This window comes from Brachyhypopomus gauderio, chromosome 7 (assembly GCF_052324685.1).
Source record: "Brachyhypopomus gauderio isolate BG-103 chromosome 7, BGAUD_0.2, whole genome shotgun sequence".
Classification (NCBI taxonomy): domain Eukaryota; kingdom Metazoa; phylum Chordata; class Actinopteri; order Gymnotiformes; family Hypopomidae; genus Brachyhypopomus; species Brachyhypopomus gauderio.
Window position 1 is genome coordinate 25,555,509 of NC_135217.1, and position 130,417 is coordinate 25,685,925.

A 130,417-nucleotide genomic window follows, 5' to 3' on the forward strand; every position below is an offset into this window, starting at 1 on the left:
GTTGTATTTATTAAAAATAAAGTACAACAATTATTGACCATCCACGGCTGATTGGAGGTTCGTTCAGGTATCTGTTCAGTCCAGCTCTTAAATAATAACTGTATTAACTATTTTACCTGAACGGCACGATAGAATTCGAAGATTTTAATTTTTGCAGATAACAAAACACAACCATGACCACGTAGCCAACTACTTTCCAACACTCTCAAAGAAGAGCGTCGTAAAACGGAAAGGGCGGGATATATTGTATGACGTATAATTCCGCGCATGCGCAGTCAAAATTGGGTTTCCGGTTTGGATTGGCTAACGCCACTAGCTCCATAGCAACATGTCGGTTCGTTAGCTGCTGTGCTGGGTCTCCTTCATAAACCCGGTTCAGTTGGCGTCGTTCAGATTCTGCGTCGCCTATTTTTTGTGAAGAATCAGTGGCAGGGACGGACTTACCAATCAATCAATCAATCAATCAAAGTTTATTTGTATAGCGCTTTTCACAACACATGTTGTCACTATGGGTCCAGAACCCTAATGAGCAAGCCAAAGGCGACAGTGGCGAGGAAAAACTCCCTATGATGGTGGGGAATAGGAAGAAACCTTGGGAGGACCAAGACTCAAAAGGGAACCCATCCTCCATTGGGCGGCCCGTTAACACACAAATTACACAAAATTACACTTACCTTCATTGCCTTCACTGCTCTACTGAGAACACTGATCCACTCGAAATTTGCTGACCTCACTTTCATCTGGTTTAGTTTTCACACTGTCAGAAAATGGTGATGTGATCAGAACACAACACTGAGGTTACAAGTCTGGTATCCTGAGATTCTCCCAACAAATTCAGCTGAGATGCATGGCCTTCATTACAAACATACTGACGTTTAATAAGGAAACTTATTTTAACCATGGAAATGTAATTAAAGGACTTTAAAAGCAGTCCAAGGCGGCTGAGAGTTCTCCTTCGCACAGTGCACCGGAAAGACAATGCTGTGATCAGTGTGTGAGTCTGCAATCGTCTGCCGAAGAGAAGTTTAAAATGGCACAATATTGCACTATAGCTTGAGAACAGTCTTTTTAAAATAAGTCCTTCCTTTTTCAACACACCCACCTGAATTTCACGCATCACCTAGAAATGTCTCAGCCTTGCTTGGCTTTAGCTGCAGAGTGAAAAGCGTAACTAATATGACCAAGGATTTGAGTATATTTTTGTGCTTTAATATACACTGGTCTCACAGGCTTATTTATAATACTTTTAGATGAATGAAATAAAATTAACAGAAAGATGATAGAATAGAATACATAACTTCAAAGAAACTACAGTTCACAAACTGGCACCATAACTATTCTTCCAAACAAATGAAGTGAGATTTCAATTGGATCACTAGGCTATATAAAGGAAATAATAGTTTGAGAAAACCCATTTAAAATCTCCACTATCCATCATGAGCCTGTCAGAAGAGAAATATGACTGGTGACCTGTACGTGGGGAGGAGCAGCACTGTAGGACGGTTAACATCGCCATGGGGGGTGGCACAGTGTAGTATAAGCAGTATTGTTACATTCGGCGGATCAACCCATATTTCAGCAGCAGCAGGCCCGATTCACCCGGTTCTGCTCGCCATGCCCGCAAGTGTCCTAACAGACATTTCTGTCAGATCTTTTAACCATATCTGCCAAGTGGCTTTTCTTCCGCGCACAGAATTCAAGTTTCCATTTACATTCCATCTCACAAGAGGCCTGTCTGGATACCAGCTCATCCTGAGTCCGGGCAAGATCATCAATCAGAGTCAGGTGGACCAAACACCATCCACAACACAACCCAGCCATACTGTGCTTTAACATTATATTATTCAGCATCATTGTAACTGTGTACACTTGTGAATTAAAATTGACCTGCTCAGTATTAATTAATTGTGGTTTAAAGTTGTGTCTTCAATTAATGAATAATTAACTTTGCATTTCTAATAAGGGCAGGTCATTGTGTTGTTACTACAGCAGTTCTGAAATCGTCTAATGAACAAGATAAACACAGAAGCGTCTTCCTGTTAAAATAAAGCATATTTCAATATTGAGATTGAGATACCTTGAGTTATCTCTAATAACTTCACAATAATTTTGTACATTATGCCACTGTTTACTGAGCCAGCTGAGGTGCGGATGATTAAAGGCGCTGGGTTATAATGAACTGCTACTAAAGCAAGGTGATGCTGACGGTGCAAATACTTCATCCTACAGGCACATAGAAATGAATCACAATAAAGCAGCGACTACCTGGCCTCTTAAAAAAATGTATTTAACAAAACAATTTTCCATTGTTTGCTGTGTCTTACGGTGCCCCTCAGTATCTGCTAATGAGGGAGAGACAAAAAACTACTAAACAAAGTGGTAGTGGTGGGGGTGGAGGTGGTGGTGGAGGTGGTGGGGGTGGAGCAGGTGCATGTGATACATCGCAGGAACGCTGTTTTTCTGACAGCATCATTTTCTACATCTTTGTGAACTAGACTGCTGCGTCAGCTCTGATCTTCCTGCTCCACCCACTCCATCTGGTGGCGCTGTGCCGCTTTCTTCTCACGCACGTGTGGGACACTCCCTTCTGTGCATGTGGCCTGCGCTGTGATTATGATTATCTGCTGCTAAGGACCAAGCGTGTGTGGGCTCCATGCTGAACATCCATCACCCACGGACCAGGCCGGGCCGGGGTGATCAGTCTGCTCGGGCCCACGCTCCATTGTGCTGCTGTCCGGTACTAATCGCCTGCTTAGTGTGTTGTGTAATGTCTGCGTTTATGGCATCGACTGTGCAGCTCAGAGGTATATTAAGTGACAAGAACGTCTGCTAGACGTCTAGACTCTGCCCGCTTCTGTGGGTATTTCAACTGCTCAAAGCACACATTTAGTGTGTAGAAGATGCTGGCTAAAAGTGTGAAGAAACATCAGAGACCTGTGTGGAAAAGCCAAAGTGCCAGAACATGAGATTCCAACTTTCAGGGCTTCAGCTGTGCCTTAAAAGTCTTGATACATAGAGAGGCTGTGATACGTAGAGATCATGGGTCTATGCTTTTCTGCAGTCCTGTTACTTTCAAATAGCCTGATCCGTGCCATGGGACACCTCCCAGTACCCCAATGAGTGATTTAAAGGATGGAGAGCAACTTATTCTTTTTAAATGTGGTCAATGCCTGTATGTCAAAACTGATAGGTTTTATTATTCAGACTTAGATGTCCATGTCACAACTGAGCTGACTGTACAACCTGGATAGAGACTCTGGTTTTGGTGATGGTGAGTCTCCCGGTGCAGGTTGTCTAGAGAAGAAGTCTCAAAGCTTCCAGGCCCTTCGCTCAGAGTGGCTCTATATGCCAGTTCAGATCCGGCTTCAATCAAGAGCCCCAAGATGGACAAGTGATCTGCTTGGGTTCCTTCAGGGTTCTGCCGCTGTGGCGACGGATGTAGGAGGAACCTCATCCCTGCCCGTCTCTGCTGAACACGAAGAGGTCCGGAGATGCCTCAGTCCGATCACACGGCAATGACTTTCACCATAAAAACACAACGTATAGCTTCCGATAGTACATCAAAAACAAGGGAAAGAAATGTTGACGTTTAACACTGAAGGGATGTAAAGGCCTGGTTTTAATCATAGGGGTTCACTGCCCCCTTGTGGCTACAAGAAGTCATACACCATTTTGGATCTTGTTTCAAATCAGAAAAACAAAAATTTTCCATAATCTGTGCACACATTCAACTGCAAATACAACCCCTGGCAAAAAGTATGGAATCACCAGTCTGGGATGAGCACTAATGAGCACTAATAAGGTCATTCCAAAGTGCAACTTGTTGGCTTTCAGAAACACTAAAAGAAACAAAAAACATTGTGGAAACAAAGTAAATGTTACTTTTATTGAGCAAGCACAGGAAAAAAAATATGGAATCACTCAATTTTGAGCAAAAACATGGAATCATGAAAAACAGATAAACAAAAGAACATTCAAAATACATCACTGGTATTTAGTTGCACCACCTTTGGCTTTTATAACGGCTTGCAGTCTCTGAGGCATGGACTTGAGTGACATGCAGTATTCTTCATCAATTTGTTGCCAACTCTCTTTGAAAGCAGTTGCCAGATCAGCTTTGCAGGTCGGAGCCTTCTTGTGGACCATTTTTTTTCAATTTTCACCACAGGTTTTCAATTGGGTTGAGATCTGGACTATTTGCAGGCCATGACATCGACTGAATGTGTCTTTCTCCAAGGAATGCATTCACTGTTTTTGCCCTATGGCACAAAGCACTGTCATCTTGAAAATTATTTCATCATCTCCAAACATCTGTTCAAATGAAGGGATGAGAAAACTGTCCAATATATCAATGTAAATGTAAACTTCCAAAATGCAAAATGTCAATGTAAACTTGTGCATTGATAGAAGAACTAACCACAGTCATCTCCCCAGGTTGTTTTCTTCAGTCCTCTTTATAAACCTCACTGGAACGGCACCAAACAAGTTCCAGCATCATCACCTTGTCCAATGCAGATTCTTGACTCAACACTGAAGATAACTTCCATCCAGTCATCCACAGTCCATGATTGCCTCTCCTTAGCACATTGCAGTCTTGTTCTTTTCTGTTTAGGTGTCAATGATAGTTTTCTTTCAGCTTTCCTGTACTGAAATCCCATTTCCTTTAGGTGATTTCTTATGGTTCAGTCACATACATTGGCTCCAGCTTCCTCCCATTTATGCTTCATCTGTTTAGTCTTTTTCTAGATAAATGGCCTTAAGTTCTTTGTCTTGATGCTTGGAGGTCTTTCTTGGTCTACCAGTACGCTTGGCTTTAACAACTATTTCATGCTGTTTGTATTTGGTCCAGATCTTGGATACAGCTGACTGTGAACAGCCCACATCTTTCTTTTAGTGTTTCTGAAAGCCAACAAGTTGCATTTTGGAATGACCTTATTAGTGCATCATGTTTTTGATCCGAGTTTGTTCCACAGAATAAAATGTCTGAATGAGTACTCATCCCAGACTGGCGATTCCATACTTTTTGCCAGAACTTGTATTTACTGGGACGACGCATTTCTCACAAACCATTTTGGCCATTGTCATTCCCCCCCATTTATTAGAAATCTGATGACAAGCTTATGTCATGAATACAAGAAGAATATGAACAGTACATTAGCTTTGGTAATTTACAATTATCAGGATTAAGACTTGGGAGAAAACAATGATGAAATGATGGCATAGAGGAGACGTTGTAAGAGAGAAATAATGACACCCTGTACAGCTCATATTTCTGAATCTCATTGGTTTAATAAAAAAGTATTGATCCCATTACGTTAACCTGAAAGATCAACAACTGCAGGGTTGACTCCTTACAGTCTTCTTCAAAACACTTTAATACGAAAAAACAACTTGTTAGATCACACATTGGACATACATCATTACCATACACACAGACAACACGTCCCACCCCAGCCACAAAATAAAGTTCATTCATGTGGGGATTATGTGGCCCATATGCATATAAAAACAAAAAAAATAATCACTGCCGTCACCCGACATGTTTAAGCCACTCCCACTGCATTTACATGCACCACCATTAGCCAAGAGGCCACACCCACTTCAATGATTATACCTGCCATTTACAAAACATAAAAGGTAAGGCCATTAGAAGACAAAGGTGCAGAGGAACTGTACTTCAAATTGTCATCACAGAAGCGGAGGTTGTGTATAAGAGCGAGGTCAAACCTCCTTACACGACCCTCTTCCTTTGGGCCTTTGGACCGGCATCCCCGGGCTTCCCTCCACAAGGCTGCGCTCGACAGCGCACCATCAACAAGTCTATATACAGTTTACTTGGCCGTGTCGCTGAACACACGACTCCCCTCCTTGGGATTACAGGTAAGAAAGAAAAGCTGAAATGCATATAGGACTAGATTACTGCATGTGGTGTGTGTTACATGAGTAAGAGTAATGCTGGTTATATAAGAGAAAACCACAATAAGGCATGGGTGAACTCAAAGCACCCAGACGAGGTCTTGCAGTACAACATCATGCCAGAAGAGGGCAGCGAAGCATTTCATTTCTCATACCATGACACAAACCAAATTATCTTACTTCCTATCAAGGGATAGAACCCATAAAAGAAAAACCTATATTCACAATAACACCCCGTAAAAAAAAAAAAAAAAAAAAAAAAAAAAAAAAAAAAAAAGAGTCCCCAGTTTAAAACAGGGGCGGGGGTAAAATGAGCTCCTGTGTGGGCTAGTGATGCCCCTTCTGTGTTCAGATCGGAGGTGGACGTAACTGAGAAGTGCACTAGCTTGCTCTCGAGTCAGGCTCCAGATGGCACTGAATGCTGGTTTCTTCTGGCTGGCTGTCTGGAGAGGTGGCACTGGGGGTGTAGGGCGGCGGGTCTTCACTGATGGTGCTGGGGTCAGCACCTTCCAGGATGGCCACGCTCTGAGAGGCATCGGTGTCGTCGCTCCGAGCGTACTCGCTGTACGGAGGAGGCTTTAGGTCATTCGCTGCATGGGAAGAAACGAGAGAGAGGTGGCGTTATACTCCATCATACGCATTAACGCGACGGTGACACAAACGGTTAAAGTAACATCTCATAAGATGCACGATGTTCCTAGCGGTTGAGACGGTTATAAAGAGACGAGGACGTTTGTGCTGGTTTTGTTTTTTGTCTTTGTCCTCCAGTTGTGCGGGAATAGGCTGTGGTTGCGTTGAATGCAGTCCCTAGGCTCGGATTTCAGCAGCACACTTGAACGAGGACTGGGTCACGTCCAGCACGGCTGCGTAACCCGCCGTCAACCCTTACCTGCTCCCCTTTTTCTGGAGCTCCTCCGCTCGCGGGGTGACGTCGACTAGCGGAGGTGCGTCAGCGAGCTCTCCGCAGAGCCTGTGATGACTCATCGTAAAAACACGAGGAGGAGGAGGAGGAGTGCACGTGCGAGCAGGAAGCCCGTTCGCCCCGGCCACACCCACACCCTTCCGCCCCGGCCACACCCACACCCTTCCGCCCCGGCCACACCCACGCGTGCTCTCCTCGGCCACACCCACACCCAGGACTGCCCCCTCACCCCTCATGCTTCTTCTTCACACAGAACGGCTGTGGTAGTATTTATCTAAGGCTTCAGATGAAATATTTCAATAGAAACAACAACAGCATGTCTAGAACAACATTAATTATCCCAATGGCTTAAACTAAATTGTTTGTGAGTAGATTAATCCAGCCATTTCTGGTATTTGTGGACTCGCTGGAATAAATTGATTACTACTGGTAGTTCTGGTACTGTGCTAAGGTCAGATTCAGTGACCAATCATGGTTAACTCCCAAACAACTATCAAACTACTGTGGCAATTTAGCAATGCTTCAAAAAACAAAACAGCCTCTGGATTTCAGTCATGTCATCATAACATCACACTTCCTGTCTCCGTATCTTCATGGCTGTGGTCTCATTTCTTTTTACTTGAAAAGAAAGTATGCTGTTAAGAGTTAAGACTGGCGTGTCCGTCCGCGTGTGTGCAGTCTATAAAGACAGTGCTTTCATATTTTAAAAAGGTACAGAACCCCTCCTCCCATGGTTGTGAAATGGGGCCTAGATTCACCTCCTGGAGTATGAGTCATACAGCCTGAATGAATGCATCACAGTTAGAAAATGCCTTAAAGGGCTGAAATATAAATGGTTTCAGTCTTTACGTTCATCTTGCCCTTGACATCTGAACACCCAAGGCAACATGGATCCCTGTCTCTCACACAGAATAAATGCTCACCTGATAGCCTTAATTCTCATTACCCATTTATAACTTCATTATACTTCATGATACTCACAATGAGACCAAACAAACCAAAACAACCCTCCGTTCTAAATTCACTTTTCCCCTTTAAGACGGGCTGAAAGCAGGTTACATTTCTATGTCACACGGTAATTTCCCTGTGCCCACTTTTGAGAGCGCAGTGGTTTCATGTGGGGGGAGGTTGTTCCTCTTAGCACACAATACAGTGTTCCTGTGAACCGAAGTGGGCTAGCCATGCTACAGGCTGCAGAACACACCCTTCTGCTTCTGTTTGGTTTTGACGTTGGTCTGTGCAAACAGGGGGTTACGCAAACAGGGGTTTGAAACACCTGAAAATGTGCAACAACTCATGCTAAAGATCACACGGGCATTTTAACAAAAGCTGTTTTCATAACAGAGCTCTAATTATTTGTGTGTGTGTGTGTGTGTGTGTGTGTGTGTTCGTCCCTTCCAGACGGAAGTGTACAACAAAGCTCAGATCCTCTGGGACTGATAAGTAGTGGTGGACCATCAAAACATGAAGACAGGAGAGAACATGCAGAGATCTGCGGTGCTAATAGACACGGCCGTCCCAAGTGAAGAAGACGGCCCGAGACAGTGAGGAACACGAGGAGATGGACGAACACCAGGGACTGTAAGAGGCAACAGTGAGAAGGTTAACTCCACGGCTGTCCCAGTGGCTACAGGGGCACATGGCAATGTGACCCTTAAGCTGGAGGAGTGATCTGAGCATTTCTCAGGAATGAAAACATTCATCTCAATCTAGCACAATACCAGGAACAGCAAAAGTACTGCACCCACACTCTGAAACTCTCCCGCACCCGGCAGAAGGAGAGAGATATGACCTACAGCCTGGGTGAGACAGCAATGAATTATACATGTAGATCATTAAAAGCAAACTCATTTCTGCCCTTGCTGCGGTCAACAGTGCGCCCGGCCCTGTGGGAGTGCTGCTTACTGCCGCGTACGTGAGTCGCTGAAGCGTTTATCCTGGTGCTCAGAGAGGAAGGAGAGACGGAGGGATCACACCCGCTGAAAAGTCTCATCACAACGCCACGCCCGACACATTCCACACACTCACGCTTTCTGAAACAAAAGCCCTTCCGCACGAGGTCGGTACAGAGGAATACGCATTCAACTGACCCTGACTAAAGGATTTCTTTTTTTTTTTTAACCAGGCTAATGCAATTGTAATCTTGCCAAACACAGGTGATTGCATCTGAGCAAGTAAGGTAAAGCAAATCTTCACTACAGTGGCCTCGACTGGAGAGGAATTAGTTCCTAATCTAGTTTATAATCAAATATGTTGACTCTGGGCCTCAACACAAAACAACACCCAACATTTGTAATATGTTAATTCATTGACACTGTCCAGATCAGGATCAATTAAACATACAGCTGTTTCAGTTCAGAGTAAAATTCAGAAATACAATACTCAATGAGATCAGGTATGGTGATTTAATGAGACCGAAGCTTTTTTTTTTCTCCAAAGTTTAGATCTTCAGAATGTTAACAAATAAGCAAAGCATCAAATGACCGTTAAAGTGTTAACAAGAGCTTCACTGTTATTATGCTAATGTCACTCTGAAGGTGTGTGGTTGTTGTTTTAAAGAAAATGACTCATGAGTTGCAAAACGAGGACAATCATGACGCAGGGAGCTGTTGAGTCATTTTCATGGGCACCAGGGGTCCCCTCACCGAGTGCTCAGGGAGGGAATGGTGAGATATCCATCAGTAGCCATGACAGGAATCACACTGAAGGACCACCGATCAGAACCAAGCCTGACAGAGAAGTTCACATACAATCCACTGTGTATTCAAAACGCAAGAAATGTGGTCAGGGTTCCACACCTTCAGAACACAACACATGTCTGCCAGCACTCCAGCCCTGGATGCCATGGACAATCTGGAGTACCCAGAACCTTCTATAGCCTCTGTAGCACCTCCTCTCATCTCTCCTCCACGTACCTGCCTCCTGCTGCAATTCAGTAGCTGCTGCTCTAGAATAACCTTTGCCACACTACAATTTGAAACCCGATAATTAAGAATCGTTCTATATTTGGCTGGCCAGAGACCTCCGTCCTACTCCCAAGCTCTTCCAAGATGTCACAGAATCCTTCCAGCGATGTGTTTGCAGTGCAGATGAACACATATCCACCATGTTCTCCCACACAGAGACAGAGGAGACTGGTGTTCATCTTCACCCAGTCCAGGGACCAATGCCACCCGTCCCATTGGCTGATCATTAATGTACGGGCAAGAGTTGTTTATGAACCATACACCTGTCTGAGTGATTGAGTCAGTGATTCTTCACAAATTCACGAGCTTTTAAGAATATAAATGGATCATGTGTAGTGTGGTTTTTGTGAATGACAAGGTACTTGTGTTACAAACCGTCAGAAACCGAGCTCATAATTCAAACACCTCCCACCGTCATCACTTCCTTATACGACCCACTCACTCAATGTACAGAAATACCGAGAAACTCTCACCCGCACACGGCTTCACACTCTATATGCAACACAATGTTTCCTTCATCCTTTCATGTCGGAAACCCCCCCCCCCCCCCCCCCCCCCCCCCCCCACCATTCTGGTCTCTGTGTTTCCCCATTGCTATCATACCATACAAGCAAAACCCCCATCGCCACAGAGAAGGAGGTTGATTCACCAGAGAAGTTCTAGTGCACGTTTTAGTTAAAAAAGCCAGCAGCAGCCTACATCGGTTCTTCAACTTTAATAAATTTTAATAAAAGTGTTAACGACCTGCACACAGATAAACACATTTCAAAACCACCATGCTACGTTATGTTGAAATCCCTGTGTAAATCAATCTTCGGAATAAAAAAGAAGCACCTTTAATTAACTTTCGTCTTCCCAAATGTTTCCAACGTACCGTTCCGTGAGAAAGGCTGAGGTAATTCTGTGAGCATAACCAATGGGTGCTCTTACCTCCAGACACAGCTTCATAGGGCGGAGGCATGTCTAGGTGTGAGAGGGAGGAGGCGGGGTGGAGGGAGGCGGAGGGTTCCCCCACCGAGCCGTCGTCCTGCACGCTGTACCAGCTGGGCCAGATCGACGTCTGCGCAACAGAAAAACGCACGCATCACACATAAGACACACTCCCATAGAGCAGCAGGAAACTGCTTTTAATTTTTTTTGTCTTCTGGAAAACCCTAAGCATATATTCTCACACAGCTAAAACAATGAATGATCATCACAGAAGTGATTCACTGTCCATTCACTTATTCGCTCTGTATTACAATAATTTATTTTACAATTACTTCCCTACTCAGTACAACCTAATCAAATATTATAAAATTCCCTGGTCATTATAACAGTATTAAATTACATTGTTAATTTTGTCCTGTGCTAGCAACATTTGATCATCTTCCATGTTCCTGGCAGCCCATACTCAACATTTCAGTTGTTTCAACAAGTTTCCTCAACACACGAGCATGTTTGGTGTCAAACAAAGGTCAGATACATTATCAAAGGAAAGAATGATGAACTTCAACTGCAACACCAGGTTTATGTCTAAACACACCAACACAGTCTGGGAGCTCTACAATGTCTCCAAGGACTTTTCATGTAATAAAAAGAGGTTGTCCGTTGCATACTGCCGCAAATTCTGGAATTGAGATTAACTGCTGAATTGACCTGAGGTCATTTCCTGTGACGAGAGAGCTGCAAAGCACTTTAAAAATACAAAACCAAAAAATGTTCTGCCCTGTACAACATGGTGAACAGACGACAGCTCAGGACCAACGAGTGCAGCAATGCACAACAAAGCAAAAGTTCTTCAAAGAGCATGATGGCAGACGTGAGATCAACTGCCTTCCAGATACGGGTGCATCAATTCTACATCAATACTTCCAATCCATGGAGAAAAAACCCCTTAAAGCTAGAACACTAATTGAACATCACTTGTCATTGAATTTAATAATTTCATAACTACTTTTATAAACAAGAAGCAGAACGAGAAAGAGCTATGGTATATTATTTCACACCTTCTGAAAGATAACCAACCATAACTGGGTCTACACAATTAGGATGTCTTAAAATGTGTCAGTAAGATGCCGTGGCAGAAATACAGTGCGTCACTGCACTAAGTATTGTAATTCATAGTTATGCACCATTATTCTTCATTCTTATATTCTGAATAAAGGCTAAGGCGTCACTGTAAACATCTAAAGAGCACTGGTATATGGTAACAGCTGGTTATGGCCTCCCAGACAACAATTCCTCAAGGCTCTTCACATTTCAGGCCTTATCTCCAAACATCACTGCACTGAACAGCACACTGATTCTACCAGGACATGTAATAAATAACGGAGCACGTGGTGGGAAATTCATGATGTGAAATGCAAAACTTGCCCCACAAACAAGTGCAAACAAAAGAGCTCCTGTAATAAATATATCTGGTGAGAATGAACATATGTGAAACTTCCTCTGATCTGGTACAGCCTCAGTGTGGTTTCATTCTTTTGCTTGGGTACAAACTCTCACAACAAAAATGCAGTTTCCTAAACCCAAGGTCAGTGTGCATGTTAAAACACGAACCTGTAAACTAAACCAAACTTTGGCTTGATAAGAGGTCTTGTTTATTTAAGTTTATTTGACTGAATTGATTTCAACTGCATGCAAAACGCTGACTCGACCCTTAACTAGCCTCTCTACAATACAAACGTTATCAGGTCTTATGCACTTTTCTACTGCACACTATCCACATACGCAATATCTACTGAACACTATCCACATACGCAATATCTACTGCACACTATAGATACACAATATCTACTGCACACTATCCACATATGCAATATCTACTGCACACTATACACATACGCAATATCTACTGCACACTATACACATACGCAATATCTACTGCACACTATACACATACACAATATCTACTGCACACTATACACATACGCAATGTCTACTGCACACTATCCACATACGCAATATCTACTGAACACTATAGATACACAATATCTACTGCACACTATCCACATACGCAATATCTACTGAACACTATCCTCATATGTAATACCTACTGAACACAGTTGGTTGAATTTGAACTAATGGCGCAGATGATAAGTGGCTCAGTTTTAGGCAAGGTCTGCAGAACACTTACATTTTGTCTTTCACACATCTGGTGTAGGTAGGCCCGTCCTCCTACTATAACAATCTGGGCATTGCGAGGGTTACTGAGGTACGCTGCCAGCTGCCTCTGTCTCGAGCGATACCAGCAGATGTAGAAGAAGATCTTTATCATAATAAAAATGATAACAACTCTGAAAAGAAAAACACATAATATTCACCAAATATCCCTGAGCAATGCACAACAACTTACACTGTACACAAGTTACAGCATTTAGTAGCGCTTAACCAATTTGATCAGCAGTAGATAATGGGGTATTAACCAGGTTAGTTGCAGGAGTGCTTCAATTAACACCAGCTATTACTGGATGGGAAACACACGCATATCTAATTTCCACAAATAGAGGCTGTTTCAGAGCAACTGACTGTCGTTAAAATCCCTGGGGACACGAATTAATAGAAATTATTAACTTTTAATGATTTGTAATAAGCCATGATGTGCATGCATCTGCCGACTTACATGTACCAGTACAACTCCATATTCTTAGTGGGAATCAATCTTCATAATCAGTCAACAGTGAGCCTGGCTAAAATCAAAACGGTACAACAAAGGAAAACACATTAACAATCAATGATGTTACACAATTACTTAACCATAAGCTAGTCTTTAAGACACCAATATATATATATATATATATATATATATATAATTGTTTCGCTAGCTATACTAGGTTAGTAATTTAAAAGCATACAGCTAGTTTAACCATCCTTCACTTTACGTCCTACTTCAACTAGTGTAAATAACTTTACACTTAATTTAAAACCAAGTAGCCAAGATAGCTAGCAACACTTAACTGGGTAGTAATCGCGCTGTACATTTAGTTAGTTAACATTACTTGGCAAAAAGTAATTTTTTTTTGGATATTTGTATATATTGTCTATCTAATTGCTGGCTGCTATGCTTCCACGCTATCTGTGCTACAGTTAGTTACATACCCATCGCTAAACTTTCACGTCGTGTAAATGTAAAGTAAAGTAAAGTAAAGTAAAGTAAACTGGTATCCTGATAGATAGCGGACGTTAAATCTCTCATTATCGACTAGCTAGTTCGGTTTGTTTGGTTCTCCAACAGGCCAACGACTCAGACGCCGTTGATAATCAGCTCTTGTAACGGTGTAGTGCAGCGAACACACTTAAGTCCGTTTAATGTAGCATTACTCGTCTATTTTAGGAGTTAACCTACTTAAGTGGCTCTAGCTACCACATTTATTGTCGAAAGCGACTCACCTTGCGCCAAGTTGCCCGCTAAGCTAAGCTACACCCGAGCGCGCCGCTACTCCGTTAGCATGCCGTGTGTTCGTTCTGCCCACTGGGTCTGAGCTAGCGGGCTAACGGGCTCGGACCGAGGACCGCGGGTCGGGCTAACGGGCCCCTGAACGCGCGGGCCGGGTGTGTTTAAGATAGACACGACGGTCTGTTTCGCTCGGTCACGGACTCTGAGTAAAATGGCTTGTGTTTCTCATGAGCCAACACACACTAAGAACGCAGCTTTCTTCTCGGTACAGCGAGACCGCTAACGGCAGCTTCCGTGAAAACACAGCGGTGAGGAGACGCCAGTCCGGGGGAGGGCGGGAGGAGACACCACCCGCAAAATGTCCTGCCAGCGAGGACAGGATGACCTTATAAACACACTTTTACTTTTTTTCACCCGTTCATTCCTAACGACACACAACTAGACGGTCTTTTACAACGCAAAGTAACCGTAACGTATTTGCCGGTGATGGTGTACCGCCTGAATAATGAGTAATATCATCACTTCTTTATTCGCCCAGGAAAACGCGAGGTTCACACACTCCCTCTTCTTTATGTTTCAGGTATAATACATCTCATAATGAAAGAAGGGAATGTTTTAGAATAATCAAGCTTATTTTTTATTTGACATTACTTTTCAAAACGGGTTCGCATTGTCTTTATAGCAGACATTGCAATAGTAAATGGGTCTGTCAGCTGGCCCGACATTTAAGCCAAATCGTATACATGTAGATACTTGGAGAACCATCCAAATTTAGCGTCTGAGTTTAACATACCATAAAGTATTCCCCCACATAATTTACGTAGCAAAACAACAGAAAGGCGTTGAGTTTTAGAATTAAATACTAATTTTAAAGAGTAACTGAAAACGTGTTTTACTTCACAGTACTTCAAGATACAATCGATAAACAAGACTGTTTTGATTGGGATACAATCAATAAACACGCATATGAATGTGTAAACCTTATGATGGCCAAAAGCGTTTGTGTCTTTTTCAAGACTCGTTTCGCTTCTGAGGTCAAACATGCGCATTTAATGATGTATTGATCAAAAAAATTCCAGCTGACTCAAACAAACAAATAAAACCCCTGAAATGTATATTGTGGACTGTGACGATAACGGGGCACATGGTGCTGGTAACCCGGGGCACGTGCCTCTCTAGTAGACCGCAGTTCTATTGTCTCACCTTCTGTGATGAGCAACCAGGCCGCCAAACAGGCGCACGGAGACACTGAATTCCTGGAATTGCTTTCGCAGCCATCCAGGTAGCTCATTGCAGTTTTATGTCTGAAAATGACTATAATTTGCAAACCAGCGGACCTAACCGGATTGACCCAACTATCATGTACCATGATGCAATCGACGTCATTATAAGGCGTGCTTTCTTTTGTGTCTGTTTTAATGTTTATCATTATTCTTGCTTGAATGTGAGATGCACTGCAGTGTCGCTTAAGGAGGCGTTTTAGAACCGTTATGTTTTAGAACCTTTTTAGTTTGTAAAACCTTTATGTTCTTTAGGTTTTTGAAAAATACAAATACAATTAATTATGGAACTGTCGCATTATGGATGTAAACTTGGCTTCAGTAAAATCTGTTTTTTTCCGGAAGTAAATTTTTTTACTGCCTTGAACTGAAAACATGCACTAGAAAGTTTGAGTGCCTTCCTGTTCTGACCTTACTCAGGAGCTACCAATGAGCCTTTTGTATTGCCGTACAATTGATATAAACATATGCAATACCGCCCCCCGCTGGTCTAGTGTATTAATAACACTTCAATAGCTCAGAATTCTGGAATTGAAATCAAGGAACTCTAATAAAGAAAATTCTTAAGCATGTAAACCACTGTCAGCAGCTATTTCAGTGGTTTTGGTAAGCCAGCAATGTGACTGGTACGTGCAAGTCAGTGTTTTTGGTAAAGGCTGCATGTTTGCTAGATTTGTTTCTCAGAAATGATTCTGTTATTAGTGTGACTAAACACATCCTATACCACCTTGAGATTAGTGCCTCCCTACACCATGGGACAGACACAGCCTGTTTAAACCACAGACAGCACAGCCTGTTTAAACCACAGACAGCACAGCCTGCTTAAACCACAGACAGCACAGCCTGCTTAAACCACAGACAGCACAGCCTGCGTAAACCACAGATGGCACAGCCTTGGTCCCTTAATTTGCAGACAGTTAACTGAAATTAACTTGCAGAGTGATGTATGTTTTTCTATTAACTTATTAACTGTGTTTGATCAAACTTGAGTCTTAGTTAAATGGTTAATTCCTCTTTTTTCATCTTTTGTATGTCCATTCTGAACATGTCCTTAACCGCCTGCCTAATCCTGGGTGTGTTCCCCTGAACATATTCTTAATTGTGTGCCCATGTGTGGTTATGTAGCACACATGTTGTGACATGCAGTTCACATGGGTGCATTTCATACTACCAAAACTTTTAGCTGTATAGCATCTCTGACTCTCATATTCAGTGCATTTACAATTATATTTTCATTTTCAGAAAAATCTCTATCCTGATATCTTTACTCAAGAAACATGAAATACTCAGGTTTAAACAGAGTACCAGATGTCAGCGCTATGAGAACTGTACTGTATTGTACTGTACTGTGACTTGCAGGGATGGGCCTCCATCCATCGGATTTGTGTTTCCAGAATATCTGGGGAATTGAGATTTGGGTCATTCTCCTAAAACCACTCCTGAATCATTTAATAATTTTATGCTAGCCCATGGGTTTAACTGTGTGCTCTTAAAGGAAACATGGTTAACTGAATGTAGTCCAGAACCACACTGAGTCAGTAACACCGATCTTCTGAAATGCTTCTCATGCCTGCCAGAAAGGTCGGGGTACAGCTGCTCCATTTAATGTCTCTCTTCAATGCAAGCAGTTCTCATTTGGTTACTTTATATCCTGTGAGTGTATCTGTGCAGTTCTAGACAGGAGTGCGAGTAATTAGGATGAGTCTACAGAGCTCCAAGGCACAGCGCACATGCTGTAAGAATTTATCCAGTCTTTTATTTCCATCAACTCTGACAGTTTTGTTATTGCTGGACAGCTGAGTTTCGCTGAGGTTCTCTGGGTAACTTTGGACTCTTCTGGTCTGTCTCATTATGGGTGTGGGAGCACACGCCGCCATAAGGTCTCAACATATCTGCCTGTTACACATATAGCTTTGTCAGATCACTAATGGATGCTCAAAGCTCAAACCCTTTCAGGACCACAGAAACCACTACAGAGAAATGCTAAAGCAATTCACTCCAAAAGAGACAATGTATGAAGGCTGAATGTAGGTATCATAAAACAAAACTTCAGATTCACAAAGGAATCTTCAAAGATAGGCTGAATGATTCAATTACAGTAATATGCAAGCAAAGTAATCCTTTCTCCGTCATAAAAACATTTGTTAGCTAAATGATGAGTTTGAGTCGTTTTGATACAGTATCACACAAACCATTAGTTCATCTACATCCATCAATGTGGGTTCTCCATCACAACACAGTTATCCTGGCTAAAACGTCAGTTACTGCTATTAGTAATAAAACCTTAATCCACATAGTGAGTTACCACAAAGCATCTACCTGCTGTCCAGTGTATCTGATGATACGCTGATGATAGTTATGAGCCAGTCAGATCCCTCTGATTATGAGGAACGAGTCAGTGGGGCACGGTCAGGCAGCTTCATTTTCTCTTTAAATAAACTGTTCAGTTTTAAGTTGATAAATTGTCTTTGAGAAAAAAAAAAATCTTTGACAAAAACCATCCCAAAGTCAAAATCCTGGAATATAATAACCTTTATTCCTTTACATCTATGTTAAGCATTTCCAATTGTGACGGTTGATGAACAGTGTTATAGAAATAAATTGACCTTCTGAAGTATCTACAGTGTGACAGGGCACACTATCCTGCTGAAAGGGCAACCGTTGCCGTGACGAGGTGGTTCATGTTAAGGTAACACCCACAACTCCAGGACCTCAGCAGCTCATTGGCCGGAGCTTCACCCTGCCTGTGCCGGCCGACGTCTTCCCACAGCACATCCTGGTCTTTCCCCCATGTAAAAGCCACATATATGGAGCCACCTGCCCACCATTTAAAGAAACGTAATCCATCAGACCAGGCTGTCTAGTTCTGGGGCTAACCTGCCCATTGTAAGTGTTTCTGTGTGCAGGGGTCAGAGAGGGTACTCTGGCCCAGTCTGTCAGAGCTGTGATGCACTATGTGTCCTGACACCTTCATGTAATAGCCATCATTAACTTTTTCAGCAATTTGTGCTACAGTAGATCTTCAGTAGGATCAGATCAGCCAACATATCCTTCAAACCCCACATGAATCAATGAACCTTGGGCAAATTAAATTACTCCATAGGTTTAATACATTTACTTCCATAATGAAAATATTAACATCCCCCAAGCCATATCCAATGGCAATCAAAACAATGAAAACACACACACACTAATTTTTAAGCTGGCACATCTCTGATTTATAGGTTCTCCAAGAAACAATCTCATCTGTTGTCCTCGACAACGATTGTCCTCCTAGGATATGTATCTACATCCACAAAAATGTAGCGGAATTCATATTTTCCAGTCTCAGGGTTCTGAAAAAAGAAAAACAAACTGAACTAATTAAGAATTTTTTTAAAGTGTTTTATAAACTATTAAATATGGTCACAAAACCAAATGGCTCTTTTTTGAGATCTCACCTGTTTTGTTTCTGAATGTACAGTTCCATGCAGTCCTGGTTCAGAACCCTCTATATAAAACTTCAGTCTCATATGTTTCTGACCATTCTTCAAATATTCAACATGACTAGAGAAAGAACATCTGTGAAGCTTCATGTGAAAAAGCCTTTTACATCTTAAAGGTATAGGTATGGCTGCTTTGTGTTTTAATTAGTTAATTATTACATAATTAATATTTTACTATTATTTTTTTTACTATTACAATAGTAGACACATACTTAATTATACATAGTAAATAATTATTATTTACTATGTATAATTAAGTATGTCTGTTAAAAGTATTGGCAGGAGAAGCAGGGCATATTATTTTTACTGCCCACATAACCAGGAGAATTTACAGTAACAGCTTATGTCATGAATACTGTACCCACTTCACTAGCTGTTTGACAACGCTGTACATGGTGGTACACGTTCAGTGATGTCATTTCACAGCGCTGTATGTGGTGGTATGTGCAGTGGCGGAGCCAAAGGGGGGGGGCAGGGGTGGCAACAGAGCCCTTGCCACCCCCAACAGAGCCCTTGCCACCCCCAACAGAGCCCTTGCCACCCCTAGTGCCACCCCACAGGGAATGGTAATTTAAAGGGAAAATATGTGTTTCCTTTCCTTCATCATTTGTATATGGACCCCTCTGATAAATCCTTGCTCACCCTTTGGCCACCCCTTGAAAAAAAGTCTAGCTCCGCCACTGGGTATGTGTTCAGTGATGTCACTACGCAGCACTGTATGTGGTGGTACGTGTTCAGCGATGTCACTACGCAGCACTGTATGTGGTGGTATGTGTTCAGCGATGTCACTACGCAGCACTGTATGTGGTGGTATGTGTTCAGTGATGTCACTACGCAGCACTGTATGTGGTGGTACGTGTTCAGCGATGTCACTACGCAGCACTGTATGTGGTGGTACGTGTTCAGTGATGTCACTACGCAGCACTGTATGTGGTGGTACGTGTTCAGTGATGTCACTACGCAGCACTGTATGTGGTGGTACGTGTTCAGTGATGTCACTACGCAGCACTGTATGTGGTGGTACGTGTTCAGTGATGTCACTACGCAGCACTGTATGTGGTGGTACGTGTTCAGTGATGTCACTACGCAGCACTGTATGTGGTGGTACGTGTTCAGTGATGTCACTACGCAGCACTGTATGTGGTGGTACGTGTTCAGTGATGTCACTACGCAGCACTGTATGTGGTGGTATGTGTTCAGTGATGTCACTACGCAGCACTATATGTGGTGGTATGTGTTCAGTGATGTCACTACGCAGCACTGTATGTGGTGGTATGTGTTCAGTGATGTCACTACGCAGCACTGTATGTGGTGGTATGTGTTCAGTGATGTCACTACGCAGCACTGTATGTGGTGGTATGTGTTCAGTGATGTCACTACGCAGCACTGTATGTGGTGGTACGTGTTCAGTGATGTCACTACGCAGCACTGTATGTGGTGGTACGTGTTCAGTGATGTCACACCTCACTTGCTGTCTCCGGCCACGGCGAGAGGTTTCTCCATAGCCCTTAATGGGTTCACCGAAAGCTCCAATGACCTGAAAGGCATAAAGTGACAACATAGCATTCCTATATGATAAAAGAAGATCACAATGACCACAATGTTTCATTTCACAATGGATTTTATAGAATGATCCACCTCTGGGTGTGATTTGCATTTATCAAAGGCCTTCCCGTAAAGTTTGCTAGGACTTGATGATGAAAACAGTTCTTGAAAGATGACATAGAGAAGTCCCCCTGTGACAAAAATCACTCCATGTTAGTTTTATTCATTTATTTTAGGTGGTTCTATTGTTATTTATTTACTAATAATTGAATATGGCTTTGTTAGAAAATCTAATCATCCCTGTGTTATGCAATGGCTATGGTTACTGTTAAAGTATATTGGTTTAAGACAATATTAACTTCACCTGTTACTCCCAGACCAACGAGGACCACTACCAAGTAAGTGAAGTCTGTGCCCGCCTGTTTAACTGCAGGAGTGAGAAACGCAAAACGTCATTAGTGCTACAATTCGTGTTAAAACACCGTTATTTGCACTGCACAAACCTTTCTGCGCCGCGGAGCCGCCTGAAGTGGGTTTGCTCTTCGAGACCGACACCTGGCTGGCGTCCTCTCCTCCTCCTTTAACGTTATTCCTGAGGCGAACTCCAGCACTAAGTCCTCGAGTTTGTAACGCAGACTTAGTTAACCCGAATAAAGCAGGACTGTATCGCCGAAATGCTGACATTTGTGGAGGCGGTGTCACATTTACGCGACTTAATATGTGCTGCATACCACATGATGTTCTGCTAAATCTGAATATAAGAGCACAAACCATCGTGTCTGACACCAAATGCTGGTTTGTCAGCTATGACTGTTTAGATGTTCAGATGGACGTCAGGTTGCTGTGCTGGTTATTTCAGTCTGACCAAACCACCAAAATCACATTAGCTAAACATTTGGCTAGTTACTCTGGCTATTTTGCAAGGCTTACTGTGCAAACAGCCCTCAAGTCCTTTTATTTAAGTAAACTTTCTTTCATGGTATAAAGTGTGCACTGTCATAAACAAAATAAACAGCAAAACTGAGAATATCAGCTAACTAGCAACGTCTGCTTAGCGAAAGACACCGACGTGAAGCCAGCGACATAGTACAACTAGATCTTGCCACATACAAAATCCTTGTCCCGTATTACCTATTGTAACTGAGCATTGTAACCACATAAACGCAGTATCTTCTTTACAAATATTGCTAGCTACATTTTAGCTGAACATAATTTATGGCCTGGTTCAAAAATACAATAATGTATTACTCGCTGCCTTTAGTTCCGTTTCCGGGAACCTGCAGGTTCCTGTTGAGGTGGCTTCACGGCCTTGTACAAGGCGCTTGTGTGAGGGTCACTGTTCACCAGAGGTGTAGCTAACATGTTGGGCAGGGATTAGAAAATCATTTGTACTTCTTTGTGTACTCATTTGTGTTCTTTTTAGAAAATGAAAAGAAAAAAAACAGATAAAGTTTATATTGCTTGGCGTAAAGAACCCCCAAAGAACCGCAAGGCAGGTTTCATATTCTTTGTAAAATCATACAGGACCCTGATATAATAAGCAGGATGAAATATTGTTCCAACATAATTATTAATGTCACTTTATTGAAAACGACCTGTCAAGGTCCAGGACATATCTAATGTTTAACCAAGTCAAGACCTTTTGGCAAATGAGTACATAGATGTTTGTTTCATGTTAAAGAAAACCGAGGAAAAAAGGTGTGCTTCTTCTCTTCTTCTTAAAAAACAAACAAAAACAAGAAGATGAAAATCGTCTTGGGTAGACAAAAATTTTTTGTTAAGGTATGCATAGACAACACATTCTGACCTCATTTTTTTTTTGTAAATTGTGGTTCAAATTTTCAAAACAGCAGGGACTCCACATTATTTCATTGTGTTCATAAAAACGTGTATAATGGTGATAAAATTCTTCCCAGGCTGGTGTGAGAATATTAGAAAACATCACAGAAAAACATTTACGACTCAGGCTTTAACAAACATCTGCTTATCAGCCGATGAACATCACACCACGTGACACCACGTGACACCGCGTGACACCACGTGACACCGTGTGACACCACGTGACACCATAGTCTTCACGGCTTCACCTCAGGCTCACATTTGCATCAACACTAATACGGTTTAGTTTCTTAGTACAGTTTATATTCAAAGGTTCTTTTGCATTACAGTAGTTTTTTAACGGTCACACAAGAAAATTAAACATGTCTGATAAAATCCCCAAACACACATGAAAAAGCAAATAAACAAAAACAATCTGGAGAATGTCATGACAACCCCACCAACGCCCCTTACTCACAATAACCCGCCCCAAGCCAAAAATATACCCAACCACCATGTCTGGATTTCACTTCGTTGTCTAGTGTTGTAGACTGTAGACATACTGACTAGGCACTGACTTGTTGACATAATGTTCAGTGGCTTAACAATTTTAGTCAGTATACAAGTTAGTGCCATTCTCCAAACAGGCACAAGGAATCACAGACAACCCCCCTGATTTGATCACAATCCAGTTGACTGTCACCAAATGCAAGTTCTCTCAGTAGGGGGGCTTTACGAGTTACTCCCTTAAGCTGTCACACTGGGAGAGAAGCAGGCCAATGAAGCATGTGCCTGTAGAAAAATGAAAACACTATTAGATCAGTTCCACAATCTCCCATTTCACCTTTGAAGTGATGTTCTTCATATTAATGATTTTGCACAGGAAAAAAATACCAAAGATGGTCCAACAAAGGTAAACAGCTTCCATTAACATAATTCCATTTAAATACATTATGCTAATAGTTGGCTGCTATCTTCTATTGGTTGGCAGCAATTTCTGCATAATTTACCTGCTCCATTAAACATTTCAATTAAGTTTCTTTGTGCTTGAAACCTAACATGATTCTGAGATAAATGTTTGGTTTCATTAGCAATGGTAATGATCATTTTAAGACCATTTCAAAACATTTTAGGATACTTAGTTGATACAGTGGCATAGCCAAGAATTAACCTTATGGGGTGTGTGGAAAAATACTAATTGAAGTTGCCATGTAAATTACTTTGACACGTGTAATAAAGTATTAGTTTTAGAAGCTGTTATAACATTCAAAGTTTGTAATTTCATTATTTAAGGCACAATCTATTGTCAATCAATCTTGTCATATTAAAAACATTAATAAGTGTAAGAAATGAAATACATTTATAGCGGTTTCATTGCTTTGAACTTTGAATCAGATTTGAACTGAAGAAATAGCTTTTTTTCAAACAGAATAAATGCATGGCACTGATTGGGTAATTGGGTAGTTTCTGACTATAGCACCTGTTAGCCAATAAAGTGTGATTAAATACACTGTTGGATGGCTATTTGGCATCTGTGGCTTTGACCTTTAATGAACATCATGTAGTGTGCAAAACATATTCACTTTACATGTACAGTATCACACACACTGTGTTTGCTTTATACTTTACATGTACAGTATTACACACACTGTTTGCTTTATAGTTTACATGTGCAGTATCAAACACTGTGTTTCTGTTTTATACTTTACATGTACAGTATCACACACACACTGTGTTTGCTTTCTACTTTACATAAAAAGTATCACACACCGTGTGTGTTATACTTTACAGAAACAGTGTTAGCTGTGTTTCTGAATAATCCTTTATTAAATTTGTGGAACTGTCATAATTCAGATTTCAGGTGACATTAACCCCCCAGGTACTTCAGTGGTTTCATCTACTGATACATAATCTATTCTATAGGCTCTTTCTCCACCGTTTATGTCTGATATTGGAATATTCCTTAACGATTAATATAATGGGTAATAGTTATAATTATAGAGTAAAATATAGAGTAAAAGACTAAACATGCTGTAGTATTTGCTTAGAACAGTCTACCGCCAATACATAATGGACCTGGGACATAAAATTGGGGACTATACCCACATCATACATGCGTGTGGCCTTGATCACTTGGTATTATCACAATACAGTACAAAAATGACCTGCAGCAGAGGACATTTTGGTAAGACATTCTGTCTTCAAAATTATTAACTAAAAGTATGAATGTTTGTATAGAGGTGTACTAATGCATTTATAACCCTCATATAAGTGCTTCCGTTATTATTCTTTATGATTACCATCATCTGCTAGTAGCAGAGGAAATATATGACATTTGTCTTCAGAGATAATAAAGAAGTTCATCACAATATAATTTTAGCACAAATTGGCTGATATTTAATATTTAATTCATAACATGCTAATAACAATAACATTTTCTTAAATGTCATCAAAATCTCAAACTACTGTGATAAGTGAAAATGTTAAAGAACTATGCTTTTGATTTCATGACTTAGGCCAGATGATGTAAGAAACATGAAAAGGATACTTTTCAAGGTTTATTATTTTCACTTCAGACACAAATTGTGTTAAATGTTGTTTCAAACAATTCAGTTACAAAAGCTTTTTATTTGTTTACAAAGGTTATGTGCCACTAAAAGGTGGCAAAAGTTACTGTATTTGCTATCAAAGTTACTGTATTTGCTATCAAAGCCCCTGCACCTTTACTGCAGAACTGTCCAATTACAATGAAACAACCTTAAATTAGAGTAGCTACATATATTCTAACATTAATTAGGATTTTAGCATGCATTTAGTATAGACCTTAGCTTGGTAAGGGATGTTAATGTAATTTGCATTGATTTTGATTAGTTCTTCAGTATGTTAGTCCAGGGGGGAGTGTTGTGCAGGAGCAGGTGCTAAATGTCATGTCAAGTGGACAAAAAACATGCAAGTTGAAAAAGCATAAAATGTTTTTCCGAGGTTGCCGTAACATACGTAGACTACAGATCTGGTGTTCAGTACCATCGAACCAGTGTAAAGAAAAGCTTGTTCTAAAATAACAAATTCATGCACTAGGATATTAACAGGAAAGACTCATCCACACTTATTAATAGAAGTGAAATAGTTCTGTGTCTGTTAACATTTACATAATGTCATTTCCAAGCATCAGTTGAAAGGATTAGAAAAATCTAACGTTAAAAGCTTAACGGTTTCATGTGTCTAAATTCAAGTTTCAGATATTTCAAACGATGTTTCCTAGAAGTCTTTTTGTCATTGCCACTGTATCCTGGGTCCTGACTGTGCAGTATTTACACTGGTAGTGTGTTTTGGGAGGCCCTATGTCTGTCGGTATCGTCGTGCTGGTGTGTGTGGGCCGCTCCACATTTCACTGAATCCCGTTCATACTGATCCGTTTTCAAGAGGTCTATACGACAGAGACAATGCAACACAACGTAGAACATGAGAAGGAGACACAGAGGAGACATTTCACAGAGCAGGCACTAAATAATACGGTAAATTAAATGCAGAATAATACGCTACATAATCGCTAAATAAAACACTACGTAAAACACCAACATCAGTGCATTACCCTCAACACTAACGCCAACACTAACTGGAAACGTATTCGTTCGTCACAACTGAAAATGAAGGTGAGACGGGGTCAAAGGGCATGAGGACAGGGTTTCCTAACACCTGCACCACGTCACCACAGTGTCACGGCGAATCAGAATCACTGGTACTTACGTGGCCCAGTGTGTGTGTTAAAAAATCTGAAATATATCATATTTTTTAAACATTTACCACAACTAGATGAAAATGTGCTCTATAAGATGTGAAAATCCAAACTGAACACAGTCTATTTAAGTCAAATAGGCTCCATATATTTCAACATGTAGAACAGGTGACTCAAAAGTGTCTGTCTGGGACACCGTATGGATGTCACCTCGGACAGACAGTGACAGTACAGTTGTAGCTGAATTAATTGATTTTATACAATTTTGACATGAAAATATATATTTTTTAGATGTAGCTTTGTTAATCAAAATGGTAAAGACAGATTTTTTTTTATCCGTAAATGTGGACGTAATTGTTGAATGAAATATGGATTAGTGAGGGTGGTAAATGTTTCTGTGGGAACAAAAGGAAGAGGCCTTAAGAAACCCTGCATTGTGAAATGCCGTACACATAAAGTCTGTTTAGGACAGATGTGTTTCACCACATATAGACACACATAATACCCTTAACTGCACTGTCAAGGAATATCATATACCATGAAGGAGCCCTGGTTGGTGTGTCTGTAAGAGATGGGCAGTGTCAATCAACCACATCCATTCCTGGGCACCATCGTTATGAGGTGTGTTCCAGCCACGGCTTGGCTCAAGGACAATGGCGTGGTGTGTTAGGTGAACATATGTCTGTATGTCACTACCACGGGGAAACGGCTGAGCCCACAAGCACAAACAGCACGCTTCATAACAAGCTTCATAACACTTCATAATGCTTCATTACAAGCTTCATAACGCGTGGTGTCTGCTTGGAGGAGTGGTTGAAACTGTATCTGCCTCAGGAGATCCATCACTGAAACAGAAACCAACGTAGGGATCCCATGCGCATGACCAGACGAGGATGTACAAGGGCAAATGTAAAGAAACCAAAATGCAGAAGATAAAAGGGTAGAAGAGACGTCACGGAACTTCACCAACAAGCAAGACGGTGTAACAACCTTTACGTGAATGGAAAAAAAACACATACCTCACGATGGTTACACAAAATAGAACAGACATGACTGAAATGGGAGTTAAGAGGGCTTACCTTCTGATTGTCTCTTACACCCTAGTTGTGTTGTACTCAGATTCATGTTTGCTTAGAGACCCAATGAGGCAGTACCTGAAATATCATTGCTCTTACATTTAATATCTCAATGTCCCCTTGCACAGAGAGAATTATTATCCATAATAAGTCTGTTTGGGGGGGCTAACACTCTTGCATGCACACACTGGAAGAGATAAATTCTCAGTGACACAAAGTAAAAGCACATCAAATGTGTAACCAAAGGCGTGATTTTTGTTTTAGAGAAATCCAGTATGATAACTAAACACTTCAAATTCTCCAGCAGTCAGGTTGCAAAAAATACAGTAAAGTTAGTTCAGATTCAGAACAGATTCATGCCATAGCTGTTTTTTTTTAGAGTAGGTCCTTTTTCTCACTAACAGCATAAGTAGCAAATATTGCAATATTATCTTTATCTATACAGCTATACATTTTTCTTAAAGTGCATTCTTGTGGCCTACATTTATCGCAAACACTTCAAGGTGGTTTCGGTGTATGTTAGGTAAAAAAATCTGTTAAGAACTGTAGCTATGCCAAAACTGTCAGCCCTTTTGAGAAAGTAAACACAGGTTTATCACAATCAACCTCTGAACAAAAGAGGTCTCTGTCAGATAGGATCCAAAGCTGTCTCCATGCATCTGGGAGAATTCAGATGACCTTCATTAAATGGCCACGTTATCCCGTACAGGCGGCGGGATCTAGACATGTAAAGGGATCGGAGCACGGTACACATGCAGCCTTCACGACTTGCTGTGTCCCTTCAGCCCTTAAAAACGACTGCTGAGGTGGGAAAGATCAACACAAGAACAAAAGGAAATACAATGTAAGAAGGAAAAAACAGAAAAACCAAAAAAAAACAAAAAACAAAAAAAGCAGTAGAAAAGGGGCTCTAAAAAAGGATCAAAATGAAAGTCGGGGCAAAAGTTAGCTCCACCCCCTCCCCCACCCCATATCCCCCAATGAAAAAGTGACGTTTGGTCTTCATCAAAAATCAATGGCTACTGACCGCTGTACTGCTGTGTCGTGTCTGGTCAGCCTGTGGCTTGTGGTGGGCACCTCCTCCATCTCGTCCTCCAGGTCGCAGGGATCCGGCGCCCCCTGCTGGTAGGTGTGCTTCATGGCTAGGATGCCGCGTCGGGCGACGGGCGGTAGGAGGGGCCTGGCGGGCTGCTGTGGCAGGTCCGTCATGATGGCGGCGGCTGGGGGAGGGGGCGGGGGGGGCGGCGCAGGGGCGTGGGGACTCGGGTTGCCGCGGCTACCCCTGGCGTTGGGCAGCTGGGAGGCGGGGCAGTGGTGCTCGTGCAGGCAGCGAGACGAGGAGCACCGGAGGCGGTGGTAGGTGTCGAAGTCCTCGGCCAGCTCGGCCAGCTCGGCGGAGGCAGCCGTGGCGCTACGTAGCGTGCACAGCTCGTAGTGCGCCGGGCCCTCCTGGAAGACCTCCTGGAAGACCGTGGGGTCAAAGTCATCACGGCGCACTAAGTATTTCTTACGGGGCTGCTTGATCTGCACGACCACGGAGAGCACCAGCAGCACCATGACCACACAGCACGTCACGCCGATGATGCTGCCGTTGGTGTTGTTCAGGTTGTCCAGGAGGCTGGCTTTCCTCTTCTCTGTACGGGAACAGGAATCGAGACGTTATCGCGATCGGGTCATGACACAGGGACATGGAGACGGACAGTGTGGGGAGTGAGTGGGGAAAGAGGCCAAGTTAGCATGTCACCCTGCCAGAAACACCCCATGTGGGTGGGCCCCGTGCGGGCTCAGTGGCTGGACACCACCTCTGAGGATGGAAAAGGGTTCTTACACTCAAGGTTGGACACGGGGCCAAAGCTCTGGCCTTTCACAGCTGGTCAGGAGTGACGCACACTGTCCCTCATGAAGCAGCGCGTCCGGCTGAGGGTCAGACATTCAGCTGACATCTAACTGGAACCAACAGCGCCTCCGTGAGGCAGACGCCTACAAAGGCCCAGCAGCCTGTTAGAAACTGTGGGTTTTTCATATCTGACCTGAATACAGGTATTCTGTGAAATAAATGAGTGTCTGGAGGTGTTATCATTACTTTCACCAGGACACCAGCATGCTGCCTGATCTGTCAGGGTCTCCGTGGTGCTTTTAACGCACAAGTGTTTTCTAGGGAATAAGTTCAGGACATTTATAATGACTGGCTGTTTGGCTTTTTAAATGATTTTTACTATTCTAATATACCCATGAAGAATGCATTTAAATAGCAATATATCACCTTTATTTTTAACAAAGGAAAACACCAGAGAATGCTCTCCAGAACTATCAATCACAGCAAAAAAAAAAAAAAAAGTTTCAACATTTGGCAGAAAACAACCCCCAAACAGCCGCGTCATGTCGGCACTCGGCTCACACTTGAAGGAGGGCAGGTTTGCGCCTGTACGCTCCTGAGACACCCCGGCCGCCCGGGCTGTCAGAGGCGCCTCTGCTCCGCCACTCACCTTTACAGTGGTTCTCATCCCAGGGGTAGACACAGTTCTGCACGCCATTGCACACCAGGGAGTTGTTGATGCACATGTTACTGTGACAGAAGAAGGTGTCTGCCTCACAGGGGGCTACAAGAGGAACGGGAAAAAAAACACTTTAATCCCACCATGCTGATCTGCTGTGGGTGAACACGTCTCTGAACACACCTCATGACGACTGCGTTAGCCGTCCGAGTTGTGGACGTGAATTTTAATCCGGTTCTTCTGATGTATATGAAAGTACTGAATTTTGAACCTGAGATCAAAAATAATTTTAAATCCTAAATCTGGAAACCGTGTAATTTCTTCTTGTACGCCTCGCTGCTGTAATTAGAGTCGCTGTTAATCGTCGCTGTGACTTTCATACAAGTGCGTCTGTACCTCCCATACATGTGTGAGCCACGCCCACTCATTATGCACGTCTCTCCTTGATATATTGTAATGAACTTTATTTATTAGACACATTTAATTCCAAATTGTTTAGATGGGGTTTAGAAAAAGGGGGCTTTACTGAAAACCTGAAAACATCAAGGCTGTAGTAAATTATGCCGTTGAGGTTTTGATGTTAATATTCCCCAGATGTTGAGGTTTTGATGTTAATATTCCCCAGATGTTGACGTGTTATTCCCCAGTTGATTCCTGATGAATATCACCAGTATGAATGAGGATGATTCATCACTCTCTGTCCTTAATAGTACCTAGTGTCATGGTGGTGCAGTACCTCTCTCGACCACCAGATGGCCACCACTTCACTTGCTCTGCTCAAAATGCAAAACTAGGAGTTTATTAATAGCTCATTTACTCCAGTCCCCAGAGAAATTAATTTGCAATGATCTTATAATATAAGTGGCCTTTGGTTCATGCTTGAATACAGCCTCCTGGAGCACCAGTAGAGTCCCCAGACTAAATGTGTCCATGTCCATCACCAACACGGAGAACCATTACTGTGGTACACAGGAATACAGATATTTGACAACAGACTACAATGTCCAGATCTGATCTGTTTTGCTCTGAGGCCCTGTGAGATTCATTTGCATATCGTATAAGCTTGAGGTGATCAACCGCACTGGTATATGAGAGGAGTCTAAAATTAAATGAAATTAAGTGGCTGGATAATGTGGTCATTGCTGTTTAATATTCATGAAAAGAGGATTAATTATGTGGGAAATATCAGGCTGTGGAATGAGGGAGAGAGGTCAGTGCTGGAGCTCGTCATGGTGAGGAGTAATGAGGACTGGAGACAGCAGAGCAGACCACACGCTTCAGCAACACGAGATGTTCCTCCTCCCCGCTGAGAAAAACCCGTCCACATCAACACACACAGGCGCGACATACACACGCTTCTGTTCAGAACAAACAGGAAAGGTTTGGTTGTGTGTGTGTGTGTGTGTGTGTGTGTGTGTGTGTGTGTGTGTGTGTGTGTGTGTGTGAATAAAGACCCCCTAGAAGTTGCACTGAGTTGCTGAGACAACCTGGTGTGAGTGAGGGGAATAGAGCAGATGCTGGAGATGGGAGGCGGAGCTCCAGCGCTTTATGAATATTATGCGCATTTCTGAAAAGGCGTTAGATAAAAAGACGAATGGTGTGGCGTTTGCATCCGTTACCCTCCGCCCCCACGTTAAATATGCACGCTGGTCGTTGCTTTATGCATAGAGAGCAATCACTCTGTCTACTTTTAGCAGAGCACTATTAATTTTACTATTTACATCTGTATTTTACTATATAAAGTTGTATTTTCTGGTGGGATTAAATTCTGTGATGTTTGGCCCGATATGTCATAATTTATTATTCTATTTTAGTGTTTAAAATATTTTCCTCTGTATAAAAACCTTTGTAATATTATTTGTATTCATTTTATGTTTTATAATTTTTTTATTTCAATGGTTTTTTTTTTCATTCAGATTTAAATGCGCGTTTAAATAACACAATTGAGAGAAACTTATGCAGGGATGTTACCCAGGCAACGGCACATCCTGTGTTCATTCAGTGGATGGGATTTCCACTTCACACTGTTCATAATTACTATCACAGGCACACACTGACGCACTAGTGCACTAGATCACTCCTTCTTCCCCCAAGCAGTGGGTGTGGTCTTAGCATGATGCCTCTGACTCACTAGTGGGCGTGGCTTTAGCAAGGCATTTATGTGTCATCCTTCTCTGCTGGGGAGTTTGGGGCGGGCGTGTGCCACTGTTGCTGTCATGGGGATCATGATTATGTCATGATGTGATGCTATAGGAACAAGCAGGACTAAACATTACCTCCACCTCACTCCACCCCTACCTCACTCTACCCCACCTCACTCTACCTCCGTCTCACTCTACCCCTATTTCACTCTACATCCACCTCACTCTAGCCCTACCTCATTGTAGCCCTGTCTCACTCCACCTCTACCTCACTCTATCCTTACCTCACTCTACCCTTACCTCACTCTACCTGTCTCTCAGAGCCTTCATCTCTGTAGGACGTGGGTGGTCCTGGCCCAGTGAGCCGGTGGTGGGCTCTCCCAGACCCCCAGAAGCAGCTCTGCTCTGAAATGAACAATCCTGGAATTCCCTGCATGAACACCCTAGTGGCTCCCAGAGCAGTGGCTAATGAGAGCATTAACCAGAGAGAGGACACAGAGCTGGCCACTGCTGCCAGAGACAGACAGACGGCTGGCTCACACACCACTGTTTAGCACAACGTGTACCTGCCACAGGTGATGTGTGTGTTGGTGTTGCTCTCCCAGACTTCAGGACAGTGTAACATATACAGTAGTAAAGGACGGAGAGCAGCACCACGAACCACATGAACCTTCAGCAGTCACATTTAACTCACACCCTGCAGAACGTTAGAGGCATCTCAGTGTGTGTGTGTGTGTGTGTGTGTGTGTGTGTGTGTGTGTGTGTGTTTGTGTGTGTGTGTGTGTGTGTAAGTGTGTGTTTATGTGTGTGTGTGTGTGTGTGTGTGTATGTGTGTGTATGTAAGTGTGTGTGTGTGTGTGTGTGTGTGTATGTATGTATGTATGTATGTATGTGTGTGTGTGTGTGTGTGTGTATGTGTGTGTGTGTGTGTGTGTGTGTGTGTGTGTGTGTGTATGTGTGTGTGTGTGTGTGTGTGTGTGTGTGTGTGTGTGTGTGTGTGTGTTTGTGTGTGTGTGTGTGTGTGTGTGTGGGTGTGTGCGTGTATGTATGTATGTATGTATGTATGTATGTGTGTGTGTGTGTGTGTGTGTGTGTGTGTGTGTGTGTGTGTTTGTGTGTGTGTGTGTGTGTGTGTGTGTGTGTGTGTGTGTGTGTGTGTGTGTGTGTGTGTGGGTGTGTGTGTGTCTTACGCTGTCTGAATGTGGTGAAGAGGATACGGAAGCGGCTACGGCGGCTGCCCTCGTCGGCCCACATGCGCACCACGCCCAGCGCAGACCCCAGCATCACGTCGTTGGCCACCGTGCTGCAGAACTTGCTCTTCAGGTCTTCCACAGAGCTGCTGCCGTCATACACGGCCACAAAGTTCCTCTTACACTCATTCGAGTTCTGCATCTCATAGTCTAGAAATCGCAAGTAGATCTAAGAGAGAGAGAAAGAGAGAGAGAGAGAGAGGGAGAGAGAGAGAAAGAGAGAGAGAGAGAGAGAGAGAGAGAGAGAGAGAGAGAGAGAGAGAGAGAGAGAGAGAGAGAGTACAACAAGAGCAACGGGGAGCAAAAGAGAGAGTAAGAAGAGGGATCAGAGAGAGAGACAGAGAGAGACAGAGAGAGAGAGACAGTGAGACAGACAGAGAGAGAGAGAGACAGAGACAGAGAGAGACAGAGAGAGAGAGACAGTGAGACAGACAGAGAGAGAGAGAGACAGAGAGAGAGACAGAGAGAAAGACAGAGAGAGAGAGACAGTGAGACAGACAGAGAGAGAGAGAGACAGAGAGAGACAGAGACACAGAGAGAGACAGAGAGAGAGAGAGAGAGACAGACAGAGAGAGAGGGACAGAGAGAGAGAGAGAGACACACACAGAGAGAGACAGGGAGAGACAGAGAGAGAGACACATTATTATTAATGTGTTATTATACACATTATTATACACATTATTATTATTATTATTATTATTATTATTATTTTCTAATATTGCTTTGGCAACAGTTGTTATTTACAATTCATGCCAATAAAGCCATTTGAATTTGAATTAGAATTTGAGACAGAGAGAGAGAGAGACAGAGAGAGAGAGAGACACAGAGAGAGACCTTTCCAACACATACTGCAGCAGAGTATGACTCCACACAGATGGTCAAGGTTATTAATAAAACCTTTTTAAAAGTTTTCTGCATTTACACTGTACAAAGTGTCATCTCATTCATGACACCTGTTACAGCTAACGACACCAGTTAAAGCTACACAACAACAGTTACAGGTCTACACGACACCAGTCACAGTTACGCAACACCAGTTACAGTTACACCACACCAGTTACAGTCACACCACACCAGTTACAGTCACATAACACCAGTTACAGTTACACCACACCAGTTACAGTTACACCACACCAGTTACAGTCACACGACACCAGTTACAGTCACATAACACCAGTTACAGTTACACCACACCAGTTACAGTCACATAACACCAGTTACAGTTACACCACACCAGTTACAGTTACACCACACCACTTATGGTTGCACCACACCAATTACATGTACATGGCACCAGTTACAGTTAAACAACATCAGTTACTTGTAAATAGTTTACAGCTGTATATATTATCAACATATCTGTCACCGTAGCGACCCTTTCATTTCAGCAGAGAAGGAGATCTCAATAATGAGACGGTGTCAGTAAAGCCAGCACAGCCACTCACACAGCCAGACGGCGTCAGACTGTCACCCAGCACAGACATCCAGTCCAAACAAGACACATTCACCTCAGAGTGTCTGTGTGTTTCTCATGACCGTGCGGCTGAAATCATGACTCCTCTCTGCATCTCCACTCACACTGCCACCGCCCATGAGGGGTTATTATCGCCACATTTAACGTGCCAATCAAAATGCAGTGCATGCATGGGTCTCTCACTTGCCTCCTGGGAAATGAAGTTTTTGACACCAACAGGCATGCTGTGCTTTGGTCCTGACCGCGCTGTCAACAGGAGCACAGCACCTCAGACACACGTGTCACATGACACAGCTACAACAGTCCAGAAGGACTTGTTATGGACATACACACACCGCCAGTGCGTCCGGAACTGCGCCCCCACATACTGTCCATCATTTCTAATGGTGTGGAGAGCTCCGCCTCTCAGAGAGCCCTGCCCTTCCCTGTCCTGACACCATCACTGTATCATCACACTCATTAACATAAGTGGGCGGAGCACGCATATTAAAATAGATCAGATGATGATGTAAGAAGATAAGCAGTGAGTAAAGGTCAGACCCCCGGTGGGAATATTCATAGAATAGAATATTAATTTCTTCAATGCTCTAAACACAGAGGGTTTAAATCTCCAGCAGGAAAGTCACCAACGAAAAAAAAGAACAAAAATGTTTCTATTTGCAGGTAAAGAAGCCAATGATATGCGTCTGAAATTTAGTAAATAGTAGATTGCTTGAAGTTATGAATCTGAGAGTTCCCTGAACTCAAAGATGTACACCAAAAATGCATTTAAAGTAAACACATTTCATTAAACATTGTAAGTTCTGCTGTAGCTGGAAATGATAAAGAAAAACACTGGTAAGAGATATTATGTAAGGTTCCTTCTGTGACAATGTGACATTAGTAATAAAAAAGTAATGAAAATGTCACACTTGCACCTTTACACTTGCACAGCTCCAGGGTGAAAGGTTATAGTTTCACACGCTCACGTGTGCACAGCTCCAGGGTGAAAGGTTATAGTTTCACACACTCACGTGTGCACAGCTTCAGGGTGAAAGGTTATAGTTCCACACACTCACGTGTGCACAGCTCCAGGGAGAAAGGTTATAGTTTCACACACTCACGTGTGCACAGCTTCAGGGTTAAAGGTTATAGTTCCACACGCTCACGTGTGCACAGCTCCAGGGTGAAAGGTTATAGTTCCACACGCTCACATGTGCACAGCTCCAGGGTGAAAGGTTATAGTTCCACACGCACACGTGTGCACAGCTCCAGGGTGAAAGGTTATACTTCCACACGCACACGTGTGCACAGCTTCAGGGTGACTACCACTACAGCATGGATGTATTCATTAACCTTTACTGTAGCCAGCAAATTGCCCCATGTAACTATAGATTCCACTTTATATAATCACTACATAGAATCATGTTAATCTCATTCACAAAGATTAGTCAGGGTCTGTGAATGCACTCATGTTGGTATGATGTGTTATGGTATCAGCATCGCAAGTAGATCCTGACCTCCTGTCTGGTCCGTGCCGGGTGTGTTCAGACAAAACAAACAGCTGGTCTAACATCAGAAACTGCGTTAGACCACAGAGAAATTGAAAGAACGCAGAAGGGTCAAAGACCCAAACCAACAATTACTGATCACCATGATCTAAATAGTAATACCAGCAATACTAGAGGTTCATTCATACCAAGTGCATACCAAATGTAACAAAAGTGTGAAAGGCTTATTAAAACATAATAACATACCTCAAAAACATTCCCTTTCTTAAAGAGGAACACACACTCTACAGCCGGTCAACAGATGTCTTACTATAAAAAATGAATCCCAGTGTCCCAGAGTCCAGAACATTCCAGAGAAATCTCTAGACAAAAAATCCCATTCTCTAGAGAAAGCTTTAGAAAAAACCCATTCTCTAGAAAAAGCTCTTCATGGACTTCAAACTCCAGTACCCAGGGATTCTTTTCCTCTTTGACCCTAGTAAACAGGAGTCCACTTGGGCATCCTTCCACAAATCACCACCTGACACCCTTGATTAAAGCTGTCCATATACTGTCCACATACCGCACACATACAGGAACTCCTTGACTTTCCCTTGAACATTTTAATAGGAGAATCCATGGAATCGGTGTTAGCTTCAGAAATCGTGGTGTAACCCGAATCTTCTGGATGGAGTCCAGCCCGTGCACCTTCACGCTGGAGGCTCTACCGTGGCTGCTTGAGGAGACTGTAATTAGCCTTCTCGTGTGCTGCTTCCCCAATCGTTCGTTTGTTCTCCACCACTGCGCTGGAATTCATGTTCAGAATGAACTTGTCATTGAGGCAGCAGAGCGAGTGAACTGTCTCAGTGTGTTCGGGGAGGATGTGAGGGGCTGTTATCTCTTTGGGGGGTGTGTGTGCATGTGTGTGTGTGTGTGTGTGTGCATGTGTGTGTGTGTGTGTGTGTGTGTGTGTGTGTGTGTGTGTGTGTGTGTGTGTGTGGTGGAGCTATCTCTGTGCTGTATGTATGTTTGTATGTATAGGGTGTTATCTCTTGGTATGTTGTTGTCTCTGTGGGCTGTAGGTGTGTAAATGGAGGGTTTGGGACGAATGTGTGTGTGTGTGTGTGTGTGTGTGTGTGTGTCTGTCTGTCTGTCTGTCTGTCTATCTTATCTTATAGTTATTTTGGTGAGGTGTGTGTGGGTGTGGAATCATTTCTTTGAGCTCTCTGTGTTGGGGTACAGTTATTCATTTGAAGTGTGCAGCAGGGTGGAGTTATCCCTTTGAGGTGTGCATGAGGGTGGAGTTATCCCTGTGTGTGTGTGTGTTTGTGTGTGCCTGTAAGTGTGTGTGTGTTTGTGTGTGCCTGTGTGCGTGTATGTGTGTGTGTGTGTGTGTCTCTGTGTGTGTGCCTGTGTGTGTGTTTGTGTGTGCCTGTATGTGTGTGTGTGGATGTGTGTGTGTGTGTGTGTGTGTGTGTGTGTGTGTGTGTGTGTGTGTGTGTGTGTGTTTGGTGTCTCTGGGACATGTGCACGTACATTCAGCATGATGCTCACTCCCCTCCTGTGCTGACTGATCTGATACCAGACGATGAATTAAAAGTCCAATCCTCCAGTAGCAGGCCCCCGGCTGCAGACCCCCAGTAGCAGACCCCCAGCTGTAGACCCCCAGCTGCAGATCCCCAGTAGCAGAGCCCCAGCTGCAGACCCCCAGCTGTAGACCCCCAGCTGCAGACCCCCAGCTGTAGACCCCCAGCTGCAGACCCCCAGTAGCAGATCCCCAGTAGCAGACCCCCAGCTGCAGACCCCCAGCAGCAGACCCCCAGCTACAGACCCCCAGCAGCAGACCCCCAGCTACAGACCCCCAGTAGCAGACCCCCAGCTGTAGACCCCCAGCTGCAGACCCCCAGCTGTAGACCCCCGGCTGCAGACCCCCAGCTGCAGACCCCCAGTGGCCTGCAGCCCTGGTGAAGAGTCTGCCTGACAGGCCTGGTGTATGGTGCAGCTTGCATGCTCCTGGGCCTAATTGGTGAAGAAATATGAGGCCCTCAGAGAGCAGACGATGGGACAGCTATTTGAACAGTGCTCTGATCTGATTACAGGCAACACAGACTCCCCTGCCATCTGTGCTCATAGCAAACATTCCTACGAGGCAGTCAGAGAAGCCAGAAATACGATTGATTTAAAGCCATTTACAGAATTAACTCTGCCTACCCAAAATGAGGATACCTGATATATGTGGCAACCCTGCTCTAAAACACAATTAAACTCTCACGGTAAGAGGCATTCATAATGGACCTTCCAATCACTTATGGGCCATTTAAAAGTATTAATACACCAGAGAGTATTAATACTCCAGCCAGTACCCTGTCATGTAATCTGCTAAATGGAACTAGATTAATAGGGAGTTTAAATAGGGGAGTTAAGCACACTGAATGTAAAGTCACAGAAGCGGAGTGTTTCCCAGCACAGTTCTGAGCTGTGTTTGAGCCTGTGTGCACACAGTTAAGAGCAGGTTAGCTCTGTCAGAGAGGCTGGTCTGGGGGACGCAGGCACACATGCTTTCATTTGCTCCTTTGCAAGGACATCAGATAGCATGGAAATCAACGGGCAAGGCAGTAAATCACATTAGACCCAAATATTCCCAGGGCGTAATAACTGGGCTCTGTGTCCTGGAGCAGAGACGTGGAAGATGGTTCCAAGGTGAGACGGCACAGTGGTGTGGACACACACACACACACACACACACACACACACACCCACACACACACACATACACACACACACACACAAAAATGGTTCTCAGGCAGAACTCTCTCTCTCTCACACACACACACACACACACACACACACACACACACACAAAGAAAATGGTTCTCAGGTAGGATAGCCGAGTGGACACACACGCACACATACACACGTGCACACACACACACACACGCAGACACACACGCGCGCATACAATACACACACACACAAACACGGAAATTGGTTCTCAGGCAGGATATCCCAGTGGTATGGACACACAATTTACACACACACATGCACACACACACACACGCTTGCACACACACACACGGAAAACTGTTCTCAGGCAGGATTGCCCAATGGTGTAGACATACAAGCACACTCACACATGCACACACACACACACACACACACACACACACACACACACACACACACACACACACACACACATACACGGAAAATGGTTCTCAGGCAGAACTCTCACACACACACACATACATACACACACACACACACACACACACACACACACACACACACACACACACACACACAGAGAAAATGGTTCTCAGGCAGAACTCACACACACTCACACACACCCACACACACACACACACACACACATACACACACACACACAGAAAATGGTTCTCAGGTAGGATAGCCCATTGGTATGGACACACGCGCACTCATACACACGCGCACATACACACACACACGCAGTCACACACACACACACACACACACACACACACACACACACACACACACACACACACACACACACACACACACACACACACACACACACACACACAAACACGGAAATTGGTTCTCAGGCAGGATCTCCCAGTGGTATGGACACACAATTCACACACACACATGCACACACACACACATGCGTGCACACACACATGCGTACACACACACACACACACACACACACACACACACACACACACAGAAAACTGTTCTCAGGCAGGATTGCCCAATGGTGTAGACAAACAAGCACACTCACACACGCACACTCACAAACACACACACACACACACACACACACACACACACACACACACACACACACACACACACACACACACACACACACACACACACACACGGAAAACAGGTTCTCAGGCAGGATAGCCCACTGGTGTGGAGAAGCAGACTGGAGCTGGAGTCTTTGGTAATGAATAAATGAATATTGATAAGATGGGTGGTTATCTTGGTAATGTATGACAGTGTGGTGATTTTTTCATGCAAATGACATTTTAGATAGATAGATAGATAGATAGATAGATAGATAGATAGATAGATAGATAGATAGATAGATAGATAGATAGATAGCTCCTGTGGTGTGTGCACGTGTGTGTCTGTGTGTATCCATGCTCCTATGTGTGACTACCATATCTGTGTGTATCCTTGTTCCTGTGTGTGTGTGTGTGTGTGTGTGTGTGTGTGTGTGTGTGTGTGTCCATACTCCTGTGTGTGTCTTGTTGATGTAATGAGCAGTTCAATCATCTTATAAGAGTACCTGCTGCCCGTTTAGTTAAACTGTATCTGAGATTTAGTACTTCATGGTCTGAAACACCTGTCCAAACACCTGTAAAAACATCTGTCCAAACTGTCTAAACACCTGTATAAACACCTGTCCAAACACCCGTCTAAATGCCTATCTAAACACCTGTCCAAACAGTCTTAACACCTGTATAAACACCTGTCCAAACACCTGTCTAAACACCTGTTCATCTTCAAAAAGGCCTCAGAGAAAGCACAGAAACACAGGAGTAGTTTACCAAAGCTGTGGATGAGGAGGCACAAATGAAGTGGGTCTAGAGTAGGGGGACAGGACATGGAGCACAGGACATGGGACACGGGTTAGACCGGCATGACGGGCAAGAAGTGCAGATGGGCAAAAAGGCAGGGCTATCTTATTCCATGAACGTCTTCCTTGGAAACAGTGCTGATTAAAACATAATCCTGCCCCCAGTTAAAACAATCCTGCCCCCAGGTAAACATAATCTTGCCCCAGGTAAACCAATCCTGCCCTCAGGATCAAAACGCCAGTGCTCACTCCACTGCTCACTCACCTTGGAGCTGGGAGGCGCTCGGACGAACCACCTGCAGTCCACCGCCTCCGTCGGGGAGGCCCTGCCCTCTCTGGTGATCTGCTGTGATTCGATAATGCCTTCGGGTCCACCCATCTCAAATTCACAAACTGTAGACTCACACACACATACATACACACATGGAGGGGAGAGAGATTGTCAGAGAGACAGAGAGGGAGAGGGAGAGAGAGAGAGTGAGAGAGACAGACAGGGGGAGAGAGAGAGGGAAAAAGATAGAAAAGGGAGATGGAGAGAGAGAAAAAGAGATGGGGAGAGAAATAAAGGGAGAGGAGAGAGAAATAGGAAGAGGGAGAAAAAGAGAGGGAGATGGAGAGGAGAGATGTTAGGGCTGAAAATCACAGTGGGTGTCTGCTCTGTATGCTGTGTTGCAATGAGGTTAGTTTGTGTGTGTAAGGGTAGTGTTTGAGAGTAAAGTGTGAGGGTAGTATGTGAGGGTGGTGTGTGAGGGTAGTCTGCATGGGTAGTATGGGTGGTCTGTAAGGGTGGTGTGTGAGTAAGGTGTGTGTGGATAGTGTGTGAGGGTAGTATGTGAGGGTGATGTGTGATGGTAATGTGTGAGGGTCATATGTGAGTGAAATGTGTGAGGTTAGGTGGTGTGTGAGGGTGGTGTGTGAGGAAGGTGTGTGTGTAGTGTGCGAGGCTAGTGTGATGAGTCTAGTGTGTGAGGGTAATGTGTGTGGATAGTGTGCGAGGGTAGTATGTGAGGGTGATGTGTGAGGGTAATGTGTGAGGGTCATATGTGAGTGAAATGTGTGAGGTTAGGTGGTGTGTGAGGGTGGTGTGTGAGGAAGGTGTGTGTGTAGTGTGCGAGGCTAGTGTGATGAGTCTAGTGTGTGAGGGTAATGTGTGTGGATAGTGTGCGAGGGTAGTGTGTGGTACTTACAAGGCAGAGGCTTGGGGACCCCCATGTCTTTAAAATCAGGATCTAAAATCAGAACAAATAACACATTTTGGTACAAAATTAGACTTGAGCACCTGTGTGACATCAGTGTTGTGTCTTGGGCTGACACAATCCTGTTTTACCGTCGTAATTTGCTAAACTGAAGCACAAGGGGAGGACAGGGAGGACCTAATGAAGCATGTAACAGGATGGAGGAATTCAGTCCATTAATTATGGTAATTAAAAAGCAATTCGTTAAATTGGTTGTAGTTGTCCAAGTAAGGAATCTTTCCCCCTGGCATTCTCTTTCTTCGCAAGAGTCCTCAGTACACCGTCTCTCAGGTAATGTGTGTATGCTGTGTCTCAGGTATGATGTGTAAGGTGTGCCTCAGGTATAGTGTGCAAGGTGTGTCTCAGGTATAGTGTGTAAGGTGTGTAAGGTATTGTAAGTTGTGTGTAGTGTGTAAGGTATAGTGTGTCAGATATTACACATCATACCTGACACACTATACCTTACAGTCTAAAGACTGTTTACACTATCTAATAAAGTCTGTTTACACTAACCTCTAAAGTCTCCTGTTACAGAACCATGTTGTGTTACAGTTTTTGCAGCTGCTAAGACCCAAAAAGTGGTTCTTATAGCACAATTTTTAAAAAAACTAACTCATGTTGCCTATCTATTGACCTGGGGTGAGTTTCCCAAAACGTTCTTAGCGCTAAGTACTTCGTAACCTCGTTCTTACGTACGAGGTTAAGAAGTACTTAGCGCTAAGAACGTTTTGGGAAACTCACCCCTGGTGTGTTAAACCTTAAGCACACAACATTCAAAACTGAAATCCAGGTGTTTCTTTTGGAAAACACTGCCACCAATTGCTACACTCACCTACCAATATCCATACTCAGATCTCACACGTTACAACTAATATTTACAAATCTTTAGACATCAAAGCCTAATCCCTATAAAGAGGCCACACGTTGCAAATCTTGGTTTGCACATCAATGGAGTCCAATACTGCATAGACATGACGATGAAGAGTAAGAGAATGAGGAAGAGGATGAGCAACCATAACGGATGAAATCAGAGTCACTCTGGTTGACCAAGTTGTCAAGCATGCACTGGGTTTTCTGGAGGCAAAGGCTCCAACCTTATCTGTGCTGCTACACTGTAGTATCATCCAGACATTTCAAAATGAGAATAGATAAGTAGACCTATCCTCTATACATACTACATGAAAGTACTATGAAAGTCTAATCATCTGATATTTGTGTGTAGCGTTTAGGTGCAAAAAGAGTTGCAAGAGATTTCGTTGAAGTGTGTGCTTTTTCCAAAAGTGTGAGACGTTTTGCCTGTTGTGTGTGTAGTATTGGCTGCTGTGTGTTAAGTTTTGACAAAAGAGACATAGTTTCAGAAACTGGGTCTTAGCATCTGCAAAAACCTGTAATGTCAAAATGCAGGGATATTGGTATCTTGTGTTCAGTATGGGTACACTACACAGACCTCACATTCAGCTGTAGCAAATAATTATGCAGAGTGAACAAAAAACATTCACAACAGCTCTATAAAAAATGCAGCTGGTATACTGTGTTCTCTATTGATACATCGAGTCTAGCCATATATACTGTCACTGCACTCTTAATTTATTGGTAGATTGCAAAAACATAGTTTGTTTTAAAAAATTAGATGATAAGGTGCACGCATTGAATTTTGAGGAGAATATTCATGATTGTGAAGTTGATGCTTTTAGATTTGCTTGCAAAATGTGAGCTTACTAAATGTGTGTAAGGTGTTGAGAATGTGTGTAAGGTGTTGAGAATGTGTGTAAGGTGAGGAGAATGTGTGTAAGGTGAGGAAAATATGTGTAAGGTGAGGAGAATGTGTGTAAGGTGTGAAGAATGTGTGTAAGGTGTTGAGAATGTGTGTAAGGTGAGGAGAATGTGTGTAAGGTGAGGAGAATGTGTGTAAGGTGAGGAAAATATGTGTAAGGTGTGAAGAATGTGTTCAGGCATGTCAGAGATACGAGGCTTACAAGCTGAAATGTGTGAAAGCAGGTAAAAACAAAAACAGTAAATCAGTGAATGAAGAGCTCGACTGCTAATGAGGCTAACAATACATGGATGCTAGCAGCTCCAATTAGCATATTATAATTTGCATAATTCAAATTGGCAGTTGTCCACTTTCATTTGTTTTTGGCAGTGCAGTATCCTGTCATTGGACATGACGCATGTGCTTTGGCATATACAGAAGACAAATATGGCAGGATTTTTACAGCAGGTTGTTAGCTGGCTAGAGCCTCTCAACTCTCTCTCTATCTATCACACACACACACATACACACACACACACACACACACACACACACACACACACACACACACACACACACACACACACACACACACACACACACACACACACACACACACACACACACACATAATAACATATTGATTTCGGGGGAAGATACTTGGCTTATCCCTCTGTCAGTTCCTGTCTCCCCAGTGCAGTGATGCAGCCCACCATGAGTCTGTGTGTGGTTGTGAGAATGCGTTCATTGCTGCTGCCCACCACATCCTCCTCTTACAGCTGCAGTGGTCTGGAAGGGCCAGAGAACAGTAGGTGCGGGCCTGCACGAGCACCCAAACGACTGACCTGGAGTCAGCTGCGTCTAACCCTAGTAAGACCTGCACATTGGGAGTGATTCTAGATCCTGCTGATGGGAGATCATTCTAGATCCTGCTCCTGTGGGATCAGGGTCATGAGGGATCCTTCTAGATCCTTCTCTACAACAGAGGAGCTGCTGTGCTCCAGTAGTGATGAACTTGGGAAGCCAGTGTGTTTCTGGAATGGGAATGATTGTGCAGAACACTTCGCCCAAGCTTCTCGGCTGAACACGAATCCCTCAGATAATTCCCGTCAGGTTGCCATCTGGTCCTCGTCCTAACCAGCCACGGAGCAGGAATAATGAAAGAATGATAACACGGAACAAGGGTGATATTAGAGAATGACATTACAGGAACAAGGGTGAACGAGGAGGAAGAGAGTGTGTGTGAGAGAGAGGGAGAAAGATAGAGAGGGAAGGGGGAGGGAGAGAGATGGGGGGGCAGAGAGAGAGGAAAAAGAAAATTGCTGTTCACTGCCAGTTATAAGATGAGATGTGTGAGAAGAGGATTTCGGTCAAGGGTGTGGAAATGGGAGACCTCTGGCATTTATGATCCCAACCAGCCCCAGAGCCCTGGAGCTCTCCCTCAACTGCTGAACACTAGAGAGTATTCACCGAATGCTGAACACTGAATGCTGAATACTAATTACTGAACAGTGAATGCTGAATGCAGATTCTTGTGGCATGTGGGAAATCCAGCCTGAACAACACAGGGCCTGGCTTCACCTCATCACAACATGCTATGACTCGATAATAATATATGCTTACAGAACACGCCTACAGAACACACCTACAGAACACGCCTACAGTACACTCCTACAGAACACACCTACAGAACACACCTACAGAACACACCTACAGTACACGCCTACAGAACACACCTACAGTACACGCCTACAGAACACACCTACAGAACACACCTACAGTACACACCTACAGAACACACCTACAGTACACACCTACAGTACACACCTACAGAACACACCTACAGAACACACCTACAGAACACAGAAAATTTGCAGAAAATTGTACTTTAGTTGTATATTTTCTAAATGCTTCTCTCTTTCTTTCTCTCTCTGTTTGTGCACACACTCAGTTCATTAGTCTCACCCTCTGCTCTGATGTTGCCTCGTGTGTGTGTTCCTGTGTTCTCTAATGGTCTTGTGTGAGTAGCTCTGACCCTGTGTACGTGTTGGGCGGTGAGCAGGTGGAGAGTTGAGGTTTGAACCTCCTGCTCCCTGTGCTGGAGCTCAGAGACCAGCAGTTAAACCAGCAGGCCGGAGCTGCCCGTCATGGCCAGAGTGAGCCAGCCAGCGTGCACAGCCACAGGAGATTCCACATTACAATAAGCCAATATGACCCGCGCTTGAATCAATACAGTCGGTGTAAAGAGGAAAGAGTGTGGGTGTGTGTGGGCGTTTGTGAGAGAGATGAGGGTATGTGAATGTGTGTGCTAGCGTATATGCTTGTGTGTGTATCTGTTCATACAGTGTGTGTGTGGAAGCACACTGTGGCAGTGTGGCCTCATTAAGAACACCATTTGGGTGGTGACACATTTTTGCTTCTGTTTTAGAATCGATAGACTGGAGTGCTAGTGCACAGGTGTGCCCGTGAACTCACACCTACACTAGTGCACAGGTGTGCCCATAAACTCACACCTACACTAGTGCACAGGTGTGCCCATGAACTCACATCTACACTAGTACATAGGTGTGCCTGCATACACATACCAAACTAGCACACAGTTGCTTGCATACACACACCTACACTATTGCACAGGTTTCTATGTGCACACACACACGTGTGTGTGTGTGTGTGTGTGTGTGTGTGTGTGTGTGTGTATATGAGAGAGAGGGGGAGCAGGAGTGTGAAAATCAAAATCAAAGTGGCAGCTGGTTAATGAAAAAGGGCCCTTGGGGTCATGAGAGCTGGTTCCTCTGCAGATTTATGGAAGGGGTTTAGCGTGGCTTAACCCAGGGCACTCAGATCTCCTGCCTGGCTGTTGGGAGGAACCTGTGTGCTGTAGGGTCAGGACAGAGAAGGGACGAGGCGGCCCAGGCCGTCAGGGACGCAGCGTGACCACAGCTGCTGTGTGTAATTCTCCCCGCAGAGATTCCTACAACACACATGTACGAACTCAATCAAAAGGGAGAACCCAGTCATGGCTCATGGCTCATATGGCTCAGTCGAGGGAAGAGTCACTCACGAGACAAACTGAGATCCAGTACCTGTAACACAGGTGTGCATCTCTCCAGCGGGAGACAGAAGAATGGAAAATTGACATGGTGAGTTGATGTGACTAATAGCAAAGGCACAGCGTAAAGGGTCTGACAACAGTTTGGGCAGTCATGGCCTGGTGGTAGGGAACTGGTCTTGTGACCGGAGGGTCGTGGGTTCGATTCCCAGACAGGCCATGACTGAGGTGCACTTGAGCAGGGCACCTAACCCCAACTGCTCCCCGGGCGCCGGGCTAGGGCTGCTCACTGCTCTGGGCACGTGTGCACCACAGACCCCTAGTAATCACTAGTGTGTGTGTGTGTGTGTGTTCTGACTGCACAGATGGGTTAAAAGCGGAGGACAAATTTCGATTGGGGTGTAAAAATCACAATTGACAAAATATGGCACATTTCATTTAATTGTGTTTGTGTATTTGCGTGTTTTTGTTTTGTGTATGTTTATGTTCACGTTTGTGTGCATGTGTGCACATTCTTGTGTGTGTCCTATGCATACTACCAGTCAAAAGTATAGACATACCTACTCTGACCATTTTTATAAGATACAAAATCAATGAAATAGCATGTTATGATGCTGTAATAAACAAAAATCTAACTTACATAATAAATTCTTTGAAGTAACTATCCTATATTTTGATGATACTCTTGATGTTCTTTTCTCCAGCTTCATGAAGCAGCACCTATGATGCCTGAAGTCCTGAAGACATTCTCACATATACAGAGCACTTCTGGAGTGAGGAACTAAAGTTCTGACATGAACTTCTGAGGGTGCATTTAAAATTGTTTGTGTGTTTTGAGAATGAATTAATATTTAATTTGGAATGCCTTTCCCAATATATTGTCACGTAGGGCTACGCCCCCCTCTCCCCGCTGTCACTCCAATGTCTGTTCCTCGTGTTTTCTGTTATTCCTTGCCCATTAGTCCCGCCCCGTCATCATTGTTAGCACCTGTCCCTAGTTTAGTTCCGTGTTCTTATAGTCCCTGTATTTCCCCTGTCTGGTTGTCGGTTGTTTTGTCTACCAGTCGGCTTATGCTTTGTTCCTCCCTGTTCGCTGTTTTACGTGAGTCTGCTCTGTGTTTCTGTTACCCGTTCCGTGTTTCCCCGTTGTGTTGAGTCCAGTCTTGAAATGCCCATTTACCTGTCTAATCTGGATGGCTCTCCCGTTGTGACCCCTGCCAGCTACTTCAACTACGAATATGGAATGCCCTGTAATAAATCTCGCTCTTCTCAGCGTTTGTGTCCGCCTCCATGCTCTGCGCCACGCAGAACGTTACATAACAACCGACCTAACAAGGACACAGCGAGAGAGCGAGACTCTGGTAAGTTCAATCGCTGTAATGAGATGTTGGCTGGTTTAATTCGGTTCGACTCTCCGGTATTACAGCGCGAACAAACCAGAGACAGGAATTCCCCTTGAGCTGTGGGTACAGGGGAGTCTCGTCGCCGTAAAAACAAGGCGAAATCACTTTCGGTTTCTGGCTTTAGCGACGAGCTCCCTGATAAGTGCTACGTGTCTGCCCGACTCGACACACGCTACAGGGAGGAGCAGCCTGTAGCGCGAGACTCGGGCAGACGGAATGAATGTGCAGACGAGCGTTGGCTTGGCTCTCGGTTGGCTTTCAAAAGCCATTGTGAGCTCCCGATACCTCCGACGAGGCGGAGTCACAATGAAAGCCACCGAGAGGCAGTTGTGTCTGTATGTTCTTCCAGGCGCAGACCAGACCGGGGAAGGAGGAAGACCACGCCCCCGGTTCAGAGCCCCGCCGCCACAACGCATGAGGTCATCACTTACCCTGAGGAGCTCCTCCCTCCTTCGATCCTGCCAGCCTCTCCCATAGAGACGCTTAAGAAATTTTTGGGGGGGAGTAGTGGCCGGCTCGGACCCCCGATGACGTCAGTATGGCGGTCCCGCCCCCCGGTGACGTCAGTATGGCGGTCCCGCCCCCCGGTGACGTCAGTAAGGCGGTTCCGCCCCCCGAGGACGTCAGCCCGGTGGTTCCGCCCCCCGAGGACGTCAGCCCGGTGGTTCCGCCCCCCGAGGACATCAGCCCGGTGGCTCCACCCCCCGAGGACGTCAGCCCGGTGGCTCCGCCCCCGAGGACGTCATCCTGGCAGCTCCCCCCCCGAGGACGTCTAGTCCACGCCGGTTCCTGTCCCCGCTGCCCGTCGGCAGTCCACGCCGGTTCCTGTCCCCGCGACCCAGGAGGGGTCGTCCACGCCGGTTCCTGTCCCCGCTGCCCGTCGGCAGTCCACGCCGGTTCCTGTCCCCGCGACCCAGGAGGGGTCGTCCACGCCGGTTCCTGTCCCCGCGACCCAGGAGGGGTCGTCCACGCCGGTTCCTGTCCCCGCTGCCCGTCGGCAGTCCACGCCGGTTCCTGTCCCCGCGACCCGGAGGAGGTCGTCCACGCCGTTTCCTGTCTCCACGACCCAGGAGAGAGACCCTGCCCGTCGGCAGTCCACGCTGTGCTGCCCACGTGTGGGCTGGGACTGAATGTGTTCCCTGCTTTGCCCTGTGATCCTGTCTCGTTTCCCATGTTCCCCTTCCTCCCGTGTCCTGTGCCTGGTTTTGTGTTGGTTCCTGTTCCTGTGTGTGTGCCTGTTCGTGTCCTTGTGCCCGTTCCTGTGTCGGTGTCTGGTGGGGTTGTCTCTGTCCCGGTCCCTGTGTCTGTTCCCCAAGTCGTCACTCACTTTGTTCCAGTCCCGGTCTCTGTTGTCCATAGCGTCTTCGCCTCTGTGTGTGCCTCTGCCCTGTCCCCTGGCCCGTCTCCTGTGTCTGTTCCCAGTCCTGCTCCCGTGCCTCGTCCTGGCCCTGTCCGGTCTCATTGTGTCCCCTGTCCTGCTACACCCCAGCCCAGCTCCTGGCCGGTCTCTGGTTCCCCTGTCTCTGTCCTGCCTCAGTCTCCTTGTCCTGCCTTGCCCGGTCTTGTCTGTCCCGTAGCGTCCTGTCCCGTGTCCCCTGTCCCTCGCCGTGAACCATGGTTTCCTGTCCTGTCCTAGTCTGGTTCCTGTCCTGTCTGCCCTTGCGTGCCCCAGAGTGGCACGCTTTGAGGGGGGGTACTGTCACGTAGGGCTACGCCCCCCTCTCCCCGCTGTCACTCCAATGTCTGTTCCTCGTGTTTTCTGTTATTCCTTGCCCATTAGTCCCGCCCCGTCATCATTGTTAGCACCTGTCCCTAGTTTAGTTCCGTGTTCTTATAGTCCCTGTATTTCCCCTGTCTGGTTGTCGGTTGTTTTGTCTACCAGTCGACTTATGCTTTGTTCCTCCCTGTTCGCTGTTTTACGTGAGTCTGCTCTGTGTTTCTGTTACCCGTTCCGTGTTTCCCCGTTGTGTTGAGTCCAGTCTTGAAATGCCCATTTACCTGTCTAATCTGGATGGCTCTCCCGTTGTGACCCCTGCCAGCTACTTCGACTACGAATATGGAATGCCCTGTAATAAATCTCGCTCTTCTCAGCGTTTGTGTCCGCCTCCATGCTCTGCGCCACGTAGAACGTTACATATATATATTAGTGGTGGGCCGTTAACGGCGGTCGTTAATTTGATACTCTTATCGGGCGATATAAAAATTATCGCCAAACTATGACTTTCAACTTGATAGTTTAGCTCGGCTGTATTCCTAACCAAATTGCACAGTATGGGCGAGAACGAGTTTTCAAACCTGTGATTTACAAATCGTACGTGTTTTTACATGGATGCAGCCACGAAGTCGCCAGGTTTGCTTCATGGAAAATTCATTTTTAGGAACGTAAAGTGTTACCGGAGCGGAGCTCGGAGCGGTCGTTTTCTGCATGGTCCTAGCGCTAGATTCGCTATTTAAATATTTCTTTTTAACCGTTAAAACTGCAGAGGACCAAAAACGGCTTTTGAAAAAGATCCCCCCAAATTACGTCCGTGAGGTTAAATGTACTAAATGTTGGCTTACATTTCAAATATCATGTTTAGCTGAATAAAAATGTTATCAACCCCTTTTAATGTACAGTAGGCTTACAAATTCATGATTAACCGAATAAACCGTTGAACACGAGTAGCCTACATTTTATTGAGCATGTTTTTTTTCTTCAAGTATCAAAGTAGAACAGCTTTCTCAAGCAGTCATTGATGCATTTTGGAAACAGGAGATGGGCCCCTGGTCTAATGCACCCTCTGTATTAATAAACCCTATCTCAAAAACTGACTTTTAGTCATTACTTGGGTAGCACGCATATGAGCCATTTTAATATAGATTAATCTAGATTAATCTAGATTAATTTCAAGATTTCAGTGAGATTAATCTAGATTAAAAAAATTTATCTATGCCCACCCCTAATATATATATATATATATTCTTATCTTATAAACAAAAGTAAGATTAAAGATTTAAATGCCTTTATTACTATTAAGAACATGCATTTAGTCAGATGTGTCCAAACATTTGACTGGTAATGTACGTAAAGATACGGACTCCTCTCAGTACCAGTGAAATGCAAAAGAACACTTCCTGTCATTTCTATATAACAGGGGTCGGCAACTGGCGGACCGCGGTCCGTATCCGGACCCGAACGCAGTCCTGTCCGGACCCAATCTCATTCCTGATTAACTGGATACGGACCCAAAAAAAACATATTTATTCATTTTGACGGGAGAATTAATTTTAAACCGGAGTATTTATTTCAGGGCTATTGAAAAAAACACTCCGTCACGAGTGTTACGTTCACCACCCCAGCTCAGCAACTTACGTTCGCCACCCCCCGGACCTCAGGTGACAGCTATCTGCCAAAATTGGACCGCGGACAAATTTAGTTGAGTACCCCTGCTATATAAGAACATCTAAAAGGTCCATTCACTGACTGACACACCATTTTCCAGAAGTCTTTGTTCTGTTTTAAATACCTCACTAATTAATATCTTCCAAGGTGCTAAACTGATTGATCAAACTAATTAATTACTTCAATAAATTAGAGCTAGACTCAGCTGATAGAGGTCCTAACCCTCCATCTCTGACTGGCAGGCACAAACTCTGGGGTCTTATCATTAATTCCTAACAGAAGACACTTGAGCTTCTCTCTCTCTCTCTCTCTCTCACACACACACACACACCCACCCCCCCCCACACACACCCACACACACACACACACACACACACACACACACACACACACACACACACACAAACTCATGAGGTCATTTGTTTAGCTGTCCCTCACTCCATTCATGCATGCCGTGCACTCTGGGAACAAGTGCCTGTCCGAGTCCTTGTACTAATATACAATGATGCCATGCATGAACAATGCAGTACTTCAATCCATTTAGAGCACAAAACACGCTGTGTTTAGAGAACACTGCACAGAGTGTTTAGAAAACACCACACAATGTGTTTAGACCACACTGCACAGTCTTTAGAAAACGCGAAACAATGTGTTTAGACAACAAAACATGGCGTGTTTAGAAAACAACATATAATATGTTTAGACCACACTGCACAGTGTTTATAAAATGCAAAACAATGTGTTTAGAGAACAAAACACGGTGTGTTTGGAAAACAACACACAATGCGTTTATCAACACCACACAGTGTGTTTAGAAAACACCAACTGTGTGTTTACAGAATGCCAAATGAAAATAAAAATAGAAGGAGTGGAAATGTAGTGGGAGAGAAAGATGAGTTATTCTGAGCCTGACTGATAATATTCTACAATTGGTAGAGTGTTCAGTGTCTTCAGCAGAGAGGGGATCGTTGTTCTGAGCTGCAGGCCAGGACCTCGGGATGTGAAGCTGTGTTCTCTGACTGTGTACACCGCTGTTCTGGACTTAGGGAACCTCGAGCAGTCACTCCCTGAATCAATCAGCAGAAACAGCCTTCACCTTGGGCCCAGGGACAACATCATCATTCCTTTTTTAAATTCCACTAGAAAACATCAGATGGAGAGCGTGTAAAGCACCAGACACGCCCACTCAGTGATTCGAGGTGTTGCTTCAGCTGGCCTAGTATTTATTTCCCTGGAGACCAGGAAGAGCATCGTGGGTGTGGCTTGGAGGAGTGTGGTGGCATGCCTGTTACTGGCCAATAGAATCCATCTCTCACTGTGCTCTGAGCCATCTGATAGGCCGCTGTTTGTTTGTAGGTGTTGCTATTTAAACATCCCTCTTCTCAGCCACAATTAACTCTATTCTCATTCCACCAGTCATGCGATAAATCAACATTACAGTAACGCTAGATCTTTGTCATCACATCAGTTCCACACAGGAGAACAGGAGAAGTGGGAGAGGGGCCAATGCTCAAAAGCATATTGCCAACGGTAATTAAAGTCTTTGATTGAATTTATGAAATTGCTTTTTTGTTTGTCTGATACTGTGAGGAGTCTCTAAATCAGATAGCAAAGCTTATTTTCAGATCCACTGCCTTTAAGCCGCGCTATACGCTGCTGTTTGCAAAGCTGTTCACATTTCTGGTAGATTAGTTTGCCCGAGTAAACCAACAAACTAATAAATGCAGTACAAATACCAAACAGAAGGACTTGAACATTGCTGCAAAGACCTCTGCAGACACTAAGGTCAAGAGGAGGGTGCTACTCCCCCGAGGAACTGGGACACTCCTGGGACACAGCAGCCACTGGACCCTCAGGACCCGCATTGCAAGATCACACTGTGCTGTGTGGAATTTCAGAGAAAAGATAAGGAGCTGGTTGCTGGCGGGAGAGGCTGCAAGCCGGCTTGGGACTGTGCTGAACCTGGAGCTCAAACAGCAGGACGTTCAAGGCAGGCTGTGTGTGCGGAGAAAGAGCACATCACAGGCTTGTCTCACTACGCTGCTCAGCTGGAGTGCCTCCGCTCACTACCACAACCCACAAACTGCTGACGGCGCAGGAAAGGCATCCGCAGGCGGAAAGAAGAAATAACTTCAGCTGAACCTTTAACTTGTGGATTCTTTAGAATTTAACTTCCCTTGTGTTGCATGTGGGTTTCAGAGAGGAGCGTGTGCGTCTCAGAGAGGATTGTGTGTGTGTCTCAGAGAGAAGCATGCATGTCTCGAGAAGAGTGTGCGTGTCTCAGAGAGGAGCGTGTGTGTCTCAGAGAGCAGCGCGTGTGTCTCAGAGAGGAGCGTGTATGTCTCAGAGAGGAGCGTGTGTGTCGCAGAGAGCAACGTGTGTGTCTCAGGGAAGAGCGTGTGTGTCTCAGAGAGGAGTGTGTGTTTCTCAGCTGCGCTCAGTCCTAGGTCTGGCTCTCTGTCCAGAGCTGCCACATTGACTCCAAACCCCTTAGAACTGAATGTATGGCTGCATTAAGAAAATGACATAGGCCACATCCTTAATCTGATGGCAGGCCAAAACGGATATAAGACGCTTAAGGGAGATTTAGAGAACCACCATTACAGCATCTGCATGTCCATTAGACGACCTGCTGTCTCCCCCTGTCTTAAGTGGTTTGGATATTTTAACAGTGGCTTGTGCCAGGTTTATCGCCAAAATTCAAAATACAATACAGTCAAGTATTCCCAAAGAGATAATCTAGGAAACTATGCTGTAATACAGATTAATAAACACATTTATTAATCAGTACTAAAATAAAGAAATACACATCCAGCAGTACCCAGTCCATAGAACTACACACCTAGTGGTAGAAACAGAGGCGTTCTACAGATCCCCACGTAAAGTGGTAGAAGCAGTCTATTGACACCCAGCTGACGTGGTAGAGGCAGTCTATTGACCTCCAGATGACGTGTAGACCTTTGGGACTTCTGACTGACTGATTTCTCCTCATTGACAATTTAGTTTTTCATCGTCACCTGAAGCTACAAAATGTCATAGCTAAATAAATCAAATAATTCAACCCCATGCATCCAATCACTCCTGCACACGGGTGCGGAGGGGGGGGGGGGGGGGGGGGGGGGGGGGGGTGGGTTGCAGTAAAGAAACAGTGGGGAAACCAGGTATGTAAACACCGTGGTGTGCTTCTCCCTCCTGGCCGGGGAAAGCGGGGGCGGCTGAGATGGCTGGGGCAGCTCCTCTGCACTGGTGTGTTGGTCGTCCTGGCCTCTCTGACCCAAACACTCCATCCCCACACAAAACGTCTACACACTCCTAATTGGTCCTGTCAGTTGGGATGAGGTGTTTCCACAGCAGAGTGGCAGAGCGAGTTGCAAATCGTTTCTGACACAACCACTTAGCATAACACATCAACTGAATCTCCTCCTTAATTCCGGTATGTTCCGGTACACAATGTGCAACACAGTACTGAGAGAGACATTAGATCCTCATCTGTAGGGTCAACGGACATACTCAGTAATATAAAACATTTAATACATTCACCACCACGAGCTTACAACAGACAGGAGTCTTCAGAAAAATCTCGGGAAAGATCAGGAAACATTGTTTTGAACTTACGCCCAATGAAGCTGAATTAATCTGATTGAACATCCTGTCAAAATATACCAAACTGTGCTTGGGTATACAAAATCTTTATATGTATCTAGACAAATCATTGAAATACCTACCACAAAGTCATGTGCTTGAAAACACAATTACACGCTACACTTGCACATCACCCCAATGAATGTCAGCTTATGTTTCTCTTTCTGAACTATTTGTCATAGTGGAGAAGACGGTTTAATGGAGTGTGATGAGGGCGGACTGTGTTGTTTATCATTAATGGAATATCACAGCTTAAAGAGCTTCCTCTAGCCAAACTCATGAATCTTCATCTGGAATTTACACACACGCACGCACGCACACACACACACAAACACTTTTGAAAAAAGATTTCTTCTCTCAAACTGTAGATGCACTGACATGATTATTTTGGCAAATGACTGCTGCATTTACTCAGCTACCTCATTTTGCTGGAGAAAGGGTGAGAGAGAGAGAAAGAGAGAGAGAGAGAGAGAGAGAGAGAGAGAGAGAGAGAGAGAAAGAAAGCATAAGGAAGGAAGTGAGAGTGACAGACAGAGAGAGGGCAGAAAGAAAAAGAGAGAAGATAATAAGAGAGAAAACAAACAAAATAGCTACAAAAGCTCAGGAAAGAAGAGCTCCAGGAAATGAGGCGAGCGGAATGCTCATGTGGTGCTTCTAATGGACTCCACCCACAAACTCCTCCACCCTCCACCCAGCAGCTACTCCACGCTAGTCCCTGGACCTCAGACAACGTCAAAACGCTGCAGGGCTAATAGCAGAACACACAACAGAGAAAACTCCCAGTGCTTCCTCCCAGCACCAGTGAGCTGCACTCCCAGCACCAGTGAGCTGCACTCCCAGCACCAGTGAGCTGCACTCCCAGGACCAGTGAGCTGCACTCCCAGCACCAGTGAGCTGCACTCCCAGCACCAGTGAGCTGCACTCCCAGCACCAGTGAGCTGCACTCCCAGGACCAGTGAGCTGCACTCCCAGGACCAGTGAGCTGCACTCCCAGCACCAGTGAGCTGCACTCCCAGCACCAGTGAGCTGCACTCCCAGCACCAGTGAGCTGCACTCCCAGGACCAGTGAGCTGCACTCCCAGCACCAGTGAGCTGCACTCCCAGGACCAGTGGCACAGCTCAGGATGTGTGCAGAGTTATAGAGAGAGCAAGCCGGGAGTTCCCTGAGTGCAGGATAATCACCCCAACCCTGAGCGTGGTCTGATCATCTCCACCCAACATCTACGGGATCAGAGCAGATATCAGCAGAGGGCGTGCTGCTATGGCCGACCACCCAGACATCTCTCACCACAACATGTACGACTGGCTCCATCTAAAGAAGGAAAATGTTTTTTTGGGGAATATCTTTAAGAAGGCAACATTGGGTCACACCTCACCTTGCTTCACACCTTCCTGATATCTGGAGCCAGGGTTTATAATCCCAGTTCTTAGGGAGGAGAGAAATTACACCAGTCCTGTCTGAAACATCTCAGCATATAAGAGCTATCCCCTACTGTTGAATATAAGAGCAATCCTCTACTGTTGAATATAAGAGCTATCCCCTACTGTTGAATATAAGAGCAATCCACTACTGTTGAATATAGGAGCTATCCCAGACATGGGCAAACTACGGCCCTCAGGCCATATACGTTAAGCTTTTTAATCCGGCCTGCCGAACTTGTCCAGATTATAGTAAAAACCTCATTCATTTCCCCTTTTCACCCTTTCCCCTGCAATACCCTTGTTTCCCCACTAGTCCAGACACATTGACCTCTTTTGGAGTGTCACTTTCCCACTGCCGTTTTTGCCCTTCTGTAAAAATGAGCGGAACAAAGAAAAGAAAAGTGGACACTGAATTTAATAATGAGTAGACAACAAAAAATTTTTTTCACTGAGGTCCGATCACCGAATGTATGTCTGATATGCCAAGAAACGGTTGCAGCTTTCAAAGAGTACAATGTCAGCTGTTACTTTGCTACGAAGCACGTAAACTACGCTAGCAAGCAGTCAACAGAAGGACGAGCGGCTTCTGCTCAGAGGTCGGCAGTTTCTCTACTGTGTTATGAAAAAAATGCATATGGAAAGTTTGGAGGAGCGTCTTTTAATTAAGCGCAATGTGCGCATTTACGCACAGCAGGGGTACAGTAGCTTAATTACCACACCGCACATCGCTCTCAATTTAAAGAGCCCTTCCTAGTTTCTGCTGTAGGCAGGATATTTAATGCAGTCTATCTCTCAGGACAATCCGTCCACGATTTTGCAGGGTTTAAAACAATTAGAAGTGATTGAGCTTGAGTATTTCGGTTGGTTATATGTTTTGAATGTTGAAAGTGTTCCATTTATCGTTTTCCAGTAAATGTTGATTTCATTAACTTTGCACCTTAAATTGATATGTATAAAAATAATGCTCCAAATTCTCCTGACCTCAAGTCAAAAGGTTTGCCCACCCCTGAGCGATCCCCTACTGTTGGATATAAGAGCTATCCCTTACATAGCATACGTTGGAGTCAAGTGGGATATTGTCGGTGAGCTTGAGGAAATCGAGCAGTGAATCAGAGAGAAAGAGATGTGTGAGTGAGGTTTTGAGGATTACACCTGCCCCCTGCTGGATGGGTACAACGAGGCAACAGCAGGGTGTCTGACAGGGCAGCCAATGAAGTAACACGAGCCTCAAGGCTGGTAGCAGAGAGTCTGGTGAGTGTCTCTCTCTCCTAACGCAGGTAAAAGCATAAGGAAGAGGGAGAAAGTGAGTATATATATATATATATGCACACATATACACACACACGCACACACACACACACACACACACACACACACACACACACACACACACACACATCAGTTGAGCATGTGGATACTGGTAAGAGATTTCATTAGAGATCCCTGATGACGGGCGGTTGTGGGAGGGAGTCTGTCTGTCTCAGTCTGCCTGATGTGCTCTGTCAGGTGCGTGCTGTTTTAATTAGCTTTATGCCTGCGATGAGCGCTTCCTGTTACCACAGATACAGCTCTACCTCTGGGCTAGTGGTGGGGCACCACACGGCTCAGAGCCAATCTGAGCGGAGAGCATTTAAAAGGTCTGAATCGGGCCTCTCCTGAACTGTGCCTCGGCATAGCTCTTGAATCCTCATCGACCACTCCTACATAACATGCACTCACTAGCTCTTCATACAGAATCCCGTCTTTATGGGGATAAGAACTCCTTCAAGGCCGCGTGGAGCTTGGGTGGTGCATACAGAGAGTAGCTCTTAGTTACGCAGCTGCAAAAAAACAAAACCCCACAAAAATAAAAGTCCTTCAAACAAACTGAATGCAGCACATTTTGTACAAAAAAATTTAACCCTGCCTAAAATCAAACCCCACCACCTGGCCTCAAAACAAACGAACGTAAACAAAACATAAAAAAGCCCAAGGCCAGTGCATGTGAAGGTCGGCAGCATCACAAGCATAGGAGAGAAAACCAGAGCCAAAGGCTAAAGGCGGAGTCAGGAGACGGCTCATGTTTAAACATTGGCGCATGCAAAATACATCGAATAAATGACTAAAAGAATAAATACATGTTGCCTGTAGATGTCTATTTCTCAGTCGATGGCAACGTAGCTGCAGAAACTAAGACATCCTGTTTAAACACACCCATTAGTCTCCCAGACTTCCACCTGAAGAGATTTGATGGAAAGTGACTATATTACATCCTGTGTTTGTGACATGGCTGTAATTGATTGGCTAGTGGACTGAAGGCCCTATGAGAGGCCTCAGTGAGTAGCCATCCATTACAGCTGACCTTGGGGGTTGTAGGGGTGGTGTTGGGTTGTGTGGGGTGGGGGTGGGGGGGGTTCTTTGCTTCCACCCCTCCCCCGCCACACTGTTTCCTCTCAGGTTGTTCATACCCAGCCTCCTCAGCAGAGGCGGTCTTTGCATAGAGGCGTTGCTAGGCAATTGCCTTGGGCCCCTCCCACTGTAGGGCCCCCTTGTCTAGCTAAAGCCAGGTTCACACTACACGACTTTTCAGTCGTCAGGTTTTTGTGCCGTTCGCACTACACGACTGGTTGTGCTGTAATCGCGAGTCTTTCAGTTGTTGTGGCTTTCACACTACATGACTGATCGGCAACGCAGGCTCACGAATTAAACGACTGGGGAATCGCCGACTCATCTGGCTGCCGTCCAAAAACACGAGAACACGAAAACGAAACACTCGCGAGAACCAGCAACACCACGAAGATGATAAAAACAACGTACATGTACTCCACATTTTCGTTATTATTATTATTTTTTTTACCGTTTAACCACCCCATAGTCCCAAATTGCCAGAATTATTTCATCTCTCCGTTGCAGTGAACATAGATATAGTCAATCGCACTATTTCTCCAGTGCTGTCACAATAACTTAAACACAGTGTTGTAGTAAAGTTGTGTAGCCGATGTAACCCAAACGAATGTAAACTACGCCACTCCCGAATTATAAAAGGGGGGGGAAAAGCCCCATCCAATCGTAATGGTTCCCCGTGATGATCCCCATACAGTGATCACACAGCTGTAGGTACGATAACACTTTTATTATAATAAATGTAAAAGAAGGAGCGATGACATCACAACCCCAAGGTTAAAAGACTCTAAGATAGTAACACTAGGTACAGCCTCAAATGGGTCCCGTGGGTGGCGGCTACGCATAGCCCAGGTACAAGAAAATAATCACTGCAACCATTAGCTGCGTCCTCCAATTTGGACACACACCCAAGTGCGCAATGCCACTCCCCAGACTTTCAAACGTAAACTGTTTCAAACACCCCAAGCACAGCACACAACCCTGGGCTAAAGTGAACTGCCAACCACCAGACAACCCAAAAAAAGGGACCCAGCTATAGAGTCTTACATAAAAAGGGGCTGTTAAAATACAACAATTACAGCTGGTCATTAAAAATACAAAGCAGATAGAGCTCACCTAACTGGCAATGCAGAACTATGACTAATTTACATCGACAATAATGCCCAATATAAAGTAAAAATCTGTAGAGTTCGTTGTAGGTGTTGTACTACACACCACAAACACAAATCAAGGTGGGAAAAAAACAGCGGCTGCACCACAGGCGCGTCTCCACTCCTCTGCAGCCTCCCCGGACAACTGCACTTCCAATCTTCTCCCCCAATATCAATGACTGTGTCAGCAGCCCAAACTCTCCGTACTGCATCCAGCGTTTCTCCTGCGTACAAGCGATCAACCCACGAACCCGGCAAAGTCGGCAACTCCAAACTCCGTTCGCGTTCCGAGCACACGTTTCCACAATGGCGGCACCTCACGGGTATCGAGGGAGCTCCTTATATCCACATTACGTGATTACCAAAACGCTGATGCTTCCTGCTGGGTCCTAGTGCCCCTCCATTTCCTTCCCCACTGGGACTAAGTCCCACAGGCTACATCCACCCCCACTTAAGAAGTCGCCGTCCCGGCGGCAACTAGTCTAACACCATGGTCTAAAATAGGCTTGAATAGTATCTACCTGAAGGTGAACTGCAGCCCCCACCTGCCCATTACCTTGGGCCGCAAAAGCCCGAGGAAGGTGGTGCGGGTTAGAGTGGAGTCCAGCCGTTGCTCTGCCAGTCCGACGGACGGGGCCAACGGTGGCTGGGGGAGCACAGGAAACTGGGGTCAACTCAGCTGTTGGTCTAGCGGCTGGAGCGGAACTGCGCTCCTCTCTTGCTTCCCCAGGTTCAGATGATGGTGCTGGGGGCCTTACAGTCGCAGGTTGCACTCTTAGGTCTGCATCACGAGGTGCCACTACCACTACTGGGCCACTCCAGTCATCCTCTTCATCCTGATCATCCTGTGCCTCGGTCCTACTCCCTGGGCAAGGGACCCGTTCCTCTCCTTCGCCAAGGACCACCTGAGGTGTTGGCCCTGGAGCCACTCGTAGTTCTGTCCGATGAATATTATGCCTCCTGCCCTCACCCTCAACAGGTGTAATTGTGTACACCCGTCCCACATCATCTAGGCACTTCACTATCACATACTTCTTAGCGTCCCACACATCTTGAATTTTATGCCTACCCAACACATGGTTCTTCTTGTACACTATTGTACCTGGCGGCAGGAGGTCAACATTTCCCTTGGGCTGTTGCTGTACTCTTTGGGCCGCTGCCTCTTGCAGATGGCGGCCTGCCAACTCATAGGCTGACCGAAGATGTTCCTGGTGTCTTGTAATCCAGTCCTCCACAGGGACCTCAAGCTGACCTTCTGGATGAGTTCCCAGCAATGCATCAACTGGAAGATGTGGTTTTTGTCCAAACATCAACTCAAAAGGACTGTAACCTGTGGAGGAGTGCACAGTGGTGTTATACGCGAACAGCACATGGGGCAAGTGTTGTGGCCATTTTCGCTTCTTCTCTGGAGGAAGAGTTCGTAGTAGGTCATGCAAGGTGCGATTGAATCTCTCGCACTGCCCATTTCCTTGTGGTCGATAGGGTGTGGTGCGGCTTTTCTCAACCCCATACAGTCTGCATAAGCTTCGCAAGAGGTCCCCCTCAAAGTTCCGGCCCTGATCAGAATGTAACCGCTGGGGGGCACCATAGACATAAAACCACTTTTCCGTAAGTATGCGAGCCACTGTACTTGCTTTCTGATCTGTGGTGGGATATGCCTGAGTAAATTTTGAAAAGACATCGGTTACGACTAGTACATTCTCTCTCCCGTCACTTGCTCGTTCTAGGATCGTGAAGTCAATGGCCACCACCTCCAATGGTCGAGAAGCCAACAGGTTGCCTGGGAAAGTTCGTACTTTGGGCTGAACCGCTTTGGCTAAGGAGCAACGCTCACACTCCTGACACCACTTCTCAATGTCCTTCCTCATGTTCGGCCAATAGCACCGTTGCCTCACCAAACTTGTAGTCCGCTCACATCCTTGATGGCCTTGGTCGTCATGTAGGGCTACAAGTACTTCATTGCGCAGGGAACGGGGTAACACTAATTGCCATGAAGGTCGGCCCCCCTCTGGTGGCTGCACATGTCGATATAAAACTCCATCACGATCTCCAAGCCTTTGCCACTGTCGAACCAGCTCTAGGACATCGGCGGAAACTTCCTTCCGTTCCATAGCAGTTGGTAATTGCCCCCTCCGCCAAAAATGTAGAGAGGATCCTATAACAGGATCGGCCTCCTGTAGAGTCTGTAAATCAGCCCTTTCCCGTACTGGAAGAGCATCAATAAGAAAACAAGGGGCTTCTAGTACCTGACTTCTAGCCAACGAACCCATGGACAATGGGCCCGAAATGCCTGGGGCAACTGCTGCCATTTCCTTGGGGGATGCAGGACAAGGCAGCCGGGAGAGTGCATCTGCATTACGGTTCATGGCCCCTGGGCGATACTTGATGTCAAAATTGAATAATGCTAATTGAGAGGCCCAGCGCTGCTCAACCGCCCCAAGCTTGGCAGTCTGTAAATAGCTAAGGGGGTTGTTGTCCGTATAGACTGTAAACCTGGCACCCAACAAGTATTCTCGGAACTTCTCTGTGACCGCCCATTTCAAGGCAAGCAATTCCAGTTTCATGGAGCTATAATTGGACATATTACGTTCCGTTATGGAAAGACCCCGACTGGCAAATGCAACTGGCCTTCTCCCTTCTCCATGATCTTGTGACAGAACTGCTCCCAGACCTGCATGGCTAGCATCAATCTCAACAGAAAATGGCTTGCCGAAGTCGGCATACCCCAACACTGGAGAAGCCACTAATTTTCGTTTCAACTCTTGGAAAGCTTGTTCACAGACACTATCCCAGTGTTCGTTGAGGGAGTTCCCTCCCCTGGGTGTACGTTGACTCTGAAGAACCCCAACCAACTTATGCAGGGGAGCTGCCGCCTTGGCAAAACCCTCTACAAACCGCCTATAGTATGAGGCAAAGCCAAGAAATGAGCGAAGTTCAGTCAAAGTGGTGGGTTGCTTCCACTCTACCACCGTCTGGATCTTGTCCGGGTCTGTCATAACCCCAGCGGCTGAAACCACGTGCCCCAGATACTTAACTTCAGACTGGAAGAAGCGACATTTCTTCAACTTTAACTTCAGATTGTATTGCTTTAGTCGGGCCAAAACCACCTCTAACCGCTGCAGATGACTCCCAAAATCAGAAGAAAAGACGACAATATCGTCGAGATAAAGTAGCAAAGATTGGAACCGCTCATCCCCAAAAATGCGCTCCATCAAGCGCTGAAACGTACTCGGTGCGTTGCACAGACCAAAGGGCATCCTGTTAAACTCAAAAAGACCAAATGGTGTACAGAATGCGGTCTTGGCCTTGTCTTTGTCTGCCATAGGCACCTGGTTATACCCACTGGCCATGTCAAGTGTTGAAAACATGGTGGCCCCGGCCAAAGCGTCCAATGATTCTTCTATACGAGGGAGGGGAAAAGCATCCTTCCTGGTCCTAGAATTAAGTTGCCTATAGTCTACACAGAGGCGAATGGTGCCATCTTTCTTCTGTACCACGACAATAGGGGAGGCATAGGGGCTACAGCTCACCTGCACTACTCCCTGATCCAGCAGCTCTCCAATGTGTGTCTTGACCACTTCATACTGTGAGGGAGGGAGGCGGCGATATCGCTGCCGTACGGGTGCGTCCTCCAGCAAAGGTATTTCATGCTCTATGAGATTGGTGCAACCCAAATCTCCATCCCTACAAGAGAAGACGGAGCTATACTGCTGAAGGAGGGCCTTACTGCTCTGTTCTTGTGCAGGACTGAGATTAGACCAAGAGATATCAGACAGGTCAAGAATGTCCTTTGGAGTCTGGACGGACTGAACTTGCACTGTACACTGGGCATTAGTTTCCTCTCCGAACACCACCATGTGGCCACTGGCTGGCTGTACCTGAGCCATAAATAATGCACCCAGAACCACTCTGCGGGGAAGCCAGATATCCCTGGTTTCCACATTTACAATAGGCACAGAAACTTCTCCATTATCGATAGTCACGAAAGACCTAGAGGCTAATAGACCATCGGGCATTTTCCCACAGTTTGGTTCATACAGTACATGACGGAGAGCCTGACCAAATACCTTAGTACAAGTAGCAGTAACTGTTTGTATGGACCCCGCAGGGATGCAAACCGCAGCCCGGCCTTTAGACCTCACCTTGCCCAAATATCCTGAAGAAGGCAAACCGTCAAGTTTCTGACATGTTAATAAAGCTTCCTTCCATGCCTCACTAGCCCCCCGAGCTGGACCAGAAGTAAACAGAGCAGACCCATGTTGGCGGAAAAGTTCATCGTAGCACTCACTGATCACATTCATCCCCAGCAAACCCGGCGCCTGAAGAGTTTGACTACTAGCCAGCGGGCCAGCGGGGTCCTTTACTACTAAAACCCCCATTCCAGAAAGAGTCTTACCTAAAATCAGCATATCAAGTTCCATATAGCCTAGGTATGGGATCTCTAATCCATTGGCAGCTCGAAGCTGCAACCAATTACACTCCTGCAACTTACCACCAACCCCAGGCTGGAAGTGTTGTCTAAAAAAACTTTCTGGAATGGTGGTTACCATTGACCCGGTGTCAATCAAGCAAGAAACCTTCATGCCCCCCATACCAACTTCCACCAAAGGTCGAGTCCCCACCAATTTCGAGGACTGTTTTACCGGAATAGCTGAGCCCCCTAAACCCCCCTCTGACGTTGGGCTCCGTTCGCCAGGGGGTACTAGTTTCCCTGTTGTTGGGAAGCATAACCCACCACCCCCGGGTGTTGACTCTCCCCGACCACCCCTTCCGGTCTGGGTACACTAGAGCTAGTTCCCATATGCGTACGGCAAAATCGAACTATGTGGCCCGGTTGTCCGCAACGATGGCAAATAGGCTTTCCATCTGGTTGGAAACGGTATGGTCTACGACTTACGCTACCATTACCCGTGCTGAAAGAGGAACCTGGAGGACATGTACTTAACTGTTTTAAAATAGCATCCAATTGCGCTTGTTGTTTGCGCAAACACGCTTTTACCTCCACCAGCTCATCTTTAGGGCCGGCATTGACAGCGCAATCGTCCACCACATGAACCCTCGAATCGCATGAATAAGCTCTAGTCCTAGGGGCCGGCACATGCTCTCCCTCCTCAACCCAACGAACCGCCTCACCCCGAACTGTTAAAAAAGAAGAATCAGGGTTACATCTAACAAAACGTTTCAGTTCGCGTCGCAACATTCCATCCCTTGTATGCTCAATAAATTGGTCTCGTACCAGAATATCTGACTCTGGAACACCCCCTGGTTTAATTTGCATGATTGCCCCCATCAGAGACAGTAAAGCATGCGAATATTCACGCACAGATTCTCCCTCTCTCTGTTTGCGTTGAAAGAACTGTTTCTGCAAAGAGACAAATGACTGGGAGGCCCCATAGGTCTCTGATAATATATTAAAAATTTTGTCTACTGTATCCCTATGGGACTGTGCCCGGAACTTGACTTCATTCTTGGCCTCACCCTCTAAATGATCAAACAAAAATAAAACTTGTTCGCATTGAGGCATATGGCGTACACTCAAGGACTGACGGGCCTCTTCAACCCATTCCTCTACAGGTAAACTGCTAGTGTTGCCAGAGAATTTGGGGCATTTTCTTTCTCTGGGTACATAAACATAGCAATCTGGTCTATTTGGACCTGAAGGCACAGAACTACTAGATTCTGCAGCATCTCTTAACCTTGCATTATCTGCCTCCAACTGTTGAACTCGGGCCAATAATGCCCTTAGCTGTTCCCCCATACTTTCCCCTACCGCCCCGGGTTCAGTACCAGTAGACATTACAATAAACAAAACGCAACCACCAAAAAATAAGTAGCCAATCAAAGGCAAGCCTCCACGATCCTTGCTGAACTTTGGTTTCCCCTTCCAATCCACTGCAACCACTGTTTTTTTCCCACTTCCAACACAACCAAAACTCTAACTTTCCAACAGTTAAGAAAACCAGCTGTGTGATCCTGCCGACTGCGCCAAAATGTAGCCGATGTAACCCAAACGAATGTAAACTACGCCACTCCCGAATTATAAAAGGGGGGGGAAAAGCCCCATCCAATCGTAATGGTTCCCCGTGATGATCCCCATACAGTGATCACACAGCTGTAGGTACGATAACACTTTTATTATAATAAATGTAAAAGAAGGAGCGATGACATCACAACCCCAAGGTTAAAAGACTCTAAGATAGTAACACTAGGTACAGCCTCAAATGGGTCCCGTGGGTGGCGGCTACGCATAGCCCAGGTACAAGAAAATAATCACTGCAACCATTAGCTGCGTCCTCCAATTTGGACACACACCCAAGTGCGCAATGCCACTCCCCAGACTTTCAAACGTAAACTGTTTCAAACACCCCAAGCACAGCACACAACCCTGGGCTAAAGTGAACTGCCAACCACCAGACAACCCAAAAAAAGGGACCCAGCTATAGAGTCTTACATAAAAAGGGGCTGTTAAAATACAACAATTACAGCTGGTCATTAAAAATACAAAGCAGATAGAGCTCACCTAACTGGCAATGCAGAACTATGACTAATTTACATCGACAATAATGCCCAATATAAAGTAAAAATCTGTAGAGTTCGTTGTAGGTGTTGTACTACACACCACAAACACAAATCAAGGTGGGAAAAAAACAGCGGCTGCACCACAGGCGCGTCTCCACTCCTCTGCAGCCTCCCCGGACAACTGCACTTCCAATCTTCTCCCCCAATATCAATGACTGTGTCAGCAGCCCAAACTCTCCGTACTGCATCCAGCGTTTCTCCTGCGTACAAGCGATCAACCCACGAACCCGGCAAAGTCGGCAACTCCAAACTCCGTTCGCGTTCCGAGCACACGTTTCCACAATGGCGGCACCTCACGGGTATCGAGGGAGCTCCTTATATCCACATTACGTGATTACCAAAACGCTGATGCTTCCTGCTGGGTCCTAGTGCCCCTCCATTTCCTTCCCCACTGGGACTAAGTCCCACAGGCTACAGTTGTATGAAGCTAGACGCTGCTGTTGACTCACAGTCGCCGACTGGGCTAGATATGAAACATGCTAGATATTAAACATGCTAGATATCTGCCGGTCGTCTGCGATGAGTTGGCGGCCACTCGGCGACGGCTCGGCGAGCGTCTTTCAGCAGTTCACACTACACGACTGAGCGAGCGCCGAATGATCCCCGATTTGCCTCCGACCACAAGTTTCTGTCGGCGATCTACAAAAACAGTCGGCGACTGAAAAACCAGACTAAAATCGTGTAGTGTGAACCTGAACGTATTTCTCGCATATTAATGTTGATGGGCCCCCTAGCTAAATTCGCCTTGAGCCCCCAAATTGCTAAGTCCGCCACTGCTCCTCAGCATTGCAGTGACTGCAGGAAGCACCAGGCATGGCCCTGGGGCTGTGTGTGATGATTACACACTCTCCCCGTAGATCGGCTTTGAGTATGAAACTGGGATTTTTATGGGTGTATTAATTTCTTTCTTATCCATCTGTTCTGTCTTTCTGTTCCGTGTATTTTCTACTTGACAGTGCTGTGTAATTGCTGCTCTGTAGCGCACTGTAAATCCTCACCTCTCATATTGTTCTGCACTATCTCTCTGTCTCGGGAACAGCCTGGACTTCAGAGATGAGGATGAGGAAAAACCGAATCAACTGAAAAATCTGGAAATTAATCTAGAATGTGAGAAAGCAATCACAGCCTGATTTTTTATTTAGAAAATTATGTGGCCAATAAAAAAACTGCACACACACACACACACACACACACACACACACACACACACACACACACACACACACACACACACACACACACACACACACACACACACACACACACACACACACACACACGGTGGCTTTCAAAGCTAAATGAACACAGACACCACTGCTAAAGAATGGGACAGTTAGAACAGTGAGTCCTCCTGAGAATGTAATGATATTCACATTATAATGCACCACATAATATAAGAATTCTGTCAGTCACAAAGCAGAGCAGGAGTATTCTAGCCCATCTCAATTATTAAAATAGTTCAACATCCTTTACGTTAGCATGGCCTGTACAGAAAGGATCAAAAAACGTAGACACATATACCGAGATAAAGATGAAAGGACTAAACATAGAGATAAAAAATGTAAAATGTAAAATAGAAGTGAGTGCAGAGCATAGCCTACACATGAAATCGAAGGCGCAGGAGAACAGAAAGGGTTTCAGTCTACATTAAAAAATGACTTAGGTTTAGGCTCAGATCATTGTCCTGTATAAGGGCATAATGCACTAATCTGCACGCTAAACCTCTGACCTAGATAACACTCAAATAATCCCAGTTCAGTATCATAATGAGAAATAATCCTGCGGTCTTGGGCTTGCACAGCTTCTCTTTATCCGCAGTCACAATGTCTGACCAGAAAAACACGAACATTCAAATCTCTCGGGCACTCGTGCGGTAGCAGAGATTATAACCCCGAAGACTCAGAACAGTAAGTCCTCACTCCAAACAGATCAGTGCAAGATAAACTTCACTGCAGAGTCTGGTGAGAGCTTTTCTGCTCCCGCACATACCCCCTCACATCCCAAAATGCCAGGAATGATGAAATGTTATAGTGTGTGTGTGTGTGTACACACACACACACACACACACACACACACACACACACACACACACACACACACTTCTCCAGGAAGTTCTTCACTATTCGTTCTGCTAAAATACAGCTTCAGCGGCTGGCAGGGGGAAAAATTAATTTCATCCAGATCTGAGAAATGCCTTTCCAATAAAACCTTTAGACGGCAGTGTTTGGAGGCTGTGAGGAAACTCAGTCTCCCTGAGGGTCACACATCGAAATGCTGAACTCATAATTTATGTGTTTCAGAACGGAGCTCTCAACTTGAGCTTTTCCCCCTAAAATCTCAGAACATCTCAATGTGAGGCAGCTGGACAGGCCCTGGTAGGTTAATGCTAGTCAGGCCCTGGTAGGTTAATGCTAGGCAGGCCCTGGATGTTTAATGCTAGTCAGGCCCTGGTAGGTTAATGCTAGTCAGGCCCTGGTAGGTTAATGCTAGGCAGGCCCTGTTCTCCCATTTATGGGATTGTTAAAAAGATAATTACTTTTGCTCTAAATTGGTGTCAGTTCTGATATGACAATTTTCCATTGTTGGATCACAGAAATGTTTTGCTGTGTGTTTCTTTTGTAACCATGATGAATGCTTCAGATAAGGTGAGTGATGCTACCGCTAACCCTCACACTCCAGTGCTAAGCTCCGTTTTGGGAAGGGAATCAGAGGCAGTTTGTGTTGCTATTGGTCACAGGGCAGTCAGACAGTTTTCTTTCTCCACTCTGTTTTCTGATTGATCCCTTTCTCTGTTTGAGGTCCATCCATTTATTGTCTTGACATCATGTAAATGTTACAGTGATACACACACACACACACACACACACACACACACACACACACACACACACACACACACACACACACACACACACACACACACACTAGAACACACATGCACACAGCCCCTTCTTATAACAGCTCCATTTTTTAAACTTTTACCTTGACACCAAATGACAGACCTTTCTCATTCACTGCCATAATCACCCAAGGCTCCACTGAGCACAGAGGTGACCCCCACACAAGCTTCTCTACAAGAGGTGCAAAGTGCAATATTGACTTTTCTTATCACTGTAGTTTTCAGAAGCCCTTCTTTTTTAAATGGCATTTCCTTGATGCTCTGTAGGAGACACATGCTGGATGTTTCAGCAGTGATGGTCTTCACATGCTCTCAGTATTGTTCATCAGTTCATGTTGGCATTTAGTATAAATTATTTTATTTATTTTATGCTGCCATTCTTATACTTACACTGCTACTGGTACAAGTTGGTGCTAATGTGTCAACAGTGATGGGGTTTGTGTTGCCATGGTTATGCTTCAGGAGTCCTGTTATATTCTTGTCTTCACTAGCATGTCCCCGTAGGTCCTGCTTCTGGTCTAAACTATCCTTTCACATCTCTCTACCACTCCCACTACCCACTCCATCTCATTCTCTCCACCTGTTCCATCTCATTCTCTCCTCCTGTTCCATCTCACTCTCTCCTCCTGTTCCATCTCACTCTCTCCACCTGTTCCATCTCACTCTCTCCACCTGTTCCATCTCACTCTCTCCTCCTGTTCCATCTCACTCTCTCCACCTGTTCCATCTCACTCTCTCCTCCTGTTCCATCTCACTCTCTCCTCCTGTTCCATCTCACTCTCTCCTCCTGTTCCATCTCACTCTCTCCTCCTGTTCCATCTCACTCTCTCCTCCTGTCCCAGTTCCCTCTGTCCCTGTCTGCAGTATGGACCACTGGCTTCCAGTCCGTCCTTCTCTGTTACAGCAGTTCTGGGATAGCGTATGTCTAGTGTGATGACTCAGCTGTACTATGAACCTTCCACATCGTCTGACTAAACAATGCAGCGTGCAGGTCGTCTGGCTGCATTACTCCTAGACAGTTGTCAGGCCGTCTGGCTGCATCGTCCATGCAGGCTCCAGACATGAAGGTGTACATTTCTGCACCCTCAACTTTAGCCTTCACACCTGCAAATGCACAATGACACAGGAGCCAGCAGTCCAGGTTAGTGAGGTCACATGCTGACTATCCTTAAAACGAATGACACCATGGAATGAGTCTGCAGATAAACACAGTGTTGTCACTCCACACAACCTTCTGACTGTCTGCCTGATGCATTCCCATCTGCTGCAAACACACAAACACCTCTGGATTTGTCAACCACCAAAGCATTTCTTGGCTGTGGCGGTGGGCAGCAGGCCATCCGTGTGGGCCCGGTGGTGGGCACAGGCGCGTGGGGCTGGCACTGCAGGCTCCGCCCCTGCCCGCTGGACTCCTCACCAGCACTGTGGAGCAGGAGCAGTCAGACACGCCGTCCACTGCCAGCTCAGTCCCACGCCAGTGTACTCGTTCAGCTCGAGTGCAATCTGCCTGCATGATGACCAGAGAGCACTCATGTGTGGATGTGTGTGTGTGTGTGTGTGTGTGTGTGTGTGTGTGTGTGTGTGTGGTGTGTGTGTGTGTGTGTGTGTGTGTGTGTGTGTGTGTGTGTGTACGTGTGTGTGTGTGTGTGTGTGTGTGTGTGTGTGTGTGTGTGGGTGTGTGTGTGTGTGTATGTGTGTGAATTGATTGTGCGAGGTTCAGGTTTTACAAAAAATAACAATGGGTCACATTCATTTGATTTTAAACATAAACTCTTGTCTGTTATATGGAATCTCTCTCACACTGAGTGTGTTGCTCAGAGTCACGTAATCAGACGTACCTTAAGGGAAACCTCTGTTTCTTGTTGCTTTCTACATGGCTGCTATGCCATGCTTTAGAATTCATTATTGTTACCCTGGTTAATGAAGAAACAGTTACATGCACAAGGAGGCCCCAAACGAAGCTGAAAACACCCTTAAACTGCCTTAAAGTATCAGGGTAGAAACAGACAGCATACACTGCTGTGCATGGAAGACCAATCCTGCATTCTCCACGCACACCACTGAGCAGCACGCCACCATAAAGGACCTGAGTGAAGACCACCATCCGTAGCCTGCCAGTGTCATTACACAAATGCACGTGGTTTATGAAGGCAGGACTCTGCTCATAATCAGACCCTTCCTGAAACCCAGAGCACACCTCAACGCTCGGTGGCATTAATGCTGACCTCCCTGGGGGCCAGCACTGCACCAAGCACCATCAGCACTGCACCAAGGACCATCAGCACTGCACCAAAACACCATCAGCACTGCACCAAGGACCATCAGCACTGCACCAAGGACCATCAGCACTGCACCAAAACACCATCAGCACTGCACCAAGCACCATCAGCACTGCACCAAGCACCTTCAGCACTGCACCAAGCACCATCAGCACTGCACCAAGCACCATCAGCACTGCACCAAGCACCTTCAGCACTGCACCAAGCACCATCAGCACTGCACCAAGCACCTTCAACACTGCACCAAGCACCTTCAACACTGCACCAAGCACCATCAACACTGCACCAAGCACCATCAACACTGCACCAAGCACCATCAACACTGCACCAAGCACCTTCAACACTGCACCAAGCACCTTCAGCACTGCACCAAATACCATCAGCACTGCACCAAGCACAATCAGCACTGCACCAAAACTTCACCAGCTTCTTGGAGTTGCTCAAGCGCAAAGTGCCAAAGATGTGAAACATGAAATAAGTGTCAGCAAGTTCATACATTAAGATCACTCCGGATCACTCCGGATCACTCTGGATGTATTACTACACTCCTTGAGCACTTTTATACTGTACTGTAAATGTTCTGTAGTTACAGAATCTCACTGTAGTTCAGCTCTGTTTGATTTCTATTGGGCTGTTTTTGTCACATGTGCACATGGAAGCCATGCAGAGCCCACAGAGGGGACGGAGACTGAGAGAGAGAAGACAGAAATTCCTGAGATGGAATGAAACAGGAAGATGGAGAAGATCCAGTGTCCAGGATGAGGATCCCACATCCTGCAGACAGCAGAGAATCCTTCACACTGGAACCGCAGCATCTGGAGCAGGGGCTGTGGAACACCCCTCAAATGAGAACAATATGAGATGATGAAGACAGAGGTGGCTGCTTCCTAATGAACAGGTGGGAAGTTACAGAAGAACATTCAGTGAATATTAGTTTCACAAAAGTGAAAGGGATGATACCGGATTATAGCTGAACTCACAGAGAACTGGTACCATCCGGTAAGGAAAATGTAAAGTTTACGTTTTAAATTAAACTGTATTTCCTGAAGGAGAGCCACCAAGCTGCATCTAGTCTTATCCAGATTCTGGACATTTTAGAAGAATGTTCAAGAGCATCTCCATACTAGAGCCATGTGTACTGTACTTATGTATATATGCATATGTACTTATGTATATATGCATATGTACTTTACTTATGTATGTATGCAAATGTACTGGACTTATGTATGTACATAAGTACATAATGTAGGTGTGCTCACATTTCTTCAACAACACCAAGGCTGCTGGTTAGCTCACTCGTCTCTGAAATAATTGACTAAATATGTGGAATATTAAATTACAGTAAAGCCCAAACCACCCAGGCATCTGAGCAGTGTGTCCTCTCTGATCCTCTAGCAGATCTGTCAAGATGATCACACACACATTCCTCCAGCTTTTGAAGTTAAATATCATCACATCCTTGCTATGGCAGAGCAAAGCACGAAGCGAACAATAACACGCACACACACACGCACACACACACACACACACACACACACGCACGCACGCACACACACACACACACACACGCACACACACACACACACACGCACACACACACACACACACACGTGTCTGTCTTTTGGTGATTATCTTCCTTAGTCTTCCCCATTAGGGGTCTCTTGTCTGCCTGTTTGGGGAGTGAGACTGCGTTGTTGCAAACCTTGAGCAGAGCAGAGCTTCCACTCTGACCGTATAATACACTGCCTATAAAACTGTACAATATGAACTCTTAGTGAAATACTTTACATTTTACAATGTCTATAGAACATATTTTGATGTGGGTGATGTTATTTTTGTTATATTAATTTTAAAACTAACACCATGGTTGAATTGAATTTAAATAACAATTGAATTAATTTTCAGATGTGTAAACTTTCTTTCCCTGAAATAATAAATGGAAATATCATAATATTTCCATTTTATTTTATTGTGAAACAAATAGTGCTGTGATTATTCTTTAAAGTGTGTAATTCACAAGACAAGCTGCAGGTTAACATTTGCTTCAAGAGATGATTCAGACTGGTTAGGACTGGCGTATCTGTGATTTTGACACACAGTCATCCTCGCAACCCAGTCATTAGCGATTCACTCCACAGCCAATTCCTACCCTGCGAATGGGATTCGTTTTATGTAAAACACTTCAGCATTCAAGCTGGCAGCAAGTGGACTTTTATGGGCTGTAAACCATGACCACGGCTTCTTTGCATGTGTTTATTGCCTGTGTGAAGGTGTCTGTGAGCATCTGGTGCTACAGGACTCTGATCATTAGAGGTTTTAAAGCACACCATGCTATTACTGCAGGTTACTTCAGTAAATCCCTCTCTCTCCCACCATTCCTCACCATCTCTCTATATCTCTCTCTATCCCTCTCTCTCTATCCGTCTCCCATCATCCTTCCTTCTCTCTTTCTCTTTTACTCGGTTTTTCCCCCTGTAAACAGTGCCTTGGAGCGAATCTACACCATATAATACATTGTTTAAGTTATTTATTTCCTTTACACTGTAGTATTAACTATAGTTTTACTAGTTTTAATAGTTAAACAATATTTATTTAAATTATTGTCATATTCAGAGGAATTGGACTGATCTGGAGGAGAATGGCTACCGTCAGACGGGCCCTTTAGTTTCCTACCAGGACTTATAGTGAAAAAGTAAGAAAGAGAATAGACAGCTATCAAAATGAGGCACGATCACAAGGCAAGACCAGACACAATCACACCATGAACAAGACCAGACACAATCACACCATGAACAAGACCAGACACAACCACACCATGAACAAGACCAGACACAATCACACCATGAACAAGACCAGACACAATCACACCATGAACAAGACCAGACACAATCACACCGTGAACAAGACCAGACACAACCACACCATGAACAAGACCAGACACAACCACACCATGAACAAGACCAGACACAATCACACCATGAACAAGACCAGACACAACCACACCATGAACAAGACCAGACACAATCACACCATGAACAAGACCAGACACAACCACACCATGAACAAGACCAGACACAACCACACCATGAACAAGACCAGACACAATCACACCATGAACAAGACCAGACACAATCACACCATGACTGCTTCATATATATATATATACCACCGAACAATATTTCTATATATCTTTAGGACTGTAGAGAATATGTAATTGTGCTGATGCCTTTGGATTTTGTACAGTTTGAGATACCTTTTCCTCATGGCTTAACAGTGTAGTGATACCCTCCCCAAGCCCTCAGCAGGTAAAAATGCTGATCAGGTCCACTGGTCCTGTATGTAATGCCCTCCAGGGCCCACAGGCAGAGTAGGTGACGCTCCTGTCAGCCCGTGCCATTTGTGCATGGACCCCACAAGCTCGGACAAGTGCGGGCCGTGCTGCAGTGTCACTGTGTCACAGTGGTGTGGCCTGACCGGCTGACGCCACCTGGCCAAGTGATAATTGTTGAAGGAGTGTTGCATGGAAGCAACAGGGGAGGTGTGATAGGTCAGAGAGAGAGAGAGAGAGAGAGAGAGAGAGAGAGAGAGAGGGGGGGGGGAGAGGGAGAGAGAGAGAGAGAGAGAGAGAGATGGAGTGGAGGACTGCAGGGGGCTGGAGAGTGTGGTGATGCAGTGTGTGTCAAATAAGAAAAAAAAACTGAACCAATGTAATAAATTCACATGATAATTATACATGATCAGTCCCATAATTAATACCATATTCCAGTTTTTCATTCACATCAACTCTACTGCCCGTCTCAGATTAAAGCATGTGTTCTACAAGTAGAAGTATACATCACAGGTTCAGCAGCACGGCGTTTGAAGAGAAAACCTTCATGCAGCCATTACTCAGGCAGTGGGAGATCACGTTCTGGCCCTTTGTGTGAATCTGAGTCACGTTTATGAAAATTCTTGGTATGGCTCCCCTGTGGTGAACCACTCAGGAATGATTCTGTATGAAAGTATTACACAGAACACTCTAGCAATTAAGACCATCTCCTGCTTTGAACAAACCCTGCCAGGGTTAAAACAATCTTTTGTCTTTCATAAAAATGCCTTTGAATTTTAGCCTAAAAGTTGACATTTGATAATGGTGAAATTTACTCAGTGACACACTAATTACCATGTGATGTGGATGTTTTATTAGAAGATCAAGGTAAGAGTACAGAATTTATGTTAGCTCTGTTGGCTCTGCACTGTAACCTACGATAACCTGACAAACTACAAGACAATGTCAAATGTAAAATGTACAAAAAAGAGAATTCCTTGGAAAATCAAGAAAATTCCTAGGATCTTTGAAAACTCATCCAAGCACAAGCCCTAACAGTTTATGTTTCATATGGAGTTTTTCATGCAAACCACGGTTGTGTCTGAAATGACATTTGTGAAATGATGTGAAGGTCCAGATCCTCTGAAGAGCCCTGACTGAGTCTAGCACCAGACCCATTGAAGAGTCTAGCACCAGACCCACTGAAGAGTCTAGCACCAGACCCACTGAAGAGTCTAACACCAGATCCACTGAAGAGTCTAACACCAGATCCACTGAAGAGTCTAGCACCAGACCCACTGAAGAGTCTAACACCAGATCCACTGAAGAGTCTAACACCAGACCCACTGAAGAGTCTAACACCAGATCCACTGAAGAGTCTAACACCAGATCCACTGAAGAGTCTAACACCAGACCCACTGAAGAGTCTAACACCAGATCCACTGAAGAGTCTAACACCAGATCCACTGAAGAGTCTAACACCAGACCCACTGAAGAGTCTAGCACCAGATCCACTGAAGAGTCTAACACCAGATCCACTGAAGAGTCTAACACCAGATCCACTGAAGAGTCTAGCATCAGACCCACTGAAGAGTCTAGCACCAGACCCACTGAAGAGTCTAACACCAGACCCACTGAAGAGTCTAACACCAGATCCACTGAAGAGTCTAGCACCAGACCCACTGAAGAGTCTAACACCAGACCCACTGAAGAGTCTAGCACCAGATCCACTGAAGAGTCTAACACCAGATCCACTGAAGAGTCTAACACCAGACCCACTGAAGAGTCTAGCACCAGACCCACTGAAGAGTCTAGCACCAGACCCACTGAAGATCTCCTGAGGAGCTGTGTGTTCCTGTGTTTTAGGTCTGTGAAGAGTTTGAAACTCATATACATCATTATTTGTTTCGTTTTCATACATTTGTAGCTAATTCCTCTTTAAACCAAAATGCTTCAATTTAAATCCGTTTAATCTGCAAAAGCCAGGGAGAAATATGAGCACATAGGCACCATAGACATATGCTCTCTCTCTCTCTCTCACACACACACACACACACACACACACACACACACACACACACACACACACACACACACACACACACACACACACACACACACACACACAGAAACAAACTCACACCTACACAAATACACACATAGAAACAGAGGATAAGCCCTCAGGCAAACACATTGAGTCTATCAGTGAGAAGCACTGATGTTGAGTATATCAACATGGCAGCACATAGTCATGTGTGTGTGTGTGTGTGTGTGTGTGTGTGTGTGTGTGTGTGTGTGTGTGTGCTACTCAACATGAACCAGCACTGATTACATTGAGCATTAGAGTCATTGCATGTGCTCCTGCTAACATTTATTCTGTTATCCTGGGGTAATCCTGGGGTTAATCTGGGGTTATCCTGGGGTTATCACAGGGCTATCCCAGGGTTAATCTGGGGTTATCCTGGGGTTACCACAGGTTTATCCTGGGGTTAATCTGGGGTTATCCTGGGGATATTGTGGGGTTATCCTGGGGTTTTTCTGGGTTTATTCTGGGGTTATCATGGGGTTATTGAGGGGATATCCTGGACATTTCGTGAGGTTTTCCTGTGGTTATTGTAGGTTTATCCTGGTGTTTATCCAGTAATAACGGTAAATACAATTACACCTTACATTAATATCTTATATGAGGTTATTTAGAAGGACACAGATGGGTCGAATAAGTATGTGTGATTCAGAATGAATGTGTATTATAGAATAGAATAGAATAGACTGCCTTTATTGTCACTATACGGATGTATAATGAGATTGAAAGTCACTCCTTTTTCAGTGCAAACATACATGGGGGATGATAAAAATAGAATTGAACATTATAAAAGAATATAAAAAAGGGATTTTACAAAATAGAAGTGACATTATATTTACATCACAATCTAACACTGTACACTATATAAATAAATAAAATAAAAAGTGATGCAGTGGACAGATGCAGCAGGATTTGCAGATCTGTGTCCAATTTACAATTACAGTTACAGTACATGAGATATATGTATACAGTTACAGTATATGAGATATATATGAGTGTAAAGTTACAGTATATGAGATATATGTATACAGTTACAGTATATGAGATATATATGAGTGTAAAGTTACAGTATATGATATATATGTGTGTACAGTTACAGTATATGAGATATATAAGTGTACAGTTACAGTATATGAGATATATATGTGTGTTTTATGGTGTTATACACACAGTTGATATTGCACTTGCCCTGTATATATTGCACATATTTAAATATTGCACTTATTTTGTGAATGAGAAGTCCAGGGGGTGGAGGCTGAATTTTGGAATCAGTGTGTGTGAGTTTAATGTGGTAATGGCTTTTGGGAAAAAAAAACAGAAAAAATCTGGTTGAGCCTGGTTTTTATGAGATTTTTTAACATCTCATCCCCTCCACCCATGTTACTGCCCCACACCTATGCCTAGACCCGTATCATTGTGGGGTCGTACCAGTTTGATTTTTCACATTAGTGTGGTTGTATAATTCAGGACATTTACAGTACACATCACATTAAACCCAGAGTGTTTAGATCAGAGGCACTGACTGCAGCCAGTCCATCATTCACCCTAACACACACACACACACACACACACACCCACACCCACACACGTGATGAAGATGAAGGAGAAACACACACACACTTTCTGCTTCTGTCTTTTAGCCCTCGCTGTCCAGAGTGCCGATTGGAGGATCTGAGTCCTGGTTTCTCTCCAGGTTTCTTCCTTGTGCTCTAGGGAGCTTGTTCTTGAACTTGGACATGTATAAAGCTACATTGTGACAGCAGTTGTAAAATGTGCTATACAAATACACATTGCTCATTTTACCTACCAACTTAATATTAGATGTGTGAAAAACAGCCACAGATGCCCGAATGAGGGAGCCTGGAGGTGTGTGTGTGTTTGTGTGTGTGTGTTTGTGTGTGTGTGTGTGTGTGTGTGTGTGTGTGTTTTCTCTCAGTGCCCTGGCTTATCAGACACACTCTGCTCACACACCATCTCTCAATCTTTTCCGGCATTAAACAAAGCACCTTATGTCCAACCTCAAGAGAAAATGTGGTACCCCACTTTAGGAAGATGTGTTGGGAATAACTAGATCCCTTCTAGAAAACTGTTAATGATCTTAAATTAGCTCATTGGGGGAGGAGGAGCATTAATGGGAAAGATCAGACATCTCAATGGAATTGAACCCTGGAAGGGAGTTAGGCAGGATTACTCAGTGCTGTAAGCCGAGGCTGAGCTTAAGCAGAACTAATCATCTTTAATAGATCCTGATGGTATGCTAATCATCTTAATAGATCCTGTGATTTACTAATCATCTTAATAAATCCCCTGGCTTACTAATCATCTTAACAGATCCCATGGTTTACTAATCATCTTAACAGATCCCATGGTTTACTAATCATCTTATAGATTTCATGGTTTACTAATCACCTTAATAGATCCCTTGGTTTACTAATCATCTTAATAGATCCTGTGGTTTACTAATTCAGGAGAACAAGAGCAGTTAAAGACTCTATGGTGCAGCCTGTCCTGCAGAACAATAACCAGTGTTTCTCCAGTGGGATTTGGACCATGCTGGGGAAAAGGGTTCATCAGAATGAGCTTCATACGCCTGCCGCTCTAATAGTTAAAATAGTCTTACTTATAATGCTTTGTTTACTTCATCGTTACATGCTTACAGCCTTCTACAAATTCACATGATTTTACAACATTCTACTTATTATTTGCTGATATTATTCGCTGATGGCAGCACTGATTGTGATGGACAGACGTTTCCATATTATAGTACATAAAGGAATTTCTCTGTAGGAGTAATTACACGCTCTGTAGAATGCTCAACACTGAAAATGTTGTAGTCCATCCCCATTTCCATGGTTGGATGTGGCAGCAGTGCGTGAATCTGTATTCATAAAGCGCAGCTGTAGTAACAGTCGTAGAATTCTAATCCCGTGACTGCATAAGCCATGATTGGTAATTCAGCTCCCTTCATACGTTCAGCGCGGATCTCGGTGAGGCTGGGGTTGTGTGATGGAGCTCTCTCTGCACGGTACCGGCTGGAGCCAAGCATGAAGCATCTCCATCTCTCTCCATCACATGAGCTGGCATAAGTGGCCTTCACCCTGGGACACGTGCCACGCGAGTACACAGAGCTGATATGGGCCTTACGTAGCATTTTGTTCTTCCTGAATGAGCCTTTTTCAGGTGTATTATTTTATTTTGTCAACTAAATTAAATGTGGATTAAATGTTTAAGATGTGTCGTTTTATGCAAAGAGCAGGGCTCTGTCTGGTGGTCCTACACACGAGAGGCCATCCCTCCTGTAGGCAGTACACAAGGTGCAAAGATCAAACCAAAGAGTGTATCAAGAGTCTTGCAGCCTGATATTAATACATCACATCACATTAGGGTTGTATACAAAAATGAGAGCCATGTTGACCATTTCAGGTCCTGGGAAGCTGATCTGATCAATCTGGTGATCTTCTGTGGCTTTCAGACCTTTGGCATGGTTGAACAGCCCTTCAGGATCAGAATTACTCCAAAGTTACTGCTGACAGCAGTAGGTTACTCAAGGGCCAGAGTTTTTCCAGGACTAGTTATTCCAGGGCCAGAGTTATTAGCCACAGGTAGCACTACCTCTGGGGTACGTGACCTCTAACCTGATAATCCACAAGGACCTAAACATGACTCCGTACTTCACTGGTTTGTCTTGCTGGCTTGTAAGTGTCACACAAACATCTTCACTATCGATGTGATTTCATGTAACATTGCTGACAGCTCTTTTCATTGGAGGTGCTGGTGTTTGAGGAGATCTAACAGTAAGATCCCAGTTGAGCAGGGGACGGTATTCACTAAAGCTGCTACAAACACACTTGATCTTCACTGATGCAACTGATTCAGACAGATTAATCAGATCAATATAGGAAATGTTACCTTGCTGTTCATATGGGCAGAGTGTGGAGAGGTTGGGGGAGTCAGGCTGACTCCTGGTTTGCACGTTTCAGATTAAGACCTAATGGGTGTAGCAGTGAGTTCAGTCATTTATGCACCCTGGATGCACTCCTACACCTCTCCTACACCTCTCCTAGCCCTCTCATAACCCTCTCATAACTCTCTCCTAGCCCTCTCATAACCCTCTCATAAAGACCTCCAGTGGATTCCCAGGGCAACTCAACCTTCACCACACTGGAGCAGCACCTACGGATCAGCTCCACTCTGACCCTGTGGTACTGTGACTGTGCATAGCTCACTGGGTCAGGGGTAGGTCGGATCCACACTGGTCAAGCCACCTTGCAGGTCCACAGCCCTTTCATGATTCTGTTAGAGTTACTGACGTGCCATCAGAAACCACACACAGCTCATTTGTAGATCCATCCAGTTGGCCTGGTTCTGGCTGATCTGGTAAATTAGGCCCATCACAGCTTATGAAAGTATCCACTAATCCCATGTCCACAGCCCGGTCCACAGTCTGGCCCACAATCCGGCCCACAGTCCGGCCCACAGTTCGGTCCACAGTCCGGTCCACGGTCTGAGGGACGTGCTTTGTGATAAACATTATCACTTCAAACATCAGCTCACTGTAAAGACTACTCAAGCTTGTGCTCTTGATCTGTGTGTGTAAGTGAACTTCCATTACAGGGATTCTAAATAAATTAAAGGCCCTTAGGTGCTAACTGTATCAGGTCCATCCAACATTATGGCACGAGGTTGTTGCATCTAGCTGTGGAGTCATTAAATCCAGCAAGGGGTGACTGTGATACCGTTAGGCTAACTCGAGGACTTTAACAATTAGGTACAAGTATGGAAAACCTTGCTAAATGAGTCTAGTGACACAGTAAATGTTTGAATGATGGCACATTCTCCTGGCCTCATGATCAATCATACTTATATTTGGCCATTATAATTAATGATTAATGCTCAAAAGTGTTTAACTGATTTAATTACACATAAAGTGGGTCTACAAAGTGAATCTACCCAGAATGTAGGTGACACTGTTTACTAAGGCATATCCAGCATGCTATGCGTAACTAATATTAAGCGATATTTAGTAGTCGTGCAGACACTTTCCTACGGTGCATGTATTTCTGTCCATTATGATATGCTCCATCATAATTTTGACTCTGCTGGTAAATGTTGAACGTGCTGTGCGTGTTGGTAGAGGCTCCTACCTGCACACTGGGTCAGTTAATAGGAAACGTATCCTTTCCTGAGCATGTGGTGGGAGACCACAGTCACTACGGCCTTTTAATAATAAGTGCTACTCTGGAAAACTTGCCTGTGGATTAATGTAAGTCTACTCCAAAACAGGCGAAATAAGTTCAGGTGTTCAACAACCACCATTCAGGAAAGTCAAATTTATGACTTTCATTTCGTCAGCATTTCTGTTTTTGACTCCATTGTAAACGATAGCTGTGGATAAACACAAACAGCTTCACCAGGTAATTCTGCCACCAGCAGGTGGGTAGTTCCACCAGCAAATCTGATGTTCTCAGCTGGATGCCCCACTCATCCCCCCCACCGTCCTCCTGCTGGGCTCTTATGAGATAAAGAAGATGGAGCAGGCTGGTGATGAGGAATGAATTTAGATCGAATGCCACTTCACTAAAAGGCGAAATGGGGACTCGGAGGAGGTGAGTCCGGTTCTGGGTGGAGAGCTACGGCACAATGTCCTGGAGATGGAGTCTAATTATTACTATCATTCATCACCTCCATCCAAACTCACTAATTATGTGAACTGGACTTCAAAGTAACAGATTCATCTGCCCTATTATAGAAAGGGAGATGATGTATATGACATCAGTGGCAAAATAAAGAAGAAAGGAAGAAGAGCCTCAGCACTGAAGCGCACTTGTGAAGCGCACTTGTGAAGCACACTCGTGAAGGGCACCCATGAAGCGCACTCGTGAAACGCACTCATGAAGGTCCACTCGTGGAGCATTTAGCAGTGAACGCATTTTTTTGCAAACATTTAAAACAAGCAGCATGTGAACCCCATGAACCCCAGCATGTGCTGAACTCTAAATAACACCCAAGGCACCACTGCTGTGTGTCAAACGTGCAGCCACATGGATCTGCAGAGTCCAGTGACCATGCAAAACACTCCAGCACTTATGATCCTCATCCCTGTTCACCAAACACCACCCTCATAGAGGAGAGGATGTTTACTACACAATCTAAACCCAGCATGTAGTTTTGATCCGCGCTGACGCACTGCCTTGTCTAAAGGAGACGAGCTGATTCTGCAACACCAACCTGGCAACCCAACCCCCCCCCATATCCCGTGGTACATCCCGGTCCCGTCCTCCCCTACACCCCTTCATCTACTGCTCTATTTTCATCTGGCAGCAAGACAAATAGACATTCAGGAATAACTTATAATACCACAACCCTGTGCCTACAGAGGGCAATTACACATGCCCTTGTAAAGTTCTGAAGTTCTGAGCTTATAGAGCGCTGAGAGCGAACCGTCTTCGTTTTGTTAATAATCATGACTGCTGTTTGATGTCATTTCTGAACATTTGATGGCATGATAATTCTGCAGGCACCCTACATGTGTACACCATGTTTCAGAGTCATAGTCTCTCAGTACGTCTCAGCGAGGATCACGCTAGTTTCTGTACTAAAACATCCTGCCGTATCTTGGCTAAGCATATGTAGAGGGGATTAGCGCAGTGGCCCTGTGTGTCCGTGGCCTGAGGTGAAGGCTGATGTTAGAATGCTGCTGACTGCTGCCATCATAGTTTCAACAGACGGGTGGACAGCCAGATATTGAAGGCACTGAAACAGATGTTCAGTTGTCGCCTGTGGAGTGTAACACAGTGGTGTTGTCCATTCAGCACATGCTGTGGGGGTCTCTGTGGGGGTCTCTGTGGGGCTGACCTGGAACCTGTAGCTCCTCTGTGGAGGTCTCTGTGGGGCTGACCTGGAGCCTATAGCTCCTCTGTGGGGTCTCTGTGGGGCTGACCTGGAGCCTATAGCTCCTCTGTGGGGTCTCTGTGGGGCTGACCTGGAGCCTATAGCTCCTCTGTGGAGGTCTCTGTGGGGCTGACCTGGAGCCTATAGCTCCTTTGTGGAGTCTCTGTGGGGTCTCTGTGGGGCTGACCTGGAGCCTATAGCTCCTCTGTGGGGTCTCTGTGGGTCTGACCTGGAGCCTATAGCTCCTTTGTGGAGTCTCTGTGGGGTCTCTGTGGGGCTGACCTGGAGCCTATAGCTCCTCTGTGGGGTCTCTGTGGGGCTGACCTGGAGCCTATAGCTCCTCTGTGGGGTCTCTGTGGGGCTGACCTGGAGCCTATAGCTCCTTTGTGGAGTCTCTGTGGGGTCTCTGTGGGGCTGACCTGGAGCCTATAGCTCCTCTGTGGGGTCTCTGTGGGACTGACAGCTAGTCTTGAGGACCAAGTCAACCACGGAGCTCCTAGAGAAAGGGCTTCCATCTTCAGTCAGGTCTGAACTGGACCTTAACATCACTGCTTATGTATTTGAACAGTATAATAAAAAATTAAAACTCTTAAAAGTCTGGTTTCCACAGTACTGCTTGTGGCGTGATAAAAGTACATGGCCCAGATGCTTTCACAAAGCTTTGTCCTCTAAGAGTTTGAAAAGGCTGCATACACATGAGTTTTGGCACAGTCTGCAATCAAAAGCACAGCCATGGTGACACACATAGTGATACACACTTCATGTAGTAATGAAGCAGCATGTCTAGAGAAGGGCTGCATTAAAAGGGAATATTCATGTTCTCTGACAAGCCTCACCACACTCTTTGTGCTGAATAGGACACTTTGCAGAAGGCTTTCGCTGAAAGTCATTGGGGCTGTTTTACAGATGCATGTTAAAAGCCGATAGTTGTCGTCTTACAAATGGTGCAGTCGCTGCTGCTCAGCTGAAGGAATGTTAGAATATTCAAATGGACTAGAATGAGTGTTAAGGAAGCACACTCTTCTGGAACCATTATCAGATGTGTTAACATGATTCCACAACACACACTCTTTCCCTTTCTCTCTCTCTCTCTCCCCATCTTTCTGTCTTTCTTGCTGTCTTCTTCTCTCACTCTCTCTCTCTCTCTCTCTCTTCCTTTCTCTCTCCATCTCTCTCTGGCTGTCAGTCTTCCTCTTTCTCTCCCTCTATCTCCTTCTGTATCTTCCGCTCTTTCTCCCTCTCTCTCTTTTCTCCCTTCTCCTCTATCTGATGTGTATTTGCAGAGACTAAAATAATAATAAAGGAAGGTTAGACTTCTCAGTTGGGTGTGAATAATGGTGCTTGACTTGGACAGTGGTCTGTTTATTTTGTGTGTGTGTGTGTGTGTGTGTGTGTGTGTGTGTGTGTGTGTGTGTGTGTGTGTGTGTGTGTGTGTGTGTGTGCACAGTGATGCGGGTGCCACCCCTCCCCCCAAATCCCTCCCTCCTCAGGGACTTCATATTCCTGCTGAGAGCACTGGTTTAATTGCCCTCTCTAGGCTTAGTGGTCAGTGGCCAAGAAGAATATAGCTAATGGAGGCAAAACACACACACACACACACACACACACACACACACACACACACACACACACACACACACACACACACACACACACACACACACACACACACACACACTCACACACACACTCAAAGTATTGTAATTGTTTCCTCTCAGATCAGAAGTGATAATATCTGTCATTGGATTATACCATTTTACCATAAATCTCATATTTACTGCTGAATCTTGTAATGTACATCACAATATGCTAAACCGATAATACTGTTTAGCACCAGTTCTTCTGTGAGTGTGCAGATGATAAAAAATGATGCGGTCTAATGGTTTAGCAAGGTTTTCAGTTGACTGGGCAGAACGCCACTGTGATTATAGATGAAATGCTGACATGTTCAGACTATCTGAGCAGCTCTCACCCACTTTTGGGTTTTTGAATACCTGTAAAATGATTGATTAAAAACTATAACTGCAGAGCTGTGTTATATTTTTGCACATCAGAATATAACATCCATGTCATAGAAGGGCAGTCTTCCACTCCATTCACCTCCTGTCTTAGATTTAACACCAGGGTTTGGATTTCACACAGCCTGGAAAAGATTTAGTGTAGTTGGTTTGACCTGCCGCTGAAGCCGTTTTAGAGTGGAACTGCTCACGTATGGCACCTTGATTAACAGAGCAGCAGTGGGTAACACAGGCTTACAGTTAAGTCATTTTGTAACTTTAAATACAATCATTCCAGACCAATGGAGGCTGGAATTATCATATTGTGATATTACAAATAATAGGGCACTCTTATTTCCTGACATTTGAATGTCTCACAAAACTGCACTCTCTAAATGACCAGTTATAAGCTCAATTCTTGTAAGCTTGTAAGAGGAACCTCCCAACACACAGTGGTTCTCTTGCCCAGGTCAAGCCAGGGAGCAAAATATTCTTTAATAAATGTGAATTTAAAGAATTTACATTTCTTAAAGCTTTGTGTAGAGCCAAAGTGAAGATACAACAAAATATGTTTTAAACACTCTCATGTCTGTTCTGTCAAAGCTCTGTAAACCATCAGGATAGAACAGGATTTACTCAGTCTATGGTAGGAAAGGTAACACAAGTGGCTGGAGGTCAGTTCTGGAAGAGCAAGAGCCCAACATGGACAGCGGCTTGCAGGCTGTACACAGCCCATCAGGCCTTGTGAGTGGACAGAGGGTGGTGCATGAATGTGGTGTGTGTTTAAAGGAGAAATGTGCTTGTTTGCTATCGCCGGGCACCACACGGTGAGATGGAGAGAATGAGGTGAGGAAGATGAAGAGGAAGAGTGTAGTGAAGAGGAGGCACCTCAACCGCCACATAGCTATGAAGAATCAGGAAAGAGTGCGGAAAGCAGAAAATGTGTAGAAAAAGTGTGTGGACGAGGATATTTTCCGGAATACTCATCTGTCTCGCACAACAGACACACACACACACACGCACACACAAAGTCATACACAAGCACAAACACACAATGCTAGCATTGCTGGTTCTCCGTTGATTTGGCCTTTGCAAGAACAGCAACAATTTTAGTAGGAGTGAGAGAGCGGTGCTAAAGGTTGGGAGTTGATTTCACATGGCTGGGTTCTTTACGACAGGCTTGTGCACTGAGGAGAGTGTCCCCTGAGTGACGGCAGCAGCCCGATCAGCCAAGATATGTTCTGTGTGTGTAAACAGACCCGGCGTCTGTGGCGATGAGACCTCGACGTGTGGCGTGGTTGTAGCTGCGATGCAACTGATGGAGCCAAATCTTGGCACAGCACTAATATAATTGAGTTAACACAGACTTTCTGATGCGAATTGAGAGATTCAACAAACACTAAACACATGCTGGCTCTGCCCCGCCCCAAAAACCCTAAACACGTGCAGGCTCTGCCCCGCCCCCAAACACTAAACACATGCAGGCTCTGCCCCGCCTCCAAACACTAAACACATGCAAGCTCTGCCCCGCCCCCAAACACTAAACACGTGCAGGCTCTGCCCCGCCCCCAAACACTAAACACATTGCAGGCTCTGCCCCGCCCCCAAACACTAAACACATTGCAGGCTCTGCCCCGCCCCCAAGAACAATACGGCACTATGAGAGAAAACCAGTGATTCCAGTGCCAATGCAAGACCTTCCGCAGTTACAAAGTAGATGTTTTCTTCTCTTCTTCCTTCTGATTAGTTTGTTCCCTACTCCTGACTCGCCTCTTGACTGAAATAAGAACAGGAAGAGTGGAAGGAGTCCCGACAGGCACAGGTCTGCACGCAGCATGCGCTGGTGTATCCTTCCACCACGCCAGCACTCACTCATGCCAAACGCCCCTGTCCCAGGGCACTACTTTAGCTAATCAGTGCTGCACCAAGTAGAACTGCAGCGCACCTGCGCTTTTTTCGTGATGAGGCAGGGGAAAACGTCTGAGAGGCAAGGACAGATTACAAATACAACCCCACTTCTGAAACACACTCTCACTCTGCTCATAACGCAAATAAGATGAACATCATCATGAATTAAGGTAATGATGGATCTGCCGAACAAATGCTGGTTTGGATGTGTATCTAAACAGATTAAGATGGCTCTCTCTGGAGTTTATTTGGTTAGAGAAGTGTATCATTTACACTTAGTGTAAATCTAAATCAGACATACACAAATGTGGAAGGACGTTGATGCACTAAACTGATTAGATTTTCTTCAATGCTCTCAAATTGTGCAGTGAAAAAACATTTAAAAAATAGAAACATTTTTCAAATTAATTTAACCTGAATGATATAATCTCTGTAAACCTGTTCCTGCAGATTATATAAAAATTTAAAAGAGAGTCAACACAAGAACATATGAATACATACAATATACATGGCATTTAAAATAATAATAATAATAATAATTATTATTATTATTATAATAACATTAATACACATCTATGTTAATGTAGGACCACCTGACGTTAATACATGTTTGTGTTGATATAGCACCACCTGACCTATATACACATTTATGTTAATATAGGACCACCTGACGTTATAAAGTGTCTTTATGAACATAATCTCATTACATTAAAACATGAGTTACAGTGAGTTCAGGAACAGCTGTGCTCAAGGCTACACTGCTCAAAGTGTTCCAACACCAATACACACAACACACATGTAACTTGCAAATATCAAATATGCAGGTAGTTACAGACTAGATTTTCAGTTGGGGTTTTATGAATAATCTCAATAATCGTTTAATTGGTGTTTAGTTAAATCACCTCATCCAACCCTGTTTAGGGAGCACTTTGAAAGATGAACGTTTCAGGTATGTTCCACACAATCTCATATTTTGTTCCTGTATTTTCTTTTAAATAATGTCATATTTGCAACTAAAGTACTGACAAATCTAAATGTTTTAATGTCAAACCAGTTTCCTTGACTTGTTTCCATAGTATGTTTAAAAGGCTAGGAAAAACTGGACTGGTTTAGACTGGATCCAGTTCGACTGGTTTAGACTGGACTGCTGATTTCTGAACCAGTACAGTCTTAAGTTAACCCAGATACAAAGCTGCTTGCGTACTACCCTCTGTGTCTTGTATGTGATTTATTCTTTGCTTTGAGATTACAGACTTGATGCAAATATTACTTCACTGACATCATGGAGTGTATGACAGACACTCCATTACACCGTGCTGCACTTGTGTTGAGATTTAGCACATAACTCAAAGCACTCAAAGGTGGCTAGCATTAGTTCATTTGTTCATCTAGCTTTGCGTTTGGACTACCCATTCCGCCATAGCAGCATTTACACTCACAAGAGCTTCAAGGATTTACTGTAAACTTGGTTTTCCACTTGCTCAACATGTTTCCATTTTCAAAACTGTGTCGGTTGACTCTGAGACTTATCTATTCTCTGAGGTTTATAGAACCGCACACAACCAGGAGAATCCACTTCAATTCGTCCCCAATCACACCGTAGTGAGAGGTGACCAGTGGAGAGTATGGAAGGACTACTCCTTCAATCTTCAATTTTCAATTTTCCATTTTGACTCTCTCTCAGCTCAGTAATGTGCAATGATCTGCTGCATCAGAGGGTCTATATGTCCATCTCTCCCAGTCTGATCTCAAATGTAATTAGACTGATTTCAATCCAAATACTATTCCCAATCCCTGAATGACAAGATTACATGTCCTCTCACTCTATCACTGTCATTTCTGTTTTACTTCATCTCTTCCTCTCATATAAAGAGTTTCATTCATATTCAGTTGGATAGACATTAAACCAATTATTCCACTACACTGCTGCCCTTATGGATATTCAAGTTAACTCTGCATGAGGTTAAAAAAACATGAACACAGTAGCCCTGAATGATACTATTGATATGATTATAATAATATAATATATAGATAGATAGATAGATAGATAGATAGATAGATAGATAGATAGATAGATAGATAGATAGATAGATAGATAGATAGATATGAACTCTGGTATGGTCTGAACAACTCTTTCATGCTGAAGGCTTCACACTCAGACTGAATGGTCATGTGACTACAGTGATGCAAACACTGCTTCATCCCTGCACTTCTTTTGACATAGAGCATATTGTCTGTAAGAATGTCTTGTCTGTTATTATTGGTGCTGTTACTAGTGGATGTGTTTACCACATAGGTGAGTCTGCAGGCTTCAAACAGCCAATGAGCAGAGTAGAAGGGAGTGGGCGGAGCATGTCTGCTTTATTTAAGGCAGCAGGATCTCGTCTGCTTCCTCTGTTTTACTTTATCTCAGTGAGTCAGAGAGCAGGGGACTAATACATTCAGGCAGACTCAAGGGAGGAGAAGGACAGAGGAAATGCAGAGGAGAGATAGGAGAGAGAGAGAGAGAGAGAGAGAGAGAGAGAGAGGGAGAGTGAGAAAGACAGAAATATACTGACAGAAAGACTTGACCAAGGTCAACCACGTCAGATACTCATACAGTATCAGTACCCAACATGAGTAACTAATATCAGTACCCAACAGAGTCACTAATGTCATTACCCACCATCATTAACTAATGTCAGTACCCAACATGAGTAACTAATATCAGTACCCACCACTAGAGTAAGTAATATCCGTACCCAACATCAGAACCTAATATCAGAAACTGCAGTTTTTACAGCATTACTTGGATAAGTCAGTGATCACAACGCCACAGTGCAGTAGCAGGACCATGGGGAATTCAGCGTGTGCTGGGTCTTAAAGGCAGGAAACAGATACAGCAGATACAACAGATACCATTCTAGATACATGATAGTCTGTGCTCTTTGAACACTGTCACTGTATTGAATTCAGACTCAGCAGCGGGACTAGTATGTTCAGTCTCATGGCCTGCCCTGGATTACTGGCTGAATGACTCATAGTCTTTCCCACAGGAGTCACCCACACCTAAATTACACTGAGATCTCCTCGCTGGAGGCTCACCCCTGATATCGGGGTGCTTTGATAGTGTGATGGAAGTAATTCTGCATTCCAAAGTGGTGTAACCGAAGCTCTGTGCACGACGGACGGCCCGGGACGTGTGTCGGGCACCACCGTCTGTGCTGTGATTCAGTCACGCTGCGTGCTCACACGTCCTCCGCAGGACTGCTCCTAACTCACCACTCTTCCTCACCGCCGGCGAGGAAGAGGAGGCCGATGGTCCGTGTCCTGCGGGAGCCTCCGGAAGGGTCTCGCTGTTCTACAGCACTGCGACAAGCAGCGTCTGGCTCCGCCCCTCGTGCCCTCGGCCCCTCGTCCGTCCCCACTCATGCGGACGGAACGCGCTCAGGATCTTTGGGCTTTGGAACACTTAATTATCACATCGTATGCCACAAATATTCCCTAAAATCGTATGCCACAGATATTCCTGAAGACCAGAGACGCACTAGCCCTCTCTCCCCCAGCCAGCTGCAGGACCGGAGGCTCTGTGTCACCCACACTGAGCTGGGCCACCGCGGCAGAATTTCATCACTGTCAACAGTAAGTGAGAGATAACCAACCAAACAAACCGAAACAGCAGAAGCACCCTTGGGCCTACGCTGAGCTCTCGCCGACAGGTCACTTCCTCTCCCTCGGACTGGAGACACACTCTCCTGTGCAATCTTTCTCACAATCCAGTCTTCCTTGGAAAAGGCAGTGTGCTGGTGGATTAAACTGGGCATATTTTATTACCGTCTAATGTGGTCTATTTTTATTCAGCTTATTACTAACATATTAAGTTCTGTTGACAGTTTTAAGTTAGAAATGAGTTTGATTTCTTTCAACCATTATTTTTACAGCAAGTACACATAAGAAGTCTCCCAGTTAACGCGGACATGAAATACACCCAAGGGTTGAATGCGAGGAATCAATTTCTAACAAGGAGGTATAAACAGTCCTCACTAAATCCTCACATTCCAGCAGTGGGTCAGTCTTTAGTAAATGATCCATATGAGGTCTGTCTAGCCTCTCTGAGATGCACTAATTGCATGTACATCTAGTGATGCCAATTAGGTCCAATTTTTCACATCTTCTGGGTCAATCAAAGGTATAAAAATGAACTCTCACAACATGTTTTTTACACTGCAGTGTTGGTTTACACTGTGCTGTAATTATACTGCGCTGGTGGGTTATGCTGCACTGGTGGATTATACTGTGCTGGTGGATCATACTTCACTTGTGGATTATACAGTGTTGGTGGATTACACAGCACTGGTAGTTTACACTGTGCCAGTGGATTATACTTCACTGATAGATTACACTGCACTGGTGGATTATACTGCACTGGTGGATAATACTGCACTGGTGGATAATACTTCACTTGTGGATTATACAGTGTTATACTGTTATACTGGACATTTTACATTTATGACAGTCCATTCTTGCTCTAGATACTGAAGAGTGATTTCTCCTATCTGAGTGAGATTTAACAATTCATATTCAAACATTTCTATTAGACAAAAATTAGTCACAAATTCTATTCACTATCTATATTTCTAAATACTCTGGAAATTTAATGAAACACCAGAATGCAAAAAATCATGGCACAGCCATTCTAACAAGTAGCTATTGATCGCATTAAGAATTCAAGGCCGCACACAGCACACGGGACTCGGAGGTCAGGGAGTCATTGGCAGAGCAGAAAGCACATCCCCAACATCACACCACCTCAACGTGAACCTAATGAATCACCCTGGCTGTAGGGCGGGCCGCCGTCTTAATACCAGTGACCCCAGTAAACTAAGGCAGTACATAAATCACAGCCACAGTGCTGCACAGGCACCAGGTGACACGACAGACACGGAGGAGACTCACGCACACCTGCAGGACGGAGCTCACCTGGTGTGAAGCTATAGGTCGCTGCGAAGCCGATCGCTTCCAGTTCACCATCTGCAACGAATTTGATCCAGAGGTAGCGGCCGCTGGATCTGACGTACTGAGGGCTCTGCTGACCACAGTAGCGTCCAATTATCGGAGAGAAACCAAAGGGTCCATCCCGCACTTCGATGTGGTCAAATTTACATTCCCATGAAGGTTCTATTGAATACTTTTCGTCAAAGAAGAGATCAATACACTGTCTCGGAGGAGCTGCAACAGAAAACATAGACGACATGGTAAACGTTCTGGACCAGTATAAGAGGTGATTGAATGTACAATCAAATAATTTAATTTGAAATCAGCGAAGCAGAAAAGAGCCATTTTTGAAATGGCAAAAGGCAGTGAAAGTGTAACCTATGGATGTTACACATTTGTCAGTGGGGTAAAGGATTTATTACAAGGAAAAATGTCAATACACGGTATACATCAGACAGCGAGTAAATTAAGCTAAGTGAAAAGGAAAGATTAAAAGAAAGAAACCAATCACCTTTTTCGATTACTCAGAAGAATATATTAGAACATCTGAAATTCTTTCCCCAACTGGAATTTGATTTGTAATCTTGATCCTTTATTCAGGATGTTGGCCATCAGGATTTCCCACTATTCCAAACGGTAATCTCTAATCTAATCTGGCTCCTGGGCCATAAAGTATATTAGCTGACTATTCTGAGCCAGACAAGAACATGCAGAATTATGCAGATATTCCAAAATAAACTAGTGTCTTTTTTATTCTCTGTGCAGTGGTGAGCCAGTTGCATTCCAGCGAGATTACTGGTGCTCTTTTAAATGTGCCATAGCCCTGGTTCCAGTGAGATTACTGGTGCTCTTTTCAGTGAGGAACAGAATGCGACCATCACATCACTAACAGGTCACGCATGCTTTCTGTCTTTAATTTGACAGCTTTGCTGTTTAGGAAGGAAGCAGTGCTGATGGTGATGTCGTCTCCAGCAGCGATCACACACCAGCTGCCACGCATCTCGCCGCTGGAGTCAAGCGTGTTCGTCAGGGCGTGCATACCTTCAATGATGTAAACGCATTCTCGCTCTGGGGGATATTTGTTGGGGTAATTTGGGGATGTGAACTGCCCCCCCTGGGGGTTTTTCACCCATGTCCCACACTGGCCTGCAGGCTGCACACCGGAATTGTTTTGCACTGAAAACAGCAAAATCAACCGTCAGTGGCTGCATGCGATCAAAGTCTCTCTCTCTCTCTCTCTCTCTCTCTCTCTCTCTCTCTCTCTCTCTCTCTCTCTCTCTCTCTCTCTCTCTCTCTCTCTCTCTCTCTCTCTCTCTCTCTCACACACACACACACACACACACACACAAATACCTGTTTCCTTCTTTGGTGCTCCAGGCAACCCAAGTATGAGAAGGCTCGCGACAACTGTAAGATGATTTGAAATAATAATCAACAATAATCGTTAACATCACACTTCGGAGATACCCGTAAACACGCCTATCAGAGAGGGTACCCGTAAACAAACCCACCACAGGGGTCTGCTATTCGACTGGTGCCTACCCTGCGCTGATCCAGAGCCCAAGCAAAGCGTTCTACTTCGGCGTGATTAGTGGACCCCTGATGTGGTCATTTAATCACACATAAAACAGCTACAGCGAGAATACAGAATAAACAAAGGCGATAAATTGTACTTGTATTAAAAACAAGACTGAGTGCCGTTTCAGCGCGTAGAGCGAGCGGTGCGTCGCTGAAAACTGCAATAACAATGTTTGAGAAGAGAAAACGGCATTTGCACAATTTATATAATTAAGTTCTACAACTTTGGAAATTGACTCCAAAAATACAAATGCGAAGTACCCAGATGTCCCCCTGTCTGAAATAGCAGGAAAAGTCTAACACATGCGTAAAATTAAAGGCTAAATGGCTAAGTGGCCATGGTGCTTACCGTGAAGGAGCATCTGACCATGAAGCATGTCTGTTCCTTTCACAACGGGCTTCGATCTCAACTAATTCCATTTAGATGGGAATACTTCAAGAGGAAACGAATGATATTTCTAAATTCTGATATTGGAAATCGCGTGGAATCAGCATTACAGAGCCCAAATATATATGCAATAATTAACAGTCGCAGGAGGTTTTTTTTTAAGAAATCCACAACTAATCGTCGGCTTAGGGTCAAACCAGAAGTGATCTAGACGTTAGCCGGAATTCCATCCAAACGTTTCCAAATCCATTTGGCGCGTGTGATGCACGGAATAAATGAATGTGTCCTTCATCAGCTTTCCTGGAACGCTCAACCTCTCCTATAAGCGCTAAACAGATTCATAAAGGATGGTGATAACGGGTTTTTCTATTTAAAAAAAACCCTTCATCTTTTTCAAGAACAATCCTCGGAATCCACGCGCATCCGGCAATTCATTTCTTCTTTTTCACTTTGCAACATGCAGAGCACATAGAAGTTTATCAGCAGAAGTCGCGACATGCGTAAATGTGTTGGTCCCGCTCCCGAGCACAAGCATCAGCCTTCAGATCCTCACCAGCGAAGAGTTAATTCATCACATCGCTCCTTGGTTGCAGTTGGACATTCACTATCTGTCAAATCCCTTCCATTTTCCCTTCCAAATCCCTTTTTTTTTCAAATATTCTTCAAATTACACTGCAGTGTTTAGGAAACCACGTTTTAACCTCCTGCCACACACTTGTAATCCAATTAGAAGCGGCGTTAAATCATCAGAGTGAAAGTAGATTATGTGTCGTTAAGTACCCGGCTAGACTGCGGGATCCGCTGCCTCAGACAGCGACGGTGCGACAAAACGTAAAAGGGAAGCAGAAGACCCTCTCTGGGAGGAAGAGGAAGAGCCCAGCGGACGAGACGGATGTCTAGAGCCGCCCGGGTACCAAACACGGCACCTGCAACATCCAGCAACGAGGAGCGTCTGCAGCGTGCGAACGCGACGAGGTATTGGCTCAAACTGGAAACAGTCTTGCAGGCAATACATTTACTCGAGTGCCGGTAAGTCAGACACCATTAAAAACCAAAATCCTCCGCAACTAGGTGCAAAGGAGATCATCTCGTGCGTCAGGCAAACTGTTTTCCGACTGCGTGATGAAACGTAATTCCACGTCGTATAACCGTGCAGTCGTTTGCCACAAAATTAGCGCGCGACACGAATCCTGGAGTGGAGTCAAGTGCTTAGTGCGACTACAGGTGCCAAACTCGAAACTGAAACTCTGGGCGCATAATTCGAACTTCTGGATCTGGTACTGATTGGTTTTCTTAGTACTGATTCTTTTTCTGAACTTGGGAGTCTATATTTGTTAGACTGTATAGAGTCTGCGCACAGAAGTCAGCAAACAACATTTATATTCCACAAAACATTTTATTACACTGCAGAATAGGAATTGTTCAGAAAAACAAATGAACAAACGGCAACAAGCACAAATGAAGCGAATGTTAATTGGTAAAAAATAAGTTTAAACAAACCAAACAATTCAAGAGATTGACAACAATTACACCTGAACAACATTTAAATGATGCCCACTGCATCCTGGGACTTCCACATTCCAATTCACTTTCCCCATTGGCCCATTGACACAAGCCACACAGACCTGAGCCACGGATCATCCGGAAAACCCTCGCCAGGGCATCGAAGTTCTACATGGAGGTGTCCCACACGGTTCTGCATGATGAAGTGGTACCTCGGCTGCACCGTGATGATACTGCGTGTGACCTGGGTCTCAGGCTGGCCAGACTGCATTAGCCATGTCAGCAAGGCATGAGCAGTACACAGGATGAAGTAAGGACAGACACGAAGGCTCACCACAACACGCTCCAACACTCCCCTCATCACACCATTGCCATCGCGACCAGAACCAGAACCACAGTGAGCACCACCATAACCACCTCTCACTCCACTGAGGGAGTAGTGGAAAGACAATTGATATGTATAACAATTGATAGTTAAGGGCCTTGATCAGCAACTTTGCACAGCCCAGTGAGTCTGCTCAGCATGGGACACCACTGCACCATGTCCACCGTTCCTGGGCTGGTTCCTCCCCAGCCTCACTCACACCCAGCCCCAGGAAACTCCTGAAGAATGCAGCACTTTTTGGAGGCAGCAGAGGTTGACTTGATCGTCCAGAACTCCTGAGTCACTTTGAACTTCATTTTCAGAATCGAGTGCATACATCAGCACATCTAGGTAGGAAATCTATGGATCCTTGTGGATGTCAGAGAGTACTCCATCAAGCATTCGAATATGATCGGTGCTTTGCCAAGACCGAAGGCCATTATCTGGTCTAGTGTGAATGATGTATTCACATTCAAATCTTTGGTGTCTGGAGCAAGTGCCTCTTGCCAATACCTGCTACTCAGATCCAGCAAGCTGGACCATGCGGTTCTGGCGAGCTGATCCTAGGTTTCATCAGTGTGTGGGAGTGGACACAAGACATGCTTTGTGACAGCGCAGAGCTACCGATAGCCTACGCAGAGGCAAATCCTGTTAACCTTTTGCCTTGCCCAGACCACAGCGCTGCCCAGAGGCTGTTCCACATCTCGGACATGACTCCCACAGCCGTCATCCCACTCGCTGTCTGCCTCACGCCCCCTCTCTTAGCTTTTTGATGCCACTAAGGACTGCGCCAATGTTGACAGCGTCTTCATGCCTGCAAAGATGCTGCTATATTGGCATAGCAACTACCACAGCCTCTATTACTGCCCTTGTTTTAATCCTGGTTCTCTGAATCTTCTTCTTCACCTTCTGCTGTTGCTATCTGTGGTTTCTGTGTTCCTCACCTGCTGCATCATCCATCCTGACAAGGGTGCTACTCATGGCCGTCTGAGACCTACCAAGTGACACTGCCACAACGTTTTCATCTCCTCCAGCACCGGCAGCTTTACCCACAAAAAGCCGCGGTGTCTTGGTCCTGACAGCGCGCGGTGCCCCCGGAGATCCACCCAGTGGCTCTGATGATGTGTGTTCTGCTCTTCCAGATCCTGCAGATTCTCCCACAGAAAACGAAGCCCATATCCGTCTCGTCTCTAAGCCCAGCGTGGACCTCGTGTCTTCAGCTTGAGCGTGGACCTGGCTCCTCCAAGCACGCCTTTGTTCTGTAGACACACTGGTCAGAATCTATGCGCCCAGCATGTCCAGGAGATGCCTCCTGATTTACTGGTGCGATGTCTTCTCTGTCTGCACCAGCACCACATACTCTCCTCTGCCTCTTGGGGACCCCTCCACCCATCACACCCATCACACCCATCCACCCATCACACTCCTCCATCCACCTAGCACTGCTTCCCTCTTGCTTCTCAGCCTTGGCAGCGATCACTTGGAGGCTGGCCAGTGCGACGAGGTGCGTGTGTCACCTTTCTTCCTCTGGCAGCAGAGTGTTCAGGAAGTCTTCCAGCTCCAACTCTTCCTGCACAGCCTTCTCAAACCCCAGCTATGCCTGTCACAACACTCGGCTCCAATGCTAGGCCTCCCTCTTTAGAGCCCACCTCTGCTGGAGCAGCTGCCTGATTTATAACACCACTGGCATCAACCCAAAACGTCACTGGAGGCCTGTAGTCCATGCTGATTGGTCGTGTGGTTCTGGGGGCATATCCACAAACACCTGTAGGGCTTTTCCCTCCAGTGGCAAACACAGCTGTTGCTTTTGTCAGGCACCTGTGCCGTGGTGGTGTGGGGCGGATGCCTGGCGTCTCTCCCGTCGACTGTGTCTCGCGGGTGCCAGCCAGCCTCGGCTGCCACGCCTCGTCACGCTGCTTCCTTTGCTGTTTTCCCCACCTCTTGGCTGGCTGGACCCATCCTGGGGCGAGCAGGAATAACACACGGTACCACCTTCCTCTGAGAGAAACTGCAGTGTTTAGAAACACGCAGCAACAAGTAGAACTGGGACTTAAACTATTGGTGACGATGGGAAGATGCAAATGGTGGACATGATCAAACAAACCAGGATATTCATACGATTCAACATAAACAACATTCAAACATTACATTAAAATGAAATGAGACCCACAAAGAGCCACACAGCATCCTGGGAGTGCATGCTGTGATCCTTTGCACACTCCCCATTGGTCCAGGCCTAAGTGTGAGGACATCACGGTATGTTTCGCAGTAATGGTGTCCTCTTGCAAGGCACCTCAATTAATATTATCTGTACACTTCCATAACAGTTATGGCTGGATGTTCTAATTCATAGCACATCTCCTGACAGTCAAAGAATAATAATTACAGAGAAGCTGATAAACACTGTAGTGGTACTAGGTTTCAATCTGTGAATTAAGGTTGAATTTAGTAGCATCATCTGCAGTACTGTTGCCAATTGCTAAATATTGTTAAAGTATGATCTGTAGTGTGTTAATCACTAGAGAAAAAAAACGTCAGTCCACTACAGAGTTGCACAGTGTGTGGTTGTTTTCTCAGGCAGAGAGAGAGAGAGAGAGAGAGAGAGAGAGAGAGAGAGAGCAATGCTGCACCAGAAGTGGCAGATTATGTCCAAAATGTTCCTAGAAGTGTTTAGTCATCATCATACCTGATGACGTGGTTGATTAAAGTGACTCGGGAAGTGAAAGAGTGTCTTTACTGTTAAAAAAGCCCTGGCAGCCAGCAGGGAATTTTCAATGGCGGAATATTCACATTCAGCATATTTGGGTTAACGCTGAGGTCACTCCATGCATGCTGATAAGTGCATTCATATTCATGTGTCGGTCTGCATAAAAAAAAAAAGAAATCGCACTCTTCCGGAACCACGCGAGTGGCCGCCCACTGACCGCGTGTGCTGCACAGCCACTCGCAGGGCAGTCAGCATTAGTGTGCGTGTAGCTCATTCAAGATCAATGATGGGGTTCTCTTAAAATAGCCGTTTTGAATTTGGGTGAGTGAAAGCTGTTCTAGAGGAGTGAAACAGCCCGACTCCTTTGTGCAAGACGCTGGAGTCTGTGAGTGGAAACGCGGAGACGGATGGAGAGTCCCAGCGGTGGGAACAGGCTGCCCTGTGCCTCCCCTCCCCAAACAACAGTTTCAGCCACTTCAGCTAATAATGAGACAGTCAACTCCATTAGAATGAATTGTAGGGACACAGACTTTGACATTGAGTGCGTTCATGTGTAGAGTGATGCTCTCAGCAGAAAACGCTGTGCCGTGCTGCAGGAGAACAGAGTTCGGAGTATCTGGCCAAGCCCAGAGAACACAAGGCCAGAGCAGACACGGGCACTCCTGTTTCACCCGCAGGAGCAGGCTTGCAAAATACAAGCCGTTCAAGTTCTCCTAGCAAGTACGGTCGTCTCCGAGGCACGATGAGATGTGATGTTCTGCATTCTCTGATTGTGGTGAGTGTGGTGCGTGTGCTGCATGTGCTACGTGTGGTTAGTGTGGTGCATGTGGTTAGTGTGGTGAGTGTGGTGCCTGTGGTTAGTGTGGTGTGGGTGCGGTGAGTGAGGCGAGTGTGCTGCATGTGCTATGTGTAGTTAGTGTGGTGCGTGTGGTGAGTGTGGTGCGTGTGGTGAGTGTGGTTAGTGTGCTATGTGTGGTGAGTGTGGTGCCTGTGGTTAGTGTGGTGCCTGTGGTGAGTGTGGTGCGTGTGGTTAGTGTGCTATGTGTGGTTAGTGTGGTGCGTGTGGTTAGTGTGGTGCGTGTGGCTAGTGTGGTGCGTGTGGTTTGTGTGGTTAGTGTGGTGCGTGTGGTTAGTGTGGTGTGTGTGGTTAGTGTGCTACGTGTGGTGAGTGTGCTATGTGTGGTTAGTGCGGTGCGTGTGGTTAGTGTGGTGAGTGTGGTGCGTGTGGCTAGTGTGTTGCATGTGGCTAGTGCGCTATGTGTGGTGAGTGTGCTACGTGTGGTGAGTGTGGTGCATGTGGTTAGTGTGCTATGTGTGTGAGTGTGGTGCATGTGGTTAGTGTGCTATGTGTGAGTGTGGTGCATGTGGTTAGTGTGCTATGTGTGGTGAGTGTGCTACGTGTGGTTAGTGCGGTGCGTGTGGTTAGTGTGGTGAGTGTGGTGCGTGTGGCTAGTGTGTTGCATGTGGCTAGTGCGCTATGTGTGGTGAGTGTGCTACGTGTGGTGAGTGTGGTGCATGTGGTTAGTGTGCTATGTGTGTGAGTGTGGTGCATGTGGTTAGTGTGCTATGTGTGAGTGTGGTGCATGTGGTTAGTGTGCTATGTGTGGTGAGTGTGCTACGTGTGGTGAGTGTGGTGCGCACCGCCTGTCAGGGTTGCTCTTCTCAATCAGAAGTGCACATCTGTTCTGTGGAGGCAGGACGGGGGTGTGGAGGCAGGACGGGGGTGTGGTGGCAGGACGGGGGTGTGGTGACAGGACGGGGGTGTGGTGGCAGGACGGGGGTGTGGTGACAGGACGGGGGTGTGGAGGCAGGACGGGGGTGTGGAGGCAGGACGGGGGTGTGGAGGCAGGACGGGGGTGTGGTGACAGGACGGGGGTGTGGTGACAGGACGGGGGTGTGGTGGCAGGACGGGGGTGTGGTGACAGGACGGGGGTGTGGTGGCAGGACGGGGGTGTGGTGACAGGACGGGGTGTGGTGGCAGGACGGGGGTGTGGTGACAGGACGGGGGTGTGGTGGCAGGACGGGGGTGTGGTGACAGGACGGGGGTGAGGTGGCAGGACGGGGGTGTGGTGGCAGGACGGGGGTGTGGTGGCAGGACGGGGGTGTGGTGGCAGGACGGGGGTGTGGAGGCAGGACGGGGGTGTGGAGGCAGGATGGGGGTGTGGAGGCAGGACGGGGGTGTGGTGGCAGGACGGGGGTGTGGTGGCAGGACGGGGGTGAGGAGGCAGGACGGGGGTGTGGTGGCAGGACGGGGGTGTGGTGACAGGACGGGGGTGTGGAGGCAGGATGGTGGCTTTTGTTGTAGGTCATATTGACTATTCAGTAAAAAAGCAAATGGCAAAAGAGTAATGACAGGAACTAAAGACACAAATAAACTACTTATTACAAATTAGGCCAAACAAAGCTATACGAGCAGAACGAGCAGGGGTAAACAGACCTGTTATATAACAGAAAAAGGCAAAGATCAGGGGCATTTATACAGGAGGCAATTAATGGAACATATGGGGTTTATTATTGGGCAAATACAAGACCTGAATAAGGTACAGGGAGCAGAGTCCAACAGATTTGCATCTGAAAAAATCCTACACCAGCCCAACAAGCTCAGTGCTGCGTTTCAGCCCAAACCCACAGCATGAAGACAGTACCTCGCAATACTCGAATACTCTGCATTAAAGTGTTTCGATTTGCTCTTCATCCATGTTCTTAATCTAACACACTGAAAAACAGTTAAGAAAGACCCAAGCTTAGCTGTGATCTGTACTGTTCTCCGCTTCAGTGTGGAAAGACCGTGGAAGGACCCAAATGCATCAGAACACTTCATAGAGCCGTTTTTTCTTTTTTTTTCTTTCCCCCATAACTCAGTGTTACATGACCTCATAGAATCTCTTCCTGCTCTGATATGAAAGTCATGTGACCAAATATCTTAGAATTCAGCTCCCTCATTGGTGATTGTTGGAATGAATAGTGACAACATGACAATTATGCAAATGAGGGCTTATCTAGCTTCTGGTTTGCTGCTTTGCACCTGTGGGGGTTCATGTGCTCTAGGAGAGGAAGTGTGAACATGAGGGACCTCAAGCATGTCAAAGGAAGCCATTCATCCATTCTTGTTTCCTCGGGAAAAAAAATGCCCTTTTTAATTAAGGCAGAGCAATCAGTAGACTGGGTCTCTATCAGAATGGAGATTAGCACACTGCTGGTTCTGCCTCTCTGAAAGTGCAATTAAAAGTCACGTGAAGAAACGAGACACTGAAGCGTGTCGCTTATGTGCAGTAAATAGCCAAGTAAATGATAAAAACCTATTAAAAAAATATGAAAATTTGAAGGAAAATTGTTGAATAGTTCGTGTCCATTGTGCAGACCATATTCAGTTAATTTGTTAATGTCTTTTCTTTATAGTCCACTCATATGTGTATTTCAAGGAGAATCGAACGGTCAACCTTCCTGTGCAAGAAACAGTCTTGCAAAGGGAAAAGCTAAATGTGGTGCATTAGCAATAGTGTGATATATTGCACTAGACTCCAGATTATAAGAGGCAGTAAGCAGGTAAAGTTCAATGGCCTGATGAGGAAGTCCACAGCCTGGTGTACACGAGTGACCGTGGGACATATTCAGACTCACCATATGTGCATTATCTATGGAGTGCATTATCTATACAGTTAAAACAACTGTATAGGACAGGTTTTAACATTTTAATCTTAATGGTGTTTGTTCTCCAGTAAAGTAAATAGTAATAACTGAAATTAACTTTGAGTTAACTTTACCTTTACGTTTTTGTCTTCTTTAATGCTTAACACTAGCTACTGGTTTATCAGTTACTGAAACAATTACTTTAATCTCATTAAAAATACCTACAAATTACAAATGATGGAGATGTTTGATTCTGTACAAATCAAGTTGTGAGAAAAGTTACTGAAATGATCTCGAGCCGTAACCCTTGTTAATGAGTCCTCTGAGAGTGCAGGTGAGAAGAAGCAGTAACAGTGTCTGCTTAGGTGGTGTCCCCAGACCTCCATTACACCTTCTTCATGTCACGAGGGCACAGTCGCCTCTGACAGGTGGAGACATTACTCACTAACTTCATCGTTACCACAGTACAGGTTTGTTTTAATGTTGCAGATATTAAAACCATCCCCTACTGGGCAGTTATTAAAAGCCACATTTACTTCATTAGAAATGTGCTTTGCTTTGTAGTTTGTTAAATATCACTGTCTGTTGACCTCACAACAAGCTTGCACTTAAAAAAAAACTATTTGAAGAGAATATACTGACCATAAACTACATTTGCAATTTTCTTGCTGAGTAGCTGGTAGCTATGTAACTTTCAGAGACCAGCTTTGATTCAGTGTTGAAGGTACACAAGGCAGTTGTGGTGATCACGTGTCAATAAGCACACTGCCTATAGCACTGAAACATATTCTGTGATAGCCGTATCATATTTTTCATTCCTCTCCAAACGTGCCCTCTGGTATTTTTTCTTACCATATATCCTTCAGTGGTCTCACATATTGAGTTTTTTAGGATTTGATTCCTTCTCTGTTTGATTTCTTTTGTCTGGGGGACTATTTTTCCACTTTTAGGAAGTCCGAGATAAGACACAAGTCCCCACTTGCTAAATGAAAGGAACTGGAGTCTTCTGATAAGAGATCGCAGTGGAATTAGATGGCGGTGTCTCTGCCTGTCCTGGTTCTTTCTGCGGATCATCTGTCCCTCGTCTAAAGAAAGACACGAAGGGTCTCACAGGAAATAAGTCCTTTCTTAGAATGGGCGTCATTTCGTCATGATCCTTCTCTGCATCCACTGATCTCTCACTGATCACACATACGTAGAGACTCCATTCCTGACCTTTCTCTGCTTGTCCCGGCAAGCCGATGGGACGAAGCTCACAGACAGACGAGCCTGGTAACAAGGAAAAGGCATTGTAGAAACATAGAAATACTCCAATTGGTGAATCATAAACCATGAGCAGTTCCAAGTCATTATTGATTGACATTTGGACCAACCAGTCAGGAATATTCTCTGTTGTATCTCTAGGGTAAGAGCGCAAACATGGTTTGACTCCATCTGACGTGTGATTAGCTAGCCAGCTGAGCGGGTAAGAATACTACTACTGCAACTATTGCTGAAACAAAAATGACACCTTTGAAATGGTAGCTGTTGCTCGTGCTTTTCTATTTATGGCGATGCTATTCCTTATTGGTTTTCACTGAGTCACTGCTATTTTATAGTATTATTTATATTATTATATATGTATTATTATAGGAGGGGTTATTTTGATGCTGGCTGGCTGATGCTGTGGAGTATATATGAAGGTCCAGGCAGGAACCCCAAGTAAATAAATCCTCCAGTTGTGGATGACCAGAGAACAGCGGCTTCCTTTGCACACACAAATCCATGGTGGGAGGACCTGTGCGTTTAATACCTGGCAGAAATGGAAGACCAGTTGTGCATAATGGTCTGTTGCATATTTGTATATCTCTGTTGCATATGCAGTAGTCTGCAGGCCATTCCTTATTATTGGTGTGTTCCTTTTCTACCAGTGATGAATCGTGTACAATTCCAAATGTGCATCTGATCAGATTTCACATGGAATCATCATGATACTTTGAAAATCTTCCCTCTATGGGCATCAGATCATGTGTATGATTTTCATATGTGTATGTCCATATCCTGTGTTTATTGTTTCCTGTTTAATAAAAGTGCATTTTTGAATCCAAATAGTTCTGCATGACAGCACGGGACTAAGGTATTACCTTAAAGAGCTACGCAATCTGTGGGATTTCATTAAGATGCATTGTTTAAAAGGGTTATGTAATCTGTGGGATTTCATTAAGATGCATTGTTTAAAAGGGTTATGTAATCTGTGGGATTTCATTAAGATGCATTGCTTTAAAAGGGTTATGTAATCTGTGGGATTTCATTAAGATGCATTGCTTTAAAAGGGTTATGTAATCTGTGGGATTTCATTAAGATGTATTTCCTTAAAATTTAAGGTAATAAAGCTAAACCTGGTACATTTGGTACATATTTGTGGAGGCTAAATGTGTAATTGCGCTAAACCATTTAATCTCTAATGATGGAATGAATCCATTAGCAACGGAAAAATATTTTAATTTACAGCTCTCTATAGATAAACAAGCGGTCCAGTATGAATTTACACTGGCAGACCATAACAAAAGGGTTTCACGAACTCATTATGATATAAATGATGACATCTGTAAATAAGATGATGATAAATGTTCACTTCTGTAAGGTAAATGTGAGATGTGTCCTCACTCCGGGGTGATGCTGCAGTGTAGCGTATAATAACTGGCTTTCTGGGAAATAACTATAAAGACCATCTGTATGTTCAAACACTGCTGTCAGTTTAGATGTTAAAAGTGTTCTTGTTGTATGTAATGGTGCGAAGACTCAATTAAAACTGTTTCCATGACCTTTCTTCTGTTTGGTCCTCATCAAACCAGAGATGGTGCCCTGTGTGCTGGCCGGCGGCCTGAGTTATGCTCTCTTCAATCTGGTCCTCTTGAATTTCACCCCTGTAGTTTAATTGGCTCTGCAATCCATCGTTTGACCTCATTAGCATGTCAACAGGGGAGGCGGGGTTTCCTGCCAAGTGTCACACCACAGGCCACACCAGCTCCATGGGGGCATGGACATTCATATCCATGTGTAACCACAGGGAGCAGACACCTTACAAATGTCTCCAGAAACGGACACAGAGAAGGGACGGAATTGAATGCAAGCGTTTCTGCTTTCTTTGCTGTTGTACGATGGGCGGTTTGCCTAACCGTGGCATCCAGGCATGTCGACAGCAGAAATGATGCACACACTGAACGGTAAGATACCACACATTTATGTTACTTAGACTGGAGAAAAGAGCTTTCAGTGAAGGAGCTCAACTGGGATTTACTTACAGTCAAGCATGGTGGTCCTGGTGAGCATGTTCTGGTGAGCATGGTGGTTCTGGTGAGGCTTGTAATGGTGCTCCACACACACAAGTCCTTATGTAAAGTAAGCCCATTTATACACTAGTGATGCATTTTCGAAATGTAATCTAAAAAGGTCTGTTGGTGAAATTCAAGGAATTTTGAATTAACAAAGATTTATGTCAAACAAACAAAACAAAATAACATATGGGTTCATGTATTCATAATGAGCAAGATCCAGATACTACAATATGCGATGGTTAAATAATTCATGCACACATGGCTGTGTTCTTGCAGTCTCCAAACACACGGAGCTGCTGCTTCACCATTGGCTGGTTTAATTGTTTGGGCCTTCATACAGAGTCATTCAGAAAATTACTTTTAAATACATCTGTTAACCTAACCACCCCAGTCTGCCCCAGATTAAGAGCAAAACACTGTTAATCTGTTTTCACTTGAGAACCACTTACATATGGAGCCCAATAGTTAAAATACTATTTTTAATATATCTATGGTGAAGCCTTGTGTAGTAAGAAAGTAAGCAGTGATTCCACCACCTGAATATTCGTCTTTGTAAAACGGAGAATGATTAATGAGTCAAGAAGAAGCCAAGCTGGTTAGGCAACTATGGAGCGCTGGAGAACACGAGAAGAGACAGATGGTGAGGGCCATGTTCAGCACATCTCATACATGACCTCCAGGGACCACACGAAGGAGTGTCAAACCTGTGTGTGTGGGGAGGTGAGGGTGGAGGGTCAACCAGAGTTTGTGGATCGGTGGAGTAGGGCCCACCTGACTTCATACCTCCACCTGCTCCACCACTACACGTTTCCTGAGTCAATTTCACCTTATCATCTTTCAAATGCTGATCACAGGAGACACTGATGGACTACTCCACTGAGGTGGCAGTATATCACAGGAGAACGAGTAATACAAAACGCTGTCATTCAGTGTAGGACTGATAAACAAAAAAGGAACTTCAATCACCTTCACCGTCATCTGCTAAAAGCAAGAGACACATTTTCAAATCTGTCACCATCAACTATTTTAGCATCCAGTTAATATGGCACTGACAAAGAACAGAAGAAAGCAGAAAACAGAAGACTTAATTCCTGTTGTCGAGTATCTGTAGGAGGGAAGTGCTGCTGGGTGTGGCCATAGTGTTGCCTAGCAGCAGGCGGTCCAGTCGATGACTGGGTAATTGATTTCAGCCAGAGAGTAACCATGGATGCCACAAACCCTGAACATACCTTCAAGCTGAGTTCCCTGGGGTATAGGCAGGCCTAATTATTATGCTGTTGTAGCACTTGATTTGTAATTAAAATGTTTTTTTTTTTCATAAACAAACACCATATTAGTTCCTCCCCCAGTTGACCCCAACGGTTTATGACTGTGGAATAAATGAGTCGCACTGCAGAGTTGTTTATCATCAGGTTTTGTGAAGCTTGGTGGTGTACTGACAAATTTTGACCTATAAAAAAAACACCCAAACACTTCCAGCAAACAATTAAGAACGTTAACCCTTTCCATCAAGTGTTAAGTTCACGTACAGTACAAACTTGTAGATTCAAAGCTCACAGCAGGAGGTGCACACACATTTCAGACGCCGCAGTCATTTAGTCAGGTCTGCTTTAACCAATCCGGCTGGTGAAATACATGCCAGTGGACTGAGTGCTTTCGGTTCGGTGCCTGAATGAGACGGAAAGAAGGGGCCTCGTGCCAAAGGCATGTGCACCAGCCTGCAGCCCTGTTCAGTCTCATCTCTCCACAGCCCCACGCTTTCCCCTTATCGCCCGTGGTCAGCACGGCTGTCTGCAGCTGCGCTAATGTGCAATAACCATGCTGACGGTCCCTCCAGCCGGGCTGCAGGCGGGCTGCTGCCTCCGCATCCATAGATCTTTCCACTATCGGGACGGAGGGGGGACGACTTCATTTTTTTTCGAGACCCATCAGCATCCTTTAGCATTACCATAAAAGCAGGCTTGGCGTCACTTCGACAGCAGTAAAGCCTTACAGAATGAGTCTGTCATAAGGCTAGAAAAGGACAGTGTGTTTATCAGAGCGGTGCCATCGTGCTGATTGAAACGTAATGGCAGACAGCTACGGATTAGCCGGGCCTCCCATTACAGTGGCTGCTCGCCTAAGTGAGGCATTGCAGTCTGCAGCTGTTACTCACATAACATGTAAAATGACAACTCGCATACCTCACACAACTCGACTCACACAGCACTTGCAGAAGTCAAATGAGCTGCTGGTGCACAGATGATTTATAGTTCTGGGGTGGGTTTTCCGAAACGTTCGTAGCGCTAAGTACTTCTTAACCTCGTACGTTTCATACAAGGTTACGAAGTACTTAGCGCTACAAACGTTTCGAGAAACCCACCCTTGAGCAATAGAGAAGGGGCAAAATTTAAAAACTAACAAAAACTAAATTGTGATATGATCTTTGCATAAGTCATAATAAATAATGCACTTTTACTTAACAAACAAAACTAAAATGTAACCTTTTATATTGTCATCACTTTAAACAAACGGTGCACACAGTTTCTGATGTGAGCAGCATGCGGAACCCTTATATTTAGTAACTAGTGCACCTCCTGTCGTGGCCGCAACCTCAGCCAAACGATTTCTGTAGGTACTGAATTGTCCTGCACAGCACTTAGGAGGCATTTTGGCCCCAAAACGCTTCCAGTTCATGAGTATTTTTGGGTTGTCTATCTCGAATGTCCTACTTCAGATCACAGCGCAGCATCGCAAGTGTTTGGGCGTTTCAGCACTCGGGTCAGCACTGTGGTGTGCCAGTGGCCCCGCTGTGACCGCAAGCTGCCCGCACCCCGAGGCATCGGAGCACACCTCCATCTTCACAGCACCTCCACCATACTTCCCAGCTGGGGTGAGGGTTCGGTGAAGGTGTGCATTTCCCTTTTATATATCTTCTCTGTGATCGTTGTAATTGCTCCAGTAGTGATGTTAAACATCCATGTGGTCTTTAGCAAACCGAGGATGGTTTGATGGTTATTTTTATGATTATTGTGGGAATTATTTATGATAATTGGGAAAGCAGTGGTTTCGTCTGTGGTGATATGTTGTAAGCCCCGTGTGTGGGGCCCCCTGTTGGCCTCATTACAAGCACAGATGTTAGTAAGTGCATCACGTTTGATGAGTCAGTGCAGCATTCGGTATTGCGTCTAACCTGCTTACGCTCTGAGCACACTGAGAGGGAGAGCCCACACACAGGCACGTGGAACCCACACACTGTAGAAGCCACACACAAGCACCGAAGAACCCACACACTGTAGAAGCCACACAGAGGCACCGTTCCACTCCTCTACTATAGTGCTGTGACAGTCGACAACCACGCATGAGCACTGCTTCATGTGATAACACGAGCACTCAGTCCCTGCCTGTTTGGTGCAGGCAACAGAACATTGCAGGGTTAGGATTTCTTCTTTCTTATAAACCTTATAAGCCTTTTTTGAAAGATTACAACTGATAACAAAAACTTGACAAAGGAATTAACATCTTCTGTTTTTTATGAAAAATATATTCTGTATGACAGCCCCACCATTCTAGAGAGGTTACACCACTGGACACAGGAACCTTGCTCTCGGTGTGGCTGTGTTCTCATGGACCATGTGTTGTCATAGACACAGACTTTATGCCACACATGATGAATGATGTCGTTGAGTTTTGTTGTGCACTGAAACATGCTATTAATTAATTCAGCTCTTTAGGAATTCAATCAAATAAATAAATAAAACGAAAAACTCAGGCCTGACCGTTCCTCCTCTCTGCTGGTGGGTGTGATACCTGCTCCTGTCTTCCCTGGACACAGCAGCCACGGAGTAGCAGAAGCAGTGCGGAGCGTGTGCTCAGGGCCGTGTGCTCAGGACAGTGTGTTCAGGACCGTGTGCTCAGGGCCATGTGCTCAGGGTTGTCTGCTCAGGTTCATGTGCTCAGGGTCGTGTGCTCAGGGCCGTGTGCTCAGGGTTGTCTGCTCAGGTTCATGTGCTCAGGGTCGTGTGCTCAGGGTCCTGTGCTCAGGACAGTGTGTTCAGGGCCGTGTTCTCAGGACTGTGTGCTCAGGGCCGTGTGCTCAAGACAGTGTGCTCTCTGAATCCGCAGGAGCATATTCTCCTGAAGAAGAACTGCTCTCACTAGGAGGACGTCCACCAGGAGAAGAACTGCTCTCACTAGGAGGCAGGCGCAGGATGAATGACCAGCCCTCCACGCATCTGTTTCGCTCGCAGTCGCAAGGTGGAATTGCTCTTGGGGGAAGACAAACGGGACACGGGCTGTGAGCAAAGTCACAGAGAGGTGTGTGACGGGTCCCGCTGCCTCGGCGTTCACCCTCACTCCGTTACGCTGCGCCATCTGGGCTCAGAGTACGAGGACAACGGCTGTGTCGCTTTAATGTGGAGCTTGCGGTTTGTGAAATAGTGCAGTTGCTCGTCTGGCTCAACACTGCGACAGAACCCAAAACACACTAGATGGTTGTGTGGTCGGAACCACCTTGCTAAGAAGTCAAACAGATGGTGCTATCATCCATCTCATAGATTAATATCTTGCCCTAAAACATGTATTGCGATGGCATGTGAAGGATACATGACAGAATCAGAACGCTTCTCCTGACGTATGCTAGGTCAGCATTACTCACAGCTCCACAAAGACCAGGCAGTGATCACTTACCTGGGTAACGGTGCTGTGACTTACTGTTTTGTCAAGACTGCATGTAAGACGATTTCAGCAAAGGAACTGCTCCTTCTGCTCCTTCCTGAGGAAAAGTTTACGTAAAAAAAGGAAAGAAAGGAAACTCGGTGTTGGAGTAGAACTCAGGCGTCGGGTATTTGAGGCTCGTGGCCTGCTCCAGTTCTGAGTATCACATATAGGCAGCCTGCCCTGTTACGGCTGGCACTGTGATTCAGCTGCACACGGCAGAGCTACACTTAACACTGTGTGCTACTGGAGTCTGACCACCAGTATTAACATTACAAATGTTCACCATTGTGGTCTCCCTTGTACGTTCGTTCATCTGATATAAAGCCTTTCAACGTTGTCATACAAAGTGAGTGTGCATTTCACAAGGAGGCTGTATACATGCAGGTTCTGGCCCAAAAGCAGAACCCTGTATACATGCAGGTTCTGGCCCAAAAGCAGAACCCTGTATACATGCAGGTTCTGGCCCAAAAGCAGAACCCTGGTGGAAACCTGAGAACATCAGCCGCATCAGCACCAGATGACTTGGATGTGGAAACCAACCAAACTTCATATATTCCACCTCTTCAGGGGGGCTGAGTGAGTGAATTTCAGCAGTTCACTACCAGAGTGGGGGGCAGTCACCATGGTCAGCCTCTTCTAACTTAATGGTCCACAGACTGTAACAACATCCTATCCATACATGCATCCTGTCTTCACAGTATCCAAAAATTTGTATTTGCCAGTGTTGCGAATAACACCGTTAAAAATAACGGCGTTAGGTAACGTCGTCATTTTGTCAGTAACAATTAGTTACTTTTCCGGTCGTTACAACGCCGTTTACGTTACTGGTCATTAAAAGCGGTGCGTTACTATATATTGATATACTAATGCGAGCGGACCGCTGCCCAGGCTAGTGGGGAGTAGCAGATCCCGATAGGTCACAGTTCTCGGTGTAACACCTGTTTAACTTAACAAGTCAGTAAGCGATTGGCTAAGGCAACGTTATGATAGCAATCAGAGCCCGTGTTTTTACACGTGCGCTGAAGCACGCGAGTGACACGACACAAACGGAGAAGAGGCTGAAATGGCATCAGGTGCAAGCCGAAGAAAACTAGAACTTTCAAGGCGAAATAAACATTATTTAAGAAAATACTTGAAGTTCCTGAATGTCTACCAGACTGGGTATTTGATTTATTTAATTAAGAATAATTAAGGTTTTATTGTTAAGTTTACTTCTGTTGTAAACAAACCAGTTGTCTCAGGTTGAGAGAATTTAATTTAATTTCATAGATGTAAATGCAATTTATATAGTGTAACTGTTTACTTTTGCTTTTTTTTTTTTTCCAAAGATTTAGGAAAGGATAAAGGATTTGTCACGGTGAAAGCTCCGGACCCTTCCCTGTGGGCGTGTCATGACGTCGTCTGCGTGCTGTTATGTCCATGTTTGTACTTCCGTGGGTGTGGGTTGTTTGTGAGCGTGTTCGTTTGTTACACCTGTGCCTTGTCTCGAGGTCACGTGGGTCTGTGTAACTCACTTATTTAATGTGCGTTCGCGCAGTGTCGTGTGCTCGTCTTTGTCTAAGTTTCATGCCAGTGTGAGTGTCACTTTGTTGTGCTTGCGCCACCGCAGTGAAGCTACGTGTTCATTGTCAAAGTAAAGTTCGTGTTTGCACCTTCTGCTACGTGTCGTGTCCGTTCCTCCGCACGTCACAGAAAGACGAGCCAAAGAGAAAGAGGTATGCCTGGATACGCCACCCGGGCGCCTAAAGGGAAGAGAAAGAGCCGTCGCCACCACGGCTCTTCCCCGGTCCGTCACCACGAAGCCCCTGTCTCCGAGCAGGAGATGATGAGGAACCCGTTGTGCGCGTACATGCTCTGCGCGGCTCGGGAAGCGGAGGATGCGGAGATGGCAGAACACCTACGCCAATCCGCGGTCCGCATGTGGAGGGACCAGGACCTCGCCGCTTCCCTAGAGCCCCCGCACCGGGCGGTAAGAGGCGGCAGGACCGAAACCCCGCACGCGTATTCTCCCATGCCAGTGCCCGAGAGCGCAGAGCAAGGAGAGGATAGCGCGCTACTCCCGGTCTTCCCCGAGGAAGAGGAGACCGATGAGCCGTTTTGGGTGGGCATGGGTGCCTTTTCCCTCACCCCTCCCGAGGAAGAGGAGGAAGAGTCCTATCCCCCCTCAATGTGCTCGAAGAGCACGGTGGATTACGGGGGTGAGGAAGGCAGTCTCCCACCGTCGGAGGGCGAGACGGAGGGGACGGACTCCGAGGAGGAGGAGTATTCCCCGTCAATGTGCTCACGGAGCACGGTCTGCTACGGAGAGGAAGACGTCAGTGCTCCGCCAACGGAGTGCGAGGCGACAGGCGTGGACTCCGAGGAGGAGTATTCCCCGTCCGTATGCTCGGAGAGCACCGTTCGTTACGGGGGGGATGACGTCAGTCCCCTCCCATCTGACTACGGTGAGGAGAGCGAGGGGGAGAGCCCCCCGTCTGTATGTTCGCTCCCGACGGTATACAAAGGGGGAGGGAGCGGACCGGACAGTTCGTTCGCATCGGTGAGTGGGGATTCCTGCGAGGAGGAGCCCATGGACCACTCCCGATGCGAGACCCCCGCTCGGTCCATGGACTGGAGCGTGGCCGAGGAGGAGGAGCCGGAGATGGACACCACCCCCGATACCGGTCCAAGAGGGGGTTGGCCTGGCAAGGGAGGGGCTTCCTACGGGAGATTCCCGGAGAGGGAGCGCCGGCAGGCCTATCGCGCAGCAAGCCCCTACGGTTCTCCCAGAGGAGGGAGTCACGGACCCGGGAGGAAGGTCGCTGTGAGACCCGCCGGTCGCGCTGCCTCCAAGCGGGCTAAAAGTCGCGCTGCACCTCGCGCGTCCGCCAGGTGTGCTGCCCCCAGGCGGTCGACCAGTCGCACTGCACCCCGCGCGTCCGACCGAAGCACGGCACCCAAGCGGTCGGACAGTCACGCCGCCCCTCGAGCGCCCGCCGGAGGGACTGGCCCCAAGCGGTCGACCAGTCGCGCTCCACCCAGCGCGTCCGCCGGCCGTGCGGCACCTGGCGGTGAGCGGGCGCAACAGGCGGGAGGAGCACCGCCTGCTGCAGCGTCTCCAGCCCTCGGAGCCTTCGCGCCGCTACTGGCGTTGCCTCAGGCGGGAAGCCTGGCTTCGGGGCTGAATGTGTGTGTTCCGGTGTTTCTGTCTGTCCCCTTGTGTCTCCCTAACCCACTGTTCCCTTTTGTGCCATTTGTGTTTCATGTTCCAGTGTGTGTGTTTGTCAGCGTGCCATTGTTTAACGTTTTCTCCCCTGTCTTCCCAGGGAGGGTGTGCTAGAGCTGTTCGCGGCGGTTCCCGCCGTCGGGGGTGACTGCTCTCGGAGGCTCACGATCCCGGCGGCTCCGGACCTGCCCCGTCGGTGTTGGTTCGGGGCTTCCCGGCTACGCGGGACGCTCCGGGAGTAGCGAGCCCCTGGCGGAGGGTTCTGTCACGGTGAAAGCTCCGGACCCTTCCCTGTGGGCGTGTCATGACGTCGTCTGCGTGCTGTTATGTCCATGTTTGTACTTCCGTGGGTGTGGGTTGTTTGTGAGCGTGTTCGTTTGTTACACCTGTGCCTTGTCTCGAGGTCACGTGGGTCTGTGTAACTCACTTATTTAATGTGCGTTCGCGCAGTGTCGTGTGCTCGTCTTTGTCTAAGTTTCATGCCAGTGTGAGTGTCACTTTGTTGTGCTTGCGCCACCGCAGTGAAGCTACGTGTTCATTGTCAAAGTAAAGTTCGTGTTTGCACCTTCTGCTACGTGTCGTGTCCGTTCCTCCGCACGTCACAGGATTTTATCCTGCACTGGTCTGTAGATGTGCAAAAAATATCAAAAGTTAAACAATTTTCTGATCTACTCATTTCAACTGACTGTGAAAACTGCTTAAAAAAACTTAATTAATTGGCATATAACCTTTTTTTAACTGTAACGCAAATAGTTACTTTCCTTGGTAATGAGTTACTTTTATTATAGAGTAATTCAGTTGCTAACTCAGTTACTTTTTTGAACAAGTAGTGAGTAACTATAACTAATTACTTTTTTAAAGTAACGTTCCCAACACTGGTGTTTGCAGGAAACATCCATTTTAAACATTAATGTTTACCAGAAATATTACCTGAAATATCATATGATTTACATAACAATGCAAACAATGCCATTATCATTGTTCCAGAGATCTTTGAAATATACGTTGACGTATAATGCCTAGTTCTTCAATAAAAATCAATCAATCAATCAAATTTTTTTTATACAGCGCTTTTTACAACATTTGTTGTCACAAAGCAGCTTTACAAGTGCCGAGTCCTAGCCCCCAGTGAGCAAACCAAGGGCGACAAATAAACAACAACAGAAAAAACAGAAAAAATGCGGTTTCTGGCTCCATTTTGTCGGATAGCTCACTAACATCTATGTAACACGTATGTAACGGGGCAGAGCGTGGTCACGCAAACATACGTCTTGCGAAGACTAGACTATCTCATTTAACATCCATGAGATGCAGCCTACCCGGCCTTCGAAGTGTGTGGCCTCCGTGGGCTGCGGTCTACGTAGGTTGCAGCCCCTGAATTGAGATGCACCCATTATTAGAATACAACCAGTTATAGAACTCATGACAGAGATCAACCAATCACAGGACTCATTACAGAGTTCAACCAATCACAGCACTCATTGAGATCAACGCCTTACAGCACTCATTTTTTACAAAGGCTCTCTACCTCAAGTCCATAGTCTACATTTTAGAGCTTCAGTTTGTAATTATGTCATGGCACCCAAATTGTTTGTACAGTATTTGTAAATGGGTCATATTTCTGTCACTGGTAAGCTCCTCTCTAAGTGGATTACAGATGGATTTAAAGGTAGAGACTGGTGATTGTCCCATGTGGCAAAGCACTTACCTCTGCTTTAAGAGCCGTGGGACCCTGACTGTATGGTGACAGTGAAGTCTCCTTGAAGGTATGAGGTTCAGTTTCAATGCTTCTCTGTGAATTCATGAAATCCTTCATAATGGTTCACCATAGCTTTGGGTGTTTGAGATCAAATATTTAATGCGTTAAAATCAAACAAGTCAGTGCTCCTAAACACGTTAAGATATTTATAATGGTGTCTTTTGTGAAAAATATTGACGGTGTGAAAAAATGTTTGGTTGTACAATAGCAGAAAGTGCAGCATTTCTAGACAAGTGCATTATGATGATTAGTGTTTGAAGAGAGTTAAAGGCCATGCAGGGGATTAGCGTGTGATGGGGCTGACGGCGCTATATGTTACTGTGTTAGGAGATTAGCGTGTGATAGGGCTGACCGTGCTGTATGTTACTGTTAGGAGATTAGCGTGTGATAGGGCTGACCATGCTGTATGTTACTGTGTTAGGAGATTAGTGTGTGATGGGGCTGACCATGCTGTATGTTACTGTTAGGAGATTAGCGTGTGATCGGGCTGACCACGCTGTTTGTTACTGTGTTGGGAGATCAGCATGTCATGGGGCTGGCAGTGCTGTATGTTACTGTGTTAGGAGATTAGCATGTCATGGGGCTGACAGCGACCTACATCCACTGTGTTTGGAAACATTAACCTGAGGAATTACTAGCTTTTTGACAAATGTCATATATGGTAAGAAATACTCTCATTTTGTGATGACACTTTATAGTACTTTCACACTAAGAGGGTCCATTAACTGTTTACCTTTCAATGTTTAACTCTTTTCATTGACAAGCAGAAGAGGAATATTCTAAGTGGAACTCAGTTGACTAGTCTGCATATTATTCATGCATTATAGTGTTTCTTAGCCCAGCAGCAGAACGGAGAACAGACCTGATTCATCTGTGCTGTGAGCTGGCACAATTACAACTCATTGAGCTTACTGGGTTCACCTGGTCATCTATTAAACAGACAAAACATATCTGAGAAATGACCAACCGACCTATGATAACAATAGTGATAACAACCTAGCAATGTAACAGGGCTGGAGTGGGCCCCTTTTTTCAGCCCAGGAGTTTCATGCCCAAATCCGGCCCAAAATTATTTTTCCCTCCCAATCGGCCCAAACTAGAGATTGACATGAGCCGGCCCATCGGGAATTCTCCCGAATCTCCCGATTAGCCACTCCGGCTCTGAATGTAAACATTTACCAAAGAAAATACATTTTTCTTTTAAAATTATGATTTAGAAAAAGATTACATGACTGACATATGTATGTAAAATACAAAAACTCTGTGAGTGTAAATTGTTAGCGGGGGGGAGGGGGGTGGGGCTGGGGTGTAAAATGGACACAAATTAAGTAATATATCACGATCGATTGGCGAACTAATAACTAATTGAATCATAGATGTAGATCAGAGATAAATCCATCCATCCATTATCCAAACCGCTGAATCCCGCTAGCCGGGGTCACAGGGGGGCTGGAGCCAATCCCAGCATCTCCGGGCGAAGGCAGGGTACACCATGGGCAGGACGCCACCGCATGGCCAACACACACGCACGCACTCACACCACACCTATATATATATATATATATATATATATATATATATATATATATATATATATATATATATATATGTATACTTATATTTTTGTATTCAAGTATTAAAACGAACTTGATTGTCAGGAACAGCACATGATCTCCCTGCAGATGCGGTTCACCTGCTGCTCATTGCCCCTCCCCCTTCGCAACTATTTAAGCTTCCTCCTCTCTTCCGGGTTGCGAAGTATTGTTGCCATGCCACGTACCGATCGTGCCTTTCTGTGTACTGACCTCTGCTCTCCTCCTAGACCTCGTTCCGTGCCTAGTCCCTCTGTACCTCCTGGCTTCTGTCTCATCGGCGTGACCCTGGACTGTCCAGACTACGATTACGATACTCCTCCACAGCACACCCTGAACGAATTAACTCACCTGCTCGATTGCTCTGTGATCGTTCTTTCAATAAAAGTGGCTATTCTCCACACTTGGATCCTTGTCTGCCTGATCAATACGTTACATTGATTTATAGTGCAGTTCTAAGCAGAACACATGCTGGGAATAAGAATATATATGTTCATATAATTTAAAGTTATTATTTATGTTTAATTTAAATTTGCACAAATTGAAACTTTTTTGGTCCAATAGCTGGGAGCCTCAGTCAGGCGTATACCATCTGGGTGCTGTTACGGGCGCTGACCCACTCCTGGGCCAGACAGCGATAATGGACTAGACTGACGTGCACAGCTATGAACTGATGACCTGCAATCATCACTCCATTTTGCTTCCGAGTGGGGTGAGTTTTCTAAAGGTGCTGTTGCACAAAGACCATTGTAGTATAGCTAATGTATTTGAAAGCTCTCAGAAATGTCTTTTGATTACTTTGACACTTTTGTGCTGAGAGTCAGAAGTGATGTACTTTTTGTAGACAAATTGCAGCAATTGGTAGGATTTGCAATTCAGGATGAATAAATGGTTTTGAATTGAACTTTGCAGTAACACGATTGTAAACTGCAATAGGGAGCATCCTTAACACTAACATCAAACATTCAGAAATGTGCAGCGTAGTTTGAATAAAAAGACTGTCCTTTTAAACTGGAGCCTTTTGCTTAATCTTTCAGATGAGGATTGTCTTGAGACGCTCCAGTGGAGCTCAGCAGTAATAATGTGGAAACACAGGAACACTCTTAGTTGACCTGCGGCCTGATTTTACATTTGCATTTACATTACACATTTGGTCTACACTCTTATCCACACAGAATAAATATAAAGGAGTATTACAGTCCCAGTTAAATGTACACCCCCTCATGTGTGAATGAAGCAGTCAGAATACTGTCAGACTAAAACCCGGAGTGAAGGAATACAAGCCTGACGCCACCTATCCTTTATTCACTGATCTGACTGGCTGGGCCTGCTGGGCTTGAAGGGGTTAATGCTTCAAACGCTGATGTCACGGGTGTACCAGCAGGACCTGTGGATGCCAATACCCTCGACCTGGGGTCAGGCAAAGGTGATTGTGTGTGTGTGTGTGTGTGTGTGTGTGTGTGTGTGTGGGGCTTGTTATCAGAGTCTGACTAGAATAGCCAGCGTGTGGAAGAGCCATGAGTCATAGGTGGAGCAGTGATGAGTCAGAGAGAAGTGGAGATGCTCATTATGAGAAAAAAAACAAGCCAACAGAGAGCTGGAGGAACAGTGCTGGGCTACCAGCTCCACCCGCTCAGCTCCACACGCTGAGCTCCGCCCTCGCTCAGCCCCACACACTCAGCTCCCCCACATCCTCCTGGCTAACAACCTTTTGGACTGTTGCGATTATTAAGTCGATTTCATAATGACGGAGATGCTCAGCTTGGATAGTTTGGTGTCCAGTTGTTGTTAATGACCAGTACGGTCACATTATCCACTGCACGAGTGGGTATTAAGCTCCAATGTGTGATACCAGAGGAACAAAATATTAACAAACCTCATAAATATCGTGTGCAAGAGATGTTTAAGTGCTAATGTCACGTTTCTCTACTTCTCCCAGAGAATCTGCAGCTGAAACTTGTTCGTTTCAGGCAGTTTTTACGCTGACATCTCAGTGGGGGAAGATGTTCTCTGCCTATTTAATTTGGTCATTTGTTTGGTTCTGTTCAGTTCTGGTCAATTGTCTTCTGCCATTTTATGTGTGTGTGTATATGCAAGAGCAGGACTACCTCAAGTTGACTTTTTTAAAGACATTTAACTGTAACGCTGGGGTGTTGGAGGCTGGACGCTGGACGATCAAAACATAAGCAGAGCATACCAACTAACACACATGCATTAACAAACTAACACGTGCATTAACAAACTAACACATGCATTAACAAACTAACAAATGCATTAACAAACTAACACACATGCATTCATTTATTTATTATCGTGTGTGTGTGTGTGTGTGTGTGTGTGTGTGTATGTGTGTGTGTGTTGCACATGGGCTGTGTGGAGTACCTTGTGTAGTACTCATTCTACATGCCATGTGTCAGTTAATACTTCCTGCTTGTAGCTATTGCCTCTGGCAAACATCCTCTATAGAAGGTGGCCCAGGACTGCCACAACTATGTGTAAACAATCCCAGTGCCTTGTGCGTAAGTAAGTTAAGACATGGGCTAAGGGAGCACATTAGACAACTCTTACCAGAAGAAGGATCTGGCAGCCTCCTGCAGCCTGAGGGCTCACTGGTGTAAGGAATTTTGCAATGAAGACTCAGGAGATTGTGTCCATCTTCAAAATCACAATGATTGTTTGTAGGTGTGAAGGAACCTCAAAAAAGGGTGTTGGTCTAACACACCAGTGTGGGGTGGGGTGGGGGGGGTAAATTCAAATGTCATATGAATGGGGATATGAATTCCTTATCATCAGGTTTTACCTCCTTATGGCAGTGGTAGGGTTTCGTGGTTTTTATGGCTCCATTCAGAACTATGAAGTCCAGTTCCCACAACGCTCAAACAATCAGATACATACCTATCAGGACCTTCATCAGATCGCAATTATCCTCTCTGGATCGGTAATCTTATTCACCTGTGGCTCATTGTGAAGTATCACCATTGTTTTTCGTGTGCTGACTGTTCCCTGTATCCATGTTTTTCGTGTATGTTTAAATTTGTCTGGTTGTGGTATTTGTCTTTCAGATTGACCTTCTGTCACGGTACGGCGGGCCCCCTACTGGTCTCCTCCGTCTACAGCGGCAGCAGTCCTGTTGTTGTTGTTGTTGTTGTTGTGTTCGTCCCTCAGGTGAGCGGAGCCCGTGATCCGTCTCACCTGAGGGTCGTTTGTTTGCCTATATACTGTATGTCTTGTCTTTGTACCAGTTGACCGCTGGTCATTATATCCTTCATTTGGATCTAATGGCGCATTTCCACTAGGGCCTGCTTGGCGCGGTACGGTTCGATACGGGTCGATTCGCAACGGAACGGTACGGTCGCGTTGTGTTTCCATTACAATGGTGAACCACCCCAATGTGGGTGGAGTCGCTGTTGGCGCGCGGGTTGTAGTGTCGTGACATCATTTGTATGCGACCACAACACCGGTCGATGCCCCTTAACACATAGCATTATTGTATCTTATTTATCTTTATCTTCATTATTGCAGGGCTCTCAAGTCTCACGCATTTGACCGTCTTCACACGCTCACACGCCACACTTCCGATTTCACACGGCGAGGGAAAAAAATCTAGTTTCTTTACCTCCGATCCATATCTATGTCTCCCTCCACTGGCGATCGATCGCGATATACAAACCCCCACCCCGCTCAACGACTTACGTTCGCAACCCCCCCCCCCCCCCCCCGCTCAACAACTCACGTTCGCCACCCCCCCCCCCCCCCCCCCCCGTTCAACAATTAACGTTCGCCACCCCCGTCAACAACTCTCACACTCTGACATGAATCCAAAACTTGAGAGCCCTGATTATTGTATGTGGTTGCTCTAATTATTGATAATAATTTGGTATTACTCAAACAGGCTGAACACACCCTGCATAAATAGCATCAGTCATACAATCAAATGAAATCAAACTTTATTATGAAATATAGATATTTAAAGTACAACATATGTAAATAATATAGTTATAGTTAAAAAAAAGTGCAAAAAGCAAATATATACGTATAGCTTTATATGAAATAAATATTTATAGTACTACAAGCAACATTTTGTGTGCTTTTACTGGCGTCCGTCTCGCATGGTGTTCACAAGTTCGCCAAGCACCCCGAGGAAAGCCCGGTTGAAGGAAACATTTTCCGCCAACTCCGCTCGCCTCGTCAGTGGAAGGGGAATCTTGAACGTAAAAAATAACAAATATTAAACACAAGCATTCCCGTGAAAGCAACAACAATATAGCGTAACTGCACAAAATGTGTAGCACGTCATCGCTGCTCATGCTGTGTTTATGGCTACAGCTAACTAGCAACTAGCAAGGCTAAGAGCTAGCTATTGTACAGTAGTGACTGTGGTGGTAACATTAACTACAAACACAGCTCTAAATTCCTGCGTTTACAATAGATGCGTTCATATTACGTTCATATTACATCTTTTACGAGCCTAGTAGTAAAACTGTGAAATCACAATACACTCACCATTCTCCGTGGCCTCCAGCACCGACATTGTCCAGCACGTTTTCTCTTCCGTTACTGGCTGGCCGGTGACCGTATATGGCATCCATTTGCTGGAACCATTTCCAGTCTTTGCGGTTTGCTCCGCTGCGTCCGTTATGGTCCTTCACCGCCTGGTAATCGCGTTAAGCTTTTTTAGCTTGGACCGACCGGCACTGCTGAATGGACCGCTGGTAGCCATGAGTGGCCATTAGCGCGCAAACCTCGCTAAAAACCTTTACATTTCTAGTGGCCCCGTCCAGTTCGCCCTGGATTTTTTGATCGCTGATTATTAACAGAAAGGTTTGTACCTCGGCGTTTGACCAGGGAACAGACTTCGCTCCTTGGGTTTTAAAAATGACTGAGGAGTCCATAGCATAGCGGAGGAGTCGCTCTCCTGACGCAACCTGTGACTACACTCCCTGGCCAATCAGTGTCATGCTGTTCCTCCACGTCACAGAACTGTACCGCTTCGGAACGGTTAGAACCTCGAGCGAGTCGGTACGAAAAAAGTACCCGAAGGGGCCAGCTCACAGGGAACTGGTACTAATGGAAACACTCACAAACCGTCGCAAATCGAACCGTACCGCGCCAAGCAGGCCCTAGTGGAAATGCGCCATAAGTCATGGGTTTTGGTTTGTGCACTTTTTCTATTAAACCTTCCATTTTCCCTGAGACTTGGTGTGATCGCTTCCATTTTATTTCGCTCACCCTGCCCATCACACCTTCGGTATGTGTTGGCATGGTTATCAAGTATTCTCTCATTTCTGTGATTTTGGACTGTTCTGGCTCAGCCTTCTCTTCGGTTTCCTTTGTCCCACTTTCTGATATAGACTCTGTTCTGTGCCCATACCTGGACAGGTTACTGTGCACCCAGATGAAGCCTCCTTAACAGAGGAAAGGACAAACGTGCTTCATGAATGGTTATGTATATGTCTGCTTAGGCCATCCATCCATCCATCCATCCATCATAGAGCACATTCATTGTAAAATTCTTGTACTGTAAAGTCCAGAGGAAAATGTGTTCATTTCCTATAGCAAACCTAATTTTGCCAGAGAAACCGTGTGAGTTTCCTAGGTAAGTTTAAAGAGAAGATGTCCACAAGGCCTAAGAATATCTTTATGGGGGGTTAAAAGTTTATAGAGTGAAAGGTCATATATCAACTGGGACAGCACTAAGTTCAGTAGCCAAAGAAACCCCGAAGGAACTAAATGGAAATCACATTGTTCTGCGCTGATGGAAATGCACAGTTAGTTCTGGCCAGTCCCAGTGGATCCTGCTTCTTAACCTATTAAAAACTTTTACTTCTTGATGTAAAATTACATATGAGTAAAATTAATTAACAACAACACCCATGTGAAGAGGTAAATACATAAATGTCCATAAACCACGATATCAGCACTGTGACTCTCCTATGTGTGGCATGGATGTGTGGCATGGATAGAGGTAACCTTCTAGGTCATCACCCATAAATAAATGCCAGTCTGCAGGAAACTGCTAGGAGACATCATTATTTCCCTAGTATCTGTATCCTCAAGAGTTTTCTTGAATAGGCTTTGTTTAATAAAAAACGGTCAGTGTTCACAGATAACTAACGATAGAACAGTAGACTAAAATTATAAATGACATTTATTCTGATCAGTCATTAATAGATCGTTGAAAGGCTTAAGTTGATGTAGGAGCACTAGTATGGTGTGAAACTTGGCCAGTGAATGTGTGTAAATTTAAAGACTTCAAGTAGGGGATGTGGCCACATCCACGCACACTCATACTCACACTCAGGTCTTGCTGTAAGATTTTTTTTAATGCACCGTGTGAATGATAGAGAGTTAAGGAGAGTCTCTGAATACAGGTGAGATAAGGGAACATCAATAGAACACCATCAGCTCTACAGTGAGTCAGACTCACTAGTATGTCCTCAGTTATGTGTGGAAGGAAAACGGTTTTACAAACGTTTGCAATATGTGAACAAGCAAAGATGATTTGATAATATTCCATCAATTGTGTATTTTAATAATATGTGAAACTGAATGATCATTTTAGACCAGGGCAACTATATTTTTCTGCGGGCCAAATTTGGCAGATAGCTGACCTGTGGTCTGGGGGGGGGACATGATTTGTTGACGGGGGGTGGTGAACGTAACACTCGTGACAGAGTGTTTTTTCAATAGCCCTGAAATAAATGCTCCGGTTTAAAATGAATTCTCCCATCAAAATAAAAAAATATTTTTAACAATTTATTCTGGGTCCGGATGGGATGGCATTTGGGTCCGTGCCCGTTGGTTGCAGACCACAGAAATAGAAATTTGCAGAGTTAATCAGGAATGAGATTGGGTCCGGACAGGACTGCGTTCGGGTCTGGATCTGAACCGCGGTCCGCCTGTTAGTGACCTCTGTTTTAGACAAAATTAACAATTTCCTAAAGCTGAGTACCTCAAAACTCTGAGAGCCACACTACTGTAATAGTATCTTTGTGAGGTATTCTCAACAAACTAAAGTGTGACCGAATAATGTAACTATGTGTAAACCCAATTACATGCTCTGCCCCTCCCCCACACACACACACTCATACTGTTACACACACACGGGGTTACAACTACATACTCTCTGAGGTGTATGCAAACATACTATCGGCGCCCCCCGCACTCCACCCCCCACCCCCCACCAACTCGGCAAATAATTTTCTGGCATCCATTTGGCGCCCCCTCTAGTGCAGCGCCCTATGCGTCGCATATGCTGCATACCCCCTTTTTGCGCCACTGCACTGCACACACACACACACACACTCTTACACACACACACCCACAAACACATACACACACTTCACACACTCTTACACCCACACACACAGACATGCCAACATTTGTTTTATATTTCTCCTCCTTTGTCCTCTTGTCAGAGGCAGAAGACTGCAGTGTACAGCAGTGTCCTTAACCAGGAAGTTGGACAACTGCCCTGTTCACAGCCTGCAGCACCAGAGACGTTCATTCTGTTCCTCTGTTGGAGTCGAGGTGTATGTGTGTGTGTGAGCACCAGAGACATTCATTCTGTTTCTCTGTTGGAGTCGAGAGGTGTGTGTGTGTGAGAGAGAGGAATAAACTCACACCAGCAAACAAAAAGACTGCTGATAGGCACAGATTCTTTTTGTACTGTTTGTAATGGATCCACATGAGAAAGAAGACAGCTGCTGTTGTACCTGTTTCTCTGCAGTGCTGTTGTCACAGCAATATGCAGCTGTAGTGACAGTGAGTTTCTATGCAACCACAGGAACAAACTCTTTAATCAAGGATGTAGAGCTGGGCGATATGGGAAAGAACTTATCACGATAATTTTTTTCATATCAGTCGATATGGATATACAAGGTGTGGCAGGAAAGTAATGAGACTTTTCTGAGATTTTTTTATTCACCAAAGTTTTTATTCTTTTCAAACATCAATGTTATCCCCTTCAAAATAGTTCCCTTTGGCAGCTACACCCCGATGAATACATTCCCACTTTTGGTAGCAGTGCTGGAAGTCTTCAACCGGTATGGTCTTCAGGATGTCCGTTACACTCTTTTGAATGTATAATAAATACATGGGTAAATAAATAGGTAAATAGATAATTAAAATGGATTACTAAATAGAGGAAACCATACAACATTTACTCCCTATTGCAATGTAATCACAAAAAAAGCAAAAACACATTGCAACTTTCATCTAAATTTTTTGAAAAACACCCGCAACATCAAACATTTTAGCCCGCAACAATCACAAAAAAAGGCCAGCAAAATCCTGGTGGGACTGATCATAGCAAAACAAAACTAGAGTTTTGTACCTCACAGGACTGAAATGTCTGGTTAACGTCTTTGTTACGTTGGGATGAGGCAGGCACAACGAGCGGGTAACGTCAACATACAACGTTTATTTTGGTGAACAATCAACAGAGTGCAATCAACAGAGCCTCGCTTTGGGTGCGTCTGGCTTCTTCCTGGGCGCTGGCGGCGGGTTTGCCCGACGCCGGTCACCGGCCGGGGTACGAGGTGTCTCTGAGTGCACCTCATAACACACCCTCGGGCCACGGGTCTCTTGCGTTCTCTGGGGCAGCTTCTCCTCACCCCCCGACACTTCCATCTCCTCTTCCTCCTCAGAGGTGCCCGGGCTGTGCGACATCACCTCTTCTGAGGTGGCGTAGGGCGAGCACACCATCCTGCTTGCCTCTGAGGTAGGCCGAGTCTCTTCCTCCGGCCGGCCACTCTTCTCGGACCTCACCGTCCCCTCTGAACATATAGAGGCGGAAGAGCCCGCTGCCTCCTCGCCCTCACTGTCGGTCTCGGCGGGAGGCGCGCATATGGACGAAGGGGGCTGACTTCTGGCTCCTCTTCACCGTAATACTCGGTTGGCGCCGAGTAAACGGAAGGAGTGGGGCTGACGTCTGGCTCCTCTTCGCTCTTGTCCTCCGAGCCTCCTGAAGACGGGAAACTATCCCCCTCCTCTGACTCGTCACTCCCGAACTCGTATTCCGGGGGGGGTCAGCGCCCACGCACCTGTACTCACAAACACTGGCCCCTCATCCTCCAATTCTGCTGGGGGGAAGGTTCCCTCCACCATGAACGCTCCTCGGGCAGGAGCAGGGAAGGACGAATGGCGACGCTTGCCCTTCTTCTTCCTTGGAACGTATCCCGGCATCTTGTCGGCTCGTCTTTATGTTACGTTGGGATGAGGCAGGCACAACGAGCGGGTAACGTCAACATACAACGTTTATTTTGGTGAACAATCAACAGAGTGCGGCGCGGATCGCGCAAGCACTCGCACATGCACACTCACACGACACAAGCTTTAGACAAAGACGAGCACGAGACATTGTGCGAACGCACATTAAATAGGTGATTAACTCATTCCCCAGTGATCACGAGACAAGGCACAGGTGATACTACGAACACGCTCACAAACATCCCACACCCACGGAACTACAAACATGGACATAACTGCACGCAGACGACATAATGACACGCCCACAGGGAAGGGTCCGGAGCTGTGACCGTGACAGTCTTTTTTTATTTTGGTGACTTATCTACATGTGTAGGCTATTCCACATAAAGCACATGTCTCTACGTTCAACAAGGATTATTGTAATAATATAACATTTTTATATTAACCTTTTAATGAAGGGTTTAATTTTAACCCGAATATCAGCGCCTTTATGTGCGTGCAAACGAGGGGAGTCGGATTCTGCTGAGGAGTCGGAATTCAGCACAACTGGACTGAATTTCTAAAGCTCTTTAAATGTAGCTAGATAGATAGCTCGATGTTTAGACAAAAACTAAGGGTAAAGGTCTTTAAATGTAGCTAGCTGTGTATTTAGGCGAAAACTAAGACATACTTTTCAGGCTTAATTACCTAGCAATATGCATTTAAAGACATTTACTAATTCAGTCCCGTTCTACGTAATGAGATACTGTATAACACAACTCTTGTTTCTAGTTAAAAACCTAGTGTTATTCTCTTCATCTTACGAGGTTATGTTTAGTCTATTTTGTGGAATCGTTTTGAGACATTGCCATACTGTGACAGGCAGGGTGAGCGAAATGTAAAGGAAGCGATCACGCCAAGTCTCAGGGAAAAAGGATGGTTTAATGAAGAAAGTGCGCTAACCAAAAACCCGTGAGTCGATCCGAATTAAGGATATAATAACCAGCAGTCAACTGGTACAAAGACAAGACATATATAGACGAACAAACGACCCTCAGGTGAGACGGATCGCGGGCCCCGCCCACCTGAGGGACGAACATCACATGACCAAAACAGGACAACTGCCACTGTGGATGGAGGCGACCGGCAGGGGGCCCTCCCACAAGGTGACACATCCCTGTCAAGTGTCCCGTTTTGGCCGGGAAAGTCCCGTATTTTACCGCTGTCCCGGCATCATCCCGTATTTTTATTTTCCCGTATTTTCAGTTTTCAATTTTTTTTTTAAAGCATTTATGTGCCGCTCCAAACAGAATTCTGTCACTAGCCTCGCAAGAACTGCCACCCAGACTACTGCAGGTAAACAGAGCTAAAACCTACAGAGTGCCTGCGTAAAAGAATATGTCCAGAAAAGCGTCCGTTGTGTTGTGGCTGGATTTGCAGCCTTTCTGAATTCGTAGTGTTTCAGTTATGTAGTGCATGCGTCCTCATTTTGATGAATTTGCTTTGCATATTTACATTACGTTCAGTGTGCAGCCTGATAGTGTGCTACGTCATCAGATTGTTTCCGTTGGCGGCGCTACTTAAGGTGGGAAATGGAAACAAACGTTTATTGAATTCTACTGCCCAAGCTCATGATCATCATTGAGGAAAAATTATAAGGGCAGCAATTGTAGACCATGTTCTCACAATGGCTGAAGCTGGTTGCCGAATATTGGAAGAACAACTGTGTCTTCAATCGTTCAAACATTTCACAGAGAAAACATGTAATTCAGAAATTTGCTCTCTGCTGTAATGCTGCACATTGACATCTGGAATGTTCAATTTTATGTTTTGCATGTTTGCATTCTTATACAATATAGGACATCAAGACTTGCTCATAGGGGTGGCAGAGGTCCCATTTTCACACAAGAGGCTGTATGTGCTCATGTTGTTTTGAATGTGTAGAGTAAGTTTCTAAATTTGCAGTTTTTCCAGTCAGCTGTCTGTATTTTCTGAAATTCATTCAAATTTGTTTTTGTCAACAAATTGCAGTGCGAACAATAGTCAAGCAATATTGCTGTACAAATTTGATTCCAGTCCAATTTCTTGCTATCAGTCTCTCACATACAGCCATGTGTAACTTTGTATGTGTGTAACTTTTCATTTTATATACCACAGAATGTGCAGCATTCTTGAAATCAAAAGCTTAGCTACTTTCCATCAGAATATACTTACAGTATGCACAGAGGCGGTCTTTGCATAGAGGCGTGGCTAGGCAACTGCCTTGGGCCCCTCCCACTGTAGCCCACTGTAGGGGCCCCCTGATTAGCTGACTTCTTTCTCGCATATTAATGTTGATGGGCCCCCTAGTTAAATTCGCCTTGAGCCCCCAAATTGCTAAGTCCGCCACTGAGTATGCACTGACTGTGACTTAAAGTTGCACTGACAACATGACAACAAGTATTTTGACTGTCTTGTTCGTAGTTAATGGCACACAAACTAAATATTCTGATGGCACCGACATATTGATTGACCTAAATATTTGCTTTAGAGGTAAAAACTGAGTATGTGCTTTTGCAGGTATTTCATTGAGTTTTGCTGTTTGCACTAACTGTTTTGAGAAATGCACTTGTTGTGATGCCAATGTAAATCATGATGTGATAAATGTACCAAATCAACTGAGAAAAACTGTAATAGATGTTATTATTACTAATGCATCACAAGTTTTCTGCTGCTGGAGTTTTATGTAATGATGTCAGTGATCACTGTATGGTTGCTTGTGTTAAAAATCGTAAATCTGTTAAAACTAAGTCATGATTTATTTTTAAATGAAATTATAAATGTTTTAATGAGCAAGCTTTTCTTCATGAAATTATTATTTAAACTCGATAAATGAAAATTTTATTGATTCCCGAAAACGTTTGAAAATAGATTATTCCGCTTCAGTTTAAACTTAATATATCACATAACATGGCATTGAAGTAGGTTCCCCATGTGAACTTCAAATGAATTATTTAAAAAATATCAGTTATAGTACATTACATTATATATTGTCTAACTCATTCGTTTGAGTTTCTAGATCACCTGAAGAGTGCAACAATATCCAAGAAGACAGAATACATTATGTCTGCGCTACTGCATAAGTGTTATTCTAAAATAACATTCAAGGCATGGACCACAAACTGCACAAATTCAAAGTTTATTTTTTATTTCTGGAAGGCAGGATCTATCCATTCACTGATGCTATCCAGAGGCTTGCTGGGTTATGTGGACTCAAAAGGGACGAATCTATGCGCTCAATTTGTCCTTTCTGCATCAGAAACTACCCTCTAAACTGCATGGGAATCTACAGAATAAAAAAGCCATTTAGAACTCAGAATAACTAGAAGAACAGCACAGATAGAACAATCACAGTTTCCTAATTTCCATTTTCTATTGATAGTCAACTGTACTACATATAAGCATATACCACTTTATAGCACTCAATTGGTATATAGTACACTATGTCCAGAATTCTCTAGTCCATAAACAACAACTTCATAAGCTTATGCAAACAATGCGATTTTGATTTTGGTGACTGTCATCTAGTCACGTGCATAGTTCTATTTACATCTACTCTACACACCCTGTCTAAACTGACTCAGTCCT

The 130,417-nt window shown here is 45.1% G+C and overlaps 3 protein-coding genes and 1 pseudogene across 10 annotated transcripts; all 4 read right to left on the reverse strand.

The window, feature by feature from the left end:
* LOC143519766 (polyadenylate-binding protein 1A pseudogene) overlaps positions 1 to 1,616 on the reverse strand; it is a 2,588-nt pseudogene extending 972 nt beyond the window's left edge.
* Positions 1,617 to 5,267: 3,651 nt separating this feature from the next.
* LOC143519428 (uncharacterized) lies at positions 5,268 to 14,673 on the reverse strand. 2 transcript variants are annotated; one of them, XM_077012832.1, is made up of 5 exons: positions 14,176 to 14,673; positions 13,409 to 13,475; positions 12,923 to 13,082; positions 10,735 to 10,864; positions 5,268 to 6,506 (listed from the first exon to the last, which is right to left on the reverse strand). In XM_077012832.1, the coding sequence occupies exons 2-5, from the start codon at positions 13,426 to 13,428 to the stop codon at positions 6,298 to 6,300; spliced, it is 519 nt and encodes a 172-aa protein (XP_076868947.1). In that variant the 5' UTR covers positions 13,429 to 13,475; positions 14,176 to 14,673; the 3' UTR covers positions 5,268 to 6,297. The 2 variants fall into 2 exon arrangements, with proteins under 2 accessions (XP_076868947.1, XP_076868948.1); XM_077012833.1 differs by lacking the exon at positions 14,176 to 14,673 and adding an exon at positions 13,885 to 14,070.
* Positions 14,674 to 17,976: 3,303 nt separating this feature from the next.
* Positions 17,977 to 21,814, reverse strand: timm21 (translocase of inner mitochondrial membrane 21). Of its 2 annotated transcripts, XM_077012840.1 has the most exons (6): positions 20,996 to 21,804; positions 20,857 to 20,919; positions 20,586 to 20,683; positions 20,411 to 20,484; positions 18,903 to 19,008; positions 17,977 to 18,797 (listed from the first exon to the last, which is right to left on the reverse strand). In XM_077012840.1, the coding sequence occupies exons 1-6, from the start codon at positions 21,264 to 21,266 to the stop codon at positions 18,705 to 18,707; spliced, it is 705 nt and encodes a 234-aa protein (XP_076868955.1). In that variant the 5' UTR covers positions 21,267 to 21,804; the 3' UTR covers positions 17,977 to 18,704. The 2 variants fall into 2 exon arrangements, with proteins under 2 accessions (XP_076868955.1, XP_076868954.1); XM_077012839.1 differs by lacking the exons at positions 17,977 to 18,797; positions 18,903 to 19,008 and having other exon boundaries at positions 19,029 to 20,484; positions 20,996 to 21,814.
* A 92-nt stretch (positions 21,815 to 21,906) lies between these two features.
* On the reverse strand, positions 21,907 to 95,963 carry neto1l (neuropilin (NRP) and tolloid (TLL)-like 1, like). 6 transcript variants are annotated; one of them, XR_013132426.1, is made up of 11 exons: positions 94,788 to 95,963; positions 94,214 to 94,267; positions 93,902 to 94,036; positions 92,846 to 93,094; positions 41,712 to 41,753; positions 40,790 to 40,917; positions 32,949 to 33,177; positions 29,609 to 29,722; positions 28,150 to 28,756; positions 27,126 to 27,923; positions 21,907 to 25,737 (listed from the first exon to the last, which is right to left on the reverse strand). XR_013132426.1 is itself a non-coding variant. In XM_077012835.1 (11 exons), the coding sequence occupies exons 1-10, from the start codon at positions 94,813 to 94,815 to the stop codon at positions 27,140 to 27,142; spliced, it is 1,647 nt and encodes a 548-aa protein (XP_076868950.1). In that variant the 5' UTR covers positions 94,816 to 95,963; the 3' UTR covers positions 21,909 to 25,737; positions 27,126 to 27,139. The 6 variants fall into 6 exon arrangements, 5 of the variants coding, with proteins under 5 accessions (XP_076868953.1, XP_076868950.1, XP_076868949.1 ...); XM_077012835.1 differs by having other exon boundaries at positions 21,909 to 25,737; positions 27,126 to 27,200; XM_077012836.1 differs by having other exon boundaries at positions 21,913 to 23,102; positions 27,126 to 27,200.
* Positions 95,964 to 130,417: the final 34,454 nt, after the last annotated feature.

Excerpts from the sequence above, each read along its gene's own strand:
- neto1l (XM_077012835.1), bottom strand. The coding sequence starts at position 94,815 with ATGCTTCATGGTCAGATGCTCCTTCACG. Across the intron at positions 94,037-94,213 it reads AGCACCAAAGAAGGAAACAG|TGCAAAACAATTCCGGTGTG; the intron begins GTATTTGTGTGT and ends TGCTGTTTTCAG. Across the intron at positions 40,918-41,711 it reads GGTCCCCAAGCCTCTGCCTT|TTTGTGAATTTGAGATGGGT; the intron begins GTAAGTACCACA and ends GTGAGTCTACAG.
- LOC143519428 (XM_077012832.1), bottom strand. The coding sequence starts at position 13,428 with ATGGAGTTGTACTGGTACAT. Across the intron at positions 13,083-13,408 it reads ATGGAGTTGTACTGGTACAT|AGTTGTTATCATTTTTATTA; the intron begins GTAAGTCGGCAG and ends TTTTCTTTTCAG. Across the intron at positions 6,507-10,734 it reads CTATGAAGCTGTGTCTGGAG|CGAATGACCTAAAGCCTCCT; the intron begins GTAAGAGCACCC and ends CTTCCCATGCAG.
- timm21 (XM_077012839.1), bottom strand. The coding sequence starts at position 21,266 with ATGGTTTGTGCTCTTATATTCAGATTTAGCAGAACATCATGTGGTATG. Across the intron at positions 20,920-20,995 it reads CGGCTCCGCGGCGCAGAAAG|TTAAACAGGCGGGCACAGAC; the intron begins GTTTGTGCAGTG and ends TCACTCCTGCAG. Across the intron at positions 20,485-20,585 it reads AATGCAAATCACACCCAGAG|GTCATTGGAGCTTTCGGTGA; the intron begins GTGGATCATTCT and ends TATGCCTTTCAG.